Below are 144,179 nucleotides of genomic sequence, written 5' to 3' on the forward strand. Positions count from 1 at the left end.
ATTTAGACAAACACAGAGACTAAACTTCTAAACGGTTATGTGAAATATTCTAGAATATTATTGATTGGGTTAAAATCTCGATATATATTGCAGAAAATTTTAATTCACTTCGTATTTTTTGAAAAATTTTTATTTTTCTAATAAAATGGAATTTTTTGACATTTAGACGAACGCAGAGATTAAACTACTTAACAGATTTGTAAAATATTTTGAAATATTATTATGGATTGAAAGCTTGAAATTTATTTTAAAAACTTTTTTGTTTTTATTTTATTTTTAGAGTGTATATAATAAAAATTCTAAAAATTATGTAAAAATTTAAGTAAAGAATCATATCTTAAATAAATTCTTATTTAAAACTTAATTTTATTTTATTTTAAATTATTTGTTCAAAGACCACAATTATTTTACAATTAATTATTTCATTTATTAAAAAGTTGAGATGACGCAAAAAGTTTTGAAATCCCAACAAAAACATCTTTGATGCAAAAAGTTCCGCCAAGTAGAAGATTTTGTGACTGTCCAAACAATTAGTGAAATAAAAGCTTACCAAGTAAAATTTATAATTAAAATTTTAATAATGATTGATTTTAAATATTTTCTCTCCTACACAACTCGAAGTACATATTGCAGTTGAAAGAAACTTAATTAAATTTCCGAATTAAGTCAATGTTCTTCATTGCATTTTGAATTGTAACAAATAAAATTTAACTTTATAATTAACATTAACAAAAAACGAAATTTAATCTTGGCGTCATAATAAAAAATTTCTATTTCAGCAATTTAAAAATCTTGGCTTTAATACTTTCATTAATTACAAGTTAGAAGCATTATTGACGCCAAGATTAAATTTCGTTTTTTGTTAACCCCTTGACTGCCGATGGCAAAGATCTTTGCCATTTCGGACTTTGCTCTGACTGCCGGAAAACTGACAATCTTTGCCATGATAAAAATTGATGTAAAAAAGTCAAAAATGTCTAAAAATTAAAAATAAAATTATTTCTAAAAAGTCAACGCTATGCAGAATGCGACGCACGTTTCTGCTTTTAAATTAAATGAATTATAAAAATGTTATAAATTTTTAAAAACAACACTTTTAGCAAATTTTTCAAAATCTTTGCCATGGACAATACAATGCATTTTTATTTTAAAAAATGTCTAAAATCGCCTTAAATCTATTACTCGGGGGTTTTCGGGGTCGCTGATTACGAATATGATGTCAGTTTTTCAAAATTCAAAATGGCGGATACAATATGGCGGACGACTTTTTTAAAAATTGACCCAAATTACCTGAAATTTGTTACTCGCGGGTTGTCGGGGTCTCTGATTACGAATATGATAATGGTTTTTCAAAATTCAAAATGGCGGATTCAATATGGCGGATGACCTTTTTAAAAATTGATCCAATTTACCTGAAATTTGTTACTCGGGGGTTGTCGGGGTCGCTGATTACGAATATGATGATGATTTTTCAAAATCCAAAATGGCGGATCCAATATGTCAGACATTTTTTTTTTAAATTGGATTCGCTTGAAAATTATCATTCGGGGGTTTTCGGGGTCGCTGATGACGAATCCGATGTCAGTTTTTCAAAATTCAAAATTCCGGATCCAATATGGCATACCGTGGAGATCCACTTCACCCATGAACTTATTGGAAAGGTAAAATGCGTTAGGACATTTCAATGGAATTTCAATTTTTGCACTCTCTTTATAGCTGTTCTATGAAACCGGCATTTGTAAAATTTGTTCTGCTTTTATGATAAAAACAAATTTTTAAATAAAAAATGTCCGCCATATTGGATCCGACATTTTGAATTTTTAAAAACAGACATCCGATTCGTCATTAGCGACCCCGAAAATCCCCGAGTGATAATTTTCAAAAAAATCTAAAATTTAAAAAAAATATCCGATATAATGGATCCTCCGTTTTGAATTTTGAAAAACTGACATAGAAATGTCCACAATATTGGATCCGCAATTCTTAATTTTTTAAAACTGACATCGGATTCATCATCAGCGACCCAGAAAGCCCCCTAATGATAATTTTCAAGCGAATCCAAAATTTAAAAAAAATGTTCGCCATATTGGATCCGCCATTTTGAATTTTAAAAAACCATCATTATATTCGTAGTCAGGGGACCCAAAACTCCCCTAGTAACAAATTTAAGGTAATTTTGATCTATTTTTAAAAATCTGTCCGCCATATTGGATCCGCCATTTTGAATTTTGAAAAATCGACATTATATTCGTAATCAGCTACCCCAAAAACCCCTGAGTAACAAATTTTAGGTAATTTGGATTAATTTTTAAAAAGCCGTCCGCCATATTGGATCCGCCATTTTGAATTTTAAAATACCGACATCGGATTCGTAATCAGCGACCCCGAAAATCCCTGAGTAACAAGTTTCAGACAAATTGGACGATTTTTTATTTTTGGCATTCTGGGCACATTTAGTGTTTTTTAGCCGGCAGTTAAGGGGTTAATGTTAATTATAAAGTTAAATTTTATTTATTATTGAAAGTGAATTAAAAATTTAAATTTAATTTTAAGAATTTAAATTTTATTTGTTACAATTCAAAATGCAATGAAGAACATTGACTTAATTCGGAAATTTAATTAAGTTTTTTTCAACTGCAATATGTACTTCGAGTTGTGTAGGAGAGAAAATATTTAAAACCAATCATTATTAAAATTTTAATTATAAATTTTACTTGGTAAACTTTTATTTCACTAATTGTTTGGACAGTCACAAAATCTTTTACTTGGCGGAACTTTTTGCATCAAAGATGTTTTTGTTGGGATAAATTACATAATAAAAAAATAGGTAAGAGAAAATATAAAAAAATGGAGCTCAATAATAATAAAAAACAAATAAATAATTTCATTTTATTACTTTAAATAGTTAATCTAACTATTTTTTACAGTTGTTACAACTACAATTTGTTACGGGCGCCTATAGGAACTATGAGAATTTAGTTACTGCAACTAAATGAAGCAGTTAGTGTGACCAACATGGAATAGTTAAGATAACTGTTTTAGTAGTTAAATTTATTGTAAAAATGGTATTTATTACTATATTTTACAGTTAGAACAACTATTCTGTCATAGTTCATTTTACTAAATAATGTTACGGGCGCCTATAGGAACTACAGGAAATAGTAAAAAAGTAGTCAAATTTACTAGATTTTTTTTTGTGTGGATTTTTTGATATTGAAAATATTTTTATATTTACTTGTAGGATAGTATTTTTTGCAAAATTATGCTAAAATCTGACTTAATAACATATAATATTAAATTTTAGAAAGTTTAAAAGCTATCCTTAAAAAAATGTGAAATTTGGAAATTTTCCATTTTTTGAAGTTTTTGGAAATATTTTTATGTGCTACTGGGGTAATATCAGATTAAGTATTTAAGAAATTAACCTATTAAGTACATAATTAATTACTATTGTTCATTTTATTGTTATTTATTTATTCTTCTTCTGAAGAATTAAAAAAAAATTTTATAACTAATCAAAATGTTTGGAAGAATTTAATTATTTTCACAATGTAATGCTAAGCAAATTATTTCTTTATTTTAATTCAATTAGGGGAGGGTAGGCTACATTGAACCGGGTATTTTATAAAGTCCAAGAACTAATTAAATTTTACTAATTTCGATCAGGTTTTTGTATCAAAATTAAGCTGAAGTACTCCTTTAGTTAATACACACGTTACAAACACAAATTATTATGATTAAATAATTAAATTTAATTTTTTTCTAACAAGTCACACTTTTCTTATTTTGAAGGATGTGTGTCTACATTGAACCACCTCTAATAAAACACTACAATTTACTTCAAAAATAATATTTCCACTTACACATTGTAAAAAATCTTATTTTCCACTCAAAACAATAGAAAATTGTTATTTAATTGTTATTACTTGTTAATATAGGAGATTAATGTATTTTAATGTCAGGTTAGGTAGGTAAAATGACAGTTTGAGTTTATCTCGTTCACAATTGTGATGAAAGCATGTCTTCCAGTATTTTTCTTACTAATTAGTAGAGCAGACAATTTTACAACTCTTAAAATTGAAAATTCTTTGCTTTTTCGGGTGGTTCAATGATGCCGCACTCACTGTATTCACATGACATTCACAACAAAAATTGTTTATAATAAATTTGTGTAAGATTTAAAGTTCTTTATCACATCGGAATATTGAAGTTGACAACCTAAGCGAAATAAATCGCAAGTTTACTAATTTTTAAAACTTCCTATTTCAATAAAAAAACGTCATTATAATTCCACCAAATTTTTTGTTTTGTACGTGAAAAACAGTTTTTTTAGTTTTTCTTTGTAAATAATAAACCTACGTGCCCGAAATTTTTGGACATAGTTTGTTTCAGTAAAACTAACTTATATATTAAATAAGAAAAAATTTCACTCAGTCATTTCTCAGAAAATTGAAGTGGTTCACTGTTGACGCTGGTTCAATGTAGCCTACTCTCCCCTACTTAATAATATTTATAAATTTCATAGAAAGCATTTAATTGCTTTGAAAAATTTTGATAAATTCTTTAAAAGAATTAAATGGTTTCCAATACATTCTTTTTTAGATTCAAAATATTAGAAAAGAAAAATTATTAATTAAAACTAACCTCAAAATTAGGGGAGACTGGGGCGAAAAGTTAAATTGTGAAAACAGTTAAAATTCATTATCTTTCGAAGGGAAATAGTTAGAGCATTGCAATTTTAATTATAGAAGGGTGTTATCACCCTAAATAGATGTCCGGAGTTATGTGACATTCTGCTAATTTTTGTGGTGTCCATATTTAAATTTTTTTTCACCCTACTTTTGAAAATTTTTTCGTAAAAGAAAATATCAACTTTTAAGTATATTTTTTGCATTTATTCTCACCGCGATTTTTTTACTTCATTATTTGGGTCCCCTGAAGAGATACCTAAAGGTATTTGCTAAATATCTTTAGTCAGATTTTTTATATTTGTTTTTAAAGCCAAAAACGCACCCTGGGGCGAAAAGTTAAATGTATTTTTACATGTTATTAAAATTTTTTTTTATTTTTCGTTTTTTTGGGTTTATTTGTTTAAAAATTATTTATTTGACATTAGGCAAGTACTCTATTAAAAAACAAAGTAAACAAAGATCTTTTATTAACTAAATTACTTGTTTACGTATACTTTAACTTATGTACTACTTAACACCTATCAGAAAATAGTTTTAGTAGGCTAAAAATAGAATTTAACTTTTTGCCCCAGCCATTTAACTTTAAAGTTAAAAAAAACAAAATTTTCAAAAAAGAACAAAACATGTATAGTATGCGAAAATATCAGAAACTTTTTTATTGAAAGTTGTAGGGGACAAGTTGCCCTACAATATTGATGTATAAATATTTGCATCTAAGCGGATTATATTGTCTAAAAAAATCATTTATGCAAAATTTAACTTTTCGCCCAGTCTCCCCTAATAATCACATTTCTGATTCTTCTATTTTAAGGTTTATAAAAAATAATAACTAATTGTTATGAATTTTATTGTTGTTGAAAGTATTAAACAAATTACTTATACCTAATTGATAAATTATTTTAAACTATAAATCAAAACAAATAAAAATTGACAAACTGGAAAAACAACTTTACAGGATAACTTTAATAAATAATTTAAATAAACCTATATTTTTTTAGTTTATTTAAAAAACGAGAAAAACACCGATTTTTAAATTTTGAAAAAATTTTAAACTCGTTTAAAAACTTGTTTTTCCTAAATAATTTAGATGGAAAATGATAAAATTTCATGAATTTAGTCGAAAATCAAGATTTTTAAATTTTCTGTACAAAAAAAACGAAAAATATGATTTTAATGTAGTCTACAAGGCAGGCAAAACAAATGTCAATGCTGATGCCTTATCTAAAAATCCAGTTGAAGATATTATTGAAGAAAAAGTACAAGGAATAAAAGAAGAAAAAAATGGAAGAAACTCAGGAAATCCAAGAAAATGTAATGAAATGTGTGCAAGAAAAAATTGAAAAATACATACATTGTGTAGCAAATGAAACTAAATACTACTTGAATTCGAAAATAATAAGAAATCTCCATGATATCGAAAAAATATTTAAGGACAATGAATCCTGTGAAAATTAAGAAATATTAAGAATTCTTCGATCTATTAAAAAATTATTTAAGGACAATGAATCCTACATGAATTTGGAGATAAGAAAAAGTCTCCAATCTATTAAAAAAATATTTAAGGGCAATGAATCCTACATGAATTTGGAGATAAGAAAAAGTTTCCCACATATTGAAAAAATAATTAATGAATGCTACACGAATTTGGAGATAAGGAAAAGTCTCCCATCTGTTGAAAAAATATTTAAGGACAATGAATCCTACACGAATTTGGAGATAAGGAAAAGTCTCCCATCTAGTGAAAAAATATTTAAGGACAATGAATCCTACATGAATTTGGAGATAATGAAAAATCTCCCATATATTGAAAGCTATTATTGAACAAGTAAAAAAACTTGTAACGTCATAACAAGGAATCAAAGAAAAATACAAGAAAATGATAATCAAGAAAAGAAAAATGAAGAAATCCAAGAAATTGAAAATGAAGAAATAAAAGCACACAAAACAAAGAAACGAGGTAGACCGAAGAAACAAAGCACACGTTTAAATACCTCCTTTTCCAAGAAGAGAAGGGGAAGACCGAAAAAGGTATGTAATACAAATAATAAGAGAAAAGAAAAATTTTATAATGAAGTTATTTCTGACGAAATTGAATCAGATTCTGAGTATATTAAAGAAAAATCAAATTTAAAGAAACACGAAGAAATTGACCAAGGCTACGAAAATTCGAATTCTGAAGAATCATCTGATGAAGAAGATAACTTAGTGGAAAATGAAAATTGTGAAAATTTAAATAATAACCAAGAAAAATATATTATCGACTGTAGAGACCAATTACCAATACGAAGAGATAATCTAACCTATTTTCTTTCAGTTGAGGGAGATCCTCGAGATAATGGCTCCAGATCATTAGCCAAACGCGAAAAATTGCCAAATTTTGGTAAACTTCAATTAGGTATAGCAGAAAAAATTAAGAGAGGTATATATTACCATATCGCTCTCCCTATAGAAAGTGAAATAAAAGAAAATTTATCTTATACAACAAAAAGAATAAAATCTTCAATTATTTCAATGAAAAATTTATGCGAAGAATTAAAATTAAAAAGTATCAGTATTGCAAAAACAGCCCAAATAAACAATGTAACTTGGAACGAAATCCTATCAATGATAAAATTAATTTTTGAAAATTCATTTGTAAAAGTTGTTGTATGTAATGGATATACAAAATATCCTACTAAAGAAGAATATATGCAGTTAATCGAAGAAGCTCATTCAAGCTCAGCTGGAGGACATAAAGGTGTGACAAAAACTTATGGAAGAATAAGACAAAATTATTATTGGGAAAATATGAAAAATAATATTCAAAAATATATACAAAGTTGTCTCCAATGTCAATTAAAAAAATTAGTTAGAGTCAAAACAAAAGATCCAATGATTATTACAGACACACCAGGAACAGCGTTTGAAAAAATTGCAATGGACATTGTCGGTCCATTACCAAAAACTAAAAATGGAAGTGAATATATATTAACAATACAAGATAATCTTACTAAATATTCTTTAGCAATCGCACTTTCAAATCATCAAGCTAGTACAATAGCTGATGCATTTATTAAAAAATTTATTTGTATTTTTGGATCACCCAAAGGAGTATTAACAGATCAGGGGACAGATTTTTTAAGCAACTTAATTTAATTAAGGAAGTGAAATTGAAATATCTGTTAATCGTCGAAATAATTTGAATTTACCTCCTTTGGAAGTAGATGATAATACACGGATATGTCTTAATTGCAATCGCTTAATACTCGATGAGATAAGAATTAATGCAGAAGACCCTAATTGCGTAAAATTGAATGTTTTGAAACAATCTCGAAATGGTTCCTGTCTCATTTGTAATGAGGTGGTTGATTTGCATCGGCTATCCATGAATTGTAGTGCGAGTGTCTTCATCTCAAAAAACATTTTTATTCCGGAACTTGTCAAATCATATGAACATCATTTAGACGATCAGGGTTATCTTCTGCCACCCTTGCTACTTGGTTTGCGTTATGTTCACAGACCCTACCAATTGACAGGACAGCAGCTGCAAACTTTTTTGCAAAGTCTACGTCATGTAGCAGAAAGTATGTCCAGTATTAAGAATGAGAATAGTTTTACTGATGAGGCATTTGAAAGTTTCTTCCCTGTAACAAAAGAACAGTTCCAGGAAATATTCAGATATTGTGAAGAATCACCAGTACCACGTATTGGTGGATTTAGGTATGTTAGCAAGAAAGATTTATTAATGTTTTTATGCAAATTAAGACACGGTCTCTCGGATGAATTCCTTTCGCACATATTTCAATACTCAACTCGTCAAGCGACAAGTTTGGCTGTTGCCACTGTTAGAGAGTCTTTGATGATGCGTTTTGTTCCTACGAACATTGGCTTTGATGCAATCACACGAGAAGATTATATGAATTTACACGTTTCAGAATTTACTAATAACTTGTATAATTCCCAGCCAAATACTCCTCGAGTTATCGCAATCATTGATGCTACTTATACTTATATTGATAAAAGTTCCAACTTTAGGTCTCTCCGGCAGTCCTATTGTGTTCATAAAGGCCAGCATTTAGTAAAACCTTACATGATAGTAGCACCTGATGGTTACATCCTTGCAATCCAGGGCCCATATTTCTCGGATAGTCGTAACAATGATGCTTCTATTTTGCGCAATGAGTTTGAGAAAGATGCTGACAGAATGAGACACTGGTTTCAAGAAAATGATATTGTCATTGTTGATCGCGGATATAGAGATGCGACGGAGTTACTCGAACAGTTAGGCATAGTTTGCAAAATGACAGCACATCTGGAACGTGGACGAAATCAGCTTAGTACTAAAGAAGCTAATGCTTCGCGTCTTGTCACAAAACAACGGTGGGTAGTGGAAGCGAGAAATGGCCATATAAAATTAATTTTCAAAATCTTCGCCAATCTTGTACAGATTCAGCATGTGCCACACGTAGGAAATTTTTATCGAATTGCTGGTGCAATCATTAACCGCTATCGTCTTTCATTAATAATGAGAGATGTTAACGCAGATCTTGCTCAACATTTGCTCGAAAAAGTAAATGAAGTAAATGTTGTTCAAGCACTCGTGGAAGTAGAAAATCTTCATACTCGAAATGCTCAACGATGGATTCGTTTGGATGCTGCATTATTAAATGATTTTTCAGTCCTCACGATTGACTTCTTAAGAGATCTGACAGTTGGTACATACCAAATTAAACTATCTCCTTCCTATATTCAGGACAAACTGGCTAGAGATAATGATGAAGAATTTCAGATTAAAATGTTGCGAAATGAGGAACGGACACCTACACCGGGTTTTATCAGAGTCCGAGTGTTTTCGAGATTTCGAAATGCCGGAAAATATCAATTATGGGTTTCTTATCGACCAATCGTGGAAAGAGATCAGGAAATCGAAGAAGACTACAATCCAATAGATGGATATTATTGTACCTGCAAATCTGGAAGTCGCACAATTGGCACTTGCGCTCATGTTGCAAGGGTCCTTTGTTATCTTGGACACGCAAGATACATCGAAAATGTTCGATATCCTTCATTAAGATTGGTGCAAACAGTTGAAGATGCTCAAAACAGACCACAATAATTACAAAATCCTACAATCAAGGGAATACTTTATGATATTTTGTTTGTTTTGTTTGTATGTCATTTGTTAAGTGAACTAAATTAATTAGTTAGTTTCTTTGTTTGTTAGCTATTTTGTCGCTTGCATAATAACTCAATCATTCATTCTGTATGGCAGCTATTTGGCATATAAATCAAATCAACAAAGCAACGGTTTTTTTTCAATAATTCCAAGAAATAAATAGGTATCAAATTACACGTATGAAAATTTCCTTAGATAAATCCCAAACCGGAAGCAATAAATCAAAGACATTATAAACAACAAGTAAATGGTAAAAATTAAACTGACTGACTAACTAAATACCTGACTAACTGAATAACTAACTAACTGACTAGCTTACTAACTAGCTTACTAACCAGCTAACTGACTAACTGACTAACTTTTTTTTTTAGAAGTGTCTAAAAATGCCTTACGCATCCCCTTGGTGGTGTTGTTTAAGGTATGTGGGACTCCCTTCTTGGTTTACCCACCAAAAACCTAATATTCTCTTTAAACAGCTCACTGTTCACTTATCAGATTCGTAATCAGCGACCCCAAAAACCCCCTAGTAACAATTTTCAATCGATTTTGATTTATTTTTTTAGATGTTATCAATTTTCATAAATTATTGGAATTTATGACTTAGGGGTAGTTTTTAACCCCTTTCCCTCCACTTTGCAACTTTTCAACTATCATTTTCGGTTTCAGCAGGGCTCAAACTGTTGGAAACTACTATGCTTCTACAATTTCCTTATGGGCAAATTTTGACCCTTTTTCAGCGCCGTTCTTTAAAAATTTAAAAGAAAAAAAATTAAAAGAAAACATCTAGAAATGTTACATATTCAAAATAAAAAATTCAAAATAAAAAAACTGTTACTTTTAATTCAAAGTGATACATCTTCCCTTAACAAAAAAGTGGACAATATTGAAAGTGATATTAAAGTTTTAAGAGCGGAAAATGAGAAACTCTCCAATGAAGTTAAGAAGTGCAAATCAAAATACAGTGACTTGAAAGTGGAAAATAATTTTCTCTTGGAGAAAATAAACACTTGTGAATCAAAACTCGACTACCTTTTAAATAAAGAGAGAGAAAATAATCTCATCCTCTTTAAAGTGAAAGATAGTCCTAAAGCATTAAACAGTAAACGATTACAACTAGATAAAATGCTAGACAGTAGAGGGAAAAAATTAGTCGCGTCAATGGAAAGCAATGGGTTTATAGTAGTGAATGAAAGATAATTCTTATCATCCACATATCTAAAGTAAAATAGAGGGGCACAATTATATTTTTCTTTTACTATTTTAAGACAGTCATTTTCCAGATCATCCACAGCAATGTCAGAAACAAAGGCCGAGATTAGTGAGCCTATAGGAGTTGCATAAATCTGCCTATAAAATTTCCCATTGAGTGAGAAATACGTGTTATTAAATACAAACTTAGTGCAGAATGGAATTTTACAATTTTGATTAATAGAGCGATGTGAGTTATTTCAAAAATTTCTGACAAATTAAAATTTGTCGATTTTTTCGTTTTTTTGTACAGTTAGTTAGTCAGTTAATCAGTTAGTCAGCCAGTCAGTCAGCTATTCTGTTAGTTAGTTATTCTGTTAGTTAGTAAGCTAGTCATTAAGTTAGTCAGTTAGTCATCTAGTCATCTAGTGAGTCAATTAGTTAGTGAGCTTGTCAGTTAGTTAGTAAGCTAGTCAGTCACTTAGTCAGTTAATCAGTTAGTCTGTTAGTCATCTAGTCAGTCAGTTAGTTAGTGAGCTACTCAGCTAGTCTGTTAGTCAGTTAGTTAGTCAGGTATTTAGTTAGTCAGTTAGTCAGATAGTTATTCAGTAAGTCGTCTAGTCATCTGTCCAGTCAGTTAGTTAGTAAGCTAGTCAGTTAGTCAGTTAGTCAGTCACTTAGTCTTACTAACTGACTAGATGACTAGTTGACTAACTCACTAACTAACTAACTAACTAACTAACTGACTAACTGAATAACTGACTAACTGATTAACTCACTAACTCACTTTTTTTTCTTTAGTTTACTAAAGTTTACTATAGTTTACCTCAGTTTAGTTTACTTTAATTAGTTTACTTTACTTTAGTTTACTTCAGTTTCGTATAGTTTACTTTAGTTTCGTAAAGTTTACTTTAGTTTGATATTTAAATAAAGTTTACTAACCTTAATTTAGTTTAGTTTACTTAACTTTACTTAAGTTTAGTTAAGTTTACCTAAGTTAAGTTTACTTCAGTTTAGTTTAATTTAGCTGACTTTAGTTTTGTTTGAGTTTACTTAACTTTACTTAAGTTTAGTTAAGTTTACCTAAGTTAAGTTTACTTCAGTTTAGTTTACTTTAGCTGACTTTAGTTTACTTCGGTTTACTTTACTTTAGTTTTGTTTGAGTTTACTTAAGTTTACTTTAGTTTAGTAATTAAATTAGTTTAGTAACTAATAAAAATAATTTTTTAACAAAACTAACGTAACAAACGTAAAGTTAGTAACTTTATTTACATTAGTTACTTTTTTGTAAGTTAGTTATTATAATTATATTATTATATAATTATATAATTATATTATTATTATTATTATTTATGTACCAAAATTTGTAATTTTTTATTTAAAGTTCCGACTTTAAATCGCAAAATAGAATGATATAGTTTAAATAATTACATGGTTTTCAATCAAAATATTTTTATTTTAACAATTTTTTTTAAACAATTTTTTAAACAAAACTTTTACTTCAAAAACTATCCTTAGACCTCATACAGTATAAATGCAGGCTAATTGTTTATAACATTTTTACAACAATATGTCTTTTTTAAATTATGTAATATACGTTCTCGTAGTAGTTTTTTGCGTCGAATCTAATGGCGCTATCAGTTTTTTATGAAAATTAATTTTTCTTCATTTGTTTATAACAAATTGTTTAAAAATTTTTTTTTTAATCTTTAACGTCAAAAATTATCATTAGACCCCATGCCAGGATCTCAATAGTTACTTGTTATATCAGCGTTTCTGTGCCCATGGGTATTAATGGGTTAAAAAAGGAAAATAATGTTTATAAAACAGTTAAAAATATATTGTTAAATATATTGTTAAATATATTGTTAATCTTCGTGATGAAGATGATTGATCTGTAAATAGTTAAATAAAACATATTGAAACATTTAAAGAAACGTCGAGTGTGGAGGCCTTGGCACACAGGAAGAGGCACATGGAACGTCGTAAGCCAAACATTTAAACAAACGTCGAGTGTGGAGGCCTTGTCACACAGGAAGAGGCACATGGAACGTCGTGAGCCAAACATTTAAACACACGTCGAGTGGGGAGGCTTGTTGCACCAAAGAGCCAAACATTCAAATGGCATTAGATTAATGAGGAAAGTTTGATATAAAAAGGGGTACCATTTCTGTTTAGAACAAAGAGTAACTATTTAGAAATCAACCTAAACACATCATTCAGCACAAGAAACCAGAGAGTAGTTTTTTTGAAATCAACTTGAACACATCGCTTAGTACAGAGAGTAACTATTTGGAAATCAACCTGAACACATTGTTCAGTACAGGAGACCAGAGAGTAATTTGTTGGAAATCAACTAGTACCCATTATATCGTCTACAAGTGAACTCAAAGTACATCTTTAAAAGTGAACAGTATATCCTTAAGTATTATTGTTGAAAGTACATCTTTAAAAGTGAACTATTTCCCCAAGTATTAAATTTCAAGTGAACTTTAATACATCAATTCGCAACGTATAAATTTTAACAATTTCAAAAAAAAATATATAAATTTGGAAATAACTCAACTATCAACGAAGGTCTAATATTGAAACAACACATTCCAAATTTCGAACCATCGAAATTTGCTCAAGAGGCGACAACAGTCTGGAAGAAAGCAGATATTTTCACAATAATAGTGTAAACAAGAGGACTAATACCCAACCATTAAGGACAACAAGCAGAAGGGCCCCCTTTTCGTCTAGCGCTCAACACAATTGAGATTGGACAACAGATTATCATCACACCACCAGTAATCGTTATTCTTTAAGTAAGATTCATAATTTTTGTACTCATTGTATTTTTGTCAACTCTTTTCTTTCTTGTTGGTTTTTAAATAAATTATTCTCTCAATACATTTAGTAGGCTCATTGACTTATCCTCATCCCAAATTAGATTCATTTATGAAACTAATTTAAAACGAGGAACGTTAGGTATATTTAAAAAGGTTTCTCGTTTTGACGTAACAGAAGCCCTTTTAAATTTTGGTGCATCGGCCCGGGAAATTAAAAAGTCGATCAGCCATATAATTTTGTCAAATTTTTAATAAAATTCAAAAATTTTAATGAATATAATTTTTAAATTAATGAAATAATTCAAAAAAAAATGAATCAATGAGTATACCATTTGTAAAAAAAAGGGGAAATTTTTTTTTTGAGTAACAAAGAATAATAAGAAATAATATCAACATAAAATAAAAATAATGATCAGTAGCATTTAATAAGATAAAAAAAATATATTTTTATTTAGTACATTTTATGCTAATTTGATAACATTATACAAGATTTAAGACGAAAGGTGCATTCATAAATATACATCTTATATTGGTATTGATGAATAGAGGTTCGAGTCCTCTTAACTTATAAATTTTTTAATGTGCATGGTGCATTTATTAATTCAATTCTGTATTGGTAAATAGAGGTTCGTGTCCTCTCAACTCATAATTTTAAAAGTTGCAAGGTGCATTCATCAAATTAAATCCTTTCTTATATTACTGAATAGGGGTTCAAGTCCTCTAGACTTATGAAATTTTTTGTCTTGTATATGAATCATTTTATGATATTTAATTGTGCTAAAACAAAATTCGTTTTCTTCATTTAATTGTGATTTGTTATTATTATTAAATATTTAAATATATTTTATTATACTAAAGCAAGATAAAAATATTAACCACAAAAGAAAAGTGTATTTTATATTGAAGAGACAAGATTGACAATTTTACAATTATTACGTATATTATAAATTTTGATAATGATATTTTTTAATGTCTTCTTCGAATAAAAATTCTACCGATTCCTCACATTTAACTCGTTCTTTAATAAAAAATAATCCAGATTTAGAATTGAATTCGGGGATTCCTAATTATAAAACAAAACTATCGACAAGTACACCCAGATATTCTAAAGAAAACCCTAATCCCTTAGAATTACAGGAACAGTTTGACTCAGGCTATATTAAGTCTCAACTTTTTGATACTGACGATAATTCATTCGACAGTGACAGTAACGATAGTGAAAATACCATAACTGAAAAAACCTTAGTGGAACAGAATTCAAATAAAAGCTTAAATAAGTCTTTAACTGACGAAATTGAAACAAACGATAACTCTGAAAATAATTCTCTTCATAACACTAGAGATAGTAACAATTTTGAGGAAAACATGGCTCTTCCAAATAATCAGCAAGTGTCATTACGCGACGCTTTAGAAACAATACCAATGTTTGACGGAAAAAACATATCACTAGGGGAGAGTAGGCTACATTGAACCAGCGTCAACAGTGAACCACTTCAATTTTCTGAGAAATGACTGAGTGAAATTTTTTCTTATTTAATATATAAGTTAGTTTTACTGAAACAAACTATGTCCAAAAATTTCGGGCACGTAGGTTTATTATTTACAAAGAAAAACTAAAAAAATTGTTTTTCACGTACAAAACAAAAAATTTGGTGGAATTATAATGACGTTTTTTTATTGAAATAGGAAGTTTTAAAAATTAGTAAACTTGCGATTTATTTCGCTTAGGGTGTCAACTTCAATATTCCGATGTGATAAAGAACTTTAAATCTTACACAAATTTATTATAAACAATTTTTGTTGTGAATGTCATGTGAATACAGTGAGTGCGGCATCATTGAACCACCCAAAAAAGCAAAGAATTTTCAATTTTAAGAGTTGTAAAATTGTCTGCTCTACTAATTAGTAAGCAAAATACTGGAAGACATGCTTTCATCACAATTGTGAACGAAATAAACTCAAACTGTCACTTTACCTACCTAACCTGACATGAAAATATATTAATCTCCTATATTAACAAATAATAACTCTTTAACAACAATTTTCTATTTTTTTGAGTGAAAAAAAAAATTTTTCACAATGTGTAAGTGGAAATATTATTTTTGAAGTAAATTTTAGTGTTTTATTAGAGGTGGTTCAATGTAGACACACATCCTTCAAAATAAGAAAAGTGTGACTTGTTAGAAAAAAATTAAATTTAATTATTTAATCATAATAATTTGTGTTTGTAACGTGTGTATTAAGTAAGGAGTACTTCAGCTTAATTTTGATACAAAAACCTGATCGAAATTAGTAAAATTTTATTAGTTCTTGGACTTTATAAAATACCCGGTTCAATGTAGACTACCCTCCCCTATCTATATTTATTGAAAGTTGTTTAGAAGCAAAATCTATGCTTCCTGATAACACTGTGTGACAGTAAAATGGCACTTTAAATCGGACCTATCCTAACTTGTTCGTGTTCAAAAACTGAAAAAAGTAGTATGTTTGAAATTTCCCAAACACCCCCAAAATTTAATTTTAGGGTCAAAAAACCGGTTTTTGTGTTTTTATGTAGAGAATTATACGTAAGTTCCGTAATTTTCAACCGATTTTCAAAATTGATCTTTTGTTTGAAAGGGGAAAAGCACGCCCTTTCAACCGTGTATTGCTCGTTTAGTCAAAATAAAAATTTACAAAACCGCGGTTAAAAAAATTTGCGATTTAACGATTTTCATTACATTTTTCAAATTTAACGAGCTTTTTAGAATAATATTCGAATTTACAGATTTTTTTCATGATAATTTCTTAAAAGTAAACTTAGTTCTGCGTAAATTGAGCATTTTTTAAAAAAAATTTAATACAAATTGAGGGAGATACGTAAATTTTAAGATTTTAAAATTTTCTCGCTAAATTTACAAATATTTCAATTTTGTTGGGGAATTTACATGAGGGCACTTTAAATTTTGTATTCACTAAATTTAATTAATTAACTAAAATGTACACAAAATGTATTATGATTTCACGACTCTTATTTTGTATGAAATAATTAGTTAAAAATTTTAGCAAATACCATTTCCGACGTAAAATTTATCGCTCTTTCTGAATATGAAGCTAAAATTTGTTTATAATTATCTTAAAAAAATTTATAACATTTTTATTGCAAAAAAAACACACTTTTTATGAAAAAAAATTGTTTCAATTATTATTTTGACATGGAAAACTAAAGAATATGGCCTCTAAAGCACAAAATATCGCGTCCTTCGAACTCTCAGCTATAAAAATCCATAATTACTTTTTATTAAATTTAAAATGGCGGATATGAAAATGGCAATTTTTCCAAAATGCAAAAGGCCGAAAAAAATTTTCGGGTAATGTTTTTCAAAAGTTATTAGATTTAATTGAAAATGGTTACTCAGGGGTTTTTAGGGTAGCTGATTACGAATCTGATGTTACTTTTTTAAAATTCAAAATGGCGAATCCAATATGGCGGATATTTTTTTAAAAAAGTGATTGGATTTGCTTTAAAATAGTTACTCGGGGGTTTTTGGGATCACTGATTACGAATCTGATATCACTTTTTCAAAATTCAAAATGGCGGATCAAATATGAAGGACATATTTTTTAAAAAGTGATTTTATTTGCTTGGAAATCTTTTTAGTTTTGAAAAAGTGACAACAGATTCGTAATCAGCATCCCCAAAAACCCCCGAATGGTCAATTTGAAGCTAATCCAATCAGTTTTAAAAAAATTACCGGCATATTGGATCCGCCATTTTGAATTTTAAAAAAGTAACATCAGATTCAAAATCAGCGACCCTTAAAACTTCCGAGTAACCATTTTCAAGCAAATTTAATCACTTTTTAAAAAATTGTCCGCCATATTGGATCCGCCATTTTGAATTTTGAAAAAGTAACATCAGATTCGTAATTAGCGACCCCAAAAACTCCCGAGTAACCATTTTCAATCAAATCTAATAAGTTTTGAAAAACATTACCCGAAAATTTTTTTCGGCCTTTTGCATTTTGGTAAAATGTCCATTTTCATATCCGCCATCTTGAATTTAATAAAAAGTAATATATAATATAATATAATATTCTTTATATAATAAATATTCCTTATAATATATATAATATAATAATATAATATTCCTTATATACTCTACACATATTTCATAAAAATAAATTTAGATAAATACTAATTGTCAATAACAATAATAAGTATTAAACAATTCTAACACAATTTATAAACAACAAACTCACAACAACAATATTCTGATAAACAATATTTTTATGGATATCACTTTCAAACCTTTTCTTTCCCTGTAAAGTTTTTTGTACTTATAAATTTGATATGGGTGTTTTTTAGGTCCACAATAATTATTTGTTAGAATTATAAATTTACTTCGCTAAAAAATACTTATTAGAACTAAAAACTTGACAGTATTTTGAAAAATGTTAAATATAAAAAAATTTTTGAATTACTTTTGCTTGAAAATTTGTTATTAATAACTATGTTATACATTTAAACATACATTTTAAAAAAGTTGTGGAAAATTAAAGTTTAGAAAAATAAATTTTTAATTTTATAAAGTTATTGAAAATTTGATATTGCTATAGTTTTACTGAAATGTATATCAAATGAATATCTATGGTTACTTATTGATAATATTAAAGTTTGCAAATTTTGAGACCCGTTATACGCGCAAAAAGCGATTTAAAATTAAATTTGTCGGCCATAGTAACCAAATAATGAAGAACAAAATAGGGGACTGGGGTAAACTCGGTCACTTTTTGTCAGAGCGGTAAAAATGCAGGAAGTTATTCTCTAAATCAAAGATAATTTATATCCTTCGAAAGCTTATAATTTCTACTAACAAAATAAAAAAGAGTTTTTTATTTATCATTTTTAGTTTTACTTACAGATAATTTTAAATCCACATTTATATCAAATTTCAAAATCACAATTTTCTATATTCTATATCTTTCTATACTTCTATTTTCTATTAAAAGTTTATTAAAAAAATTTGCAATGGTCAAAATTTGAATCCTCTTTAATTTTTGATAAAGAAAAAAAAGTTTGGTCGAAAATTGATCCAGTTACGAATTTTTTTTACTTTTTCACATTTTTCGGTTTTTTGAAAAGGGCGGGTGAGAACGCTGGCTATTAAAAGATTATCACAAAAATATGCAATGGTCACCATTTAAAGAGCAATAATTCCGTCTTAAATACTGGCATTAAAAAAAAAAATTTCCAGATTTTTCGGTTTTTCTAATACGAGCGGGTGGGAACGCTGGCTATATTAAAAGTTTATTTAAAAAACTTAGCAATGGTCATAATTTGAAACGCAATAGTCCCTTTTTAATTTCAGATAAAGAAAAACAATTTTGGTTAAAAATTGTTCCAGTTATGGATTTTTTCATATTTTTCGATTTTTTGATAAGCCGGGTGGGAACGCAGGCTATTAAAAATTTATAAAAAAAATTTCAAATGATCACAACTTGAAAAGCAATAATCCGTCTTTAATTTCTGACCAAGAAAAAAAAATTTGGTCCAAAATTTTTTGAGTTATGAATTTTTATTTACTTTTTTTGAATTTTCGATTTTCTGATAAAGACAGTGGGAACACTGGCTATTAAAAATTTATAAAAAGAATTCATAATGGGCACAATTTAAAGAGCAATAATCCCTATTTAATTTCTGAGTAAGAAAAAAAATTGGATTCGAAATATTTTGTTTCGAAAAAAGTCCAAAAAAAATTTATAACACATTCGTGTTAACAATTTTTTTAAAAATAATAAATAAATTTTCAACCAAATTTTTTGATCAATGTTAGAAATTAAGGAGGAATTATTGCTCTTTAAATGGTAACCATTGCGAACTTTGTTGATAAACTTATAATAGCGAGCGTTTTACCCGCCTTATCAAAAATCCGAAAAATGTGAAAAAGTTAAAAAAAATTCATAACTAGAACAATTTTTGACCAAATTTTTTTTTATCAGAAATTAAAGAGGGATTGTTGCTTTTCAAATTATGACTATTGCGAATTTTTTATAATAAAATTTAACAGCCAGCGTTCCCACCCGCTCGTACCTGGTAGAAAAACGGAATAATTTGAAAAAGTTCAAAAAAATTTATAACTGCAAGAATTTTCGACTACATTTTTTTCAATGTCAGAATTGAAGGAGAAATAATTGCTCTCTTCAAATAGTGACCATTGCAAATTTTTTTGATAAACTTTTAATAGCCAGCGTTCTCACCCGCCCGTTTTTATAAAACTGAAAAATGTGATAAAGTCAAAAAAAAAACAAATTCGTAACTGGATCAATTTTCGATTAAACTTTTTTTCTTTATCAGAAATTAAAGAGGGATTATTGCTTTTCAAATTGTGACTTAGTGTAGAGTGGCCCTAATATGGCATACGTTTTTTAAACTTTACTACATTTTATATTGAAATTTTTTCCAGCAATTGTAAAATATATATACTTTTATAAAACCTAATATTGATTTTCTTTCTGTGTATAGGCAATAATTAAAATCAATTTTTAGGAAATTATCAGTTTTTTCCAACAAAGTTTTTAATTGACGAAATATGTACAACAACTAAAAGTAATACTTCTTAAATTTTTCAATATTTGTTATTAAATAAACTTTTTAGTTACTTCCTAAATTTGAATTAGTAAAAATGTTTACTTATTTAAATTAGTGACTGACTTTTTGCTTTCGAATTAGTAAATTTTACTAATAAATAGTAATTTCTACTAATTTATTAGTAAAATTTACTAATTCAAAAGCAAAAAGTCAGTCACTAATTCAAAATAATAAACATTTTTACTAATTCAAATTTAGAGAGTTTAAAGTGCAAGAAAAAAAAAGACTGCTAACAATTTTCATCATTCGACAATGAAATTTTTTTTTTAAATATTGATCTTGTATCTTACCCATTCTTAGAAAATGGAAAAAATTTAACAAAAATTAATTTTAGCTCTTGTCGACATTTTTAAACTGCTGCTTAGACTTCTCAAATAGCAAAATAAAAAAAAAATACAAAAATTTCACGAAAATTTGATCTATTTGTTTTTAATTAAGTTTCTATATATATGGTCAGTTGGGATGATTAGAAACTAGAGGTTAATCAAAACAGAAGTTATAAAGAAGAAATTAAGGTGTTTGAAGAAAACGCTAAAACTAATATCGCCTTGAAATTTTATGTATCGTTATAAGATCCGACGACTCATACATACAAAAATATTTCTTATTGCATAAAAAATTGAAAATCAAAGAAATACACTGAACTCTTTTGACTCGTATTTAGGAAAAAATAAACTAAACATTTATAGTGAAATTTATAATTATCTCTTATTAATACTACAAAAAAATCAACTTTGATTTTTTCATTTTGCAAACTTTAATTAAAAATAGGTGTCGAATCAGAAACTAAATTTTCGTAACGGTCCCTGATTTAAATATACCAAGTTCCAATTTACTTTCTTTAATTCCTTCTCCTTGACTAATTTTAGTTTCCATGACTCTTTCTTGAATTTCCTGACCTATGTTAATTCTGTTAAGAGCATTTGGACCATTATAACGTCACACTTTGTGCAAAAAATACGTTAATAAACTAAGTCTTCATAATGGTTCAAATGCACTGAATTGAAGGGCTGGCTGCAATAAGGAGTCGAACGCAAGGTTTGGAAGGGATAATCTCAGTCAGGTAGTAATGAGCAGCTCAAGGCTTGTTACTGCTACCCGACTGGTAATATCCCTTCCAAACCTCGTGCTCGTCCCCTTATTGCAACCAGCCCTTCAATTTAGAAAATATTGATACTTTTAAGACAGAGCGAGAATTTACATCACTAGACGATACTTTTCAAAACAAGACAAGATTAGAAAGAATCTCGCCTTGAGGCATCTTTAAGTTTGGGCTACGGCTGAAATCAAACTTTATATAAACTGTTAGTGTATTTCATCAAATTAAAAATGTAATTAGTCTTCTTTTATTAAACACGAAAATATTACATGAGACTAATTCTGTTTTGACTGTCCGTCAGACTTTTTTACATTGTAATTTCATTAAAATTTCTCAATTTTTGAGGTATGAACTACACTGACAGAACATTGGAACAATTAAGACTTATTTCTGTAAAACTTTCTGTTTTTACATTTTTTATTTATTTTAGTATCAATAATAAGTAAAAAAGTGTTGTTAATGTTTAAAATAAATTTTAGTGAAAATTTTCGATTTGTATTTATTAAATTTCTGCAAACTATAACATCAATATTTTAAAAAAATTTCATTTCCCTCGTGAATAATAATGTTTCTTTTGAAAAACACTGTATAATTTCACAATAATTTTTATTAGCTATTCCCCGTACTTTGCCCATTATTTGTAATGTTAACAAATTTTTTTATAATAAATGAAATTACTTTAAAGATTGAATATTACTATATACCTAAAAATTATAAAAATTTTTAAAAAATTTTTATAGGGATTATACTAATAAATATATTTTATTTATGAAATCAATGTTTAAATCGTTTATTCTCTAGAAACGCTGTAATACTTAAGAAAATTAGACATAAGGAAGTTGAAGAAAAAAATGTGTTAATATTACATATATGTTTATAATTACCTAGCTGTAGGACCTTTTTTCCTGGACAATCTCTTTCCCGAAGTTTGGTAATGTCCGGATTCACGCTTCCTATACCTCTCAGAAATCATGGATTTATCAGAAGTATTTGGTTTATCACCTTTTTCTTTTTCCTCAGAAGATTCCATGCTTCTGGATTTATAATTTTTCATTAGTTTGGCACTTTTTTCGTTGTTTTCAAAAGATTCCATGAAAACAAAAATTTTGACGTGTTGTTTAGAGATACTCAGATCTCTCTTAAAGACGTAAGAGAGAAATTCACTATTCACTTCCTTACCTTATGCAGCATCCACACCGGTATCCACATTGTTTAAGGCCAGTTGGCAATAATACGTGAACAGAAAAGCCCTAAGCAAGATATATTATATTATCAAATTTTATGAATAAGATAGAAATGGCAAAAAATTATTTGTTTTTTTTTTTCATTTCAAGCATTTTGGTGCATTTATACGACTAAGGGAGCATATACACCTTCGGTAAAAATTTGCAGAACGGGAAATTTACATTGGAGTAAGAGAGACAGATACACAGTCTGTCTCTCTTACTCCAATGTAAATATCCCGTTCTGCAAATTTTTACCAAAAGTGCAAATGCTCCTTATTAGTAGAAAAAAATTTTACCAAAAATGTTAAAATGTCTTCTACACGAAGTTATAAAGGTGTTTTTGCAATAGCTTCAAAATGCATTTTTTTTGTCTTATTCAGAGTGACTGTAGATCCTACATGTAAATTTACGAAAATTTACTTTGTATTTTTATTTGATGAATTTTAAAATTTACAAAATACTAAATGCTTACATAAAAACTAAAATATACTATTAAATAAAATTAATACAACATATTAAATAATAGCAATAAAATTAGACATAACAAAGTGAATTTTTCTTTAAAAACATCGATTTTAATTATTCTAAAAAAAATACACATTTCCTTCCTTGAATAAATTTAATTATCGATTCTTGTGGCACTTAATTCGCTACAATCTGTCGAAGACAAAAACAACCCAACCGACCGCGGGACACTAACATTGGGTCCTAAAATATGAATTTTTCTTTGAAAAAAAAATGATTTTAATTATTCTAAAAAAATTCACATTTTCTACCTTAAATAAATGTAATTATCGATTCTTGTGGCAATTAATTTGCTGTAATCTGTCGAAGACAAAAACAACCCAACCGACCGTGGGACACTAACATTGGGTCCTAAAATATGAATTTTTCTTTGAAAAAAAATGATTTTAATTCTAAAAAAATTCATATTTTCTACCTTAAATAAATGTAATTATCGATTATTGTGGCAATTAATTTGGTACAATCTTTCGAAGACAAAAACAACCCAACCGACCGCGGGACACTAACATTGGGTCCTATAATAATTATGAATTTTTCTTTGAAAAAAAATGATTTTAATTCTAAAAAAATTCATATTTTCTACCTTAAATAAATGTAATTATCGATTATTGTGGCAATTAATTTGCTACAATCTTTCGAAGACAAAAACAACCCATCCGACCGCAGGACACTAAAATTGGGTCCTAAAAAATGAATTTTTCTTTGAAAAAAATTGATTTTAATTCTAAAGAAATTCACATTTTTTATCTTGAATAAATTTAATTATCGATTCTTGAGGCAATTAATTCGCTACAATCTGTCGAAGAAAAACACCCATCAGAACGCGAGACTGGAACAGTGGGCCCTAAGAAATGAATTTTTTTTGAAAAAGAAATAATTTAATTCTGAAAAAGTTCACATTTTCTTTCTTGTATAATTTTAACTAACGATTCTTTTTGCAAGTTATTTTTTATTATCTTTTGTTTCAATACCAACTTAATCAAAATTTAGTAAAACAAAAATTCGATTTTATGAATTTATGAACATTGAAAATCTGAAATATTGATTTGAATGAATTCAATGATTTCAAGAAGTTCTGAATTGTTAATTATTTATTCTTAGAGTCTCTGATTATAATTACACCGAAAAAAGTAAATTTCTGAATGAAAAGAAACTCATTTTTAAATTCTTTATTTAAATCATTAAAGTTTCTGTGATTATCAAGGTAGATGAATATTTTAGAATCAACACTCACAATATCCATGTTAATAAAATTACAAATTTTTTATTTTTACTTATAAAAGTTTATTTACTTTTTAAAAAAAGAGGTATATAATTTTCTATCACATACATTCTTATCACATACTGCTAGGGCCACCTCGTCGAAATAGTAACTTCTTCCCAGGCGACCACCTCGTTGACTCCTATTGTTGTTAAACCAGCCTCTACGATAACCGTTTCCACGATAAGTTATACCGTGATATACTCTACCATGGTATACTCTACCGCGGTATACTCCACCACGGTATACTCTACCACGGTATACTCTACCACGGTGTTCCCCACCACGTTGGCCAACGCCAGACTGAAGTCCACCTCTGGCTGCACTAGCCATTGCTGCAGCAACCGCCGTTTCAACAATGGAATACAGATCCTAAAAGTTATAATTTTGTTTTAATTTCACAAACATGTATTTTTTAAATCTTCCACGTAAAAAATAAGTTATTTTATATTTTTTATGTAAAAGATTGTTTTTTTACATAAACTGTTTTTTCAGAAAAACTTTTTGGACGATTTCAATGATTTAACCGGCATTATTTTTGTCTTGAATTCAACCTTCAAAAAAATTATTTTATTTAAAGATATTGAATTTTAATGGACAAAAACATTGTTAATTTATAAAAATATGTAAAAAGAACAACTATTCCCATGAAATTTTAATTTGGAAAATACGTGGTGTTACGTGTAAATTATTTCGTACGCAATATCAAAAGATAATTATTTTAGCTACTTCTTAATGCGTGCCATTTTTTATCTTTGGAATATTGTGCAAAAAGGTTCAAAGAATAAGTAAAATTTTTTCGACTTAAAATTTTATGGATAAAGTGGTATTTTACATATTTTTTATAAATAATCAATTTTTTTGTTTATTAAAATTTAATATCAAAATAACTTTTACTTGAAAGTTGGATTTAAGGCAAAAATAATGCCGCTTTAATCATTGAAATCTGTTAAACACTTTTTCTAAAATTAATTTTTTTTAAAAAAGTAGTAGAAATTTTCATTTGTTAATAACAAAAATAAATTTTTTTTTGTAAACTCCTTTTACATAGTGATTTTTTATGTACAGTGATAAAGAAACATTAACATTTAGGACAAAATAAAAATTTTTAAGTTTCCGGAGGCATGTTTCAAAAATTCTTACTCAGATATAAAATTTGTACGAATATTTTCATTGGTGCCTGATGCCTGAAAAATCAATATGCAAAATACAAATTTCAGTTCAATTTATTTTTTCCGTTTTCAGAAGATAAATTTGGCTAGAATCTGTGTTTGAAACATTGATTTTTTAAACATTGCAGGCCAATGAAAACGACTGAACAAATTTTATAGGTGACTTTACTTTCCAGCGGCTCTTATATTGAGTAAAATCCTTATTAATAAAATCAGATGTCTGTCTGTACATTGCTTAAAACTTCAAAATGTTAACATGATTAGTTATTATGGACATCAGGGATTCCAAAAATATTCTTAAAAAATTTAATGTATGTACGTATGTATGTACGTATGTCTGTCACAAAAACTTTGTACCCCAATCACACAAAAACATGTAAATCGATTTAAGTCCAACTTGGTAGGTTATTAGGTATTGACCCAAGGAAGGTTTATAAATTTACAGATTTAAAAAATATTAATTAGAACGGGAGATATTCAATTTCTTCAAAAAATTCAAAAAATCGAAAATTTCAAAATTTTTAATTTTTTCATGGATTGCTTTTAAAGTTTCTATACTTGAGTATCACATGTTATTTAGTCACATTTTAGCATAATTTTGCAAAAAATAAAGTCCTATAACTAATATGTAAGTATACAAATGTTTTCAAAAAATCAAAAATTTCAAAATTTTACATTTTTCATGGATTGCTTTTAATCTTTCTATATTTGAGTATTACATGTTATTCAGTCACATTTTAGAATAATTTTGCAAAAAATACTATCCTATAACTAAGATGTAAATATAAAAATATTTTCAAAAACTTCAAAAAATGGAAAATTTCCAAATTTCACATTTTTAATGGATAGCTTTTAAACTTTCTAAAATTCAATATTATATGTTATTTAGTCAGATTTTAGCATAATTTTGCAAAAAATACTATCCTATAAGTAAATATAAAAATATTTTCAATATCAAAAAATCGATACTAATTACTATGAAGTTTAATTCAGTAGTATTTTTGGAGTCTCTGATTATTATTTTGACGTAAAAATAGTGTAATTGAGAATTATTTATCAAATTAATCTAATATTTTCAAGAATTTCAGAAATATTGAAAATGCAAATTTTTTATGATTAAAATGATATTGCAGGATGTCAAGAAATTGTAAGTCACCTCTGATACAATACAAGCATATTATATGCCACTAGGCAAAAACTTATATGTTAAAACGTTTTTTTTATTTTAACTCTAGATTTAACTTTTAGAGATGTTTTGAGCAATGTAAAGACAAAAGTTAACACGGTGTCTATTTTATTTAACAAAATTTCCTGCTTTGTCCTTTTTCACGGTTTATCTTTTTTTTGTTAAATTTAAATTTACTTGATTTTATCCATAAATAAATCTACAAATGGCTATAAAAATTTACTTATTTTTATGAAAATACTCTTTCTTAAGTTCATATAAAATATAGATTATATTACTAGCTGTCGTACCCGTCTACGACAGTTTTTTGTTTCTACTAATACATTTAACAGGGTAACTACCAAACGGGGAAAACTGGAAAAAGCTGGGAATTTTCCAATCAAATTAAGAAAAAGTTTCATTATATTAATTCGCTTTTAAAAAATTGCTTTTTACTTTAATTTTTATTGATGTATAATATTTATGAAAACAGACCCGGGTCAAAATTTAAGCCCTACTTTCAGTCTAAAATATAGGTCTTATGTTAGGTTTTAGCAGTCGTAACCTTTGCGATACAATTAGTTCCAATTAGACTCTACTATAACTCCAAAAACTGGGTGGGAAATTTGATAAATTTTTAATGCATTAATTAAAGTACTACAAATTGACAAATATTGTTCTCTGCATTTGAATTGGTTAAAATAACTAATTTGATAATAAAAAGTCAATCACTGATTCAAATAGTAATATTTTCCTACTGAAATAGCTATAATGGTACCTAACTAATTATTATTTTTTTCCGGTCAAATTAAATTCCTGAGCTATTTCCTTATTTTCCAAATTGGTAGACACACTGTTAAATGTATTGGTAGAAACTAAAACCCGTCGAAGACGGGTACGACAGCTAGTTATATTATAAAAAATCAACAAATGTTTGTGCGAATTATTTAAAAATGTTGGTATTACCTTTTTCAGAAATACCGCTAAAAAGTTGTTAGTAATTTCGAATTTCGTGCGCTATTTCTAAAAAATTATTTAACAATTCTTTAGTAATGCACACCATTATCGTACAAGAAAGTGGTCGATTTCAAATAGGAAATTTTTTAACAAAAATAACATGAGAGACTCAAGGAAGCATCTGACGGTCAGGTAAAACAAAAGTTTGTTCAATGTCATAATTTCGTAATTTAAAAGAAAAGATAAATTAATTTTGAAATTCGTTTTGGGGAAAAAAAGAAAATTTAATTTTAAACATTTGAAACGATTGAAAGTTGCAGTTGAATAAAAACTACAATTTTTTGTCAATGAAAAACATTTGTTTTAAATTAAATGGATTATATTACTTAAATCATTTATTATTGACAAAAAATTATAATACTTATTTAAATATAATTTTAAATTATTCACAATGTAGAAAATTAAATTCCTTACGCTTCTATCAAATGGAATTTAAAAGTTATTAATTTCATCTTTTCTTTTAAAATAATATAAAATTTTTACATGGGACTAACTTTTATTCTGATTGCCGTATTCTTCCTCAACAACTCGACTCTACCTACTTTTCTATTATTAAAAATTTGTAATAAACAAATTGGTTAAAGAAAAAAAGTTTAAAATATGTACATGTCTTAATTGTGACAAAGATTCTGCAGCCACTACATCCTGTTGGCGCGGAGGCTGCTCTTGATTATCTTGGTTTGCATCCACAGCAGCAGCACCTCCAACGTTTTCCCTGCTTCTTGTATTGCTCCTTTCTGGTGGACGTCCTCGAGGGCGACGTGGTTGTGGAATCTTCCCTCCTAAGATAGAAAAATCGAATTTTTAAATTTATTATTCTTTTTACATTATCGTTTATTTATTTCACTTCAGTAAAAGTTTTTTACATCATAACCTCTGTGGGATTGTTAGGATTGTGTGAAACAGGTTTGATATTTAGTTTTAACAACAATATTTTATTAATAGCAAAAGTCCCCTAGGAATTCACCAGGGAGGCGAAGAGACTGACCATATACTAAGTCAGCTGATGTTGCTTCGATGTTCAAGTTTAAAAATAAAGAAAATTCGCAGAATTTAATTATTTTTAATACAATTTTAATTGAATTCCTCAAAAAATGTAATTATTCTTAAAAAAATGTATCAAAATTTGTCATAAGATTTAAATTATTCAATAAATTATTTATTTTTTAATTTAAATAATTGAATTCTTCTAGAATTTTCTAATAAAAATTAATTTAAAAATGAATTACAGATTAATCGATTTATTATATATGACAATAATTGAATTCTTGCAAAGGATTTTATTAGGATTTTTATAAATAATAATTTTTTTTTTAAATTTTATGTTTTATTCATTCTCAATATTAACATTTCTAGGATTCTACGATTTACAATTTAGAGGTTTTATTCTGCTGAGACCTATGTTCATCCTATGCAACGTTTACTACACTTGGGATTCCCCATGAAGTCTCCGTCATCAGAATCAGAAATCAGAATGAAATAAAGAGCGAAACGGCTAAAGAATGGTAATGTATTATCATTTATTTTGGATATATTTTAATATAACTAATTAATTTATTAGCAATGATTATGTTCGTTTGATAATAATTTAAAATCTTTCATAAAGTTCTTTAAAAAATTCAATACAATTTTTTACAAAACACAAAAATATCCGTATAAGTTTAAAAATATCTCAAAAAATTATTTTTTATAAAAGAATGTTTTTAGGGGTTTTTATTAGAGTTTTGTTAGCTCCTCATCGAGTTTCGTAATAAATTTTGATAATATTAATTTCTAAACGTAAAGAAGAAACAACAGCGAGATTAATTATTTATATTTATTGCAGTGTGATCTGAAGTCTAAAGAAAATAGGTTCCATGGACAATGCAAAAATTATTACAGGTGATTTTTATTGAAATTATCTAATTTTTTTTAATTTTATAAATACTTTAAGGGCATTTCAACTGTTAAGACGTCACAGTTTCTTAAAGTGTAACGTCAAAATTTTGAAACTAATATTACAATAAGAAATCAGTCAAATATAACTGATTAATTACCGTATATACCTTTTTTTAAAATAATTGTATACTTATAGCTGTGAAATAGTGAAATTTCGCCAATTTAAAATTAGATAGTAACCACCCCTGAAACAAAATGTGACTGTAGAATTGAATTTTTTCGCGATTTCGTAATTACAGCTGTAAATAATCCTTTCCGATCGAAATAAAAAATTGTAAATACAAGTAGTTACTCGTGTTTTCGGTTTTTCAGGTTATAATATTGACAGTACCGAACGTGATAATACCTAAATGTGACAGTAAAATTTTCTTATACGCGCTTTCGTGATTACAGGTGTAAATAATCATTTCCGATCGAAATAAAAAATTGTAAATAAAAGCTTTCACTCGTGTTTTCGGTTTTTCAGGAGTAACGTGGCGTTACCAATTCTCCCGCGTCTGCTGCGAATCAGGCGATTGAACCCGAAAACGGCCGAAGGGCCTCGAGGTTGTCAATCGCCGGATTTGCAAGCAGACGCGACACTTGTTGTTTCGACTCCCCAAAAACACCACCGTTACTGTGAATTGTTTCCGTGATTGGATTCGGTGCTTCGGATTACTTGAGTGGAGAGAATCGACGATTAGTAAGTCAATAAATTATTGTTATTCTTAAAACATCGTTTCTCTTTCATTCTCCTTTCATTTCCACCCTTTCCCTCATAAATAACTGGAAATCCGGGCGACCAGTTATAAATTGGCGCCCAACATAAAAAACCCACCGGAACATTCCCTTCTTGTTTGAAAATTCCCTGAAAATTTCGATTTTTTTATAATTGTGGAAAAATCAAAAGGAAAATCCATTTTTCACCGCCTGGTCGCCAATCGATTATAAATTGACGCCCAACGAAAAAACCCATCTTTCCATTCCTTTTTCTGTTAAGAAAACCCTTCAGAAATAATTCTCTTCAACATCTTTGTTTTGTTGAAAATCCCCAAAATAATTTTTCATCATCTTTGTTTTGTTGAAAATCCCAGAAAATTCATTTATTTTTTCATCATTTTTTAATTGTTGAAAATTCCACCTGTCACCTCATGGTCGCCTAACCTCGAAATCAAATCTTTTATTTTCCTGTTTCCCATATTTATTTGAACATATTTATATTTTGTGCATGAAAATTATTGAATTTTATTGATATTTTACATTATTGTATTGTATTTCTTTGACAATTGTGACAAATTTTCTTTGTGACGGACGCAGACAAGACAAAATTTCTGTAAAAAAGTGCGCGTAAAGACCGGTAAAAATTAATCGTGAAAAATTCTTTGAAATCGTGACTAAATTCGTGAAAATTAGCGAAAATTAGTGAAAATTATTGAAAAAACGGAAAATAAAGTCGAGAATTAAAAAGAAAAAGTGAATTTATCGATTATTTTTGAGAGAAAATTTTGTCGTTGTAAGACGCCGGTTTGTTTTGTTTTCGTGATCAAGGTCGTGTGTAACTTCGAAAAAAAATATTAAACACGAAAAATTTCGCGATTAATTCGAAAATAATTTTGTCAAGTGAGAAATAAAAATTAGTATACCGGGTGACAAATAAAATTGAATAAAATAAGTCAAGAAAATAAAATTTTGAAAAATCAAGACTTATACCGGGTGTCTCTAAAGTTTAAACTTAGAATAAAAACTTAGAAATTTTTGACACGGTAACCGACTTATACCGGGTGTTACTTTTTATACGGTAGTGCGTTAAAGTATAAATTCCATTTTAAAATATCGTTAAAAGTTAATAACAATTAATAACGAATTAAAATTAATTGTTGATAATAAATGAAAATTCTTTTTTTTGTTTTTCGATGTTTAACAGTTAGGAAGAAAATAAAACTTTTTGCAACGTATACCGGGTGTGTCAAAAGTATCGATTTAAACTTTTTAGTGTTTTTCGGAAAATGAACGTGTAATTAATTTTTTTTTAAGCACAAAAAAACAAATACCGTCAACCGGGGCTATTTTGTGCACCAAATAGCTTTTTTTTATTCAAAGATTTATTTAAATTCAGAATTAAGAGAATAAAGAAAATCAACTTTTGATATATGTTGTGGACATCCTTTTGAAGGTTTCCTATAAATTTTGCAAAGAAAAAAATTTTTTGTCTTAGTTATAGTCATTGAAAGTCGTGAACACAATAACTCCCGGGATGGGGCTATTTTGTGCATCGAACTTTGTTTTTCTATAATGTTGCGTAAACAATTTTTTTAATCGTTTCTGCTTCATGAAATCTTTTGTGTATATATTTGAGAGTAAATTAAAAAAAGAATGACCTAGTAAAATTTTTTTTGTAGATATATTATACAAAAAATGTAAAATAAAGCACTAAAATTTTGCTGAAATCTGGATTTACTAAAAATTAACAATCTTTTTTTAAATTGTATATTACACAGATAGTAAATAAAATTTTTTTCTTTTTTAATATATATTTTATAATAATATACTAATATAATTATAAAATGATCGTTTAAACACTTATAAATAACTTTAAAACATCATTTCAATAGGAGCTTTTTTAATGGTTTTGAATGATATTTTTAAAAAACTTAAAATAAATATTTTTAAGGTTAAATAGATAACAATTTAATATCTAATATGATTTTCAAGTTATTTTAAGAGAAACGAGAAAATAGTTTTAAAACTAATTTGAAAAACTTATAAATATTAATTAATGTTCATTTTTTGAGGTTACGTTGTGCACCGGTAGAGTTTTTAATCGTTTTAATGATTTTAATTAACGTATTTACAGTTTTTTGACAGAAAAGTAAGACAAAAATGTATAAAAATGATAAACAGAATCTTCTTTACTTACTAAATAAAATATTTATGAAAAATATTTGATTTTTTTAAGTGCACAAAATAGCCCCATGGAATCCTGGTTTTTCAGTTTCTTCCACTTTTCTCTTAAAATAATGAATAAAAAGTTAGCGCATTACGTATGTATCATCACAACACAATTGAAAAAAAATATCTAACACAGTTTATGAGACACATTAAAACTCTAGAAGATCTGGTATAATTTTTCCGAACTTTCAAAATTTTTTAAACAAATTTTCCGTTTTTAGGAATTTTTTTCTCTTAATTGCCAAAGAATTAAATAATAACATTTAGTGCTCTCTATTGTCATGGAATCAAACTTTCATTTTACAAAATAGCAGATTAAAATAATTCATTTTAATAATTTTTTCCATTAAAAAACTCGCGTGCACAAAATAGCCCCCGGATGCACAAAATAGCCCCAGTTGACGGTACGGCAAATTCCGAGAAAATTAACAAAAATTAGTTCGAACATTTGTGATTTAGCAATAGAAACTTTTTCTCACATATAGTTCATGACGTTGAACAATAATTAGCGGAAAATTTTTTCTTTTTGCGTAAGTTGAAATTTGTAGAATAGATTAAATAACGATTTAAACTTATTTCTAATTTTTCAAAATTGAATCACAAATGCATCCGAGACGTGTTTTACGATCGGATACAAGAAGAATTAGGGAAAATAAGGAAACAGAAAATATGTCGGGAAGCGAAACGGAAACGGCGAGCGAAACAGATTTTGAGGAAACAAACGCAGCGAGCGGAACTGCCCCTCCCACACACAAACAAAATTCCCCCCCACAAGACAATGCGAAATCAAATGATTTAGAAGCCACGATAGAGAGACACGAGACAATGATTCGTGCTCTCGTTGAACTCGTGTCCCCCGAAAAATTGAAATTTTTTAATTTCAACCAATCTATGCCCCTCCCAAGCGGAACAAGTGAACGAGCAGCAACAAGGAACGTGTCCTTGCCAGAATTAAGGGCAAGAGATACGAAGAACGCGAGTGTGCAGTTGATGCATTCGGAGAACAGTAACCAAGGGTTACCAGATGCAGGGCCAACAACTGTACCAATAAACCGCGGTATATTACAACAGTACTTTGCCGGAATAAAGAAAACTGTTGGAAATATAGGAAAAGTACCGGAAAATGTCACAGAAAATTTTGTAGGAAAATTATCGGAAAATGTGACGGAAAATTTTCCAGAAAAATGAAAAGACGGAACTTTTGATATTAATTCGTTTTTAGGGACAAATAACCAAATGATTAAAAGTAGGAACGAATTAACAGCATACGATGAAATGCTGCGAAACGAAAGGGAAAAATTACGCGAAAGAGAAAAACAATTAGAACGCGAACATCGAAGAATTGTGCAAGAAAAATACAAACCCTCAGCACATAGTTCAGTAAATAAAAATAATCAAAATAACAGCGATTCGGAAGATAGTTTTCGAGCAAAAGTAGATAATTATTTCGACTCAGATAAACGCGAAATTAGGGAAAAAAGACAAAATGTCCAATTTAAAAGCAAAAAACAGGAAATTAACTATGAATGGCCGAACGATAGTGAAATCGAAATCGAGTACGAACCCAAAAAATTAGGAACTATTCCGAAAGGAAAAAATATTAATTTTCATCGGAAAATAAAAGAAAAATCAACCGAGTCAGATCAATTCAAAAATGAAATATCGATACGCGATAAGGAATTAGATCAACTTAGATTAGAATTAGACCGAATGAAAATTACGATGGAAAATTTAGCAAAAAATAAAAATCCAAACTTCGAAGAAAATTTCACGGAAAATACGGAAATGGAAAATCCAAATACCCAAGTCGACAGCAATCGACATTTTGGAAATTTCAATAATCATTTTCCTTTTGGCATGTTACAAACACGTTTTCGAATCATGTCAAATTGGCCAGTTAAATTTTGTAATAACAAAACGGAGAACCCAGTGCAATTTTTAGAAGAATTGTACAGATTTATGCGAGGTTACGAAATCCCAGAAAATCGTGTGTTAGAAAACATAGACGCAGTATTAGCAGACGAAGCCCTTGAATGGTGTAGAACGGTTAGAAACAATTGGTTTTCTTTACAAGATTTTCGTGAAGAATTCGAAAGAACATTTTTAGACGGAAAGTTCTACGAGGAAATTAACACGAAAATCAAATATTGCAATCAGAAAGAGGGCGAAGAAATTTAAACCTTTTTGACTGGAATAAGAAAACTATTCGGAAAATTATACCCGCGAAAAGGTTTACACTGGGAATTACGTCGTGCATATGAAAATTTGCGTCTCGAGTACAAGATGTACATCCAAAGAAACGATTTTAAAACGTTTGAGGAACTAGAAAGTTTAGGTAAAGAATTCGAAATTGAAAGAAATAAGTCGAAAATTCGCGGACAATATTTAAAAATCACAACAGATAAAAACTCGTCTAATGATAAATCGAAGCAAACTACGAATCAGGGAAATAACGGAAATTCTAGAAGGTTTGGTGGAAACTCGCGACTTCAACCAAATTCCTCTGGAAATTACCCTCAAAGAAATCAACCAAAAATCACTTTTCCACCTGACGCAACTACAAACGGTAATAATGTTCAGAAAATGTTAGAAGGTCCTTCCAGTGACAATAATAATCCAAGTAATAGTCTTCAAGTGGCAGTACCAAACCGTTCACCTGCAGGGAATGGTAATACTTCCAAGACAAACCAAAGCGAGAAAAGTCAGCCGAAAAAATGCTACGGTTGCGGAAAAGTAGGTCACATTCGTAGAAATTGTAGGTCAGAAAATCAGGGAAACAAGTAGAGGGGGTACTGAAAAATCCAGTATCCCCAAAAAATATTGAATTACCAGAAAGTTGCGAAACGTTGGTGAAAGATTTACGATTTTTCACTAACATCAAATACCAGGATACAATTTTCGAAACGTTAATCGACACAGGCGCTACGAGTTCATTTTTTGGTCACAAAAATTGGGTATATTTACAATTATACGGTGTAAAATTAGAACCAGTGAAAAATAAACTCGTGACAGCAGCCAACAGTGAAAGTTTACAAATTATAGGAAAAGTTACGATCCCGGTAGAAATCGGAAATATAACAAAAAATTTGACTTTCAGAATTGTCCCAGGTTTAAGGCAATATGCAATCTTAGGAATAGATATGCTACGCGAATTAGGAATGAAATTAGATTTCGAATCTGACACTTGGTCAATAAAAGATTTACCTAACATACGTTATAAAATCGGAGATAGGGAAAATAAAAAAATCGAAAAAATGGTCGAAGCTGTTTTGACAAAACAAGAAGTGGGATCACAAACAGGTTGGTCCAGTTCACAAAGAGAAAATAGGAAAATAGGAAAATAGTTCAAAATCGGGAAAAAATTTTGAACCAATTCTCGAGAATAAAAAAGAGAATTCAGGAAAATTCGAGAAAAAATTCGAATTAGGAAAATCGAAAGATATCGTTACGGAAAATTGTAGGAAAATTACGAAAAATTTTCCAAGGGTCGACCCGAAAAATGAAAGAAAAATTCCAAAAATTATACCAAGACAATCCTTACAACAGTCGAAAACACCTACCCAAATTCCAACTCCAAAACCCCGGAAAATTCCTCCAAAATTAATGGATATCCCATTATCAAACAGATTTGATAATTTAGAAATGGACTCAGGTCTTGACGAGACTGACGAACCATTTTTGTTCCCAATCGACAATCCCCGTAAGAAAAATTGGTATAAAAAAGCGGAATTGAATAAGAAAATTAGAGAACGCGAAATAAGTTCGAAAATTTGGCGAAAACGAGAAAATTCGCAAAAAACGGAAAATGAAAAATCGGAAAAATTAAAATCGAAAAATCATATGGCGATTAAATCGGAAAAATTAGAATCAAAAAATTCTATGGCGATTGGAAATAAATTTCGTATACCATTAAGTACGAAATGGATTAATTTCAAAAACAACGCGATAATGAACAACAATATTCAGGAAAAAATATTGCGAGAATCGAGTTGTTTAGATGAAACCGAATTTTGTTCAGGACTAGTCGAATTGTCCGAAGAAGAACAAGAATTTTTAAATAAATTTTTAAAAATTAGATTACCGCCCCCCGAGGAAATTTTGAAAGCTACTCATTTGACTGAACACGTTATTGACACGCAGGGTACAGCGCCGATAAAACAAAGATATTATTATGTTTCGCCAAAAATTAAGGAGGAAATAATTAAGGAAATTAAGAGAATGTTGCGCGAAGGTATTATCGAGCCAAGTAATAGCAATTGGTCGAATCCAATTGTTATGATAAAGAAAGCGAACGGAACATACAGATTGTGCCTAGACTTTCGGAAAGTCAACGCAGTCACGAAAAAAGACCTATATCCGGTTCCGTTAATGGCCGAAATTTTAGATATGCTCAGAGCCGCGAAATACATTTCGAAAGTAGACTTGAAGTGGGCATATAATCAAATTCCGTTAAGTAAGGAGTCCAAAGAGAAGACGGCCTTCGTTGTCCCTGGGTTTGGAATGTTCCAGTGGAAACGTATGCCGTTTGGCCTCTGCAATGCTCCTGCAACATTCCAACGCTTAATGGATAAAATTATTACGCCCGATCTCAAACCTAAAGTTTTCTGTTATCTAGACGACATAATTATAGTTTCTCAAACGTTTGACGAACATATGAAATATTTGGAAATAGTATTAGGAAAATTAAAAGAAGCAGGGTTGACGGTTAATTTCGAAAAAAGCGAATTCGGTTGTGCAGAGGTAAAATACCTAGGTTTCGTAGTTAACGAAAGAGGACTGCAAATCGATGACGACAAAGTTAAACCCATTCGAGAATTTCCGACTCCTAAAACTATTAAACAGTTACAACGTTTTATAGGAATGGTTAGCTGGTACCGACGATTTATTCCACATTTCGCTGAAATAATTGAACCCTTACAAAAATTACTACGGAAAAATGTAAAATGGACTTGGGACGAAAATCAGGAAAAAGCAAAATTAAAACTGATCGAGTTGTTGACGACAGCTCCGATCTTAAACCCCCCTGATTTTCAACACACTTTCATACTAGAAACTGACGCAAGTGACACGGGTCTAGGCGCAGTTTTGACACAAGACATTGACGGTAAAAACGTAGTAGTTGCATACGGAAGTAAAAATTTAAGCGAAACGGAGAGGAAATATTCGACAACAGAAAAGGAGTGTCTCGCGGTGAAAACGTTCATAGGAAAATTTCGACAATATTTAGAAGGTAGTCATTTTAAAGTAATAACTGATCACATTGCTTTAAAATGGTTACACAATTTAAAGAATCCTACAGGACGTTTGGCGAGATGGGCGTTGGAACTGTCGGAACATGATTTCGAAATAATATATCGAAAAGGTTCAGCGAACGTAGTTCCAGATGCGTTGTCGAGAGTTTTCGAAGAAAAACAAGAAATTTCCGAGGAAATAAAAATCGAAAGTAGCGAAAATAAAACAGAAAATAATTGTTACGAAACGAAAATGAGATTAGTAGAATCAAAACCTCATGAACACGAAAATTGGCGAATTAGAGACAAACAATTATATTTTCATAGACCCGATCCATTAAAATCACCCCTCCTTAAAAATGAAAATCCATGGAAATTAGTTATTCCAGAAAATTTGAGAAAACAGGTATTAGTCGAAAATCATGATAACGTGCAAGCAGGACACCTTGGCGTGGAGAAAACTTTCCATAGAATTTCCGAAAATTTTTTCTGGCCTGGAATGTACACGGAAATAATAAAATATATTCGAAAATGTAAAATTTGCCAACAAACAAAAGCAAATAACAAACCGAAAATAGGACCAATGGGTAAACGAATCGTGGAGGAACCATGGACGATGGTTGCTTCCGATATAATAGGCCCATTACCCTTATCGAAAAATAGGAACAAATATATTTTAGTATTTCTGGACATTTTCACAAAATGGGTGGAAATAATTCCAATTAAGAAGGCAGACGGAAAAACTATCAAAGCAGAGTTTCACAAAAGAGTAATCTCCAGATGGGGAACGCCCAGAATTTTTATTTCCGACAATGGCACGGAATATGCTAATAAAGTAATTCGGGAAATGTCAGAAAAATTCGGAATAAGACACTCTTTTACGCCAAAGTACTACCCGCAAGCAAACCCGACCGAAAGGTCTAATAGATCGATTAAAACGGCAATTAAAGCTTATTTAGATAAGGAACAGAATCTTTGGGATAAAGACATCGACGATCTACAATTTGCTTTAAATACCTCAAAACATTCCTTAACTAATTTCACCCCAGCTTTCCTCAATTTAGGTCGTGAGCTTCAACCTTTTCAAACACTGAAAAAAGATTTCGAAAATCCGGACGAAATTGAATTTCAGGAAGTTGACAAGTGGACAGAAAGACTGAGACGCTTACAAATTATTAAGGACGAAGTTCAACGAAATTTAGATAAAGCGAACGAAAACCAAGCGAAATATTACAATTTGCGTAGGAGAAAAGTAGAATTTGAAGTAGGAGATCTAGTCTGGAAAAAAGACAAATCCCTTTCCAGCAAAGATCTAAGAATTGCGCGAAAATTGAAAAAAGATTTCGAAGGCCCATATAAAATCATTCGAAAAATTTCCCCCACTGTATACGAATTAGGAAAAATTCGCGGAAAATCGATAGGATCGTGGAATATAAACGATTTGCGAAAATTCGTAGAAAACGAAAATTAAACAAAATCTTCAGGAAAACATAGAAAAACCTTTGAAAATTAGGTGAAAATTGTAGGAAAATTAATCGAAAATTAAAAAAAAAATTAGTCGAAAATTTTAACAAAGATGTCGACGAAAATTAGGAGAAAATAAATCGAAAATTCTTAGAAAGTTACTATGGAAAATGAAACGAAAATTGTAGGAAAATCAAAAAACAAAAACTTGATAAAATTGAAACAAATATCCTTTCACTTCTGGTTACAAGAAACAATTATTTTTATTTTTTTTTACATTAACGAATGTGAAGTAAAATGAAAACTAATTTTTGTTTTTAGAAAATGGAACCAATCCGATATAAAGATATAGCAGCCAAAGAAGACAAAATTAAAAGCCTCGAAGAAACCAAAGCATAAAAATCAGAATTAAAAATGAAATGGACGAAGAAAGCGACGAAGAGAGGAACTCTTGTGTTAGCAGTAGCGAAACCGACGACTCAAACTCCGAACCTGAGACAGTGATAGAAAAAATGACAAAGGCAAATTTAGATGATGATACAACGTACTACACAGCGAGTGACTCGGACTCGGAATCAAAAATAGTTAACATATCGAACAGCATAAACCAAAAACTAAAATCACCAAATAACAACTCAGGGGAAATAAACTTTGAAAAACACGAGTACTCTTACACAAAAGAAAAAGAAGTGTTCCTTCGTATGCTTCGCTGGCGCTGTGACCGTCGCGAAATATTAGAGAAGAACACAGAGAAAAAAAAATCCCAAGATGAAGAATGGAGAAAACTACGAAAAAATAACAATGAAGATTACGAAAACTACGTGAAAACATTGAAGGGAAAATAGGAAGGAAGACAACTTGAAGAAATGATATAATTTTATACTTTTTTTTATTTTCTTTTTCTCCTTCCATCTCTTTTTCTCATACTGTATCTTTTTCTTTTATTTTACACCCATGATCAATACTACAAATAAGTAGTCACGCAAATAAAAATAAAATTTTTTTTCCTGACTGAAAACAATAGCTCATCATTTATAAATAATTATTGTTTTATCTTTGTAAAACTTTACAAATGGAAATACAACTTTTCTTTCTTTTCTTGTTCTAACACACAAAATTTTTGTTCTCGCCTTACATAAGGAAACTCCAAATTAATTGAAAAATACACAAAATAAAACAAATGTACACAGAATAGTACAATAAAGTACAAATTAAAACGAAAGCCAATTTATACCTTTTCTCTTAAAAACTTTAAACAAATATTTAAATTAACCATAAAATCAAAATTAAAAATATAGACTTTTATGCTTATTTTTTTTTAGGAAAAAATATTTTTTTTTATGAATGTTACAGGAAATGACAGAAAACATGGAGAGTTGAACTTGCAGATTCTGCAAAAAGGAGGTATGGAGAACCCACTACCTACTACACGACGAATTTTGCGATAAAAGGAATCTCAAAGCAAGAGCGGGATATTGCGAACCAGCGGAAAATGGAAAAAAGTTCATAAGGGCGAATTGGGACAAACGGAAAGAGGAACTGAAGGAATTTCTCGAAGATAGTCTAGTGGAAAATTCAAGAAAATTAACGGAAAATATCAACATAACAAACACAGAATTTATATCCTTAGATACAGATATGACGAATTGCCAAAAAATTTATTTAAAAAAAAAAAAAAAAAAAAAAAAAAAAATTTGTAATAAGGGGTTACACTTCGTCCCGTTTAGGGGAAGGGGGGGTGTAACGTGGCGTTACGAATTCTCCCGCGTCTGCTGCGAATCAGGCGATTGAACCCGAAAACGGCCAAAGGGCCTCGAGGTTGTCAATCGCCGGATTTGCAAGCAGACGCGACACTTGTTGTTTCGACTCCCCAAAAACACCACCGTTACTGTGAATTGTTTCCGTGATTGGATTCGGTGCTTCGGATTACTTGAGTGGAGAGAATCGACGATTAGTAAGTCAATAAATTATTGTTATTCTTAAAACATCGTTTCTCTTTCATTCTCCTTTCATTTCCACCCTTTTCCCTCATAAATAACTGGAAATCCGGGCGACCAGTTATACAGGTTATAATATTGTCAGTGCAGACCGTGATAATAAATGTAGCAGTAAAATTTTCTTTTTCGCGATTTCGTGATTACAGGTGTAAATAAATAATTCTTTCCGATCGAAAAAAGAAATTGTAAATATAAGCTTTTACTCGTGTTTTCGGTTTTTCAGGTTTTAATATTCCCAGTCCCGTCCGTGATAATAAATGTGACCGTGTTTTTAAATCTCAAAACTTAAAGTCATAGATCCTATGTTTTACATGTACGGAATAAAAAAAAGAGAAAAATTTATATTAATATTTTTTAAAACCATTCTTTAGTAGATCTATTACTGCTATATACAATTTTGTTTCAGAGACCAATATACAGATGGCAATGATTAATGGCAAATTACTAAATTTATTTTAAGTAAGCAAACTTTATGTATTATTATTAAGATATACATTGTTGCTAATAGAACAAATGACATTTTTATGTTTATAGTATCTCAAAATACTAACCTCAAATCATAATTGTGACAATAAAATTTGTTTTTATATAGAAGTTCCGTGCGACAACTTGCAACCGAAGATCAACATGGGTTAAGAAGGAATGAAAGGAAATGATAATCAACAAGCTCTAAAGTTATGAAGATATAACAAAAATTTCAAACTTTTCAAGAAAAAATGTAGGCGAAATGAAGCTTTGGCAAAGGAGAAGAAACAATTTAAGGTTATGTTTTTGTATTTCTAATAGTAAATTTTTTTTTAATCTTAAAAGAAAAAAAAACTTATATGATATTCAGTAAAAATTAGAGCTGTGCAAAGTAATTCGAACCGAACTGTTCGAATTTTTTCGCCTAGTTCGAATGTCGAAAATTCGACATTCGAGTTGGCTTAGATCGAATGTCGAAAATCTGACATTCAAACTAGCCCAGTTCGAATGTCGAAAATCCGACATTCGAACTAGCCCGGTTCGGATGTCGAATATTCGACATTCGAGTTACTACAAAATTCGAACCGAACCGAGTTGTGTTTTTTGTTTTGGAACGCTAAAATGTCGAATTCTAAAATTCAACATTTAGGCGCCGCAAAACCGACCAATACTCGGTTCGGTTCGAATTTTGCACAGCTCTAGTAAAAATATAAGATTTAGTAATTCTTTTCTGTCAATGTAAGCTTATGATCTTTATTAGAATTAGTAGAAAATGTTCCTTTAGTGACAAAAATTTAACAACCAATATCCTTGCTTAAAATACTTAAGGGTATTTAAATCTGTATGACGTCACCATTCTAAAACACGTGCACTGCGCAAATTGTGACGTCTTAATGGTTCAAATATCTTTAAGGAGTCAATGTGAGCCAGGGTACAATTAGACAGGAAATTAAAGAAACTCGATACTTTGTACGCTAAAGTTTAACTTTACAAAAATAATAACGAAATAAATATTTCAAATATTAAAAAATAAAAAAAAGAAAGAAAACAAAAATTAAAAGAAATCTTCAGAAAACTATAAGAGAAAGAATTTAAAAAAGTTAAATTAATAAATATAAAAAAGACAAAAATGAAATGAATATAATAAATTTTATAAAAAATAGTGCACATAATTAGCATAAAGTAATAAAAATTTGACTTGAATGAAAAATAAACATCAAAAATACAATGCAAAATAGAAAAAGTCTAAATTTTTGTGAAAAGAAGACAATATTATTTACAAAATCTGCATAATATAGAGATTGGACTATTTTTATTGATCTGTTGCTTTTGCAGCATAATCATCATCGCTATGATTTGTACAGACTGATAATCAGTAGCAGTTGATACCTTGTGACATTAAAATATCTATTTTATGTATATTCTGTAAAGCAAAGTAAAATTTAAATAACAATGAAGTAAAAAAAACAAAAAAACAAATTAAAATAAAAGACAAAAATTTGCATAAATTAAAAAAATTAGAATCACTTATATATAAAAAATAAATAAAAAATATGAAAGAATACGAATAATAAAGAAGCAAACCCCAAAAAAAAAGATAAAGAACAATAATGATTTACAAAATCAAAATAAATTAGAGATTGGTCCATTTTTATCTATCTGTTACTTTTGCAGCATAATCATTATCGTTATGATTTATACAGACTGATAATTAGTAGCAGTAAATAATTTATGACCCAAAATAATCTATTTTATTTATGTTTTGTAAATGAAAGTGAAATATATATAAAAATGAAATTAAAATATAAGACAAAAATTTACAAGTATTTGTTTGATTTTACGAAAATGAGATTTATTTATCTTGTTCTCTTTCTACGTCAATTAGACAGAATTATACAGCTTTTTATACTCTATTTCTAAAAATGAATGTTTGTCTATAGAATATTCTGAATACCCAGAGATGCAATAAGGGTAAAAAAAAGTAAATATAATATACGAAAATGTTAAACAAAAAGCATCCCAAATAAGAACTGTAAATTAAAAATAATAGGAATAATAAAGAAACAAAATCAATTTTAACTTAAATTGAGTACAAAGTAAATATATTTTAAAGCAATAATAAAAAAAAGTGTTAGTATTATTTATATAGTCTACAAAATGTAAAAAAAACAATAATTACATGAAAACAAAATACAATTAAACATAATGTGAGCTCTGAAAATAACATGCATTGATATAATAATTAAAAAAAGGAAAGATAAAGCACCTAAGACAATTGAAGTAAATCTAAATTCTTCTTGTATAAAAGATAATATTTTCTTCAAAATTAACATAAGAAAGATATTTGTCTATTTATATCTATCTGTTGCTTTTGCAGCATAATCATCATCGCTATGATTTGTACAGACTGATAATCAGTAACAGTTGATATCTTGTGACCTTAAAATATCTATTTTATGTGTGTTTTGTAAGATATAAATAAAGTAAAATATAAATAAAAATGAAGTGAAAAAGAAAAAAAAGTAATTTCAAATGAAAATGTAATATAAAAGAGTACGAATAATAAAAAAACAAATTCAATATAAATTATTAAGTACAATTGAAATAGATATTTATAAATAGTTATAAAAAAAATAGAGGTACTATTTATACTGTCTAAAAAAGGTGAAAGAGCAATAATAATATGAAAATAAATTATAAAATGTGAACTGAAAAAAACATATATTGATATAATAATTAAAAGCAAAAAAGATAAAGTATGGTAAAAACTTGATAATATTTTTTTTCAAATCTGTATAAAACAGATATTGGTCCATTTTTATCTATCTGTTACTTTTGCAGCATAATCATCATCGTTATGATTTGTACAGACTGATAATCAGTAACAGTTGATACTTTGTGACCTAAAATTATCTATTTTATCTATGTTTTGTAATTTTTGCTAAATATAAACGAAATGAGAAAGAAACAAATAAAGGGGGGAACCTCCTTTAGACGATCGAAAAATGCATCATTTTTGGGATCTTTTTTCTCGGGTAAAATAACTCCAAACGTTTTGTAATTTATAGGGTACTTTAATACATGTCTTGAGAGTCTAAAAAAATTTTTGGAGAAAAAACAAAACATTTTTAGAATGGAAATATACACCGCGTCCATGGCACCTCATTTTATCTGAGAACATTCTAGCGCTCTGAATTTTTTTCTAAAACAAAGAAACCAACGTTTTTTTTTAAACTTTAGGATAATACCTTCTATATGACATTTCGAATTTTTAAAAAAAATTTCAAGAATTAATTTTTTTTACCCACTTTTAAGTTAAAAGTGATTTTTCGTGCATAAAAATTGACTTTAAAATTCCAAAAAAATATTTAAAAAAATTTTTTTCAAGAAACACTAAATGTCATATTGAAGATTATTTAATTATCTTTAAAATGATGTATCATAAAGCCCGATTGGTTCAAAAGGGCGTTCTCAATCGTGTTCACAAAATTAAAAAATGGTGTTTCGAGAAAAATGCGTTTGAAGTTTTTTTAAATAAAGTGACTCGGATGTCAAACAAATGAAATAAGGGTTGTCACATAGAAATTACAAATTATACTGACAGTGGTACTCTGAATGAAAGAAGAAGGCAGATTGAATGCTAAAATAGAAAAAATTCTGGACTCTGGTAAACATTTCACCAGACGACGCATGAAAAAAAAAATAATTAAAAATTTTGTAACTTCTTCATTAATACAGAAATCGACTTAAAATTTGATGGGTATATTCTTGAATAGTTTGTACAGGCTAATTATTATCGGTCGTCTGATAAATTGTATATAAAGCATGACATTGAAATTATTAAATATTTTGCAACCTGAGAATTAAAACTAATATTATACAATTATGCATAAAAATGTATGCAAAAAATATACTAAAAATTAATAGCAAAAGCAAATTAATTTAAAAAAAAGTTCTGGAGGAATAAATTCTTAAATGTTTAATTTTCAATGTTTATATAGTATTGAGTATATTAATTACAGGCTAATTGTACCTTGAGGTATATAGTATATTAATCTTATTGTACAAATATTTTCAATTGGACAGTTAATATAGTATATCTTAATATATTCCAGAAAATAAACAAGAACAATAATCGACAATTGGAATTAGAAGAGTTTGTCAAAGAAGCTGCTAAAAAGAAACATCTCAGCATGTGAATATATCTAAATATTGTATTTTTTTTAAGGGGGGAAACCACATTAGGTGGCTCATTTTTATGGATTTTTAAAGATTTTTTGTGGGGAAATATTAATTAAAATTCAATTACATTTGGGCATCTTTTTATTAGTGTTTTGAACTATGTTTATAAATTTTTTTGATTTATTTTAACCAGAAATAAGGCAGATATGCTGTCATAACCACTGATGGTCCTGATATTTTTTCTCGACTTGCGTGACGTGTAGCAATTTTTACTTTTTAACTAAAATTAAAAAAATTTTTTTCTTACATTCTTAACTTATTATCTAAGAATATGAACCTCATTTCAGGTAAAAATAATAAAAATTTTAAATTTTAAAGCTGTTTAAAATTTTTTCTTCAATTTTCACAATTTTTTTTACAACAATTACAAAAAACACCCTTAAAATCGTGTTATCACCTTAAATGTTGGTTCATATTCTTCCTAATTTTATAAAGAATAAAACTACCAAATTTTATTACAATCGGTAAATATTTGTTTAAGTTAGACTGCACGCAATCTTAAAAAAAGTGATTTTGAGAAAAACGCATTTAAAGTTTAAATTTACTTTTTTTTGTTCAGAAGAAATTTTTTTCAAAGTCGCAAAGAGTCATATAATAATAGAAAAAAAAATAATAAATTTCTAAATATGTATACTTTAAGAAAATGAAAAAAATAAAAAATAAATTTTTCGAATGTTACAATTAGGTTTCCCCCCTTAAATTATACTAATCGACAGATAACTTTTTTAATTAAACAATGTATGTAAACAGTTTTATTATGTATAAGAGGCTGTAGCTCGTTATTAATTTTTGAATGTATAATAAAAGAAAATTTTGTTTATAATTTGCTATTACAACCACATTGCCAAAAGTTTAAAATGTTTGCTAATATATAGCAGTGCATTTAAATATTTTAGCAATGTTGCGTTTGTAATACAATATAATGTGCACTTCAAGAAACATATTACAATACATTATTAAAGAATTTGCAAAGAAATATTGCAAGATAATAATGATGTAATGTGTTTTGTTGGAGAGAAGAAATTTAGGTTTATATTTATTGCATTTCAGAAACCCTTTCTAAATTTCTCACTTGATAGAGTAAAGATAAGTGGTAAAAATTTCAAATTTTGTTTATTGCTTAGTAAATTAATGAAATTTATTTTAGGTATACATATGATATATGTTGTCAGAGAAATTTAAGAAATTATGAAATATGGAATAAACTATTAATATTATCAACATATAGGTGATAATATGAATAATGTATTCAATATCTCAATTTCCTCTTCTATTTTAATGCATTTCTTATTTAAATTTTTACAAATTTGTTTCAAATTTTCATTACTTCTTGTAGAAGAAAAAACTTTGTCGGTATGAAAATGGCGGCCTTTTTTACCTTGGACAAAAAAAGCATGGGACCAACTGTTTTTTGCCCTTAGAAAAAAAATCGCCATTTTCATATTGTCGAACAAATAAATGACTTTACTCCCTGTCGTCAGCTATCTAAAATCGCCATTTTTGTGCATGTGGAATAAAAAAAGTTTTCAGGGAAATTAAGAAAATTGAGACTTTTTTCGACTTACTTTAAAAAATTGACACTTTTTTGTCTATTCCTTCAAACTTTAAACATAAAAATAGCACAATTTTTAGCAAAAAGACGCAAGTTAGTTTGATTTTGATAATGCAAAAAGTAACTATAAACTGAATCATTTTTTAAGACATAATTAAATTTTTGAAATATATGTATAATAAAAATCTTTCTGAATAGTTGATATTTTGTAAAATTGAATTGAAAAATAATTAATTTTTTTAAAGTATTTTGTTATAATTTAAAAAAATTAATTTTTAAGGGGACATTCCAGTTCAAAACAGGCAAAAAGAAGGCTTTTTTAGTATATATTATTAAAATAACTATGAGATTTATTTAAAAAATTTCTTTTACATGTAATAAATAATTTATTTAAGAATTTGTAAAAAAAATGTTTTTAATTTTTATTTCAAAATGGTGGCGATATACGCCATTTTCGAAAATGCCTATTTTCGGTGGTAAGATCGATTCTAAACTTTCTATAACCGATAAAACCAAAAACGAAGTGACATTCTCTTCGTTAGATATTTCTTTAGGTGTGGAACCTCAAAAAAGTGGAATTCCCCCCCCCTTTTATTAGAAAACTTTTTTCCCAAAATATGCAAAAAAAGGTGTTTTTATTCAGAATTTCTCTTATAAAATAAAGAGAGTTGGAAATTTTCCAGTTTTTGAGGTTCCACTTATAGGCATGATGACGCTGAATCAAAAGCCGTTTAATTGTTTAAAATCGCTTCAAAAGAACTCGAGATATCACTCTTACCAGATCAAAAAAAGACATTATAAGAAGAGCGCATTTTAAGTTTTTGTCCATAAGTTTCGAATTTTTTTTTTAAAATCATCGGATTTGCTTGAAATTCGTTACTCGGGGGTTTTCGAGGTCGCTAATTACGAATATTGAATCAGATTTTTAAAATTCAAAATGGCGGATCCAATATGGCGGACATTCTTTTTTTAAAATCATTGGATTTGCTAAAAAATCGTTACGGGGGGATTTTGGAGTCGCTGATTACGAATATGACATAATTTTTTTAAAATTAAAAATGGCGGATGCAATATGGTGGACAAAAAAAAATTAAAATAAAAAAATTTCTTTTCCGCCATGTTGGAGCCGCCATTTTGAATTTTAAAAATTTGATATCTAATTTGTGATCAGCAACACCAAATACATTTTTGTTTGTCTTTTTTAAAAAATGCAAATGAGAAAACATTTAAATCATTCGATTGCTTATTCGCATACAAAAACATCTTTGACATGGCGAAGAATAAGGATGTATAACTTTTGTTTTACTTCGAATTTTGCAATAATATTTTAGGTGAGTATTCTTGACACTATAAGAAATCCGAAAAAAACAAAAAAAATCGATTTTTTTGACATTTTGAACTGGAATGTCCCCTTAAAGAATAAAAAGTCTTTAAAGGACAATTTAAACATGAAAATTAGCTTCTAATTTTTAAAAATTCAATATTTTTAGTATTTTTAATTTATATTTCCAAAAATCTAAATACATACAAAAATAATATTTTAGAATTATGTTTAAAATTTTGGAATAAAAATTTATATTTAAAATTTCAATTGACATTCATCAAAAAATTAATTAGTTTTCTTTTAATTATACAAAAACTCTTTTAAAGAAAACATTTAAAATTTGGTAAAATCTTTTAGAAATAATAGAATTTTTATTAAAAAATATTAATGAAAATTATCAAATTTTTGTAGAATTTTAATTATGAACAGGACCATAATTTCTCAAAAAATTCTATGAGTCCAAAAAGTAAATATTCATAAATTTTTATTTACATTGGGGTAAGGTTTTCTGAAGTGTACTCATGATTTGCGAAGGGTATTTTAATTTCATTGAAACACTATATTTTAAAAGTAAATGATATAATTAATTAAATTTTCTTTACAGCATTTTATTCTACGTAAAATGTAGAACTATTACCAAAATAAAATTTCTGGGCCCGCATTTTATTTACAAAATAAAGCTATATTTTTGTTAAGCGCCATATTATTCGCCATATTGGATCTGCCATTTTAAATTTAATTTTTATTAAAATTTTTTAAATTATGTATAAAATGCTTAATAAATATAGCATTAACTAACAAATTGAAACCAATTCAACGCATGTAACGCGGCAGTGCAACCGCCCGCGGAACTGCACGCTCCATGTCTTTTTTACAGAGCGTAACAGGCTTAAAAAGCCATCGGTACACTTCAGAAAGCCTTACCCATTGTTCGAAGATAATTGAATCTTAAATAATTATACGAATTAGTTTTTTAAAATATTTGCGATTGTTCACAACTGGAGGCGGGGTGGGATTCAAAAATTGATAAAAAATTGTCCATTTGGTTTATGGAAGAACGATAAAATTTATACCTCTCATTCATACCTCGTTCGCGATCTCCTTTTCTTTTACTCCTTAATCTATCTGTGAGTGAAAAAAGAAAAATAATTTGCCAATAAGGAAATAAGACGCCCATTTCGTATTTTGGCTTGAAAGTAAAATTGCCCACTTTTCCTTCCCCTATCAAATTCTGTTCCTCTCTTTCTACCTGACACGGAAAATGGAGAAAACATGATACCCCCTTCTAAACCCAAAAAGTGGGCATTACTTTCTTAATTATTCGTTTCTCTTTCGCTCCTACTCTAAACTAAAAGGAGAGACAATACCTACCTCCCTCTCTTTCTCTCTCACTGTGAACAGAATATATAAGGAAAGACTAACTTAATATATATAGATATAATAATAATATTCGTCTCTCTTTCGCTCCTACTTTAAACTGAAATGACAGGCGATACTTCCCTCTCTTTCTCTCTATCAATCTTTCTCTCTCACTGCAGACAGAATATACACGCTCTGGACAGACTGAATGAATGAATGAAAGAATACGAAGATTATTATATTTAATAATAATATATGTATATTAATAGTATTTCAATATTAAATAGAAGAAAAACCCTAATGAAAATATAATACACACTATTGGTCAAAATTTAGAAACCATACCCATTTTCAGGTGAATGAAAAACATTTCAAAACATATAAAGTAAGGAAACAAAAATTTTTTTTCTATTTATGTTTTAAAAGATGATAACATTTTGAATAGAACAACATCTTTCAGAAGTCGTTTGGCCAATATTTTATTTAGATATTTTTAAAAAATCGTCAATTTCAATGTTTTACAAAAATTGTAATAACTTCTAAAATAATGAACGCTTTTTAATGATCTTAGGCTTATTTTAAAGATGATTTTCTACAGATGAGAATTATTATTTATAGGCATTAACGTGTAATTTTTTTCTCAGAAAATGCAAGTCGTCAAACTTGGATTAACAAAATTCAAAAACTTTTAAACAATCTTATTAACAGAAAAATTATTTTTAAAATATGAACATATATTTTTATTAAATTAAGGTTTTATTTTGTCTCAAATGGCTAGGAGTGGGCGCGCAACGCACGCCTTCTTGGTTCTAGTAGTATTTAAAAAAGATAAAATTTACACGGAGAAAAATGGAGTTTGAAAAACTGGGAGTCAATATTGAAAAAACAGGACTCAGTCCAGCAAAAGTAAATTAATTCATTTCCATCAAGCATCTTAGAGTATTGCGTATAGTGTATAGAGGGCCTTAGTTCCAAATTTCACTGTAAACAGCATTGAAACACAGGCGAAGATTATAAGACGCGCTGCAGTGTGCATAGTAGAGAAACTGGACTCAGTCCCCTACTTCGAAATTTTCACAATAAGGGAACGCAGGCGCGGAACCTGTCAAAATGAATGGCCGACGCGACGCGAAATGAGTGTTTCCTTTTATTCACTTCGTCAATTTTATATAAAAAAACAATAACCAATCATTAAAAAAAAGAAAAATATGTTAAATGCACTTTTATATATTCATATTCATTAATTCACAAGTTTTATTCTTCCCACATCTTCATACTTTCAATTAACAACTAAATGCATCGGAAAATCTTACAATCATACGGGATTGAACACCTACCTATCCATACAACTAAATATACGCATTAATTATAAATCCCACGCTTTTACATTAAGCCTCTCGGCTACGCAATCGATGGGGGAAATTTCCTATTTAAAAAACATCCCTTACCAATGAAATAAATTAGATCATGCGTGGATTTTACTTTGTAATTAATGTAAGTATGGATGTCAACAATATTCATAATATTAAACCCATTGACGGGTGGTCCAGGCGGAATGCGAGTACTTCTAATAAAGTCGGCTGTAGACGCAAATTAGGTTAATATATAGAAAATTTCTAAGTAGAATGGTTATGCTTAATCCAAAAAGTATTTCTCGGGGACTCTTGTCGAAGTGCGTAAGGCCAATAGTGCAGGAGTATAAACAATAAAAAAAAATATTCATAATATTGAATAAATAATATTGTCAACTAGTTTAATTTTGATACGGTTATTAGAATTTAATAATAAATAAATAAAAAACGTTAATTTTTTCTTAACCTTTTTCAAGTTTGACACTCCTCATGGTAAATTTGATTATTCTTTTTTTTCCGTGTACAAAATAGTGAATTAACCTTGAATGAAATGTATAATTAATTATTCTCACAGCAATATTTAATAATTTAATTAACTTAACTGCACTGCATAATAGTTGAGAGTAGTAAGAGTAAGTGAAACGGTAAGATAAGTGAACGACCATTAGTGTGTGATAGAGAGAGAATAACTTGTGGTTTTTGAGTAGGTATCTACTTTATGTGCACGGCGTTCATTTTTCGAAAGAACTGGACTGAGTACTAGTTGTTCAATATTCGCTTCTATTATTGACTTGTGTTTTGTACACTGCCGCCTTCTTTTAACAATTACATGAGAAACGAATTTATCTCATTCTAATTTTTTATACTCTTATTCCCTCTTAGACTATATAAACAGTCTTGTTTAAGCTGATGAATGGGATAACTTGTGTTGAGTCCCAAAGTGTTCAGCTATGAAACTTCTAATACTATAGTGTGTACCTGTCACATATTATTCTATAAAGGAGTACTACACTGACTGCATAAATCATTTTTCCATTTTTCTCCGTGTTAGTCCCAACCCCCAAAAGATAAAATGGATGTTTAAGACCAATTAAATTAAAATTTAAACTCCTCCCTCTTAATAAAAGCTATTTTCTATTTCTGTGTTCAATAGAACAAAATGGAGAAAATATCAAACTTTAAAAAATATATGTCTCAACCCCTCACGAAAAAAAACTGCTATTAGCCAATAAAAAATCAAACTCTTCCTACATTTTTATTCATTGGTTCAGTTAAACAAAATAAAGAAAAAATTAAAATTAAAATTTAAAAACTTAGTTTAATATTTTCTCCATTTGGTTCTATTGAAGAACTCTCCGTCTTTAAGAAGGAGGAGTTTAAATTTTATTTTAATTGGTCTAGAACATCCATTTTCTCTTTTGAGGGTTGGAATTATATGTTTCATTTCTTAAATATTAATTTTTTCTCCATTTTGTTTAGCTCAACCAACAAATAGAAAAAAGCTTTGTTTAAGAAGGAAGAGTTTATAAATTTTATTTTACTTGGTCTAGAACATCCATTTTTTCTTTTGGGGGTTGGAATTATGTTTTATTTCTTAAATAATAATTTTTTCTCCATTTTGTTTAACTGAACCAATGAATAAAAATGTAGGAGTTTGATTTTTTTATTGGCTAATAGTAGTTTTTTTCGTGAGGGGTTGAGACTTATATTTTTTAAAGTTTGATATTTTCTCCATTTTGTTCTATTGAACAAAGGAATAGAAAATAGCTTTTATTAAGAGGAAGGAGTTTAAATTTTAATTCAATTGGTCTTAAACATCCATTTTATCTTTTGGGGGTTGGGACTAAATTCTATCTTTTTTAAATATTATTATTTTCTCCATTTTGTTCTATTGAAGCCACAAAGAAGAAATATTTTTCTTTAAGAAGGAGGAGTTTTAATTTTATTTTAATTGGTCTAGAACATCTATTTTTTCTTTTGGGGGTTGGAATTATAAATTTAAATATAATTTTTTCTCCATTTTGTTTAACTCAACCAACAGATAGAAAAATTGATTTTGAAAATGGGAGGAGTTTGTTTATTATTTTTATTGGTCTAAATCATTCATTTTTTCTATTTTCATTCTATAATATGTAAAATGTGTTATTTTTCAAACATTAATCACTTTCTCCATTTTCTTTAACTCAACCAACAAATAAAAAATTGCACTTTGAAAATAGGAGGTGTTTATTTTTATTGGCCAGAAGTCTTTGTTTTCTTAAGAAGCTAAGACTAAATGTAACTTTTTAAAAATTAGATATTTACTCCCTTTTTGTGCTATTGAACCAAACAATAAAAAAATTGCTTTCCTAAAGTAGGAGGCGTTATTTTTTGTATTCTACTAAATATAATAATAATTGATTTTCAATCAAAATTAATTGTTCAGGTTATTTATTTTTTACATGAAATTGTTTAAAAAATTTTTATTTAAATTTATTTTTCTAAGTAAAATACTGATTTTTAGCTTTTAATAATATTCATTTAAATAAATATATTTATTTTAATAATCGAAAGAGTTTTGCTAAATTTCTAATTTTTGATCACATTGTTGTAAAAAACGTTTTCTAAAGTTAAAAGAATCAGAATATGATCGTAGTGAATCGTAGTCTGCTACAAGTATCACGCATGTTACTAATACATTGACAGGTCTAACAGTTCGCATATTTATCATTAATAATTGAACAATTTACGATTTAATTCAACTTAAATAATGGATAAATCGACTGTCGAATAGTTAATTTATTAATTATAAGAGCTTTTTCTAACATTTTTAGTTTTTTTGATAAACTTTTTTCTACTATTTAAAGTCTAACCACCTATACATTTATGTTTATCGAATCTGTCAGGAATTTCAAGTAATTACTAATTATTTAGAGATTTATTTATTGCAATATTTGCTAAAATCTATTCTCTAAACATCCATTTTACATATTCAACACTTCCTTTTGCTATCAAACACCTTCTAAATAGTTTATTTCCACTTTTACCGTATGCCTACCATTTGTCCACTTTAAAAGTGGACATATAGTAAATCCAAATCTGGCAGGGTACTATTAATTTTAAATCTTAAATTAATGATAATATATTATAATCAGTTACAATATATATATATATATATATATATATATATATATATATTGTGACGTTATTTTTACGATTTACGTCGCAATAGCACTATTCTGAGAACATCTTTCTAGTATTTAAATTTTGGTAATATTAATTGTCTTTTTTAAAGTAAAATTGTTACAGTGTTTTGTTTTTGTATTTGAGTCACTCCACTGACTTTCGTCTGGGGGTTGTTGCGGCTATGTTTTGAAAAAATCTGGTTTCAAAATATGTAAAACTAGAAGACTTTCTGATTCCATTAACCACAATATTATTCCAAAAATTTTATTTTTTTAAATGTTATTATTAATCAAAAGTTGGCCTCTCAGAGTGTTATTTTGTAACCTTAAATTTTGCACTTTTTTAAAATCGTTTTTATTCAATAATTATTTTATGTCATATAACAGAACTTACCAAAAGCATAAATCATTTGATGGTGAATCAAGAATCGAAGCAATTACTATGAAAATATATTATTTTTAATTAATAAAGCGAAATCGAAAATTTTTTTCACAAAAAAATTTTCCGATTTTCTGAAGACTATAACTTTTTTCTCAATGCTCCTAAAATTTCAATCTTCTCCTTGTAACTTAAAAGTAATATAATTTACTCAATACTAAAATTTGACGTATGTGCTTTGCTTCGTTTTTGAAAAATTAATTTTTTAAATTATTTTCTTAAAAAGGTTAATTTTATACAATTCTCATCGAGTTTCAACGTGTAAGTAGAGTGATGTGAAATTGCTCGGTTAACTTCAAGTCCTAAAATTAACCTTTTTAAGTGAATAATTTAAAAATTTAATTTTTCAAAAACGAAGCAAAACACATACGACAAATATTAGTATTGAGTAAATTATATTACTTTTAAGCTACACGGAGAAGATTGAAATTTTAGGATCATTGAGAAAAAAGTTATAGTCTTCAGAAAATCGGAAAATTTTTTTGTGAAAAAAATTTTCGATTGCGCTTTATTAATTAAAAATAATATATTTTCATAGTAATTGCTTCGATTCTTGATTCACCATCAAATGATTTATGCTTTTGGTAAGTTCTGTTATATGACATAAAATAATTATTGAATAAAAACGATTTTAAAAAAGTGCAAAATTTAAGGATACAAAATAACACTCTGAGAGGCCAACCTTTGATTAATAATAACATTTAAAAAAATAAAATTTTTGGAATAATATTGTGGTTAATGAAATCAGGAAGTCTTCTAGTTTTACATATTTTAAAACCAGATTTTTTTAAAATATAGCCGCAACAGCCCCCAGACGAAAGTCAGTGGAGTGACCCATTTGTTAAAGTAAGTAAGTTGTATTTGTTAAGTGTAGACACTTAGCAGTAGTCCAATTGAAATGTTGGCGCTCTACAGTAAGGAATTTGGATAAAATAGTTTAGTTTTAGTGAGTTGGCAGGCTTTGGAAAACGAAAGCGACTTTGTTTGGCAAAGAAGCTCTCCTTTTGGGTTAAATGACAGGTTCCTATGGTCAAAAAGGTCGCAATCTTGCCATAGAAAAAGTCGTTTTAGTTTAAGTATCGTAGTATTAGTAATTCAGAATTCTTGGAAAAGCAAGGTAGGAGAAAACCCCCTTTTTGTATAAAAATATCAAGAATACCGATAAGTCACCTAACGCCAAAATTCAGTACTAATTTCAAATTAAAATAACTCTGCGAAAACCTCTTGAATCTCTCTCTTGTCATCGATCCCCTGTTGTGTTAACATCGTTAGTTAATTTCCCCAGTTTTTAGTACAATGTTCTAAATTTAGAATCAGTTCCAGTTTAGTTACAGATTAGCTCAGTCGGATAGATGCCTCGCTTGGCGGTCGTTTAAGGACCAAGGGTAAGTACCCTTCGATCGCGCCCATTTGGCTTGGTATTTTTCCGGCACGTGAGACAATCTGAGCGGGAGGTTTGACGTCGAGGTATAATGATGTGCACCGTCGATTATTGTCCGGTACACACCATTAGAACTCGACTGTCGATAAACCAGTTGTACTCAGGAGAGGTTTTCTACAGTTTCCCTCTCCACTGGCGAGAAAACCCATTAGACGCGTGGTCCAGGCAAATGCGAGTACTTCTAATTTTCAAGTCATTCTGTAGGCGCAAAAATTTAGTATTAAGAAATTTAAGAAATGTTTGTAAGGAAAAATGTTCTACGGTTGTAAAAACACTTGTATAGCCAAGATTGTAGGCTTAAGACGGGTGTATAAACAAATAAATAATTAAAAATGCAATATTTTAGTTAATTATTAGTTTTTTTTTTTGCTTAGGGACTTTTGGAAAATCTGCCAACAGATACCTTGGATTCCGCACTCCAAGGTTATGTGGGGTTCGTAAAATGAAACAAAAGGAAATATTAAAAAAAAGATAAATAAATAAATGTTATAATAAATTTAATAAACTGGCGACCTACTACCAGCCCGACCAACTAAAACACGTAACCCTTCTTCTGGAGCCCTTTACCCTCCCTCGGAACTGTCGTAAGACTTTAGCCTTCGAGGGTGGCGCTCCAACTCTGTCGCTAATGCGGCCTTCTTCTTCTCTCTGCGGTTATCCTGCGTCCGTAGTTAAAAAAATGATTAAAACTATTTCATAGTCTAAGCGGAATTTACAGCACAAAAATAATAAAAAAAAACAAAATTATTTAAGAAGTGTTAAAAGTCAAAAGATAAAATCGCAAACAGATATAAAAAAGGATGTGTATTCCACGTCAGTTCAACACAAAAAATTTTATTAGGTTTTGGGATTCGGTTGAAATTGGGTAGATTATATCCTCTGGTGGTAGTAAATAAAATCCCCAAGCGATTTTAAAAAATTTCAAAAATTGGCGGACATATTGGATTTTTAATTTTTTTGTACTTTTTTTTGAAAAATATATATCTCTGCTTCGTCTTAACGGATTTTAGTTTATGACCTCTTAAATTGTTTGTATTGAAATATACTTTTATTTAAAAAATTAAAATTAAAAAAATTATTTAAATTTTTTGTTTAAAAAATTAATTTAATTTTTTGAAAAGCCATAGAAAAAATATGCTACCTTCAATTTTGATCATTTTTTTACCATTTGTAGCCATAAATGTGTTGAACTTGTCCTGAAATTTTCATCGTGGGACAGCCAGTAGTTTTTGAGAAAAAAAATAAAACGTAAATCCTCGCATAGCGCTGTAGCGCTCAGTTTTAATGCCGCACGATTGTAAATGGAATTTTAATACGAACAATTTAAGAGGTAATAAACTAAAATCCGTTAAGAAGAAGCAGAGATATATATTTTTCAAAAAAAAAGTACAAACAAATTAAAAATCCAATATGTCCGCCAATTTTTGAAATTTTTTAAAATCGCTTGGGGATTTTATTTAATACCACCAGAGGATATAATCTACCCAATTTCAACCGAATCCCAAAACCTAATAAAATTTTTTGTGTTGAACTGACGTGGAATACACCAGGAAAAAAAAAGTAAACAGGTATATAACGTTGAAAGACAAAACTGTACAAAAACGAATAAAAAAAACAAAACAAATTAAAAAATGTAGAAGGACAAATATTCTAATAAATCATTCTAATAAATCACAAAATAAATTAATAAGAAACAAACAAACAAATTAAGAGCTGTTTAAATTACGCTTTTTGGCGGCCATCGAGATCTTTCCTCTCTAAGTCCCATTTTTTTGCATGAGAAGAGGGTGTGCTCCGCGTTGTCCTCAGGGAACTGGCAATATGCACACACCTCGTCCTCGCGTAATTTAAAGCGACACAGGTACGAGTTAAAACACCCGTGACCTGTGAGCGCCTAAGGCAAATAATAGGAAACCTGACCGTGTTTCCTATTTATCCAGGTGGCGAGTGCCAGGATAATGCGATAAGTCCATCGACCTTTTTCCTCACCATCCCATCTTTCTTGCCATCTTTCTATGAGCCTGTGCCTCGCTTCTTTGCGTATCAGGCCCTTGCTTGGTCTTAATTCCTCATCCGAGGAACTGCTTTCTTTAGAAAATAGAAACATTTCTTCCCTTTCCCTCGCCAAAAGATCTGCTGGCGGGACCCTTTTAAGTTTCTCCAGTTCCTTCTTGTAAACCGGGCAGGAAATTCTTCCAGGGTCTGAAAGTTATTTTTATTATTTATGGTTCTTTGTTATAATTCAGAATACTCAAGTAATTCTACTTATGGTAATTTATTATTTTAATTACTCTTTATAAACGACAAAATGATTATCACAATTTATTGTAATTTGTTAATTCTATTTCGTTGGTATAATATAGGTACTTAATTATTTTATTTTATTATAATTATTTATTTTATTATTTTATTTATTGTTTTTCAAAATTCAAAATGGCTTATCCAATATGGCGGACATTTTTTTTAAATTTTGGATTGGCTTGAAAATTATCACTCGGGAGTTGTCGGGGTTGCTGATGACGAATCCGATGTCTGTTTTTAAAAATTAAAAATTGCGTTTTCAATATGGCGGACATTATTTCTTAAAAAATTGGATTTGCTTGAAACTTGCCACTCGGGGGTTTTCGGAATCGCTGATGACGAATCTGATGTCTGTTTTTAAAAATTCAAAATCTCGGATCCAATATGGCGGACATTTAAAAAAAATTTTATCATAGAAGCAGAACAAATTTTACAAATGCCAGTTTCAAAGAACAACTATAAAGAGAGCAAAAATTGAAATTACATTGAAATGTCCTACCGCATTTTTATCTTTCCAATAAGTTCATGGGTAAAGTGGATCTCCTCGGTATGCCATATTGGATCCGCTATTTTGAATTTTTAAAAACTGACATCAGATTCGTCATCAGCGACCCCGAAGACCCCCGAGTGATAATTGTTTTTTTGTATTGTTTATACTCCTGCCCTATTGGCCTTACGCACTTCGACAAGAGTCCCCGAGAAATACTTTTTTGGATTAAGCATAACCATTCTACTTAGAAATTTTCTATATGTGACGCTCCAAGAGAAAAGGGACCTTATGACAAGAGTAAATAAGGTCCCTTTTCTCGTGGAGCGTTACATATATTAACCTAATTTGCGTCTGCAGCCGACTTTATTAGGAGTACTCGCATTTGCCTGGACCACCCGTCTAATGGGTTTTCTCGCCAGTGGAGAGGGAAACTGTAGAAAACCTCTCCTGAGTACAACCGGTTTATCGACAGTCGAGTTCTATTGGTGTGTACCGGACAATAATCGACGGTGTACATCATTATACCTCGACGTCAAACCTCCCGCTCAAATTATCTCACGTGCCAGAAAAATACCAAGCCAAATAGGCGCAAACCAAGGGTACTTATACCCTCGGTCCTTAAACGGCCGCCAAGCGAGGCATCTATCCGACTGAGCTAATCTGTCGGTTGAGTGATAATTGTTGAGCGAATCCAATTTTCTTAATAAAATGTCTGCCATATTGGATCCGCTATTTTGAATTTTTTAAAACTGACATCATATTCGTAATCAGCGACCCCGAAAATTCCCAAGTAACAAATTTCAGTTAATTTGGATCATTTTTTAAAAAAGTCGTTTGCCATATTGGATCCGCCATTTTGAATTTTGTAAACCGACATCATATTCGTAATCAGCGACCCCGAAAACCCCCGAGTAATAAATTTCAGGCGATTTTAGACATTTTTAAAATAAAAGTGCATTGTATTGTACATGGCAAAGATTTTAAAAAATTTGCTAAAAGTGTAGTTTTTACATTTTTTAAACATTTTTATAATTTATTGAATTTAAAAACAGAAACGTGCGTCGCATTCTGAATAGCGTTGACTTTTTAGAAACCATTTTATTTTAAATTTTCTGCCATTTTTGACTTTTTTACATCAATTTTTTTCATGACAAAGATTGTCAGTTTTCCGGCAGTGAGCAATGTCCGAAATGGCAAAGATCTTTGCCATCGGCAGTCAAGGGGTTAATTAAGTATTGAGTAATGTTTGATATAATGATGTATGTAAAATTGTCCTAGAGTTGATTATTGTTGATTTAGGAATAATTGTTCATTATTAATGTTCTATATTTAGGTTCCTTATAATAGTATAGAAAAAAGCGTTACAATTTAGCGCCCAACGTGCGGCGCACAAGTTAATATTTCTGAGAAGGTAGTTCAGTAAGAAGTAAAAAAAAGTATATAAAGAGTTTTAGAGAAAATTATATTGGTCATATTTTTAAAGTATGTTACAGAGAAATAAAACGTAAATTTAAGATTTTAATTCATAAAAATATATTTTAATTGACTAATATTAGTCTCGTAAATGAAAATTAAAATTTAGAAAAAAATTTAATATCTTTTGAATGCATGTTTTTCTTTCTATCGAAAGAATTTTCAATAAGAGAATTTTATTTTGGAAAGAATGATGATAATTCTGTTGTTGGTAGAAACTCTGTATAAAGTAGTATACAGTTTTCGTTGCTCAATTTCATTTTGTTTCAAAAAGATTGTTTACTTTGAAAATTTTTATACTTTTAATCATTGTTTTAATAACCTCTACTTTTATTATAATCATTGAAAGTCCATAGTTGTGAGTCAAGTTTGTGATCCTCTGTTGTTAATTATATTTTATTTCTTTCGAGTTGACAGAATTAATTAATTGCTTATTAATTTTGAATTTGTCCTCTATAAGGGCCAATATAGAAAAACTGAGTAGTCACATGACTTGACCCTACCTCTGAAAATTGGAAATTTCGGGAGACATTCGCGAGTGGGGACACTCCCCCTCACCCGAGGAAGGACCGTGTCCCTATCAAGTGGTCAAAGACATGGTCACTAGTTTTCCGGATTCTAAATTGAATAGTTCTTCCGAATACTTCCGTACTACAGTCGTGGTTAATAGTGATTAATTTATAATCTATTATTAATTGCTTACTTGCTACAGTGGTGTTATTCTTTTATTTTTTTAAAGTTACAGTTAGTGAATTAAGTTACAGATTTTCTTTTTTGGCAATAGACCATAAACTTGTGTGTGTGTGTGGTGCACTGATTTACTCGCTCTCTATCCAGCATCCAGTGGTTGATTTTGGTAGAGTCTCCTACTTGACTGACGATGGAGTATCCTTCGCCTGACACCACGTGTCAAGTGAATGAGATGGAAATTTTGCAAATCTCCGACTCGGAGGACGACCTGTCGGTGGTAGGCAGCCTCGACAACTACCTCCTGAAAGATGAGGAGAACGCTATCCGAGCACCATCGTCACTAAACTCGTCGAGCTCCTCCAGCATGGAGGTAACCGAGATGGAGGAATTGAGGGACGCTGCGGAATTGGAAGACAACAGAGATTTAGGAGAGGAAGGGGATAGAGAAAACGGAGATTGGCCTATAGAAGAAAACGTGCAGGGAGCAGCCGCACCACCCCAGGGTCATCACGAAGTGGTACCACGAATTCCGACCATTCCTACTCGCGTTGGCATTGCTTGCATCTATCACATTTTTTATTCTCATTTTTTTCTCGCTTATTTTATTATAAAAGTTAAAAAGCCTTTTTGCATAATAAAAAGTATAACTTAAAGTATTAAGGTAGTACGCTCGCGATCGCACTTTTCTATAGAATTCTATGAAATTTAAAATCTAAATAGTTAATAACAAGATCTACAAACTTGCACAATTTTAAAACAATAAATTGTTTCTAAAACAAGATATTTAAGTTAAAAGTTTGTTATTTAACATGGTTAACCTATAAGGAGTGCATATATAAATGGCACATTTCTTCTAATAACTTCTAAAATTGTCTATAGATTGTTTTCAAAAACTAATATATTATAAATGAATATTTAAAAAATTTAGAACAAAAAGATTTAACAATATTAACCGTTTCAGTTAAAAGATATAATATAATATTGTAATCTGACTAGTATACTTGTGTGTAAGTGTGTCTGTACATAGGGCTGGCTATGTATTTAGTACAGTCTAAGCAAAAAAATGCTACAGTGACTGCACCATACTATAGCATTTTATTAAAATTTACTTTTGAGAGTGACTGTCGCGAGCGTACTACCTTAAAAACAGTTAAAAAATTTATAATTTTTATATTATGTTACGCTATAGAGGGCGTCAAAATCGATGCTTTTTATTTGAGCCGTTCCGCGGTTGCAGGTCTATGGCCGTTCCCAGTGGTCTAAAATAAAAACCAAAAAGAACTTTTACAGTTGAGATACTAATCTAGTGGTTATACCTAAAATTACCTTAAAAAATCAAAATTTAAAAAACAGACACTACTTTTAAAAAAAAAATTGAAAAATTACTTTTTGTTCTCCACATTTTTTATTAAAAAAGGATTAAAAAATTTTCTTTTTCAAATTTTTTAGGTATACCAACTAAAGAATATATTTTTGAACAATATGCAAAAAAAAATTAGAAAAAAACATCCATCCTTTTACTCAGAATCTCTGCAACCGATTTAAAAAACAGCGTTTTAAAAAAAACGCAGTTAAAGTTTAGGTACGATTTTTTCAGATTTATTGTTAATTGGTTTTTATAAGAGCTTACTAAATTTTAATTTGCTATCCTATGTCAATAAAGTAAGTTATAAGCTTCCTGATAAGCATTTTTATGTTCGTCGTGAGCCTTTTCATTATCAAAAACCATACAAAATTGAGTAATTCAATGTATTTGTACAAAAACATGAACAGATATTCATAATGATATCTCGCGAACCGAATAAGATTTTTTAACGTTTTTGGTCTTAAATTAAAGATAAGACTTAAAGGATCACATCTATATAAGTTTTAAATTGTGTCTGCAATTTTTTAAAAATATGCTTGAGTTTAAAAAATTGTCAAAAAAGTTTAATTTTTTAATTTTCTTTTTCAAAATAAATTTCTAGTTGTTTTGTAGATTTTATTTTGTTTGTTACCGTCACGTCTTTCTGGAGTTGCCAAACTCTCACTCCGTGTAGTACGACAAAGTTTCTTAACTTTGTCTTCATGTTTAAAAAATTTTTTGAACAATTTTTTAATATTTTTTTGTATTTTTAAATTTTTTAATTTTGTTGTAGTGTGTTGTGGGGTGATGTGCAACGTTTTTTTTCGTTGGACGAAAAACATGTCAAATATTTAAATTTTTAAATATTTCAAAATTGAATGACTTAGAGGCATTATAATAGAATATTTCTGCATTATTAGATTTTAAGAATTTTAAATTTTTTCCTTCAAATTTTTCGCTTTTTCAAAAACGTCTGTTTTTGCATTTTCCAAAAAAGTTGGGGTGATGTGCAACACCAGTAAAATTCACGTATGTAATGCATAAATATCGATGAAAATCTCTTGAATTATTAATTTTAGGCTTTTTTAATGTAAACTAATCGAAATCTGCCAAAAAAATTTACTAAGGTATAGTTGACCTCTAAAAAGTGGAGATTTCACCAAAGAAAACAAATTTTTTTTGTTTAATTTTTTATTTATTTATAACTGAATAAGCAATATAATTAAAGACAAATAACAAATAATTTTTTAATCATCATGTGAATCGCAGTTATGGCACGTAAAAAGTAGTTACGTCCACCCCAAAAAAAGTGTTGCACATCACCCCAAATATGATATTTTGCGAAAAATTATTTGTACGGAATACAATGCAATGGAAATACAAAATATAAACGGATATTTAAAAACACTTAAAAAAGCAACAATAAGCACATTCTTATCTATAAAATAAATTAAAACCCTTCACGAAACGACTAGAAATGTTAAGCGCGAGAAATATTTCCTTCCCGAGAAATTTAAGTGAACTTACGTACAGCAAACCTGGCTGCGAGTTGTCTCGTGAGTTTTATATCAAAAACAAGCTACTGAGGATACAAAAAAATTTCAATACTTGGCTCTATTCAATATCGAACTATAGATCAGAAATCGGCGGTGTTGCAATTTTATCTATATTAAAAAAATTTTATCCGCCATATTGGATCCGCCATTAGGAATTTTTAAAATTGAACTTCATATTCGTAATCAGCGACTCCAAAAACCCCCGAGTGTAATTTCATGCAATTTTATCGATTTTAAAAAAATTTTATCCGCCATATTGGATCCGCCATTTTGAATTTTAAAAATTGAACTACATATTCGTAATCAGCGACCCCAAAAACCTCCGAGTGAGTAATTCCATGCAATTTTATCAATTTTAAAAAAATTTTATCCGACATATTGGATCCGCCATTTAAAATTTTTAAAATTAAACTTCATATTTGTAATCAGCGACCCCAAAAACCCCCGAGAAGTAAATTTCAGATGATTTAAATCAAGTTTTGAATATTAATGATGCATTTGCTATTTATCAAGTATTTTGCTCTGATTTTTCTGCCATTTTGGATCCTCCATCTTAAATTTTCAAGTTGTCAAGTACACAGTTCGAAAGTACAACTATTTTATCCACCTATAGCATACATGAGACCCGCTCAAAAAAATCTTATTGATGTGGTCGAAATGCTTTTTTGACCTCGGATTCTGAGAGAGCGGACTTCAATACCCCTGAGTACTGAAGGGTTTTTAAAAGTCTAATTATTTAGGATAAAAATTCTTACCTTGAACTTCAGTCAAAAATTTTGGACATTTGGGCGTTAATAGGATATTTAGATTTATGAAAAAATTATAACATAAACCTAAAACTAACCGAAGTGGATTAATTCCTTCAACTTAAAAAAATATGTAATTTACAAAAAATTTTATTTTTTTCAAAAGCGCATTCTTTAGCGCGAAAATTAAATGTATAATATGCGTAAAGCATGGTTGCCGCATAATGTATTTAGAAAGATACATTCTGCTTTGCAAACACGTGTGGCTAAATTATGTATAAATAGTTATCTCTAGAGGAATAAAAAAATTTCTTCTTTATATTAAAACACTTATAACTGTAGGTTGATAAAACAGGGACCTACTGTGTCACAAATTTAAAAAAACCCGCGGGCCTAGTCACAGCAAAAAGTTCAATTTATTTTAAGAATAAGAGAATGGTAAATGCGACTTAAGGAAGTTATGTTAGTTTTTTTATTAATAGAATTGTTATTTTTTAAAATATGGAACATTTCTTTAAATAGTCGTTTTTTACGGTTATGTTCCGTATAAATAATTTTAGTATTTTGAAATTGAAAAAGATGATTATGTTCACGTGCATGCGTAACTAAAGCAGTGACTCGATTAATTTCCTTGACACTAAGGTTATAAGGGAGGATAATTGCAGTCACTAACTGGTACCACAAGGATACTTTTTCTGGCAGATATGTTAATTATAACTCAAACATATCTGCGAAAGATAAGGTATCCATAATATATGGCCTTGTGGATAAGGCTGTTAAACTTTCCGATAGTAGATTTTATGTAGAGAACTTGAATTTCATATTTAACACATTAAAAGAAAATGATTTTCCTTGTGCTTTTTTAAACCCTTTAAAGCCCGAATTATTTCCATCGATTCGATTTCAACCAAACTTAGTATATAAGGGTTTTCGGGGTCGCTGATTACGAATCTGAAGTCAAAATTGCAAAATTCAAAATGGCGAATCCAATATGGACGACGAAAAAATTAAAAATTAATAAGATTTATATGAAACTTGTCACTCGAGGTCAAACTTCCGCCCAACAGTAGTAAGATAATTACCCCAGCCGTCGAAGGCAAGTGTAGAAAGTGGCCAAGCCGGTCCTACCCATTCCTTTGACAGATAGATTTTCTTACTTTTACTTAGCGGTAGATTGACCTTTCCTTCACTGTCCGGGTTACTGGTTTTGTCTTTACCTGCTGGATTACTTTCTACACTTGTCTTGCTGGCCGGGGTAATTATCTTACTATTACTGAGCGGAGCATTGACCTATTTTTTATGGCTGAGTCATTTTCTACCCTTTCCTTTCACAAATGGATTAAATTTCTTACTTTTATTGAGCGTAAGGTTGACCTTACCTTTACCCTCAAGTGACAAGTATCATATAAATCTTATTAATTTTTAATTTTTTTCGTCGTCCATATTGGATCTTTCAGTTTTGCAATTTTTAATTCATTTTCGTAATCAGCGACCCCAAAAACCCCCGAGTGACAAGTTTCATATAAATCTTATTAATTTTGCTTCCTCGTGAAGAAGCTTTGTAGTCGTTTAATTTACAAAATTTTTAAAAATCCTTTTAACAAATTTTCTTCTATATAGGACTATGTTATATAAGACCCTGAACAAATGTCCGGATGTGTATATGTGTGTGTATACATTTAATTGATATCAGAGGGAAAATTTTGGGCATATTACAGAGACTATAGGGAATAATTTTATTCAATTATTACACTGGGTTATTCAAAAAAATGTTGGGTTAAAAAAATGTTTGCTTACAAATTCTTAGGTTTATTGAAACTTCAGATGTCACTGAATTAGAATACGCTAAAAACAATTTTTTCATTTGTGACGCGCTCCCAAGAAAGGCACCTACGAGGCAAAAAATTTGAGGTTATGTTTTTAATTTTTCGAGTAAAAGTACAGAAAGTGAATCAATTATTAATTCAAAATTATTGATCTTCAAGTCTTCATTATATCCAAAATATTGAATGAAATTTGGTTTCAAATTTAAATAATTAAAAATAAACTTTAAATCAAGATAAATATTACACGAACCTAACCTATAATTCGTTTACTTCTTGTTACAAACCAGAATGAATATTTAATCAGGGCTTTTGAGATGGCCCCCTTTACTTCCGAATTTGGGGAGGCACCAAGCTGCCAAGATAGAAGCCTACCTTGTTTATCTTGTGAGGTCGTTATCCACTTTTATAAGTTACGCTCTGCTTTGATGGGATTTAAATGAATGTGAATAAGGATGGGTGTGAAAGAAACTAGAAAAATATTAGTTAGAAAGTAAGAACAGTTTATTATTATAGCGATAAAGAAAATTAGGAACGATACATATGGTACTTACGACTACCGACGACAATGGTAACAATATACAGCTGCGGTCGGGCAAAATTGATGCTGCTTTCTCACTCGCAACTATTCTCAAGTTCTTAAACGTCTTTATTGTTGTTAATTTGACTCGAACACACCTTTCTTTATCAAAATTTATGTTAATATCAAATTTTTTCTTTACTCCCTTTCTTATTCTTTAACTGAACAAAACCCGTAAAAAAAACTGGTAATATTGGCAATATACCTCACCGGAGTTATTTTAAACAGGGTTTTCGCGGGCCGTTGAATTCGGACGGCGCAGGTGCCACACGCACGGACTGGCCGGTTCACGAAAACAAATTAGGTTGGTCAAGATATTTTACACCCTGCTCAACCCAATTTTCCAAACCCAATCCTCGCAGGACTCCGTCGGTTAGGAGATTCTATGGTTGTTTTTCGTCCGCCTTTCGCGTAGTGCTTTAAGGAAAGCTTTCGCGGGGGTCCGACGCGCAGACGGGCTTAGTCGCGGCGTTCTTGGTCTCACAACACTTGCTAGGTCAGAACCAGGAGAGGTGTTGCTTGAGAGAAGCAAGAAGTTGTACTGCGTTAATTAGAAGACTCCGACTAGCCTCTAGTCTTTGCTTTGATTCGGGGTGGGGTAATTAGATGATAAGAGGACCTAGGGTTTGGGAGTAGGGAGGAATTCGCGGCCCATTGGCTATTGCATTTTCGCTGATCATTTTGATTCTCACGGCACCTCCGTGAGAACGGAAACGGCATGAATTTGATCCTTTTCTGGAAATAATAATTCAAAGAAGAATTATTATTTATATTTATAATTAATAAAAAAAATTGTTTTTTTTATTGACCATCATTATTAAAAACAATTCAATTCGTTATAAACGAATAAGTTCTAATTCATTTATAATGGTCGTCAATATTCTTTGGAAAAGGGATGATTCAAATTCATTTGAATGCGGTTGCAGTAATGTCCATTTGTATAAAAACAAATACGAGTGTTGCACTGCTTGCCCGTATTTTAAGTCTGTGTTATTTGTCAAACGCACGTGCGTTTATTATGATGATGCAATCCAACTTGTGGGCCGAGAGGGGAAGGGAAGGTTACGTAGAATAAGAAGCATCGAGTAGAGGCGAGTACGGGTGTGTGTGTGTGCAGCATTTCGAAACCTTGTCCAGCCGTATGAATCTCGTAATGGAGGGAGCCTGCGATAGTGTTGGTGTTCACATCACCTAACACATTCCCATGCGTTACGACGAATGCTTGTGTACCCAAACTCAATGACCGTTTTGTTGTTTTATATTTAAGATTTTCTTTTAGGTTTTTTTTTTGTTTGCAGTGTCGCCGGAATGTTGGTTCTCGCCTTTGGCTTCTCAACATTGCCGCAACATACTTAAGTTATTGCATCCCATCGTGCTTGAGGAATAGAATTTTAATAAATATTATTTCATTCACAGCTTCCCCATGCTTGGAGTCGAGAGCATTCGATGCTGACAAAGCTGTGCTTATCAGGGTGTTGGGTGTCCAGCATCAAGGTCTTAATACAAAGTATTAAGCCTTGGTGCTGGAAATAAAAATTTTATTGAACAGTGTTACCGAATACTAAAATTGATCACATTACACTTCTTAGGTACCTTTCTTGGGAGCGCGTCATACTTAGTCAGTTCCATAAAAAACGAGATTAAAGTGTCAAAAAATCGCATATTTATAGCTCTTTTTAAAGCACTGTAAAATAAAAACGCAACATGATAAAAATATCTAAAAGGGCTCAATTATAAAGGGAAAGAAATAGTTAAAACAGCCAGATATCCGTGACTTCATTTCCTCTAGGCTCACTTCTACTGATCGAAGCGCCTATCGCAGAGGAGAAGATCACTATTTAAAAACAAAACTAATACATTCTCATGTGATGAGAATGTAATAAGCCATGATATAACCTCTAATTTTGTTTATAAAAGTAATTGTTAATATATTTCAATTAACCCTTTAACGCCTGCGGGACATATATGTCCCACTTACAAAAACCACTGTAAGTTTTTTAAATATTAATATTTTTTAATCGGGTTTGACTTAATTTCTTTAGAATCGGTCAAGGTACAAAAAAATAAAAGTAAACTATAAAAAAAATTTTAATATAAAAAATTAATAAAACGTTTATGCAAATAAGAAAAATTGTTTTGAAAAGTCGGTTAGCTCATGTAACGACAGTAGGGTAAACAAAATGTTTGAAGCACATTATCTAATGTGTTTTGAACCAAGGAATACAATTATCGTCCTAATTTTGAAAAATACGCAAAAATTTAAAAATGGAACATTCAAGATGGCGCTTAAGACAAAGAAAAAGTATCTTCACTTAGAAAAAAGAGGGCGTGTTGGAGCACATTTTCGAGTCATGTTGCGCGACTCAACCCTGTGTTCTGCTAGACACTTTTCTGGGGCGAGCAGCGTTCCCCTGAGTCGAGGCGAGCTGTATTTAAAGTGTATTTTACGCTGGGGACCGCTGCACGCCCCAGAAAGTGTGTAGAAGAATTCAGGGTTGAGTCGCGCTCATGACTCGAAAATGTGCTGCAACACGCCCTCTTTTTTCTCACTGTTACATTATCCGAATAGTAAAAAATTAAAAAAAGAAATATAAAGTTTCTTGAAGTTTTCGAGGTAGCTGATTACGAATTTGATGTCAAATTAACAATTTGACAGTTGTAACGATCGTAATCATTCCTGTATTATCAATCGTTACAATCGCTCAGATTGTTATTGTTAATTTGAAATTATATAGTAGGAACTAATTTGAATTCGCTCCCTAGCGCCAACTTTTGTCACCAGGCGCCGCGCGCGCCGGAACTAGCAGACGACAAAAGCACATGTTGATTTTGCCGGATTAAGCACCTTAGATTAATGCGAACCATAGAATAGTAAATAGACTTCGCGCTTATTAACCCTAGAAGGAGTAACTGGGGTGTCTGGACACCCCAAGCAAGATAAGTAAATTCAAATTTTTTTTAAAAAATCGTTTTTAATCAGTTAAAATCATCTGATAAAGTGTAAATTGATAGGTTATGCATGGAAAAGTTGTATTTTATAAAAAAGGAAAAATTTGTATACAAAAATTCTATTTTTATGAAAAATAGACATTCTGTATTTGTAACAACTTATGAAATTTGAGTTAAGATTTATTAAAAATTTCTGTGCTCTCTCTACAGTCAGAAATTAAATTCTAATACAGAAAAATGTAGTATATGACAGTCAAATTTAAATTATAAATTATATATTGTTAATAATATTTTAACATATATTAGAGGCATTAAGAATTGTAAATTAAAATTTTGATTAAATATTAATTTACAGAATCATTTCATAAGTTATTAATTTTAATGTTAATATATTCAGATATATTAAGTTTGTAAAATTTTAAATTTATAACACCATTTTTAGTAAATATTAATTGTTTAAGTCCGTTTTATAGTTCATTTTTATGATTTTCACTATTTGTCAATTGTCTTTAATTTCTTTCACTTTAGATGTTCAAATAATTATGTTTTTTGGAAGTAATACAAAAACTAATTTTTTCCCCTAAAAGTGTATCTATTTAACTTTAAAAACCTAGAATAGTTTTTAAATTAGTCAAATTTTTAAGAAACTACAACGTTTTTTGTGAAAAAAGTCAATTTTGCAATTTTTTGGTGTTTTTTTTGGGTTTTTATGATTTTTTTTCAAAATTTTTTTAATTTATCAAAATATGAATAATATTATAGTATTCCTTACTAAAGAACCAATTAATTCAGTATAATAAATTTTTTTCACGTCAAATATAAACCTTATAAAACAAGTTTAAAGCGTGGGGTGTCGGGACACCCCAGTTACTCCTTAGAGGGTGAGTAAATTAACGTACTCCTTCTAGGGTTAATATTGTAAATCATTTATTATTGTTAATAAATTTTATAGTATTTCTTAATTAGTGCGCATTGTTATTACTCATTGTTGTGCTGTATAACTAAAGAGTAGAGTGGCGCAGTGCAGTTCAGAGAGGAAACATCGGTAAGTTTGTTTAATTTCTCCATGTACTTGGCTTCATCTTGCAAAGAAGGAAGGATGAAATTTTGACAAGTTTAAAGGATTTTTGGTCGGTAAATTGTGTAATCCCGTTTAAGTTTTACCCACACCCTAATTAATAACAAAACAATTAAATTCATAAATAGGTTGTCACACAGTTGACAGTTGTCAAACCAATTGTCAACTTTTATAAAAGTGATTTATTTTTGATAAAAATGACTCTAAAAGGGTTTACACTATTTACAAACAAATATTAGGAAAAAGCAAACTTCTGTTACTGAATATTTAAAAAAATGATAATTTATTACTTTCATTAAATTTTATGTAACACTTGTTCAAATTTCAAATACTAAATAAATCACTCCTGCACATTTTAATTTAAACTTAGTATGGCTATGTTTAATAATAATCGGATATAACAAATAAAAATTGACGATCCCTTCAATTAAGCTATAAGCGGTTTCTACTGTATTCATAAACTTTTAGGAAAAAGTGTTGGAATCATGTCGAGATGTTGTTCCCACCAAAAATAACAAAATATTTTTAAAAAGTCATGTTGTTTGCGAGCTTCACTTTAATGAAAATGATATTGCTGAAGTGCAAAAACAAATACCAACGGGAACATTTATGAAATGCCAAGAGAAAGACCACTTTTAAAAGACGGTGCTATGCTAACAATTTTTCCTTATAATTATATAAAAATATTAACTGCACTGAACAATAATAATAGCAGACAATTATTAGTGTCACTTTTTCACTCTAAAAAATAATAGGCAGAATGTGCTTTTTACTTAGTCAATTTTTGCCTACGTACAAAAGCAATACCTCAAAGCCAATGTTTCTTAAAAAAGCAATTTTTGCCTTAGTTAATAAGGTTAAAATCACAAGGCCAATTTTTATTTATGTAAATGTTTAGAAAATACGATATGAAATAATTATGTTTTACCTTTTTATTAATTAAATTTGCAATTCAAGTGAAAAGAAACTTTTATTTTTATTATTAGGGGAGAGTCTCCAGTTGTGAGACACCTCCAGTTGTGAGACAGTCAATTTTTTTTAACATGCAATATTAAAAAGCCGATTGGTTTATATAAAAACATTTCTTTTTATATGAGCCAACTTTTTCGTGTACGCCGAAGCGGATATATAAACTGTTTTTGTTAAATACCAACACTGTGTGTGATAATCGACTAAAAAGCGTTTTTTCAATAAATACAAAGTACTTTTTTTCCAAGTTAATTAATTGGAAAAGGTAAATGTAATGCATTTTCTTTTAGTGTTTTCCTTATATTTTGTGATGCAATATTGCATTGTTCCAATCTACGGTTGAAAATAATTTAATTTTCTTTTTTCAAAATAGCTCCAATTTCTGGGTGTGAGACACAGCATATCACCAGTTGTGAGACGGTGTCAACACCCATCTGGGCAGCATAAAAAATACGACTTTGCAGGCATACTATTTAAATGTTGTTTTGATTTTTTTCTAGTATTTTTGGGCATGTCAAGTGGAAAAAAGTCAATTGATTCAGAAGAAATCAATTTTAATGCTCTTGTTCAAGCTATTAAATTGTGTTTATTTGATAGTCATATTTTGGCGAATAAATATTATTATTTAGTATATAATAATATATATTATTAATATATTTAATTATTTCTACTAAACATAACGTTTTATGTCAAACTTATTAAATTTTAGCAATTTTTAATGAGTGTCTCACAACTGGAGACATTTTTTTTTTTTGAAAAAAGCGATGTGCTCGGAAAATGTATCGTAAAATTTTTTTAATTTATCGAAATACTATATTTTCTTTTAATAAAAGTTGCGTATTTCTGTTACCTTTCGAACGGTGTATTTTATTAACAATTTCGTTTACCCGTTTACAATTTACGGGTCAAAAATGAAACCCGTCTCACAACTGGAGACTCTCCCCTACATTAATAATATTTTACTTTAATTAAATAAAGAAAATAATAGAACTACTTTATTAATTTTAATAATAGTTATGCATGTGTGAACTTTATAACCAAAATGGTTTAGTTTTATGCGTAAACAATTTTGTTTAAAAAATAAAATTAGTACCTTTAAATATTTTAACAAAATTTCCTCGATTCCATTTCAGTAGTAAATTTCTTACTTTGGTATTATTATTATTAATTAATTAAAATTATTATTATTATTTTAGTTAATTATAAAATTCGATTTGACATAAACAATTTACTTGATAAATAGCAAGAATTTATTACTTTGTTAACTAAGACAAAAATTGCTAAATTTTTGTAAAAAAAAAAATTTTTTTTGTAGCACATTCTGCCTATTATTTTTTTCAGTGCGGCGTAAATCTGTTTATTTGTTGATAGATATAACAGGGTAAATATAATCGCAGTGTCTATTTCATTTTTCTAATAAGAAGAATTAATTATTTCGACCGTCATGAAAACTAAGTAAGTGGGGGAAACGGACCAATAGTATTGATATATTAATTCGCCCGTTTTTGGTTCTAATTAATTTATATAGCAAAAAAGGTTAATATATAAATACAGATAATCACTGTATTTTGGGTTATCATTATATATAGTCTTAGATAAGTAAAAAATCGTTGTAGATTACAATATTTTAAAAAAAATTTCAAGTTAAAAAAATGAAATAATGTATAATATAATAAAATATTATGTAACGTTGCAATTTTGCTCTTTTAATTTTGTCCTCGACCATGGTGGAAAAATGTGAAGCTCTCCTTAATATTCTATATTTTGTAATTTAAATAAGGAGAAAATTATAATAAACTGTACAAAATAATTAAAGCAATAATCAATTTACAGCAATTCATAAATAGATACATCTCATGGATCCAAGAGCAATCCAAATTAAATATTACTTGTCACTGCCTTTCAATAATGTTTTCAGCCTATCAAACTAAGCTAATTTGGCGCGGAGGTACTATTTGCAATTGACTCTCAGTTGGAGCGAGTAGAGTCAGGAGAAACAGTTTGAGGATGAAGCAGACCGGGACCACCAATAATAATTGTTATAATTATTATTTTGTTAATTTCACTGCTCTATTTGGTCCGAGATGCACACATATCCAAGATTAATTGTTCTTCATTAACTTGTACAACGCGCCTGCGAGGTAAGTCAAAGTGTCAATAGAGAATCTTATTAAAGCTAAATTACATATAAAATCTTGGATGCTTGAGTATTCTTTAACCATTGAAACTTTGTTATTTTCTATTTTATAAATTTGAATTAATGTTTTACTTTATTAGAATAAATCGAATTGTGTGATATTAAATTTAACTTTGTGTTTATTTATTTATTATTAAAAGTCATCCTACTAATCCACTTGGCCGGGTAAAATAAAATATAATAAATATGGCAAATAATTAATTTCTAAAGCCAGGCGCTCACATTTAATTACCAAGATCGCCTTTATTTCCTATCAGTAGTCGAGTGGTCCCTAGCTCGATTTAAAGTCAATTAAAAATCATTTATAATTATTAAAAGAGTAATTGACAGGTTATATAATACCATAAATTGGAAAAAGTTATTTTTATTTATATACGGGTCAGAATTTCTCAAACAGATCACCTAAAACTAACAAATTTTCTTCTTGAACCAAAATAGTTTTTTTACTCTTAATATGGTTAAGAGGAGTCCCTGAAAATATTAAGCCAAAAAAATTTTTTTTGTAAAAGTTATTAACAATTAAATTTTTTGGTACTGCTAAATTAACAAATTTTTTTCTCGAGTTCCAGTTGACGGATTTTAAAATTAAAATATGGGTTTTTTCGTCTTGAATTGCACTATTTAAATAAATTTTTTTTTAATTTTTTAATTTTTATAATTTTTTGTATAATTTGTTCATAAAATGTTAATAAACAAATATGTTCTTCACGTCCTAACAAAAAAATTAAAATTGTATTCTATTCCTTAAGAGATTCGGCCACTGTAGAATTTTCAAAACATACATTTTTTTTTATTAACTGAAAAAATTGTTTGAATCTTGTAGAATGTAGAGCAAAAGGTTTTATATGTGTCTGAAATCGATTTAATTGAAATTTGGAGCTTTTTTACCAAGCGCGCCGGGCCGTTCCGCAACGACTACCTGTGTCTGATGGCTACCTGTTGGGCAGAAACTGCTCAAATGATGATGATACAAATACAGAAAGATGTCTATATTATGCTTTAATTACAGATTAATGGTAAAAAATTTTTTCATAGGTATGTTGTTTATATCTCAAAACTTTAAACACGCATTTCTCAAAACACGATTTTTGAAATCTGCACGCAGCATAACTCGTACAATTTTCATTTTTTTACTCCAAATTTTTATCACTTCTTGAAAATAAGATTCCGTAGAGAAATACGTAGCCGATTTTCGATAAGTTAAAATTTCTATTTTTGGCATACAAATAAGTACCCATTTTTTGGTCGAAAATTTGAATTTTAACTTTGAAAGCTCACCAATTTAACAAAAATAAATATTTTTAAAATCGCCTACGTATTTCTTTAGCTATTCTAATGTAAATTTAAAAAAAAATTTATTTTGTTACAGATTCATTTTAAAAACCTGTAGACTGCGTGCAGTGGAGGTCCTAAAGGAAAAAGCGTTTTACGCGAACATCTCTCAGAGCAATATTTTGCATTATTTTTTAACCCCTTGACTGTGGATGACGTGTATACACGTCATGAAAAAAACTGGCCCAAACAGTGGATGACGTGTATACACGTCATGGCACAAACAAGAAAACATCTTAACATATATTCGCAAAAACTTTTACTCGGGGGTTTTTGGGGTCGCTGATCACATTTCTAAAGTCAGATTTTCAAAATAAATAATTTTTCATCCAAAATGGCCGCCAAAAATTTTCAAAAATTTTAAAAGTCGATAAATTCTTTTAAAAATTCTAACTCGGGGGTTTTTGGGATTGCTGATCACATTTCTAAAGTCAGATTTTCAAAATAAATAATTTTTCATCCAAAATGGCCGCCAAAAATTTTGAAAAATTTTAAAAGTCGACAAATTCTTTTGAAAATTCTTACTCGGGGGTTTTTGGGGTCGCTGATAACGATTCTGAAGTCATATTTTTAGAATACATAATTTTAGAATACATAATCAGATTTTCAAAATAAATAATTTTTTATTTAAAATGGCTGCCAAAAATTTTGAAAATTTTCAAAAGTGGATAAATTCTATTAAAAATTCTTACTCGGAGGTTTTTAGGGTCGCTGATAACGATTCTGAAGTCAGATTTTCAAAATAAATAATTTTTCATCCAAAATGGCCGCCAAAAATTTTCAAAAATTTTAAAAGTCGATAAATTCTTTTAAAAATTCTAACTCGGGGGTTTTTGGGATTGCTGATCACATTTCTAAAGTCAGATTTTCAAAATAAATAATTTTTCATCCAAAATGGCCGCCAAAAATTTTGAAAAATTTTAAAAGTCGACAAATTCTTTTGAGAATTCTTACTCGGGGGTTTTTGGGGTCGCTGATAACGATTCTGAAGTCATATTTTTAGAATACATAATTTTAGAATACATAATCAGATTTTCAAAATAAATAATTTTTTATTTAAAATGGCTGCCAAAAATTTTGAAAATTTTCAAAAGTGGATAAATTCTATTAAAAATTCTTACTCGGAGGTTTTTAGGGTCGCTGATAACGATTCTGAAGTCAGATTTTCAAAATTAATAATTTTTCATCCAAAATGGCCGCCAAAAATTTTGAAAAATTTTAAAAGTGGATAAATTCTTTTTATAATTTTTACCATTTAAACTTTGAAAAACTTTTGAAAAACTTTTAAAAACTTAAAACTTAAACTTTAAACTTTAAACTTAAAAAAAAACTTTAAAAAACTTTAAAAAACTTTAAACTTTTTTTTTTTTTTTTTTTTAACTTTAAACTTTTTTAAACTTTTGAAAAACTTTTAAAAACTTTGAAAAACTAATAACATATTCGTAATCAGCGACCCCAAAAACCCCCGAGTTACGAATTTTAAGCGAATCAAATGAATTTTTCAAAATCGTGTCCGCCATATTGGATCCGCCATTTTGAATTTTTTAAAACTAACACCGCTATCGTAATCAGCGACCCCAGAAACCCCTTAGTACCTAGTGTCATAAAAATTTATTCACAAGAAGGTCTTACACATTTTGGGACCATTTTGTTATATTTTAGCTACACACTGAAGGGGTTAATGAAAAAAAATTTTTTGGAAACTTTAAAAGATGCCTAAAAACATCCTTAAATATAATTACTCTCCAACTTTTCTTTCTACAAAAAAAAATCGCAAATATACGTTAATTTTGTAACCTTTTACAGTGGCCGAACCCCTTAAATGTCTCCGAGTGTAAAACCGTTTCGAAAAAAATGAGCCTCAATTAGAAAAAAAGTTATTAATTAAAAACTGCAGCCGTGTAGGGCTTTATATGACATTAAACTCGCCCCGCGCGCATTGGCATTTTTTTCAAAATTGTCTGTAACCTACAAATTTTATCGAATTTTCATGGGCTTGGTCTTAAATTAAAGGAGATAAAAATTCTAAGAGATCCCACTAAACGAGCTGTCAGATTACTTTAAATAAATTAAACAAAACGATTGCACCATCAGTCCTCAACTACAAAAAAACTCCATTGTTGAAAAATAACAACAACACAAAAAAATAGTCAATTAACGTCAATTTAAAAATATCGTTAACAAAAAGAATTAATCACGGTTCACTGACCGAAGGAGGAATAATCAGGAATATTAAGGTCAATTATTATAAAAAAAATTAAATTATTTTCAATTAATTTTGTTATTATTATTTGATTTTTCACTTTATTAAAGAGTCGTCAATCAATTTTAATTCTACGCGATCAGGGAGAATATCCTCTCCTGATTCTAAAGCACGCAAAATAATTATTATTTTATTCTATCATTACTCTAATAAAAAAATTAGAAATAATTTTTATTAACTTTTTTTCTATTGTAATCAAGAACTGACTACAGAATTCAATTATTTTCACACAATTATTTCAATCAAATAGAAGGCGGCGATGACTCAGCCAAATCCTTCTTTTTATTATTTATTTATCCATAAAACTGACTTTTATTTAATAAAAATCAATTTTATTCTTACCCGAATTTATATTCGTAAATATGATTCTCGATAATTGAACGAACACAAAATAATGTGAGAAGTCGTGCTTCTTTTCAACCATGACCTTGACGCATAAGAATTACTTTATTTTTACTGCTTTTATTTCAAGATAATTTCAGCATGTTTGAACACGAATTCTCACTTTACTCTTTAATCAAATTTAAAATTCACTTTATTTTCGAAATTGACGCTTGTTTTGTTATTTAATTATTGTGTTTGTCTCGGGCCTAAACGTTCGAATGCCATTTATAACCTTTTCCTTTCCTTTTAATTAATTTTGAATTATTATTTTATTATTATTTTTTTAACGATTTTCCTTTTTTTTTCTTTTGACATTTTAATTTGGTTTACTATTTTAAATAAACCAAAATGAAGAATACTTTGACAATGGGTCAGGAAAGAAGGTTATCTACACTTTGAATTTAATGATTTAAATAAATTTTAAGAAAGAAAAGATTTAATTAAGCGCCAGGATATTTTGCACTAAAATATCCAAAAGATTTATTAACTTACTTTATTTTTGCCAACTAGTTCAGACAAATTATTAGGAGATTATAAATTAATTTCCAAATAAACCGCGGAGAGGGGGGGAGTAAGGAGACAACACAATAATTACGCTGTCACAGAATTTAATTTTTATTAAAGTTAATTTTATTCAAGAAAATTTTACTTTAAGAGTGATATATATTACGTTGGACAACTATTATATTCGGCGGAAGGCCAAATTGGTTAATGAATTACCGCATGACAATGCGGTGACAAGCATCACTCACTATTTCGAAAATTTTTATTTTTAATATTGCCAATCTGGCGAGAGAATGAAGATTTGACTTTACTGGGACTCACCGTCAATTCGACGCCGACCCCGCATGGCTCCTCGTCCAGACATTGTACTTTAAATTTAATAATTTTAAAATTTAATTAATTTTTCACTGGCGATGATGCGCCTTTGATTACTATCAAAACGAGAATAAATAAAAATGGACGTCTCTCTCACTACGAGAGCGTCGCTACACATACGCTTCTTTTTAGTTTTTGGTGAGTCCCCGGCGTACTATTATTTTATTTTACAATCTATTATTATCTGCCCGAGATAAGATATCCGCCGCCGGTATTGCAGAGCGCCCACTTATTGGTCGCTGTCGTTCGCTTCGCGTTGGCCTTTAAATCAAGATGGCCGCAGTCAGTGTTTTGACAGGCCCAAAACAATTGATCTTCGTCTTCCTGGTGCTCTTAAATATTCGGGAATCACTTCCAAATATATAAACCAGGAAGCACTTCCCTTGTTGATTACGAATAATTAATAATTCGCGATGGACCGGCGAATTATCAGTTGAAAATATTCTCGGGAATAAGAAAAATAAAAACAAAATACTAACAGCAGAAATTGTTCTAATTTCGAGTTTTACTTTTGACAGTTGATCTGACGAGGTGGCAATTGTTTAATAAAGTTTCAAATATTTAATTAATTGAATTTTCGAGGTATAATCTTTTTACTTTTATTAAATTTGTAAATTTCAAAATATTAATGCTAATTTTTATTTGTTTTAGGTAAGAAGATTCTCGTTTTGATGGAATTTCTATCAAAACTTTAAACTTTAATTATTAATTTTAAGAAATCAAAGAGAATATTGTGCGAGGCAAAATGCCGCGTCACAATATAAAATAGTAAATTTAATAAACTGGCGACCTACTGCCAGCCCGACCCACTAAAACCCGTAACCCTTCTTCTGGAGCCCTTTACCCTCCCTCGGAACTGTCGTAAGACTTTAGCCTTCGAGGGAGGCGCTCCAACTCTGTCGCTGATGCGACATTGTTCTTTGTCTGCGGTTCTCCTGCGTCAATAGTTAAAATTTTTTTTTTTACTATTTCAAAGTCTAAGCGGAATTTACAGCACAACAATAATAAAAAAACAAATTTTTAAAGAAGTGTAAAAAGTCAAAGATAAAATTGTAAACGGATATAAAAAAGAAAAGACAAAAAAAGTAAACACGTATATAATGTTGAAAAGATAAAACTGTATAAAGACGAATAAAAAACACAAAACAAATTAAAAAATGTATAAGGACAAATAAATCACAAAATAAATTAATAAAAAACAAACAAACGAATTAAAAGCTGTTTAAATCACGCTTTTTGGCGGCCGTCGAGATTCTTCGTCGACATAACCGAGGTTACGAAATTCTCGACTTGCTCTTTTTAATACTTCTTATTTGCTTTTTGTTCTTGCGAGAGTCTTCTTCGCCTCCTCAAGGGTCGTCCTGAAGACTCCGCATCCTCCGCTGCCTGCAATATGTGTGGTTGACACCTTATTGCCAAACTTTTCCTTGCATAAAAAGCAACTTGGGCTCTTCTTACAGTTGAAGAACCTGTGACCGGCTTCACCGCACTTAAAGCACGCAGCCGATCTGTCCACCTTCTGGCATTATGCTCCAATATGACCGTATCCAAAGCATCGATGACACCGGACGACCATTACTCTTCTTTTAATTGGGCAACACATAAAACCAATTTTTACGTGTCCCAATTTCTCCAGCCTGTTCGCCTCTTCCGGGTTGGTGACTACAACCGCGAGCTTCATCCCTCGGCGGTTGAGTCCTAAGACCGTCACTGTCCTGCATCCTGGCTTTCCTATCGCTTCCGACAACACTTGTTGCACCTCAGCTTCTTGGGTAAGGCAATCCAAATCACGGATCTCGAGTGTAACTTTTCGATCCAACGACTGCACCTTACCCATGCTTCCAACCGCTTTGGTGATCTCAGCGGCGAAAGCGCCCTTGTCGGAGCCTCCTCTGATCTTAATCAGAAGGTCTCCCTTCTTTGTAGCTTTTGCTGCTACTATTCTCGTATGGCAGTCGTCCGGGTTGACCTCTTTGCGAAGTTTACCTAGAACGTCAGCATACGTTTATCCTTGACTGACTCGGATTAGAACTGCGGATCTTTTTGACCCCATTCTTTCCATTTGAGGAATCTTTGGATCTGGTACTTCCGTTTCCATTGGAGGAGCTTCCTCCTTTTTCCTCTTATCGGTTTGGGTTCAAGTCTCCCCTAGACTGTCACCCTCTCGCTTCCGTTTTTGAGCATCTTTAAGGACGCTTTTGAGATTACGCTTATAGGAACGCTCTCTCTTTTCCTTACGGTCCTTGCGGTTACACTTCACACCGCTGAGAACGCATGCTAAATCGAAGTCCGACTCATTGGCTGCGACATGCTTTACTTTTGCCTCTTTCAACAGAACTTCGATGGCTCTGAGTCCATCTTTTACCGTCCTGTTGAAGTTCTTCTGAATGTCGCAAGATTTTATTATCTTTGCGACCTCCAACTCTATTTTATCGAGGCAAGTCGCCTCCTCCTTTCTGAGCCGCGGGCATATCTCGCGAGTCTCTTCTATCGTCTCGTCGTCTACTTCTGAGTGGATAGCGCTATGTACGGTCTTTCCGCTACTGCAGCTTGACACACTCAGAAGGCTCGACGCGCTTCCCTTTCTTATTCTTTCTCCTTCCACGATGTTTTGTGGATCTAATCTTTCCACGATCACCCGTGGCACTGCAAGAAATTGTGCGCCCCCACAATCTGCGCGCACTTGAGCATCAGTCTTGGGACCGATGGTGAGATTTCCCGTTTCCGGCCTGCTCACATGGGGTACTTTCTTTGAATTTTGTGAATCCATTCTTTCTTGCTGTTTGGTTGCCCTTTAGTGAAAAGCCCCGCCATTACAGCAAGGTCTACCGAACATATCCATGATGTCAGTCGTGTCTGGCAGCGGGACCACTTCTCCCATCACATCAAAGAAATCAATGATGTTTGGCAGTGGACCCGCTTCTCCCAGCACATCTAAGCACATTTGGGCGTTAAAGGGTTAAATTTGGTTCATAATCATGCATCGAAGGTACTTCGAAGATATGCTCTGAATTATTTACACAGCCTAAACAGCACGGAATCACATAATATTGCAAAAAATATTTGCAAGAAAAAACAAATATATAACAATAGGGGAAGTGCACCGATTGTGTGCACGCTCCGGTTGTGGGCACCCCTACGTAAACTTCGACGGCAAGCAGACTTTACTGATCTAAGTATTATAAGTCGTGTTCGTTGACAATTCGGATTTTTCGTATTGATAACAAAACAAACATATGCATTTGTGTAATAGCTGTGAGCATAATAAAGAAAATTTGCATTAAATAAATAAAAAAGTAATTTTGTATTGTTTTCAAAGAGCAACATATGGATGTAAATTCGTTCAGAAAAAAAGGGTTTAATTTTTTTTTTGCAGTGTTGTCATAATATTTTGTGATTTACCTTCGTGTTTAGCCAAAATCCTGCATCACAAAATGTGTAGGTCTTTTTTTAAAATAACTGTCATTCCCAGTTGTGGGCACATTTATGTTAAGGTGGCTCTACCATCTGACAATCATGTGGACTACTGTCTCATCTATATAAACTTTCTGCCAAGGAAATTGACAGTCGCAAACTCCAATAAATGCGATGAATACAGTCGTTCACTGCATTAGAAGTGCGTTATGATATGCCGGCCAGCTACTTTACATGCTAGCATTATGCTTCAAATCAAAAAATTTCCATTTCACTAAATTTCTAATAAAACTTTTTTATTAAAAAAATCAATTTAACTCCTTCACTGACAGTCATCTTAGACCTATAGCTTTAAATTCGTACATATATATTTGTATAATATGCACATGGACAAATGTTATGAGGCAAAAACAAAAGGGTGCCCACAACCGGCACACTTTCCTTACCTCTATTTTTTAATATTTTAAAATTCGCATTGCGAGCTTATGCAAAGCTTAATCAAGGTTTTTTTAAATCAGGGAAATCAGGGACTTTTATTTAATAGTTTGTAATGGAAAAATATTCGATTTATGGAATTCATAAAAAAAATCTTGAATTTTATTGTTTAGCAGCCTTTAAAACTATTAAACAAATTTAATTTTACAATCCTTCTATTTTTAACAATAATCAAACAACTTCCGCTGGTAGTGTATATAAATTCAATAAAATTTTGGAGAAGTTACAATAATATCAATTTTTAGACATAATTGAATTTTTCGCAGAAATTCATTTTATAAAAAATGTTTAAAAATTCAATTTTTAAGAAACATTTAATTATTCACATTTTTTGTAAAATATTGAAAATTTATTCCTTACAGGCTTTATATGACTGCTTACCCGAGAATAAAAAGCTAAATAGTGAGAAAAAAGAATAGGTTATCCAAGAACTGAATTTAAACGCCACTAAGAAAACAGTTAAGCAGCAATTGCAATCTTTAACAGGCAAGAATTTTCTGTCTGAAGATTTATGCAATTTGGTACTACGAACGGAGGATGGGAGTGACTTGATGAAACCAATTTCCATGCACCAAAGTAATTATGGTAAACATTAATTTAATGTAGTTTTATATTAAGGTTTTGTTATACTATGTTTTTAAAAAAAATTTAGAAACAAATATTATTTTATAATGTAACTACAGTTTATCATACACATTTCAGGTACGGATTGTGAACTGTTAATAAAAGAGCGTGATATCTTCCAAGGGATAATGTTTATCACTAATGATATGAAGAAATACATGGTAACTTATCCCGAATTTATTGGTGTGGATGCAACTTATAAGTTGCTTGATTTAAGAGCACCTCTTTATCTCATCGTCGTTGAAGATTCTGAGGGCCAGACTTAAATCGCTGCAGGATGCATTTTAATGCATAAAATACACGAAAATATTAAGTTGTTCGTGGATACATTTAAAAAAAATCCATTCTGGGAAAAATCAAACCTATAATGGCGGATAAAGATAGAACTGAAAAAAATTCAAACAAAGTTTCCCAAATGAAAAAGTACTTATATGTGTTTTCCATAACAAAAGCGTACTTTCAATAGAGAAATTACAACAGAGAAATTGAGAATAACAAAAGGCCAAAGAGACACTGCGAAATCCATCATTCAAAAAATGCTATATTTAAATAATGATGAGGAATATTTTTTACTCTACAATCGTTTAAAAACTAAAACACCAAAAGCAGTTATCAATTATTTTGATAAGAACTGGCACACTATAAGAGATGAATGGACTCTATCTAGTAATTTTATGAAAATGTCATTCATTAATACTACTAACAACCGCTTTGAGGTCCTGTATGGGAAAATTAAGTCTATTGCTTCCAAGTTTGCTACTCTGCAGCAATTTATAATAAACATTTTGTATTCTTATTACAACGAGAAATAGTGAGCATGATGTAGTAGATGCTTATTCGTATTTAAAAACAAAAGCTTTACCTTTTGGAGAAAGTAGTCCGCGATATTTTTACAACAAAATTCTCACTAATTGTGGACTTCAATTTGTGCGTAAGGAGCTAGACAACAGATTTGTCTACAAAATTAGTGGCTTATCCTCGGACACTAGTACTTTATCTTTATATTTAATTTTAAAAGATTTTTGTTTTGTCTTATTCAAATCTTTAAATTAAATGCAATGAATATAGTCGTTCAATGCATTATAAGTGCGTTATGATATGCGTGCCAGCTACTTCACATGCAAGTATTATGAACGTGTCATCATTATTGTTCTTCATGCCGGCGAAGTCTTATAAAATAAGAAAACTTTCATTTCTTCTTTATTTGTAATGATTTTATTTAAAAATTTTCCATTTTTAGAGGATTTTTCAAAAGTGCCCACAACCGAGTACAAAAATTTGTTTGTCAAAAAATTTCCTAAATAATACGCAGTGGAAACAAAATATAGTGTCAAAAGGTTTAGGGCAAACGGGATAGCGGTGTGTAAGGTCACCGCAATTCCAACATATGCAGCTACTTGACGAAAGGAATCAGGCCAATAATAATTTTTAGAAATACGCATATAAGTTTTATGCGTGCCTAAATGTCCTGATTGAGGATCGTTATGTGCTTCGGAAATAATGGTTGGCGTTTCGAATTCTCCGGGAACGTATTTCCATGCGTCTAGATCTTTATCTAGAGTATTCACGTAAACATCGGGGCGATAATAATATAGGTGTTTGTTAATAATACGCCATCGCGGAAATTTTTCGGGAAAATCAGATACTGCTACGAATCGACGAATATACCAAGATTCTTTCGGGTCACGAATAACATTCAGAGTTTCTTCGTCTTCGTGTAGACGTGACAACGCATCGGGGACGTAATTCTGAGATCCTTTCCGATAAATTACATCATAGTCATATCCCATTAACGCTAATGCCCAACGACCTAATCTACCAGCCAGGTTTTTTAGATTATTAAGCCAACGCAAACTACTGTGATCTGTCACAATAGTGAAACGGGAAGGTTGAAGATAATGATTAAACTTATTAATTCCCCAAATTACAGCAAGATACTCTTTCTCAGTGACAGAATAATTTTTCTCAGCATCATTTAAAGTTCTACTGGCGAAAGCAATAACACGTTCTATACCGTCGATAGTTTGTGTCAAAACTGCACCAACACCATAATTACTCGCGTCAGTTTGTAATACGAAATCTACGCTAAAATCCGGACAAGATAAAATTGGTGAAATCGTTAAACAATTTTTTAAATTGTCAAAGGCAGTCTGTTGATCTTTCTCCCAAGACCATTTCGTTTTCTTTTTCAGCAAGGAGGTTAAGGGAGACGCAATTGTGGCATAATTTGGTATAAATCTACGGTACCACGAGGTCATACCTAGAAATCTTCGCAATTGTTTTAAAGTTCGTGGGACCGGATACGCTACTACTGGTTCGATTTTTTCTGGGTCAGGTTGGAGACCATTTTCGTCAACCAAATAACCCAAGTAACGGACCTGAGAACAACAGAACTCGCATTTTTCGGGACTAAGTTTTAAACCAGATTCTTTTATTCTATCAAGAACTATTTTTAACCACTTCAAATGTTCAGGAAAAGTCTGTGTAACTATAATTATATCATCTAAATAGATGAACGCATGAGGCTCTAATTCGGGGCCAATTAGTTTATCGAGTAACCTTTAAAAGGTGGCAGGCGCATTTGTCAGGCCGAATGGCATTCTTTTAAATTGATATAATCCGCGACCAGGAATAGTAAAAGCAGTTTTCTCGCGACTGTTAGGGTGGAGTGGAACTTGTAAAAATCCTTTCTGCATATCTAATTTAGTAATATATTTAGCGTTTCGTAATTTATCGAGTATAGCGTTCATGTAAGGTAATGGGTACGCATCTTTTTTTGTAACGCCATTGACCTTTCGGAAATCGAGGCATATACGGTAGGTACCGTCTGGCTTGCGTATCATAATAATAGGCGAGAACCAATCTGACTTAGAGGGTTCTATAACATCGTCTTTTATAATTTGATCAAATTCTTTATACATCTCTGCGAGAACTTTTGGAGAAACAATATAATATCTTTGTTTAATCGCGAGTGAGTCACCAGTGTCTATTATATGTTCAGTTAAATCAGTTATTCCAAGTTTATCGGTGGGTGGGGGAAGTTCTCGTTTTAGAAAATTCGCTAGTTCATCTGCTTGTTCAGTTGTTAATTCGCGAATTCCGAAACAAATATCCTCGGTATCATCATCATATTCGAAATTATAAACTTTCTTGGGATTATTACTAAAGAACCAAGTTCTTTTATTGAAATCGGTAACCATTTGAAATTTGCGTAGAAAGTCTAATCCCACAATTAATGAATAAGGTAAACTATTTAATACACGAGCATCGATATTTTGATTTTTACCATTAAGCGATATTGGTATAGATATTTCTTTATCAACGGCTTCGATATCACCATTGGCGAATTGAACTCTACCGGTGTTTTCTTTAGCGTTAATGTTAAGTTTCTCTATTAATTTTATACCTTTCGATCCTATGAATGTTCGCGATGCTCCGCTATCTACAAGAGCTTTAAAAAGAATTCCCTTAATTTGCACGGTAATAAATAGCAATGACTCAGTTCGATTCAGCAATATTGCGTTATAAGACAATTATTTAGTTTCCAAATTTTTATAAGAAAATTTAAATTTCGCTTTATCAATATCTATATTTAACTTTTCCGTATCTAAATTTATTATAGAATCAGATTCGCTAAGATTAATATCTGAATCACCTGAATTTAATTGATCATCAAAAGGCAAAAGATTTCGAAGAGGAGTCGCTACGGCCCTGTTTAACGGCTCCTGTTTCTGTTTTCCTGACAAGTTGGACAATTAGGTCGCGTTATTTCTCTTTTACCGCAACCAAAGCAAAATATAGTACGAGGTTCTTTACAATCAAAATTTCGATGTCCCTCTTTTTGGCAGTTCCAACAAACAACATTGGATGTTCGTGAATTTTCAGAAGAAATATTAGAATCGTTCTTTTTATTTGACGATGAATTATTGTCATTTTTAGAAGCAGAGTTTTTACTTTTATTTTTATTTTGATCGGTATTTTTAGCGCTATTCTTATTTTTCGAGGAACGTTTTTCGTCGGTAAGGAGAGAAAGTTCTACATCTTCTTCACCGGAAGACTCTGAGACTAAATTAAATTTTTCTTTTCTGTGAGCTGTGCGACCGCGAGTTTCACGATACGCAAAGTCGGGTAGCAGAGAGCGTTCAGGAGTGGGGGGTGGTCTATAGGATTTAGCGACGCGATAAGTGCCTGTGAGATATTTTTAATTTCGCAATGGCAAAATGAAATTTATTTTATTTCAAGTCAACAATCTAAGACCATTTTCTGCAAAATCAAAATATTATCGCTATCTTTCTGCCATAAAGATTTAAGCGATCACCTTCGGAACAAAATTCAAGCTCAATTAAAAAAAAAGAAACTAAATTACAAAATGTTAAGCGCCAGGTTCAAAAGTGAACCACGTCAGCAAAAATTATACAAAAGGGATTTTTTACAAAACTGAAACGGAATATTATTTTAAAGGAACGAGACCACCAGGTTAATCCAATAACAATAATAATCAAAATTAATTAAATTAATTAAATTAGTTTTTCTTTTATTGAAAATTATTATAGTTTCTTTTTTTGTGTGATCGACGATATTCATCGCTCTTTCTCTTTTTGGAGGATCTTCGCTGTAAGTGCGTAATGTAAGTGTAATAACTGCTCTTTTATCTTCTTTTTATTTGTGAAATGTAAAATTTTCCTTTTAATGTAACAAGTGGTTCAGCCGGCCTCATGGTTAAGTAAGAGTGTGTTAATAGCGTCTTAATTTCTTTTACTCTTACTCAACCATGCAGCCAGAGTCTCTCATTTTACTATTTGTCCCTTTTATTTCATTTTAATTATTTAATTTGTTGTTATTTATCTTTTATTAGTGTAATTTTGTGAAAATTGTAAATGAAGTCGTACCGTTTACAATTTCTTCCCCTTTTTCTTTCTTAATTTGCTAAGAAAATCCCTTTTTGAACAAATGGAGTTGTTCCATTTATATTTAATTGTCCCTCTTTTGATTGAGGAAGAAAACCCTATTATTTATAAAATGAGATTTGACCAATTTTTATTTAATTTGCCCTATTATCTTCTTTGTATTACGATTTTGCGTTACGAATTTTGGCTGACCACATTAATTTAATTATGATAATTAATGAAAAATTGTTTATCTATGTGAGCACTTTGTTTAATTGTAAAATTTGTCCAAATAATTGAATATTATAATAAATCTTTATTTAATGTGATATTTTGAATATGATTTTCTCGAATCCTCCCTCCTCCTTCTTTGCTAGTCGACCGGCATCGAAATTAATATTTATCTTGGAGAGTTTCAATTTAAGAATTTTAATAAGTTAATTTTTTTTGTTGCTATATCTTTTATAGAATTTAGTTCTATTATTATATTTTTTTTGGGTATTTAGTACCTTTTATTTTGTTTATCCTGGATATTTAGTATCCGTAATTTTAAAACTGTCCCAAGATATATCTACTTATATGCTTATAACTTATATGCGTATTTCTAAAAATTATTATTGGCCTGATTCCTTTCGTCAAGTAGCTGCATATGTTAGAAATTGCGATATTTGTCAATCGTGTAAAGTGGATCAAGCATCACCTCCTGGATTCATGGGTCGACGCGTAGCCGAAGAACCGTGGACTGTTGTCGCGGCAGATATTATTGGTCCATTGCCTCGCAGTAAATCTCAATTCCAATATATCTTAGTCATTCAGGATTTATTTACTAAATGGTTAGAGTGTGCTCCGTTAAGATCAGCCAACGGAAAGAAGATTAAAGATTTGTTTCGCGAACTCGTAATTAACCGATGGGGAGCACCCCAAGTAATATTAACTGATAATGGCACTGAGTTCATTAATAACGTAATTCGTTCCATGTGTAAAGAATATAATATCGTCCACTCGACTACTCCCCCTTATCACCCACAGGCTAATCCCGTTGAGAGAGTAAATAGAATATTAAAAACAATGATTATTTCTTACATCCAAGGAGATCACAGAGATTGGGATGTGAATTTGCCTGAATTCAGATTTGCGTATAATACTGCGTATCATTCAAGTTTAAAAGCAACTCCTGCTTTCCTCAATTTAGGGCGCGAGCCAAAATCAATTAATGATTTGCGTAAAAGAGTAGAAAATGTCACCGAAGTCGAGACTCAATCTCCTGCTGAATGGAACGACCGAATGAAAAACTTAACTATTGTGCGAGATTGGATAATCAAAAATTTAGATGACGCTTACGAAAAACAATCAAAGTATTATAACTTGAGACGCAGGGAATTTCGTTATAGTATAGGAAGATTAGTGCTAGTACGAAATCATCAGCTTTCCTCTAAAGAAAAAAATTTCTCTGCTAAATTGTGTCCATTATACACTGGTCCTTACCGAATTTCCAAAGTCCACTCTTCTATAGTATATGATATTAGCGATCTTGAAGGTAAAAAGATACGTAAAGTACACTGTGACGTTATTTTTACGATTTACGTCACAAAAGCACTAATCTGAGAACATTTTTTCTAGTATTTGAATTTTGGTAATATTAATTGTCTTTGTTAAAGTAAATTTGTTACAGTGTCTGTTTAAGTATTTGTTTAAGTAATTATTCTACACTTAGCAGAAGTCCAATTGAAACATTGGCGCTCCATACTAAGGAATTTTGATAAATTAGTTTAGTTTTAGTGAGTTGGCAGGCTTTGTCAAACGAAAGCGACTTCGTTTGGCAAAGAAGCTCTCCTTTTGGGTTAATTGACAGATTCCATGGTCAAGAAGGTCGCAATCTTGCCATAGGAAAAATCGTTTTAGTTTAAGTATCATAGTATTAGTAATTCAGAATTCTGGGAGAAGCAAGGTAGGAGAAAACCCCCTTTTTGTATGAAAATATCGAGAATACCGATAAGTCACCTAACGCCAAAATTCAGTACTAATTTCAAATTAAAATAATTCTGCAAAACCTTTTGAATCTCTCTCTTGTCATCGACCCCTTGTTGTGTTAACATCGTTAGTTAATTTCTCCGGTTTTTAGTAAAAATGTGGCGGATTTAGAATCAGTTCTAGTTAGTGACAGTTTAATTCTTTTATGGTTTCGAATTGTTAAATAATATGTTACAGTGAGTTTAATATTCCAATTAATTATTAGTTTAATGTTTACTTTAATAAATAATAAATTAAAAGTGTAAAATGAAATCATGATCCCTATCACGAGTCAACTTATCATCGATACAAAATCTGTAAGTTATTTATATTATTTATGGTTCTTTGTTATAACCCAGAATACTCAAGTAATTCTGCTTATGGTTTTTTATTATTTTAATTATTAATTATAAACGACAAAATGATCATCACTATTTATTGTAACTTGTCAATTGAATTTCGTTGGTACAATATACTTAATTATTTTTATCTAATCGATTGTTAATTTATTTATAATTCCGTCACTGTGTTTTAAACTACCTTCTCTTTCTTGAATACAAAACTCACCCCTCTCTCCACGACCAGCATAGCTGACTAGTACCGGCACGTGCGAAAAATCTAGTTAATATTAATGTTTGTTTAGTCGGTCTTAATTAAGTATTGAGTAATGTTTGATTTAATGATTTTTGGTTAATTATGTTTTAGTCCGGTTGACAATACCGGCGATACAAAAATTGTCTGGCGCCCTACCGGGGACCGCCTAGACAAATTATAAAGAACTAGATTGCACAAGTAACGTTTTCTTTGGTTAAATATTGAAGTTCGGTTAAAATCAGGTTTTAAGTATGTAAAATTGTCTTAGAATTCAGCTACAGTAACTTTAAAATTATAGTTTCAGAACTATTTTGGATTTGTAAATGATTGTTTATTATTAATGTTCCATATTTAATTTCCTTATAATAGTAGTGTAGAAAAAAGCGTTACAATTTGGCGCCCAACGTGGGGCGCACAAGTCAATATTTTTGAGAAGGTAGTTCAGTGAGTAATAAAGAAAAGAAAATTTTTTAGAAAAAAAAAAGAAATTTATTTTTTAGTCATGTTGTTAAAGTGTGTTACAGATAATTAAAATATGTAAAGTAACTGATTCAATTTTTTTAATGTACTATCATAAGAATCGGCCAATTTATCTATTTTCATGTATAAATCTCATATTTTTTTAATTTACAAAAAAAAAGATGAAGGGAGTATTGTAATTGACTAATATTATTTTTCATAACAGAAAACTAAAATTTGAAAAAATTCAATGTCTCTAATCTCTGTTTTCTTTTTTTGAAAGAATTTTTAATTAGGAAATTTTATTTCGAAAGGAATGATGATTATTTTGTTGTTGACAATAGATTGATGCAAAGTATTATACATGCTTTATTGTCCAATTTCATTTTGTCTCGATGATTTGTTTCGGAAAATTGTTTATTTTTAGAATTTTAATATTTTAGCCATTGTTACAGTAACCTTTACTTGGCTTATAATTATTGAAAGTCAATAATAATGAACCAAGTTTGTAAGCTTCTGTTGTTAATTATATTTTATCTCTTTTGAATCGACGAAATTAATTAACTGTTATTTACGAAGTTATTATTATCTCTTATTTGTAATTTAAATTTGTCCTCTGTAAGGGCGAATATAGAAAAAACTGAGTGATCACATGACTTGCCCTACCTCTGAAAATTGGAAATTTTGGGGGAAATTCGCAAGTGGGGACACCCCCCCTCACCCGAGGGAAGACCATGTCCCTAACAAGTGGTCGACGCCATGCTCATTAGTTTCCCGGATACTGAATATATTAGTCGAGGTTTCGCACTTTACAGTTTTCTTTGGAAAGTTCTCTTTTGCTGCAGTGGTGACAATTGGCAGTTAATTAATAAATTATTATTAATTAATATCCCCGGTTGTTATCGGAGTAGTGCTATCCTGTTTGTTTAATTTTTTGTTACAGTAAATATATTATCGGTTACAGTTTTCTTTAAATTTTTACTTTCGTATACACGAAAAGAAACCTTGGTGTGTGTGTGGTACAGGGTTATTCGCTCTTTAGCCAGCACCCAGTGGTCAATTTTGGTGAAATCTTCTATTCGGTAAGTCAATACAAAAGATCCTATTGATATTTCTCGTGTCTTAATTCAATTCAGTGTGGAAAATTTCATGTGTAAATTTCCTTTTCTCGCCATGTGCTAGCGTCCTACCGGCGTCTATTTGGTATGCGTGAGTGTTACTCATGGTGTCGGGTTAGTAGTAGTGTGTAAAGCGTGCGAGTACAGAAACGTGCTTCCCCTCTGTTCCTTTCGCGCCAGTGATATACTCGCTCTCGCTCACTCCTATAGTGCGTTCTCCGTCCTATCGAGTCTCTGCTTTGTGCGATCGTTCGTACTTTCAAGCAACCAAGATCAGTGCATATGCACTATATCTTTCTCCGTCTAACCCATTGAAGTGTATTCTCTTACTTTTATTCATACAGTACCTTGGTATAGAAAGTTACAAAAATCAAATTTCGAATATTTCGCGAGAAATAGTTACAGAAATCGAATTTATAAAGTGAAATTAATTATAAAATTTCGATTTTCGAGTATCTCAAGAAAATTAGTTACAGAAGTTGAATTTATAACGTAAAATCAATTATAAAATTTTGATTTTTTAGCATCTCGTGAAAATCAATTACACAAATTGGATTGAAAATATTTTTGTAAAGTTAGATTAAAGATAAAACTTTGAGTTCCAAGTAATTCGTGAAAAGTAATCACGAAAATTAATTTCAAAATATTTTTAGGAACAAAATTAATTACAAAATTATTCTAAAATTATTTTGAGGAACAAAAATCAGTTGCAAAATTTACATTTTTGCACATTTTTGTATAAAATAGTTACAGATATTGAAGTTTCGATATTTTCACAAAAAAAATAGTTACAGAAATTAAAATTTTGAGAACATCCTTGTGAGAAACAGTTACAGAAATTTGATTTTTTAAATAATTTTCAAAGAAAAAATAAAGTTACAGAAATTTATTAAAAGGTAAAAAGTAAAAAGAAAATGGACGACCGACAGTCTATAAAATCAGACACCTCCGAACCATCACAACTACAACCATTACTACACGACCTATATTTTGGTCACGATGATAATAATATGAGAAATGATGGTGATCAAATGCGTCAAAATCAAGTGTTACGGGAACCCAACATTTAACTTGGTCCGAATGCGGAATTTAATTTTGATAATGTCAATACCACTTGCGGTCGTTACTCTCGTTCCAACAATTTTAGGGAATCACGTAACTTTAATAGGCATCGAGTCTTTCCAAACCCCCAAGACTACCAACTTGACGATTATGGGAACACGGAAAGAAGACCAAACAATCAACAACCTACACTGAAAAAAAAGTGCTGTTGAATCAAATATCTCCATGCTATTGAATTCCCCGTCATTGATTCAATGACACATTTATTAATCGAAAAGTATATTGCTTAAAATGAAAAAATGAAACTGTTTAAATTAAAAGTACGGTACTGTAGAATTAATGATATTGTGCAAATTGTTTCTATAGTTCATCTGTACATAGCAACAGAATAATTTATTGCTTCTTTGACATTATTCATTTGAAGCATCTAATAGATAAATTTGAAGAAAATGCATGTAAATTTAAATCAAATGAAAAATTGTTTGCTCTAAAGAAGCGCGCTCTGAAAACGAAAGCATATGCTTTCGTTTCAATGAGTGGTGCTATTGCGGACTGCCTATAGCATATGCTATAAAAATAAGAACACTATGTTTTGAGACATTGACAGGTACTAAATTTATTGAAATACTTACCCACATATATTTATATGTTTATTAAACCTGTCGTTTTTGAGATTCCAATATAAAAAAGTATTATTTAAATTCTTTTAATTAATTAATGACTAGTTAAATATAAATTCCCTATATAAATTCCCTTATATACGCGAAAAATCTCGAGCACGGTATTTAACCATAAAGTAAGAGCCCAACGTTGAGAAGCGGATGTATTACATTGCAGCGCGGCGGTTCTCGTCTATCACGGAAGTTAAGCGTCGTTGGTCGCGGTTACTAAATGGATGGGTGACCGCTTGGGAATAGCCGTATTTTTCTGACTAAAAAAGATAAGTGTGTTTGAATGTGTATGTGTGTGTGTGTTTAGCCGTTGGAAAAAATGAAAATAATAATAAAGATGTATATGTTAGTGTGAAAAATTGAAAAAAAAGATGTGTATAAAAAGTGTTGTGTTAAAGGTGTGAGAATTAATTATAGTATATAAAAAACATGTGAACAAAAATTCCCTTTTTTCAATTTATCGTTGGTATATATTTAACCACATAAAAGAATTGAATTAACAGTATGGTGTTATTCAATTGATAGCAACAACTAAAAAAATTAAGAGTACAAATTTTTGAATCATAAAAATGATGCTTTTAAATTTAAAAGTTATAGTCATTGACTCAAAAGCATATACTGTTAAATTAAAAAATTTTGTTTATTGATTCAAAAGGATTCACCTTCGAATTAACATAGTATGCTGTCAATTTGAGAAATATGCTTTTGTTTCAAAGAAAGTGATACTATCGAATCATTAGAATCGGTGCTTTCAAAACAACAGCATATACGTTAGGCAGCCCGTTATGACCCACTATGGTCAGAATGGGAATGCATCCGCTATGCTCACAGAAATATGTTACCGGCATTCAAACTAGTAATCCCATTGCACAGAAACCTAACTATGGACGATTTAGAAGCGTACGCGTCACGCCAAGAAAGAACACTTCAAAGTGTAAACCAATATCGCCCCCACCACTACCAGAAAACTCTATGTGTCCAGCATATGCGTACTCAGGACCTCGTAAGGCACACTGCCAACCACCTCGACCATTACAGCACTTTTCGAAAACTGATCAATTACATGCGGCAGTTGATCATAGTGTACCGTTACAGAACAATGCCGAAGGTTACAGTGACGTATTAGACTCCTTGTTACTACAACGACACAATCAACAACAAACAAGTGATTATTCTAAGTTACCTACAACAAGATCTGGTACCAAAGCTAAATTTAGTGAATCTAAAACATCCAATTTAGTGAATCAAGCGTCACCCGCGGTAAATACTAATAGAAATGAAACAAGTGACACTGAATTTAGATGTTGGAATTGCGACAAAACTGGTCATGGTCACAGATTATGCCCAGAACCTAAACGTAGATTTTGTTACCGTTGTCGAGCCTCAGGTGTTACTAAACGAGATTGCCCCCATTGTAATAAGGGAAACTCTCAATAGTGAACACTATCCCGACAAGTGTATCGCTTTCAGAAATAACGTCGGAAAATCAGTTACAGAACATAAAAAACCCACCTTTCGAACAGTGCTTAAAGTTACAGAATAATACAGAAATAATCGATTTTGCGAATTCGGTCTCAAACAAAAGACAAGTAGCATTCTGTGTTGACTTCACCCTTGCAGGACGTGAGATTAGGGCTCTACTCGATTCTGGGGCTAGTAAATCATTCCTTGGTCAAACAGGGATTGAATTAATAAAAAATATGGGATTAACCGCGAAACCAATTCCTGCTCGTAGAGTTACAGTCGCGAATGGTAATAACCTCCGTATCGAATATGCAATCGACACCGAAATAAAATTGAAAAACCGAAATTTTCAAGTTAATCTCTTAATAATGCCAGTCCTATCACATCCGTGTATACTAGGGTTAGATTTTCTGATACAAGCCGGTTTGATAGTCGATTTTGCCGCAAAAAGTTGGTACTATAGAGACGACCCGAACTCTACATTCACATTTATTCCAGAAAATTCTACAGATCGTGTTACAGTTTGCAATGGGTTACAGATATTAAGTGACGAACAGTCCGAAATTTTAAAAAAGTTCCTCGATGAAAGGATACCGCCACAACCGGATAAACTACCAATTACACCAATGGCTGAACATGATATTGACATCGGCGACCATCCACCAATTCGACAAAAGGCTTTTGCGATGACACCAATAAAACTAGAAGCATTGTGGAAAGAAACAGATGAATGGTTAAGACAAGACATCATAGAGCCTTCACAAGCAGATTGGGCAAGCCCTCCAGTATTGACAAAAAAGGCAGATGGGAAATGGCGACCTTGTATAGACTACCGTAAAGTAAACTCCTGTACAAAAAAAAGATGCATATCCAATCCCAAATATGATCGGAATTTTAGATCAGTTAAAGCAATGTAATTTCATCACAACTTTGGACTTAACATCAGCATATCTTCATGTTCCACTAACAGAAAGAGCTAAGCCGATAACTGCATTTATTGTACCAGGCAGAGGCTTATTTCAATTCAAGAGGATGTCCTTCGGTCTGAGCAACGCACCAGCCACATTCCAGAGGCTCATGGATCGTGTTATTGGTCCAGCATTGTTCCCTCACGTGTTTTGTTATTTGGATGACATCGTAGTCGTAACGGAGACTTTCGAGGAGCATTTGCATTGGCTTGACAAGGTCCTTGCAAACATCAAAAAGGCCAACATGGTAATCAACAGAAACAAGAGTCATTTCTGCTGTGCTGAACTACGATATCTTGGATTCCGAGTCAATTACGAAGGATTACAAACAGACCCTGAGAAAACTTCGGCGGTCCTGGAATACCCACAACCACGAACAGTGAAACAACTACACCGTTTCCTTGGAATGGCATCTTGGTACAGAAGGTTCATTCCTGAATATGCAACAAAAGCTGCTCCACTCTACAAACTAGTGAGGAAAAATCAACCCTGGGAATGGAAGGAAGAACAAGAGAGTGCTTTTAACACATTAAAATTACTATTAACAAGCACTCCAACATTGGCGAGTGCCAAACTTCAAACTACCATTCACCTTACAAACCGACGCAAGTTCAGTCGGATTAGGAGCAGTGTTGACCCAAAATATTGAAGGACAAGAACGAGTGATTGCTTACGCTAGTCGTGCCCTTTCAAATGCTGAGAAGAACTACACAGTCACAGAACTGGAATGTTTAGCCGTAGTTTGGTCCGTCAAAAAGTTCCGTTGTTACTTAGAAGGCTATTCATTCACAGTAATAACGGATCACAGTAGTTTACGTTGGCTACACAACCTGAAAAATCCAACTGGTCGACTCGCAAGATGGGCTCTAGAACTCTTGGAATATGACCTGACGATCATCCACCGGAAAGGAGCACTTCACCACGTTCCAGATGCTTTATCGCGCATACCTGAACAAATGTCGGATCAGGTTAACCAAATTGAAGTGATAGAAGACCGATGGTACCTGAAGCGTCTACAGGAAGTCGAACAACACCCCGACAGGTTCCCAAACTGGAAAATTGAAGATAATCGGCTCTATTACCACAAACCAGCTGATTTTCCAGAAACCGAAGTCACAGATTTAAATGCCTGGAAGTTGGTACTCTACAGGGAATGTCGTCTACAGGTCCTACAGGAAAACCATTCAACTCCTCAGTCAGGGCATTTTGGTGTAGAGAAGACTCATCGCAGAATCGCAACTCAATACTATTGGCCAAGCATGTTCAAAGATGTTGTTTCTTTTGTTAGGCATTGTGAAACTTGTCAACGCACCAAGGTCGAGCAAATCCGACCTGTTGGTTTTATGGGAAAAAAGACTGTTGAAGAACCCTGGACAGTGGTAGCTACAGATATAATGGGACCTTTGACTCCTGGCTCCAGAGGTAACGTGTACATTTTGGTCATTCAAGACCTTTACACCAAATGGATAGAGATACAGCCTTTAAGAAAAGCTACAGGTCTAACAATATCAGCAGCGTTACAGGACTTAGTTATTAACCGTTGGGGGTCACCTAAAGTTTTACTTACAGACAACGGTACCGAATTTATAAACAATAACATGAAAGCCCTAGCGACTAAAATAGGATTTCGACACATGACCACTCCACCCTATCGACCTCAGGCCGACCCTGTCGAACGAGTAAATCGAGTAGTACGCACCATGATAATCGCATTTATAGAAAGAAGTCACCGTGAATGGGACCTACACCTCCCAGAATTTCGTTTTGCACACAACACAGCGTACCATTCCTCAATCCAAAGTACTCCAGCGTTCCTTAATTTCGGGCGCGAACCATCAGCCGCGATATCCCTACGCCGAGAATTAGAAAGAGAGATGGACATTGTCCACCAACCCCCACTAACTTGGTCTAAAAGAATGCAACAGCTTAACGAATTGCGAAGCAGTATCGTTCACGCTCTAGACAGTGCCTTCCAAAAACAATCTCTCTATTATAACCGCAAACGACGCGACCAACGATACGAAGTCGGTGATTTAGTATGGAAAAAGCAACGCGTGCTATCGTCCGCAGATAGACACTTCATGGCGAAACTAGCAGATGCATTTCACGGTCCCTTTATTGTCACCAAGCGCATATCAAATGTGGTTTATGTTCTAGAAGATTTACAGGGGCAATCGATGGGAAAGTTTTCGGTACAAGACCTAAAACCTTACCATGCACCACTCCAAGATAATCCAGACTAACCTAAAGTAATAAATTAGTTACAGTACTTAACAAAAATCGTTACAGAATTTAAAATGTCTTACATAATTAACGTTACAGTATTCCTCACGACTCAGTATGTTCAACATCGAGTTTTAACGTTTGTCTTTGTATTTGTCTATATTTGTGTTTCTTGTGTTCCTGTACACCAATTCCAAATGTGGTATTTTGGTATAACATTCACGTCCAGAATAAGTTACAGTATAATCTAGTGTTCCAGTATTTTCAATAAAGTTACAGTTTTTCAATAAACGTTACAGTAAAATCGTCTTATTACCGTCCAGGTGGTGGATCCTGTAAGTGTATTCGAAAATCACAATAAAAGAATGTTACAGACTCATAATGGAATACCCTCCACCTGACTCCACGTGTCAAATGGATGAGGCGGAGATTCTACAAATCTCCGACTCGGAGGACGACCTATCGACGATAGACAGCCTCGATAGCCACCTTCTTGGAGAAGAAGAGGACGACATCCGACCGCCATCGTCACCAAATTCGTCGAGCTCCTCAAGCATCGAGGTGATCGAGATGGGTGAACCGAGAGATGAGGCGGAAATAGGGCACAATAGGGATCTGTGGGAAGAAGAACGGGAAAATGGGGACTGGCCAATGGAGGAGGAACCTCAAGTAGCTGCACCCGAAAACCAACCCGAAGAGATTCCCCAAATTCCAACACCACCCCCTTGGAACCCGCCCGAGCCAGACATCGAAGGTCCAGACGAAATCCAGGGACCGCCGGAAGAAATGGAGATTAGATTGGAGGAGGACCCTTTCTGGGATCCCATTCGACCGTTCCTGCCATCACTGGTATGGTTAGAACAATTCAAACCAGGATTGTTCCGATCGCTGCAGGAGATGGTGTTAAGGTGCAGTCACCGAGACAACACTGAGTGTCCCATCCGATGGCGGACCAACCTAGCTGGGAGAACAGCACTTGCAGGCGAGGTGCAGGACTGGCCGCTGCCGGACCCTGTGATGCACGACCAAGCAACACAAACCGTGTCCAGCAGAAAGGAAACCGCCACCCAAACGAGGAAGGAAACCTGTCCGGAGTCTTCACCGGAACCCCTCCCAGAACCATCTAGGGAACCAATGCCGGGGCCCTCTACAGCGGCGATGGAGTGGGAGTCAATTTCGTCGGACTCAGAAAGTAAGGAAGGCCCGTTCGACAAATTTCGGAAGCAGGGCCAACGCGATGAAGAGCCTGACTGGTGGACAGAGGGTGACTCGTCGAGTTACCACTCAGATTCGAACTTCCGACAACGAGGGCAGAAACACTGGAGAAGGGCTCCACGTCGAAGGGTAAAAGAAGGTACCCGCATCTGGCCATCCGAACCCACGTGCTTCCGGAATAGTAGAGGAGAACCAGTTTCAGGTACATCGACACCAAGACCAACTTCTATCCCATTACCAAGGTCAGCTCCAAGCCCCTCACCAACACCAGATCCAGGCCCATCACGAGGACCAACCCAAGGCCCAGAACCAGTTCCAGGCCCATCCCGAGAACGAGGCCCAGAACCAGCTCGAGGTCAAGCACCAGGTCCAGAACCAGCCCAAGTACTGGTCCCAACCCCTCGACGCCTCTGTTGGAATTGCCAGAGGCCGGGTCACCGCTACGCCACCTGCCCTTATAAACGGACCATCTTCTGCCAAATGTGTGGCCGACGAGGGTACACGGCCAGGAACTGTCCAAAAGATGCAGAAAAATGGGCGGCGATGGGACCATACGTCCCGAAGTTTGGAACAAACATCCCCAGGGACCACCACCATCCATACCGGCGACACCGTTAAGGCTAGTGCTAGGTTTATTAAAATAAGAATATTGTTAACTCATTTTTCATTAATTTTTACTCATTCTCACTCATTGTTCACCCACCTTAACTAAATTATATCCACTCAGGATAATTCACTTATTTTTCATTAATTTTTCACTCATTTTCATTCAAAATTCACTTGAATTTTTCACTTATAATTCACTTGAATTTTTCACTCATTTTCACTAAAAATTCACTTGAATTTTTTTCACTTATATTCACTTATACTTCACTTAATGTTTAATTATATTTGACTTCACTTGCGATTCACTTGATATGATTAATCTATAATTACTCATTTTTCACTCTATTTCATATTCACCGTACATTCACTATGTTATTTAATTTTGACGGGGGGGAGAACACCCCTGTGTTACAAAATTTTTCCTGACTCAGAAAATTGTAACTTGAGTTAAATCCACATTGTAATGACTCGTGATAGAATCCCATGATTTCTACAATAACTTTCTCTTTTGTGATTAACACAATTATTATTATTATATCTTTTGAAAATTTGGTGACAAGGCGTCGGAATGACGCGTTACAGCACAAGTGCGTTAATTTGAAAGTAAATCTTTGCAACATTTCTGGAAGCAATTTGTTTTCGTTTTGTTTACGTTACAGTACAAGTGTGTTAATTTAAAAGTAAATCGTTGCAACATTTCTGGACGCAATTTGCTTTCGTAATATTTTTCATAATTTTCACTACTCTCATCTTAAACAAACTTAAGAATTTTACTTCTCAATCTGAAGCGACGCCTTCATATTCATAATTTTCTTTTCCGCAGACTTGGATTCTGTTGCCTTTGGAAGTACCTACTTGGAGTCCCAATTTCATAATAAAATAAGATAACTTTCACCACTTTACTTAATTCACTTAATGCACTTAACTCACTATAACTTTCAATGTATTATTGTCCCTTCTTTTACTAATAATCCGGTCCTGTGTCCCCATGACCATTGTTAATACAACATCCATCGCTATCATACTATTTGTACCATTAGAGTTCAGTCTCTGAGATAAAAAGTACTTGGTGTCGAATTTAAAAGTTCTGTAGTCTTATCTGAACCGATACTTCCAATCCCCAATTTTCATTACTATTGGTACCATTAGAGTTCAGTCTCTGAGATAAAAAGTACTTGGTGTCGAATTTAAAAGTTCTGTGGTCTTATCTGAACCGATACTCCCAATCCCCAATTTTCATTACTATTTGAACCTAAGTAGTCAATTGAGAGTAGTCCCTTTTTTTCGAACCTCCAGAGCGTTAGCTCGGTATCGGGAGTGCACCTTGTGAGATTTAGTTTTATCGTAATAGAGTTTCGTTTATATTTATTGTTATGTCAATAACCGTTTAGAGTTCAGAATAGTTGGTGTCCCGATTTTAGAGGATATTTATTCACGTATATTTTTCCCTTATTTTTTTTCCTTTATCTTTCCGTTAAGAGGCGAGTTGCTTTGTCAAACGAAAGCGACTTCGTTTGGCAAAGAAGCTCTCCTTTTGGGTTAATTGACAGATTCCATGGTCAAGAAGGTCGCAATCTTGCCATAGGAAAAATCGTTTTAGTTTAAGTATCATAGTATTAGTAATTCAGAATTCTGGGAGAAGCAAGGTAGGAGAAAACCCCCTTTTTGTATGAAAATATCGAGAATACCGATAAGTCACCTAACGCCAAAATTCAGTACTAATTTCAAATTAAAATAATTCTGCAAAACCTTTTGAATCTCTCTCTTGTCATCGACCCCTTGTTGTGTTAACATCGTTAGTTAATTTCTCCGGTTTTTAGTAAAAATGTAGCGGATTTAGAATCAGTTCTAGTTAGTTACAGTTTAATTCTTTTATGGTTTCGAATTGTTAAATAATATGTTACAGTGAGTTTAATATTCCAATTAATTATTAGTTTAATGTTTACTTTAATAAATAATAAATTAAAAGTGTAAAATGAAATCATGATCCCTATCACGAGTCAACTTATCATCGATACAAAATCTGTAAGTTATTTATATTATTTATGGTTCTTTGTTATATCCCAGAATACTCAAGTAATTCTGCTTATGGTTTTTTATTATTTTAATTATTAATTATAAACGACAAAATGATCATCACTATTTATTGTAACTTGTCAATTGAATTTCGTTGGTACAATATACTTAATTATTTTTATCTAATCGATTGTTAATTTATTTATAATTCCGTCACTGTGTTTTAAACTACCTTCTCTTTCTTGAATACAAAACTCACCCCTCTCTCCACGACCAGCATAGCTGACTAGTACCGGCACGTGCGAAAAATCTAGTTAATATTAATGTTTGTTTAGTCGGTCTTAATTAAGTATTGAGTAATGTTTGATTTAATGATTTTTGGTTAATTATGTTTTAGTCCGGTTGACAATACCGGCGATACAAAAATTGTCTGGCGCCCTACCGGGGACCGCCTAGACAAATTATAAAGAACTAGATTGCACAAGTAACGTTTTCTTTGGTTAAATATTGAAGTTCGGTTAAAATCAGGTTTTAAGTATGTAAAATTGTCTTAGAATTCAGCTACAGTAACTTTAAAATTATAGTTTCAGAACTATTTTGGATTTGTAAATGATTGTTTATTATTAATGTTCCATATTTAATTTCCTTATAATAGTAGTGTAGAAAAAACCGTTACAACACATAAAAGATTTAAAACCCTAAAATTCACCACCCCCACACAATAATGACGATACGAATTAAAGAAATTAAACAAGCTATTTCAATCAATTTTATTATCAAAAAAATAAATAAATAAATAAATAAAATAATAATAATAATAATAATAAAATGAATAAATAAAATAAATAAATAACTAATCTTTGTGAAAAAAAAAAATTTTTTTGCTTCTTTACTTATATTAACTTTGAATTACAGGAACATTATTCACTGAGACCCACTAACAATGGCCGGTATTACTCCGTCCGCTAATCTAGTCACTGAGGCCAACGACTTACAATCACTGACAATGGAACATTTACAGGAATCACTCTCCAAGTCGCGGGACAAACTCAGACGTTACTTTTTCACGGCCTTATCTCTTGAAGCCACCTTGAATACTGAAAACGTCAAATTCGAAAAATTAAAAGAAAAAATTAGATTGCTGAAGATTAATATGGAAAAGATGTCCGTCATCACTGCTCAACCTAATCACGGATCACCACCAGAAGAACCTACTAGGAATATCTGTCCAAAGTGTAGTCTTCAAGAGCCTAAAGACTCTGCCGTTAGTGCCGAGACACAAACTGACGACATCAACCCCGAACAATCTACCACAGAGGCAAACTTACCCCCTGTTATAACGATTATTGTTGATCCGCCTACTGACGAATCGATTGACGTCGAATCCTTCTCGCGATTCACAAGATCCCACTACAAGTTCTGTCGGAAATAGATCTAACAAGAGAAAACTAGATTCTCAGATTATTATTTACGTTATATTGAAAATTTTGTTAAATAACGATTAAATTTAGATCGTTAAAATCACAAGTATTATGTATTCTCGTATCAAACTAAATAAGTCGCTAGAACTTATTATCTCCAATACCAAACCCTTTAGAGATCAAAGACTGTTTCTCGATGAAATTTTTATTTTGTTGTATTGAGAGTGATATTATATACTGTTGTTTAAAAATAAATAATTAATTTTGATACGAATTTCACCGTATTCACTTATTAATAGTCCCCCCCCCCTTATTTAGTTGTTGTTGATAATTAATTATTAATCCAATAAGATTTGACAATATATCGTATTTCTATTTTTGCTAATTGCAAACTTGAAAAATTTTGTTGTGTTCTATGACGTAATTATAAAGTCATGTTGTTTTCCAATGTTACAAGTCAAGTATTTAATGTTAAAATTTTGAGTTACGAAAAATTTTTTGAGAACCCTTCCAGATCGCTAGATCGGTATCGGGGTAGCAGCTTTTGTCATTTAATGTTGTAATAAGATTTTGTTTTGCTGAAATGATGCTGTATAGAAATTATTAGAGTTCAATTTTGTCGTGTCCCGATTTTAGAAGTACCTCAAAACTTTACACTGTTACTGAATTACAAACCCATATGTAAACTTATCATATTTTTTTTACTGTCAATTCATCTTTAGCATAAAAATTTACTTGAATTGTACATTGTTATTACTTGCTTTAAGTGATATGTCGAATAAGAGTCGATAGTGGAACGGAGCATTTTAGTCGATTAATAGTCGACCCACTGATATTTTACTGAAAATTTAGTTTTGCAATTTTGTTTATTGAATTCTTAAATACTAATTTTGATTTCGATAATTATTCTTTGACATGTGGCGGATTGACCCGCACACATGGTTTTAGAGAGGGTAGTTGTGACGTGACAATTTTGGCACGTCACATCCGAGTAAAATTGTCATTATTTAAATTATTAAAGTTATAAATTTTGACCTTTGACCCTCCTGTTGGACACTTTTAAAATTAGAATCTACGTTCCACAATTCGACTTCGACTAAAGAAATTTATTTTGTATTTTATTTATTGCCTTTGCTTTTCTTTTTTTTTGAGCGATTTTGGACTACGCTGTAAACCTCGACGCTGCTGACGGAACTTTACTGAAATTGGCCGTCCGAAAACCGATTACACTGACACTTGGCTGTTTGATGCTGTTCAATTACAATTTTGACGCCACTTTGGATGTTTGATTCCACCTTACTTGGCTGTTTGATGCTAATTTTGCTTTTTGCTGTACGTTTGCTGCACACATTACTTGGCTGTTTGATGGTAATTTTACTTTTGGCTGTACGTCTGCTGCACGCTTTACTTTGGCTGTTTTACGCTACTATGTTTTTTGCTGTATAATTCCAGCACGCTCTTGTTAACGCTAATTTCGCTATTCTGGATGTCTGATTCCGCTTGCACTTTGGCTGTTTTACGCTACTATGATTTTGGCTGCACTAGTATGCATTATTTATTTTGGCTGATTTGATGTCGCCATTACGCTCTTGGTTTGGCTTATCAACGTTTTGATGTTCGACTGCACGCTTATTCTCACACACACGAGTCGATGGACATCACCCCGCTGGTTGTTATCGTCAAATTTACCGTTGGACGTTCCAACTATTTCGCTGGCCTGAATAAGTCGCCGCGATTCTACTTCGAAAGCATCAAAAAAATTTTGGTGATTAATTTGGTTCACCAACCGACGGTATGACGACGCCAATTAAAGTTACTGTTCCGTAGTAAAAAGAAGAGTTCCAGAATCCAAAATTTGCAAAATCGCTCAATTCAATTTTCTAAATTTCTTTTATAGTAATTATTTTGAATTTCGTTATTTTAAGTAATTATTGTTTATTTTGCGTTATTCTAATATTTTTTACAGTTAAAATTATTTAAAATATTATATTTGCTGATTTTGTGTTACAGTTTTCAAAATACTTTAAATTCTGTCTTTTTGAATAATATAGTAATTTTTTATTTGAATCAAATTTGCCGCCACGGCGCCGCTACGAACATAATGCGCGCGCGAGCGCAATCAGCTTAGGTTAGATTTTCTATCCCGCCGCGACCGGCAAAAATTGTCGAAAACGTGCTCGACACTCATAGCGACGACCCGATAGCGACAACTTGTGTTTTTTTTTAAATTGTTCTCCACGACAAAGGTGTCCAAGACGAGGAAGCCGTTTTCCCCTACGAGGACAGGTCGCCTCCTGGACTGAGAAATGACGCCACTATTGACCGTTAAATTTCGCGTAATTTGATTATTTGTTATTATTTATCGTTTGTAATTTTGGTAATAGTCTAAAGGCGTTCATTTCTAAAAATTATTTATTGATCTTTTTTGCTGAAATTGTTGATTTTGTGAATCTCTTATGTGTCTCTCACCATTTTTCGTCATCGTTTCCCTCGCGTGTTCTTTATTGAAATTCGAGAAATATTTCGCAGTTTAGTTTAGAATTTTAGATTTCATAAGAATTGTGGAAAATAAAGGGTCGTTTTGAGTCCGATAATTTTTGTATTTGCGTTAATTTTATAGTAAACTATTCTATTGTAGAACTTTTGAAAATTCGCATTGAAATTCTAATCAACGATGTAAATTACAATTTCTTTTAAGTTTTGAGTCTTGTAAATTCTATCGATCGCGGAATAATGTCGCGTTATAAAAAATTGAATAATTTAATCATATATTTTGTCAAAGATGAATCTCAATATTTTATTATCGAAAACTGAATAAATTTAGTTGTTAATCTTAAAATGTCGTTTTATTGAAATTTTGCTGAAAGTTATTCTCTTTGGAAACCCTAACCCAAATGTTCTTGGTAATTTGCTAGCCGAAATGTGGTTTTATAATATGTGCCGGTAAACAATTTTCAAGCCCAATTTTGTTGGTAATTTGTTACGAGTTTTGCAGAATTTTGATTAATTGTAGTTGAAATAACGTTAATTTTGATTATTATTGTTATTGGATTATCCTGGTGGTCTCGTTCCTTTAAAATAATATTCCGTTTCAGTTTTGTAAAAAATCCCTTTTTTATAATTTTTGCTGACGTGGTTCACTTTTGAACCTGGCGCTCAACATTTTGTAATTTAGTTTCTTTTTCTTTAATTGAGCTTGAATTTTGTTTTTAAGGTGATCGCTTAAATCTTTATGGCAGAAAGATAGCAATAATATTTTGATTTTGCAGAAAATGGTCTTAGATTGTTGACTTGAAATAAAATAAATTTCATTTTGCCATTGCGAAATTAAAAATATCTCACAATGGCGCCCAACGTGGGGCGGCTGCCTAATTAAATCTAATGAGAATAAATTTCAATTATTTATTAACAAATGATTTGTATAATTGTTGAGAAAATTCTTTGTCTGTTGAAAATTTCAGAATAAAATTTGTCGGATAAATTTTATTTTCTGAACAAGGTTTTTGTCGAATTCGTTTCAAGGACAATCTTGTTTGTATTTTTATTTGTCCCTATCGCAAATCATAGACACAAAATAAGAGTTTTACAAAATTCGAATCTTTTCATGAAATATTATTTGACACCATGTGCTGAAATAAAACTTATATATAATTTATTATGTGAAATTATTTTATGTGATTGAATACTTGATTTCATTTATGATTTTGTTTATTGTTTCACTGAATTGATTATTGTTTGATCATTATTGTTACCTACTCCCGATTTAAACAAAATTTATTCAAAATTTTTGTGAATATCCTTTATCCTATTTTCGCGTTTCGAAATTGAATTTAATATTCTTGAACAAATAAATATGTGACTAATTAAATAAAAGCAATTTAGTTAAATGAATACAATTACATTCTATTTTTGATAATTTATTATTTTGGAAATTTAAATAATTTGTTTGTCATACAAAATGATTATATAACTCCAAATATTTTATTAAATTCTCTCGTTAAACATGTCTCCAAAAAGAATTCGCGAATGGGCTTATTCCCTTCGCAAAGTAGATTTAATTTCTGAATTAGAGTCACGTGGATTATCTATCGCTGGTATAGTCCCGGTTTTAAGAGAAAGACTTTTCAGATTTGAAAGAGAACGAAATAGTTCACCAGCTGATTCTGGTATTGGTTCTATTTCGCGAGAAAACTTACACACTATACAAGAGGATTTATTATCTGATTCCTCACAAAACAATAATGAAAATCCAAATGCTGGTAATTCAGCAACAGTTGCCGAAACTGAGGCAAATTTATTAAATCTTGAACTTCACCAGAATTCTAATTTGTCGCAGGAGCAAATTTCCACCAATCCCCCCCCTAACACTGTCTCTGAGTTAACACACACAATTACACAGCCTGTACCAACTAACACAGCTGTGGCCCACTCCCACCCTTCCTCTGTCATGACCACTGCTCCTACCTACACAGGCACGGTGCGTAAAGTCTCAGCTGATGATAATTCTAAATACGAGAATTATAATAACAGAGATAGAGAACGTAGAGCAGGAAATTTACAAAATAGAGATTTTACTCTCGAACAAAACCGCGCGATACAAACTAGAACAAACCGACGTAGTGAAACTCTACTTCGTTCAGAATTTAACAAATTATCGGTCGGATTAAACAACGTTAGTAGGAGACAAGAAACCACTCACCCCCCTCCTAAATTAAATTCATCTCGAGCGCGAAGGACCGATTACAGTAGGAACTCACGCTCAAGAACTCACGGATTTGAAAATAATGACAGATTTGAAAGACAAGATAGATCGATTAAACGAGACAGACGAACACTAGCGTTTGAAAATTTTGAACCAATTGACGATTATGACGATCAAGAATATTACACTGATCAATCGCGTTTAAGTATGGTTAATAATCTTTCGTCTCGAGAAAGAAACGAACAATCAAACGTTCGTTTTCAAGAGAATATTCGTTCGCCGATTTCAAATTATCGTGGTCGTCCAGATCAAATTTATGAAAATGACCCTTATTCAAATTATCGTGGTCGTCCAAATCAAAATTATGAAAATGACCCTTATTCAAATACACGTCAGAATCTCAGATTTTCCGATAATTATCCGTCAGACTCTATTGAGAGTTACTCTGACATTGGCGAAAATTTCATTCCCAGACAACGAAATTACAGAAATCGCAACGAAAATTATCGTCCTCGACGACAATATTATTGTGATAATATTATGTCGGCTTATGAAACTATGCGTAAATGGAAATTAAAATTTTCGGGTTCGAATCAAGAAGACGGAGAATCATTTTTGCGTCGTTTAGAGGAAGGAAGAACATTTTTTCCAATTAGAGATGAAGATTTGTTAAGAATTTCACCCTTATTTTTAACTGGAGTAGCTTTGCATTGGTTTCGAGGCATTAGATATCGTTGGCAATCTTTCGAACATTTTTCGCACGTTTTTAGGACGAGATTCGCGGACGCCGATTTTCAATTCGAACTCAGGCAGGAAATCTATCGTAGGACACAAGGAGAAAATGAGAGAGTAGCCGATTACCTCACATGCATGTGGTATCTCTTCGAGCGAGTATCCCCGCCCTTGACCTTGGCCGAGGAGATAAGCTATGCTCATCGTAACTTACTTCCTAGACTGCAAGTCTCCGTTCGCAGATATAAAATAGTTTCGCGTGAACATTTAGAAGACTTAGCTCTCGCCGCGGAGAAAACTTATCGCGTCGCCAAGTCCTATAGACCACCCCCCACTCCTGAACGCTCTCTGCTACCTGACCTTGCGTATCGTGAAACTCGCGGTCGCACAGCTCACAGGGAAGAAAAATTTAATTTAGTCTCAGAGTCTTCCGGTGAAGAAGATGTAGAACTTTCTCTCCTTACCGACGAAAAACGTTCCTCTAAAGATAAGAATAGCGCTAAAAATACCGATCAAAATAAAAGTAAAAACTCTGCTTCTAAAAATGACAATAATTCATCGTCGACTAAAAAGAACGATTCTAATATTGCTTCTGAAAATTCACGAACATCCAATGTTGTTTGTTGGAACTGTCAAAAAGAGGGACACCGAAATTATGATTGCAAAGAACCTCGTACTATATTTTGCTTTGGTTGCGGTAAAAGAGAAATAACGCGACCTAATTGTCCAACTTGTCAGGAAAACAGAAACAGGAGCCGTTAAACAGGGCCGTAGCGACTCCTTTTCGAAATCATTTGCCCTTCGATGATCAATTAAATTCAGACGATTCAGATATTAATCTTACCGAATCTGATTCTATAATAAATTTAGATACGGAAAAGTTAAATATAGATATTGATAAAGCGAAATTTAAATTTTCTTATAAAAATTTGGAAACTAAATAATTGTCTTATAACGCAATATTGCTGAATCGAACTGAGTCATTGCTATTTATTACCGTGCAAATTAAGGGAATTCTTTTTAAAGCTCTTGTAGATAGCGGAGCATCGCGAACATTCATAGGATCGAAAGGTATAAAATTAATAGAGAAACTTAACCTTAACGCTAAAGAAAACACCGGTAGAGTTCAATTCGCCAATGGTGATATCGAAGCCGTTAATAAAGAAATATCTATACCAATATCGCTTAATGGTAAAAATCAAAATATCGATGCTCGTGTATTAAATAGTTTACCTTATTCATTAATTGTGGGATTAGATTTTCTACGCAAATTTCAAATGGTTACCGATTTCGATAAAAGAACTTGGTTCTTTAGTAATAACCCCAAGAAAGTTTATAATTTCGAATATGATGATGATACCGAGGATATTTGTTTCGGAATTCGCGAATTAACAACTGAACAAGCAGATGAACTAGCGAATTTTCTAAAACGAGAACTTCCCCCACCCACCGATAAACTTGGATTAACTGATTTAACTGAACATATAATAGACACTGGTGACTCACTCGCGATTAAACAAAGATATTATATTGTTTCTCCAAAAGTTCTCACTGAGATGTATAAAGAATTTGATCAAATGATAAAAGACGATGTTACAAAAAAAGATGCGTACCCATTACCTTACATGAACGCTATACTCGATAAATTACGAAACGCTAAATATATTACTAAATTAGATATGCAGAAAGGATTTTTACAAGTTCCACTCTACCCTAACAGTCGCGAGAAAACTGCTTTTACTATTTCTGGTAGCGGATTATATCAATTTAAAAGAATGCCATTCGGCCTGACAAATGCGCCTGCCACCTTTCAAAGGTTACTCGATAAACTAATTGGCCCCGAATTAGAGCCTCATGCGTTCGTCTATTTAGATGATATAATTATAGTTACACAGACTTTTCCTGAACATTTGAAGTGGTTAAAAATAGTTCTTGATAGAATAAAAGAATCTGGTTTAAAACTTAGTCCCGAAAAATGCGAGTTCTGTTGTTCTCAGGTCCGTTACTTGGGTTATTTGGTTGACGAAAATGGTCTCCAACCTGACCCGAAAAAAATCGAACCAGTAGTAGCGTATCTGGTCCCACGAACTTTAAAACAATTGCGAAGATTTCTAGGTATGACCTCGTGGTACCGTAGATTTATACCAAATTATGCCACAATTGCGTCTCCCTTAACCTCCTTGCTGAAAAAGAAAAGCAAAGGCAATAAACAAAATACAAAATAAATTTCTTTAGTCGAGGTCGAATTGTGGAACGGAGATTCTAATTTTAAAAGTGTCCAACAGGAGGGTCAAAGGTCAAAATTTATAACTTTAATAATTTAAATAATGACAATTTTACTCGGATGTGACGTGCCAAAATTGTCACGTCACAACTACCCTCTCTAAAACCATGTGTGCGGGTCAATCCGCCACATGTCAAAGAATAATTATCGAAATCAAAATTAGTATTTAAGAATTCAATAAACAAAATTGCAAAACTAAATTTTCAGTAAAATATCAGTGGGTCGACAATACAATTTCCATTAATAATCGACTAAAATGCTCCGTTCCACTATCGACTCTTATTCGACATATCACTTAAAGCAAGTAATAACAATGTACAATTCAAGTAAATTTTTATGCTAAAGATGAATTGACAGTAAAAAAATATGATAAGTTTACATATGGGTTTGTTATTCAGTAACAGTGTAAAGTTTTGAGGTACTTCTAAAATCTGTCTGAAGATTTATGCAATTTGGTACCTCGAACGGAAGATGAGAGAGACTTGGTGATACCAATTTCCATGGTCTAAAGTAATTATGGTGAACATTAATTTAATGTAGTTTTATATTTAAGTTTTGTTATACTATGTTTTTAAAAAAAATTACAGTAGAACGTCTCTAATTTCAAGGTCCTATAATTTCAACTTTCCCCTACTTTAGCTCCCCACCATTTAGCCGAGTCGTGACGTCGGCAAACAGTTTTTAATGGCGGACCGGTGTATGTACATAATTTTAACTAGCCCGCGTGTTACGTCACGCGCAGAAACCTACTGCGCAACAATTTTCCCCTATCGCGCAAAAAGTGTATAATTTCAAGTCCCCCCCAAAATGTTGAAATTATAGACGCTCTACTGTAGAAACAAATATTTTTTTATAATGTAACTACAGTTTATCATACACATTTTAGGTGCGGATTGTGAACTGTTAATAAAAGAGCGTGATATCTTCGAAGGGATAATGTTTATCACTAATGACATGAAGAAATATATGGTGGTTTAGACCGACAGATTAGCTCAGTCGGATAGATGCCTCGCTTGGCGGTCGTTTAAGGACCGAGGGTATAAGTACCCTTGGTTCGCCCCCATTTGGCTTAGTATTTTTCCGGCACGTGAGATAATCTGAGCGGGAGGTTTGACGTCGAGGTATAATGATGTGCACCGTCGATTATTGTCCGGTACACACCATTAGAACTCGACTGTCGATAAATCGGTTGTACTCAGGAGAGTTTTTCTACAGTTTCCCACTTTTCTGGCGAGAAAACCAATTGACGGGTGGTCCAGGCGGAATGCGAGTACTTCTAATAAAGTCGGCTGTAGACGCAAATTAGGTTAAGGGGTTTGGCCACTGTAGAATTTTCAAAACATAAATTTTTTTTTATTAACTGAAAAAATTGTTTGAATCTTGTAGAATATAGAGCAAAAGGTTTTATATGTGTCTGAAATCGATTTAATTGAAATTTCGAGCTTTTTTACCAAGCGCGCCGGGCCGTTCCGCAACGAATACCTGCGTCTGATGGCTACCTGTTGGGCAGAAACTGCTCAGATGATGATGATACAAATACAGAAAGATGTCTATATTATGCTTTAATTACAGATTAATGGTAAAAAATTTTTTAAAGGAAAATTTTTTTAATTTTTTCATAGGTATGTTGTTTATATCTCAAAACTTTAAACACGTATTTCTCAAAACACGATTTTTGAAATCTGCACGCAGCATAACTCGTACAATTTTCATTTTTTTACTCCAAATTTTTATCACTTCTTGAAAATAAGATTCCGCAGAGAAATACGTAGCCGATTTTCGATAAGTTAAAATTTCTATTTTTGGCATACAAATAAGTACCCATTTTTTGGTCGAAAATTTGAATTTTAACTTTGAAAGCTCACCAATTTAACAAAAATAAATATTTTTAAAATCGCCTACGTATTTCTTTAGCTATTCTAATGTAAATTTAGAAAAAAAAATTTATTTTGTTACAGATTCATTTTAAAAACCTGTAGACTGCGTGCAGTGGAGGTCCTAAAGGAAAAAGCGTTTTACGCGAACATCTCTCAGAGCAATATTTTGCATTATTTTTTAATGAAAAAAAATTTTTTGGAAACTTTAAAAAAGTTTTTTTTTATGCATAAAACACACGAAAATATTAAGTTGTTCGTGGATACATTTAAAAAAATCCATTCTGGAAAAAAATCAAACCTATAATGGCGGATAAAGATATAACTGAAAAAAAATTCAAACAAAGTTTCCCAAATAAAAAAGTACTTATATGTGTTTTCCATAACGAAAGCGTACTTTCAATAGAGAAATTACAACAGAGGAATTGAGAATAACAAAAGGCCAAAGAGACACTGCGAAATCCATCATTCAAAAAATGCTATATTTAAATAATGATGAGGAATATTTTTCACTCTACAATCGTTTAAAAACTGAAACACCAAACGCAGTTATTAATTATTTTGATAAGAACTGGCACACTATAAGAGATGAATGGACTCTATCTAGTTATTTTATAATAAATGTCATTCATAAATACTACTAACAACCGCTTTGAGGTCCTGTATGGGAAAATTAAGTCTATTGCTACCAAGTTTGCTACTCTGCAGCAATTTATAATAAACTTTTGTATTCTTATTACAACGAGAAATAGTGAGCATGATGTAGTAGATGCTTATTCGTATTTAAAAACAAAAGCTTTACCTTTTGGAGAAAGTAGTCCGCGATATTTTTACAACAAAATTCTCACCAATTATGGACTTCAATTTGTGCGTTAGGAGCTAGACAACAGATTTGTCTACAAAATTACTGGCTTATCCTCGGACACTAGTACTTTATCTTTATATTTAATTTTAAAAGATTTTTGTTTTGTCTCATTCAAATCTTTAAATTAAATGCAATGAATATAGTCTATAATGATCTTAAAATTTGCCAAAAGGATTTGCTCGCCGAATGGAGTCCGGGTTCTTTGTTTAGTTAAATTCTATCAATTTATCAAAACAATATTTATCTTTAGGACCGTTGTATACCATGATTTGGAATAAGGTGTAGTCATTAGTATGGCATTAACTAAACCATCGTAAGAAAGTATATTTTAGTAACAAATAAAATAACAAAAATACAAAATAACAAAATAGTATAAATTTAGAACGATAGAAAGATCGTAGAACTTTAAATAGTAAAATATAGTTCGCTAGTTAACCTTCAAGATTAACGAGTAATTATTTTAACAATACAATAACTTTTAACTCTAGTGAATTTACTTAGTTTACGTTATACTTTTGAACGTTTCACTTATTACATATTTACCGAGTTTTACATTACGTTACTTACTTTTACTAACGAGTTACGCTTTACTAGATTTAATAAAATAATGATTGTTCTGACGCTTATATTCACGAGGGGTGGTTTCTAGAATTAACCCCCTAGATAACGTTAGGGACGAAAACCGAGATTGTGCACGCGAGACAGTTTAATATCTTAAACTGGAAACTAGATATCAAATTACGTTTGATATTCTTATCCTGCCCAAACTAGTGTGAGTATTAAGATGGTTTAGGTTGCATCTCCACCAAGTGGCCTCTTGGTGTGGAGAATTCACCCGGTGCGTCATCTTCGTCGAGAGAGTTGCCCATCAACTCGACGAGGAATGGTATAACCACGTGTGTGTGTGAGTGTGTAAGAGTGCAAAGGGTGTTACCCTGGTCACGGTTGCCCCCGTGCCCCTTGGTACATCTCCTTCTAGGATTTCTTACACAGAGCTAGTGGTAGCGGTAGCCCCCACATTTCACCTGCCCTGTGCAAAAGGTAAAAGGGTTAAGGAAGAGAGAGTGTAAGAGTGAGCTGCTCTCGGTCTACCTCGGAGCAAGCCCCGAGTCAGTTCGACGGCGAACTGAGGAAATTCGCACTGCAAACAAGGTATATAGAAGTCTGGTCGCTATCCAGGTAAGTCTCGCGGTGGGGAGCATGACGTTGCCGCGACGCGCGGGGGGTGCGCGGTGGCTACTCTCTTCGCGACTAGCAGGCTGAACGTGCTGTAGTATATATAGATATACTGTCTGTACGAAATATAATTTCTCACGTTAGATTTTAAATGCTATCGTTACAAGTCGTTCAATGCATTATAAGTGCGTTATGATATGCGTGCCAGCTACTTCACATGCAAGTATTATGAACGTGTCATCATTTTTGTTCTTCATGCCGGCGAAGTCTTATAAAATAAGAAAACTTTCATTTCTTCTTTATTTGTGTTGATTTTATTTAATATTTTTCCATTTTTAGAGGATTTTTCAAGGGTGCCCACAACCGGGTACAAAACTTTTTTGTCAAAAAATTTTCATTTCACTAAATTTGTAATAAAACTTTTTTATTTGAAGGAAATAATTTAATTCTATCACTGACAGTGTTGAACTTTAAGGAGAAACCAAAATTACTAGAACTGTTGACGACAATTCCAATTTTGAATTTTCCTTATTTTCAATTCCCTTTCATTTTGGAAACCGACGCAAACGACACAGGATTAGGCGCAGTTTTCACTCAAGTAATTAGTGGACAAACTGTAGTAGTCGCCTACGGCAGTAAAAATTTCGGCGAAACGGAAATAAAATACTCAACAACGGAAAAATAATGTCAGGCCATCAAAACGTATATTGGAAAGTTTAGACAATACTTAGGATGTAGCTATTTTAAGGCGATAACTAATCATATTGCCTTAAAATTGGTACATAATCTAATGAATCCAACTGGACGTTTGTCGAGATGGGCGCTGAAACAATTTGAACATGACATCCAAATAGTTTAATAATTTCAAATGGCCAAAAAGACTACGTAAATTACAAGTAATTACAGACGAAGTACTACTTATTAAAAAAAAGGAAATTTATTTTTTTTGTAGATTATGGAACTGATTAAGCTGGACGCAAAAGAAATACACGAGGAAAAATTAAAAAGGGATTGAAATATAAAGCAAAAAAATCACAAAACAACTCGAGGAAATACATAAAATAACAATAGAAACACAAAACAAACTGCAAAAATCAGACGAGAAAAGAATAAAACTACAAGGAACACTGTTCAGATTAAATTTGTGATAAGAAACGTTAGAGAAATAGTAGATTCAGACGAAGACAGTACCAGCTCAACAGACGACACAGACTCGGAAATAAAAATAGAACAAGAAATTAAAGATAAAATAATAGAGGAGGAACAAGTACTGAAAGAAGTAAAGAGAAGGAACAAGTGTTAACCCATTAAAGAGCAGACGGACGAAAAATTTCAATTGACTTTAAGGACCTCGTTTTTTATAAAAATGCATATACAAAATTGGCACATACCATTTTTAACGTTAAAATTTACTCCTCTTTCTGATTCTGCTGTTAAAATTTGTTTATACCAAATTGTTAAAAAGTTATAAACAATTTTTTGAAAAATAACATAATTTTTCAAAAAAAAATTTTCTCATCATTTTTCATAAATGAATAAAAACTAAGTGCCTTATTTAATTAAACATTCAAGGTGAGTGTTAACAATAATTATAAATATTGCTTAAAGTAATAAATAAAATATATTTTATTGAAAAGCGCTTAATTTAATTTATTTCACTGATTTTTTTCAAAAAAATTTACATAACCACAATAAAATTTAATATTTACTTTATGTTAAAAGCAAGAACTTTATTCTGTTTTAGGATAATTCTATTACATTTTTGTTCAAAGTATATAATATAATTATAATGAAATTTAAAAAATTTTATTTTATTTGTTATGAAAATATTTATTATAAAAAAAATTATAATTCTATAACATGCGACACAATTTCAGATGGAGTTTGCGAAGGAAAAAACCAAAATAAAAATAAAAATCGAGTACAAAGAGGAAAAACAATGCATTTTTCTATATCAGAATAAAGTAAAAAAAGCTATGATGGATGAATTTTACTTCAAAGGAGCAAAATTAATGTATACAAAAAATTTAGAAACTGTTTTATTGGAATTTGACGAAAATTATATTTATTTAGAACCATGTATAGAAGAGTATTGTGTTATTGCTCCGAAAGGTAAAAAAAAATGTACGGGTACGGTCTTTTAGCTTTGCTGTCTGCTCGTTGTCATTGTAATACATAAGAGGAAAAGAGTCAGACAATTCAAATTATATGTTTTCCCACTCTTACTGTAGTTGCGGTCTGCGCAGACACTAAATGAGCTTTGAGACCTCTGCAGACTGCCTGTCTGCGCAGGCAGAACATTGTTCACACCTCACTTTTCTCGTTCAAAAATGAGGGAAGATTTAAATATCTATTAAAATTCAAATCTTCCCTCATTTTTCAATGGGAAAAGTGAGGCGTGAACGACCTTCTGCCTGCGCAGGCAGGCAGTTTGCTAAGGTATGACTTTCAGACCACTTTCCCCTCACCAATCATTACTGTAAAACGACATTTTTGTCGTTCTTTCTTCGAAAGATTTATAATTAGTGTTAATAATTAATGGTTCATTTATATCACCGTGTAAGAACAATTAGAAGACTGAAAAATTGTGTGATTTCTTAAATATGTAATATGTTGATTTTTAAAGAACTTATTAGTATGCTTGCAAGCGTGTTCATATAAAACGTGCTTTTAAAGGTTAGGTTTCTCTGTTCAAAGTGAATTACATTTTATTTAATTTCAGTTTTCTTCTTATATAAATGTCTCGGATGAAATACAGTATCAGAAAAGAACACAATTTTCAGATGTATACTTTTGCTAAAATTTCAAGTCGACAAAATAAATGAGTATGTAAGTATTATTATATTATTATTATTGGAATAAATATATGTAAGTAATAGTTTTTTAACACGTTTCTATTTTAAAAAAACATTCTCAATGTTTATAAGGTTGCTTCTAAATAATATTTATTACATACTCATTTCTTCAATCATTTTTGAATTCAATTACTAATATTAATTCTATTAGATATGGGGCATTCTATTTCAAACCGTTTTAACCCCTTGACTGACGATGGCAAAGATCTTTGCCATTTCGGACTTTGCTCTGATTGCCGGAAAACTGACAATCTTTGCCATGATAAAATTTGAAGTAAAAATATCAAAAATGGCTAAAAATTAAAAACAAATTGGTTTCCAAAAAGTCAAAGCGATGTTGAATGCGACGCACGTTTCCGTTTTTAAATTGAATAAATAATGAAAAAGTTAAAAATTGTTGAAAACAACACTTTTAGCAAATTTTTAAAAATCTTTGCCATGGACAATACAATGCATTTTTATTTTTAAAATGTCTAAAATCGCTTGACGCGGACGACTTTTTTAAAAATCGATTCAAATTACTTGAAATCTGTTACGACTTTTTTAAAATCGATCAATATAAATTAAACAATGTCAATGAATAAAGGATAACTATAAAATTAAGATTTATAATAAATTTCGAAACAATCATTATCAACGTCTTCTAACCCAATTTAACATCATTTTGAAAGGTGCGTCGTGGAGACTTATATTATTTATAAATATACTAGGTGATGACAAAGGTATTCCTAAAAAGGTAAACTGAGAAACTTAAAAATCACCTATTCATTTAAATATATTTCAAATATCATTAGTTATTCATATTATGTGATCTTATAAAAATAGTAACTATTTTCAAGTTATATTGATAAATTTTTCAAAACGTCGTCCTCCATATTGGATCCGACATATTTTTTTTCGAAAAACTGATATCAGATTCGTATTTGCCAACCTTGAAAACCCTTAAGGAATAAATTTCATGTAAATTGGATCAATTTTTAAAAAAGTCGTCCGCCATATTGGATCCGCCATTGTGAATTTTCAAAAATTGTCATCAGATTGGAATTAGCAACCCCGAAAGCCTCCGAGTAACAAATTTCAGGCAAATTGGATCGATTTTTAAAAAAGTGGTCCGCCGTATTGGATCCGCCATTTTGAATTTTGAAAAACCGACATCAGATTCGTAATCAGCGACCTCAAAAACCCCCGAGTAACAAGTTTTAGACAAATTAAAAGATTTTTTATTTTTGGCATTCTGGGCACATTTAGTATTTTTCTGCCGGCAGTTAAGGGGTTAATAACAAGACGATCGTGAGAAAAGCAATTTTCAGTATTTTTAAGTGAATTGTATTTTATGAAAAAGGATTTATTAATAATAAGTTAAAGACTAATTTCAAGGATAATTAAATTAACTTTCCATTAATTTTTTTAATTTTAAATTCCTCTTTATTTCGTTGAGACATTCGTTCTTTTGCGATTGAAACGGTTTGAAATAAAATGCCCCCTATATTGAATAATATTAATTATATTTATTAACTAATATTTAAAAAATATATCATTTAATTTTTGTTGAAATGATATTTAAAATTACTTATAAACTAATAAAAATACTAACTATTTTTCATTAGATTGAAATCTAGATAAGTAAATGTCGTTTTAACCAGGAGTGGTTGTTAAGAAAGGATGTGAATGGCTATTATGTTAAAGAGTGAGCTAAAAAGAATTACGCCGAACACATTTTTTGCATATTGTGCTGTAAAGCAATTAGTATCGTCGCAAGTGCCGATGCTACTGATCAACACGCTAACGGCAAAGCTCATAAAGCGAAATGTTTGCTGACACTTGCGCCTAGTCAGTTGCGAATTACAAATGGCAGACCTTCGGAATCAAGCAAAGAACCCTCTACTTCTAGTACCAAGCCACATACAATGCAATTGTTTAGTTCTCGTGATGGATATATAATGGCTGAACTTCGTTGGGTCATAATATGCATCGTTTCTAACTGGTCTGCAAGATCTTGTGACAACATCGGTGAACTCTTTGTCTCTATGTTTGAAAACGAAGCTGTTGGGGATTTTTCAATTAGTTCCACAAAGTTCATATACCTTTTAACCGATGCTTTGGAACCTTTTTTTAGAAATCAATTTCTGACAGATATAGGAGGCATTATTCCTGAACTGCCCCAAAAGTAAAAAAAAGTTCTTGGATTTCCTTTATACTTTGAAAATATGTTACCCTAATAGGTAGTTACTACACCAATTTACAGGTCCAACCCCCCACCCCTATCAAAAGGGTGGGGGGTTGAAATTTCAACTTAAACTCGAACATGCGTTTTTTAAACATTTGTAGTTTCTACTTAAATTATTCGATTAAAAAAAGTAAGTAGTGTTTTGGAAAGGTTTTTTTGTGTACTTTTAAAATATTTCATTTATTTAATAAAAAAAAAATTTATGAAAAAATTTTTAAAAATAAATAGTTTTTTGCAATTTTGTGCAAGTTCGGCAGTTTTTATTTTCTTTTTAATAATCTTAAATGAAAGCTTGGGATTTTCCCTAAAAGTTCTAATGTCAGTCTCAACCCTGTAAAATGCAGAAAATAGTTCATTGTAACGTTTTATAAATTAAATTGCGGCGCGACGACGTGATGCGCTATATTCAAAAATTCATTTCTCGAAAACAAAAAAAACGGTTTTTTGGAAAACAAGTATTTCATCAGAAAAAAGCTCAGCTTTCATTTAAAAATAAAAGGAAAAAGAAAAAATGAACCCAAAGATGCGAAAAGTGAAAATTTATTTTTATTTTTTCAAAATTTATGTCAAAATAAAAAAATTTTTGAAAATAGACTTTGCCATTCGAAAGCCCATGAAAAAATCTAAAAAACCCATATTCTAATTTTTTTAAAAATTTTTTCCTCTAATTATAAGAAATAATCAAAGTGGAGCGCGTCACGCAAAAGTTCAGAACTTCTACCCCCTCCCCCTTGGACAATTTTTTATAAAATTCAAAAAAATTTATATGATAAATTACTAACCTATAGGGCATTTCATAAAAAAAATTTGGGAATAATTGGACAACATTTTTTTTTTGAGTGGAGTTTTGACGTGATATCCACCATATAGGCTAATCAGTTACAAGTACATATTTTATTCATAATAAAAGAGTGATAGAAGAATTAATATTTAAAGCATCTAAAAATAATTTTTAAAAATTTTGAATTTTTAATAAAAAAATAATTAAAATGGTAATTTATATTTTCAAAGGAAACTAATCGTTATCTTCAAATAATTAACCTTTGTAATGCTAAGAAAAGAGAATATTTTGTATTTCTTCTTTCATTGGTATCACAATTTTACCACAATTAGTTCTATTATTAGATAGTGTTTAAATTAAAGCTCAGCACTTTTTATTTTGAATTTTATTACTATTATTATTATTCTTGTATTTATTAAATCAACAAATGTTATTTAAAATAAATTATTACTGAATAAACTAAGAATGTCATTGATAACAGCGAAAAAGACCGTCAAATTTACAATTAATTAAGATAAGTATGGCCCCTTTCACAACCCGAATAGGCCCGTATTTAAAAATTTCTCAGCAGGTCCCTATCGGATAAAGCGTTTCATTTCATGTTTTCCCTGATTAGGGCCCTATTTTACCCGATTTGGCCCTGATTACAGCCAAACTAAAATTTCTACACGAGTGTAAGCAAGAAAAGACACACTACAGGCCAGAATTGTGAGACCACCCATTTTTTAATAATAAAAAAACATCATACATGAAATATATTAAATAACATAAAATGTATCGAATCTAAAAATGCTTTCTCTTTATATATTAAACGACGATTAAATTTATGAAAAATAAGAACTATATGAAGTGATTTAGTCAATTATTCGTAAAGATACTTTTTAAAAAAGTGTCATTTTCAATGTCTTAAAAAAATTTGAATTACTTGTAAGTTATTAACGCATCTTAATGTTCTTTTGCATATTTTAAAGGCGATTTCCTACAGAATGAGAATTACTTATGAGCATTAACATGCACTGCCTTCTTTAAAAAATGCAAAGCAATAAATTTAGACCAAAGAAATTCAAAAATTTATTATTGATTGATTTTTACAAAAACCGTCTTGTAAAATATATTAAACCTGTCATTATTCAGATTTCATAAGGTAATTGCTTAATAAAAATTTGTCCGAATTTTAAAAATTATTTTTTTTTTCAAAAAACGATTTCAAATTGTTCTTATTTTTTAGACAAAGTTTGACCAACTGAAATTTTTAAGAAAATCAGTGCATTAATTTCAAAAATAATTAAAATTTTTATAAAACATAGAAAATTACACTTATTAAAAAATATCTTTGCAAAAAGTTGACCAAATCACTTTAAAAAAGTCTTATTTTTTATTTATTTTTGATTTTATTTATTCTCATGTTTTTATAATAATTTTTATTTGCTTAAGAGAGCAAAGGCCCTTCGCTCTTTACATTTAATCGTAGTTATGGGCCTGCTCCCCCACTTAAACGAAATACACTATTTCCTAATTGGTTTTTAATTTTTCTCTAATGGCTTTTTAAAAGACTTCACATCTTAGTAGATGGGAGTATTGCTTGCGGAAAAGCAATAGTTCAGTGTAATATTTTCTGTGTTTGAAGTAACATGAAAATTTTAAGTGCCAAGTGAATAAGAAGTGCAAAGGAAAATAATTTATAATTTTAATTGGACTATTTACGGCTTTATATCACGCTATAGTGCGCCTAAGTGTGTATATGTGATGTAATAAGAAATATTAAGTGCAAAAAATAGTTTATTAAGATAACTATTTGCCGGAAAACATCTGGATTTTGTGCTCCGATTCATGTGAAAAATATCAAGAAAAATAGAGCATTTTGCTGTCAACCATATTTAAAATGACGTCCAGGGCATCATGTACCGAATTAAAATCTCTATTTTTTACAGACTGTTTAAAAGAAGAGTTAGAGTCCGTTAATGTTTATTTTAACAAATTTGTTAAAAGTGGAAAATATCCGTCTTTAAAGGACATGATGACATTTATTGCAAAAACAAACAGTACCAGAACTGTAGCACAAATAAGATCAAAGATTTAACATTTAATTGGAAAAAGCTCTAAATAATCTTCGTAGTTTTATTTTATCGAAATAGTTTTAGTTTGCTTGACACATCGTATTAGTAACATTAGATATTCTGTACTCCTAGAACTTATTTGTTTTTGAAAATTAAATGATGTATTGTACAAAACATTTAAATCAATGAATTTAATAAAATATAAATTTTGAAAATGATCCTGAAATATTTTTTTACAGTGAACAAAAAATACGTAGGGGAGAGTAGGCTACATTGAACCAGCGTCAACAGTGAACCACTTCAATTTTCTGAGAAATGACTGAGTGAAATTTTTTCTTATTTAATATATAAGTTAGTTTTACTGAAACAAACTATGTCCAAAAATTTCGGGCACGTAGGTTTATTATTTACAAAGAAAAACTAAAAAAACTGTTTTTCACGTACAAAACAAAAAATTTGGTGGAATTATAATGACGTTTTTTTATTGAAATAGGAAGTTTTAAAAATTAGTAAACTTGCGATTTATTTCGCTTAGGGTGTCAACTTCAATATTCCGATGTGATAAAGAACTTTAAATCTTACACAAATTTATTATAAACAATTTTTGTTGTGAATGTCATGTGAATACAGTGAGTGCGGCATCATTGAACCACCCAAAAAAGCAAAGAATTTTCAATTTTAAGAGTTGTAAAATTGTCTGCTCTACTAATTAGTAAGCAAAATACTGGAAGACATGCTTTCATCACAATTGTGAACGAAATAAACTCAAACTGTCACTTTACCTACCTAACCTGACATCAAAATATATTAATCTCCTATATTAACAAATAATAACTCTTTAACAACAATTTTCTATTTTTTTGAGTGAAAAATAAGATTTTTCACAATGTGTAAGTGGAAATATTATTTTTGAAGTAAATTGTAGTGTTTTATTAGAGGTGGTTCAATGTAGACACACATCCTTCAAAATAAGAAAAGTGTGACTTGTTAGAAAAAAATTAAATTTAATTATTTAATCATAATAATTTGTGTTTGTAACGTGTGTATTAACTAAAGGAGTACTTCAGCTTAATTTTGATACAAAAACCTGATCGAAATTAGTAAAATTTTATTAGTTCTTGGACTTTATAAAATACCCGGTTCAATGTAGCCTACCCTCCCCTATTCAATAAAAAGTATTTGATCATTAAAAAAAAAATTTTGAATAGAATAAACTATTTGTTAGCTTTCCTAATATGTAGAAGTATCGTAAAAAATTGTAAAAGTTGAATAGTTTTTTTATAAACGACAATTATTTAGTTCTCCTGTAAAATTTGATTTTTTCCGTATAGTTCCCATCAAATAGTTACAGGACATTTGTACCTTAGCAAATGTCCTGTAACTATTTCATTGGTATCTGGGAACTATATTGAACAAAATAAAAAAGAACTTTCAAATAGGTTAATTGGTTTCAAAGAAACATGTACCAAAAAGTGAAAAAAAATCAAAATTTTGATGAAAAAATAAATAATTAAAATAACTGTTGTTTATAAAAAACTATTGAAATTTCAAAACTATTACGATACTTCTACATGTCATAAAAGCTTGTAAACAGTTTTTTGCATTCCAAATTGAGTTAAGTTTTAAATAATCAAATAAAGAAAAAATAATTATGTGAATAATTTTTCTACATTTGTTGATTAAATAACTAAATTTAAAATATCTCAAAAAAACCTAAATTATTAAAAATTAATTTTATTCATTAATTGAATAAGTAAATTTTAAATATGCAAGAAATAGGACTTGGAGAGGCGGGCTATGTTCGAAGGTGTAAACAGTCAAGTTACACCGAAGAACATGGTATCGCTGATGATCCAGTCAGAAGAAAATTTGCGGCATGTCGAGAACTTTATAATCTCGGTCATGTCGAGAAAAGAACTCGACGGCTGCCAAAAAGCGTAATCTAATCAGCTTTTAAATTTGTTTTGATCCGTATTATCTTAATTTATTCTGCGATTTATTTGTCCTTTTACAATTTTAATTTATTTTGTGATTTTTTTTGTCCTTATACAATTTTAATTTATTCTGTGATTTATTTGTCCTTATACAATTTTAATTTATTTTGTGCTTTTTATTTGTCCTTATACAATTTTATCTTTTAACTTCATATATCTGTTTACTTTATGTGCTTTTGTTTTTTATACCCGCTTACTATTATATCTTTTGACTTTTCACACTTTTTAGCATTTGTTTTTCATTGTTGTACTGTAAATTCCACTTAGACATTGAAATAGTTTAAAATTTTTTTTAACTATTGACGCAGGAGAACCGCAGAGAAAGAAGAAGGTCGCATCAGCGACAGAGTTTAAGCGCCACCCTCAAAGGCAAAAGTCTTACGACAGTTCCGAGGGAGGGTAAAGGGATCCAAAAGAAGGGTTAAGGGTTTTAGTGGGTCGGGCTTGCAGTAGTTCGCCATTTTTGTTAAATTTATTATGTTATTTATTTTTTCTTTTTTTTATATTTCCTTTTGTTTTATTATACCAACCCCACATAACATTAGAGTGCGGAATCCAAGGTATCTGTTGAAAGATTTCCCGAAATTCCCTAAGCAAAAAAAATAGCTGACGCATAAATGCGTCAATGACAACAAAGGGGTTAATCAAATAAAGTAATTATGAAAAAAACCGGAAGCAATAAATCAAAGACATTATAAACAACAAATCGGAAAAATTCCTTAGATATATTCCAAGAATTGCTTTCATATTTGCATCATGATCTTAACATTACCCCCCCTCCCAATCATTCTAGGAAGTGTGACGTCATTTCCGACTCAGTATCACGGTCTAAATATTAACCCCTCCCCAATGGTTTGAGTCTTGGATAAGTAGTTTAAGTCTACGCTTAAAAGTGTCGGTAACATGTCGGTGCAGGAATCTCTAGTCTGTAGGGGAAGTCCCCTAGTACCAGACACCTAAGCTTTTCATAAAATAAAATTTAAACTACTTCAAAGAATATGACTTTATTTATGAATTAATTAACTCTACAAAATATAACACCAAAATCAAGTAACAAAAATACAATATTTTCCTAAACTTTTTTGTTATGTTCAATTTAGTTTTGGTGAAAAAATACTACAATTTGGATATTGTCCCCTAGTACCGGACAGTCTAAAACTTTTATTTTTACGCGCAAGATATTATTTAAAAATGATGCAGCGATCACAGACTGTATTTTTGACGCATTAAATGAAGTGTCATTGCCAAGAATTGTTTTAAAATATAGTCACCAAGTTTAGAAAAATTTATTTTTCTTTATTTATCTTTTTTATTTAAATTTTACAGTGCATTCTACAACATAAACATTCACATTAAGTGTAGGATTGGTTCAACAAATATTCCTGTCTAATATGCTCAAATATATCAAAAGTCACTTAACTATTCACTTATTGGCTGAGTTTAGCCAGAAAACCCAATTTTTCAACTGTCCTGTACTAGAGGAAATCCTTGTGTCCAATACTAGGGGACAAGCAATTCTCAAAATTACGTATTTTATACTAACACCATTAAGAAATTAAAAAAAAACTTTCACAATCTTGGAATTATATTTAAACCCTCTCTTTAATGCAAGTTGAAATAAACACTTAACCCCTTGACTGCCGATGGCAAAGATCTTTGCCATTTCGGACTTTGCTCTGACTGCCGGAAAACTGACAATCTTTGCCATGATAAAAATTGATGTAAAAAAGTCAAAAATGGCTAAAAATAAAAAATAAAATGATTTCTAAAAAGTCAACGCTATGCAGAATTCGATGCACGTTTCTGTTTTTTAATTGAATAAATTATAAAAACGTTAAAAAATTAAAAGCAACACTTTTCGCAAATTTTTCAAAATCTTTGCCAGGAACAAAACAATGCATTTTTATTTTAAAAATGTCTAAAATCACCTGAAGTCTATTACTCGGGGGTTTTTGGGTTCGCTGATTACGAATATGATGTCAGTTTTTCAAAATTAAAAATGTCAAATCCAATATGGCGGACATTTTTTTTTTAAATTTGGATTCGCTTGAAAATTATCACTCGGGGGTTTTTTGGGTCGCTGATGATGAATCCGATGTCAGTTTTCAAAAATTGGATTCCACTTTACCCATGAATTTATTGGAAAGGTGAAAATGCGTTAGGATATTTCAATGGAATTTAAATTTTTTCCCTCTTTATAGCTGTTCTGTGAAACCTGCATTTGTAAAATTTGTTCTGCTTTTATCATAAAATTTTTTTTAAAATGGCCGCCATATTGGATCCGACATTTTGAATTTTTAAAAACAGACATCGGATTCGTCATCAGCGAACCCAAAAACCCCCAAGTGACAAGTTTCAAGCAAATAAAATTTTTTAAAAAACAAAATCTGCTATATTGGATCCGCAATTTTTAGTTTTTAAAAACTGACATCGGATTCGTCATCAGCGACCCCGATAACCCCCGAGTGATTTAGTGTATTGAAATTTTGTAATTTAAAAATACTTAATTAAAATTGCGATTATTTTATAAAATTTTGTTATTTATTTAATTTTTGATCATTGGTTTTTTAGTCTGTATCGCAAACGACCTCCCCTCTCTACCGTTTAGTTTCTTGAGTAGCCGAGTAATTTCAAAGTCGTTGCATATTATTATTTTTTTTTAAATTTAATTTTCTTTTGTAATTTGACTCAGTGTGGCGCCCAATAATAACACAGGCCTACAAAATTTAGAATTTTGTCAGACCCACAAACGGGATAAGTGATTTCCGATGTAATTTGTCACCCTAAATCCAAAACTGGCAGCGAAATTGCTCTATCACGTCAGGATTCTGAGATATTCTAACCTGAAAGAGTAAAAAAGGCCATTGTTGGCAACATTCGACTCTCCATAAAATGTACAAAAAATTTTTTGTATCATTGGAACGAATTTTTAAAAAAGTACAATTATTCACCTTTCAAAATATTCTACACCCGATCCGATCCGACTTTTTTTTACTAAGATACAATAATTTAAAGTTTAGGTTACACGACCTAAAAACTGAAAAAAGGAAGAAAAGAATAATTGGAAAGTACTTTAACTTAAGCATCTGATTCTTAATATTTTGGGATCGTTGATTAGAAAACCGATGTCGGATTTTCAAAATTCAAAATGGCGGATCCAATATGTCAGACGAATTTTCAGTTGAAATTTGATAATCGCGTTCTTTAGCCATTAAAATACTTAAAATATTTTTAATTTTTTCAAACTTTCACAACGTGGAGGTAAACATTATAATCGTAATCAGCGACCCCAAAAACTCTCGAGTAACAAGTTTCAAGCGAATCTAATGATTTTTTAGAAATTGTCTGCCATATTGGATCCGCCATTTTGAATTTTGAAAATCTGACATCGGATTCGTAATTAGCGACCTCAAAAACCCCCGAGTAAAAAGTTTCAAGCGAATCCGATCAATTTTTTATTTTGACAGCCGCCATATTGGATCCGCCATTTTGAATTTTGAAAATCCGACATCGGTTTTCTAATCAACGATCCCAAAATATTAAGAATCAGATGCTTAAGTTAAAGTACTTTCCAATTATTCTTTTTTTCAGTTTTTAGGTCGTGTAACCTAAACTTTAAATTGTTGTATCTTAGTAAAAAAAGTCGGATCGGATCGGGTGTAGAATATTTTGAAAGGTAAATAATTGTACTTTTTTAAAAATTCGTTCCAATGATACAAAAAATTTTTTGTAGATTTTATGGAGAGTCGAATGTTGTCAAAAATGGCCTTTTTTACTCTTTAAGGTTAGAATATCTCAGAATCCTGACGTGATAGAGCAATTTCGCTGCCAGCTTTGGATTCAGGGTGACAAATTACATCGGAAATGACTTATCCCGTTTGTGGGTCTGAAATTTGTAGGCCTGTGTTATTTGTTTATTTATTAATAACTTATTATTTATTTATTCATAAAATATTACTAATTTATTTAAAAAAGAAAGAATTCAATTTGTTTGAAATTTACGCGATTATTAGGTAATTTCGACAGTTACCTTGTACACAGAGCCTTTGCTTCAGTGCGCTTTTTGGCACTGCGCGCAAAGACAAAAAATACAATATCTCCGAAAGTTTAAGAGTCTCCATCGATTTCTTTATGTCAAAATACTCGTGAAATCCTAAGGAATCAAAATATCACTATTAGAAAAAAATTAAAGATACGCTTATAAACAAAAAATTTGTTTAAACAATATTCTTTAAATTTTTTATTTAAAACAAAAAATTTTTTTTTGCAATTTTTTTCATTTTAATTGTTTGTAAATAATAAGTTATCCCTGAAAAAATCATTAAAATCTATCCATATGTCTCTGAGATATTGCGTTTTCAAAATTTCAAAAAAAAAAATTTGAAAACCCTGAACAACCACAAATTTTCAAAATTTTCGAAAATCTTTTTTGGAATTTTTATTCGCATGTATTCCCTTACAATTTCTCAAAGTTTCACAAAAATCGGAGAACTGAGGGACAACTTTGATTTGTTAGGTATGATTTGACCCATATGATACATAGTGCTCTCACTTTTTCAAGTTACTGAAATCGCCTGAAACTCGTTACTCGGGGGTTCTTGGTGTCGCTGATTATAAATATGATGTCAGTTTTGAACAATTCAAAATAGCGTATCCAATATGGCGAACGAGTAATGTAAAAATTAATTGGATTCACCCGAAACTCGTTACTCTGGGGTTCTTGGGGTCGCTGATTACGAATATGATGTCCGTAAAAAAAATTTGTATTCACCTGAAACTCTCTACTCGGGGATTTTTTGGAGGCGCTGAATACGAATATGATGTCAGTTTTTAAAAATTTAGCCATTAAAGCGCACCCTGGGTGTGCGACACTCATATTCTAGCTTTTTACTCTAATATCTCGTTTAAATTCGTAAAAATTGAAAATGTATCGCTATTGAACGGTACATTTTGTACATAACTTTATGTTCCGTGAGTTACATTGTTGTCCCAAGTGTCTTTGTGTATTTGACAACTTTATGAAATTGACGGCGAAAAATTTCTATGTAGCTGACGCCCAGTTATCGGTTTAAAGTAATTTCAGTAGTTTAAGAAATTTTTTTGTAGATATTAAGATTAAATAAATTATTGTAAAACCTATTTTTCTTTAAAATAGATGTACTGAGCTACAATAAATAATTTTTATAAAGGATAATATCCTATTTTAGCTTGGAGAACACACAGTAAAGTCCCTGGGTGTCGCACACCCAGTGTGCGGTTTAAGGATGGATTCTTACACGGAGAGAAAAAACAAGGCTTTTTCCCGTGCCTTCAATTCATGCCTTTTTAGGTAGTAGTTTCACCGGATTTCGCGATGAATTTCTTGCGTTTAGCGGTTAGGCCACGCCTTAGCCCTTATTGGCCTAAGCTCGTTGCAAGAATCTTACCGGGAAAAACTGTGAGCGTCCTGCATTTGTACTGTGATTCAGGGTTAAAATGTCGAATTTGATCAAAAATCGTCACTGAAGGGTTTTTGGGGTCTGATTACAAAGTTTCTGGTGAATCAAAATAACTTTTACAAAACTCGTCCGACATATTTGATCCGCCAATTTGAATTTTTGAAAACTGACATCATATTCGTAATCAGCGACCTCAAGAACCCCTCGAGTAGAGACTTTAAGGTGAATCTAATTAATTTTTACAAAACTCGTCCGCCATATTAATTCCGCTATTTTGAATTTTTAAAAACTGACATCATATTCGTAATCAGCGACCTCAAGAACCCCCCAGTAGAGAGTTTCAGGTGAATCTAATTAATTTTTATATAACTCGTCCGCCATATTGGATCCGCCATTTTTTAATTTTTCAAAACTGCCATCATATTCGTAATCAGCGACCTCAAGAACCCCCGAGTAGAGAGTTTAAGGGAATCTAATTAATTATTTCAAAACTCGTCCGCCATATTAATTCCGCTATTTTGAATTTTTGAGAACTGACATCATATTCGTAATCAGCGACCTCAAGAACCTCCGAGTAGAGAGTTTTAGGTGAATCTAATTAATTTTTACAAAACTCGTCCGCCATATTAGATCCGCCATTTTGAATTTTTGAAAACTGACATCATATTCGTAATCAGCGACCCAAGAACCCCCGAGTAAGAGTTTTAGGCGATTTCAGTGACTTGAAAAAGTTGGAGCACTATGTTTCAAATGTAAGCTATTTTTTTAGTTTTATCCGCCATATTAGCGTCCGCCATTTTGAAAAAAAATTGGTCGCTTCAGAGTTTTGTAGCTGAGTGTTCATGGACGCGATATTTGAAGCTTTTGAGAGTATCTATCTACTTTTTTCCGGTAAAAATACGTCTAAAATGAAATTTTTTTCTCGAAAAATCGTGTTTTTTGGAAAAAATTGTTTATAACGTTTTAACAATTTGGTGTAAACAAATTTTAACAGTAGAATCTGAAAGAGGAGTAAATTTTACATTAAAAAATGTATGTGCCAATTTTTTATATGCATTTTAATAAAAAACAAAGTCCTCAAAGTCAATTGGAATTTTTCGTCCGTCTGGTCCTTAATGGGTTAACAGAGTTTTCGGACTTGAGAATGTGAAACATCTCTCTAAATTTCCTTCGTCTGTAATTTCGTTCGTTACATATGATGTTTGTTGCTTTGAAATTAAATAGATGGTCATTCTCATGTACATGAGTGACCAAAGCTGTTTTTCTACTATCGTTTCTACAATCCCTCTTATGTTCACTTAATCTGTCTTTAATATATCTACCAGTCTCACCAATGTAGCAAGCTCCACATTGGCAAGGTACACAATAAACCAAATGCGATTTTAAATCAAAAGAAGTAGGGTCTTTATTTTTTGAAAAAATTTTAAACGGATCCTTATCATAAGAGAAAACGACACCAACATTGTACTCATTAAATAAATTTTTAAAAAAATATTGCAGCTCATTTACGTAAGGCAAAACAACTAAATTAGTGGAAGAAAAAGGTTCTTTGATATTATTATTATTTACATTGTTATTTAATAAAAATTGGTAACGTAAATCAATATATTTATTTAAAAAGGTTACAGGGTAATTATTTTCAATTAGGATATCGTGAACAAATTTCAAATTTTTATAAAAAAATTTCTATCAGACAATGTAATGGCTCTGTCTACCAAGCCATAAACAATGGAAATTTTATCTTTAACAGAAACATTAGAATTATAGTTTAAATATTTACCAGAAAAAGTATCTTTGTGATACCAATCAGTCATGATAGAGTTGTTCTCTTTTATTAGTAAGGGTGTCTAAAAACTAATGCGACCATTATTTTCAATTTCAATGGTACATTGTATATTATTATTATTATTATTATATATTATTATTAATAATAATATTATTATTTTTTTTTTGAATTATATTTTTAGTAAATTTCCGGGAAGAAACCTTCTTGGTAAGTTATAGCTTATGTCATAGGTTATGTTCTTCTAGATATTTTTCGATATATTTCTTTTACTAATGATTGTATGTAATTTCAGTTTAAAATTATTTAAGGATGCCTGTCGTCGACGGGCGAAAGCTAATAAATAATTATAAAATTATATGAATGGATTTTTTCAAAAAAACAAAATAAGATCTCATTAAAATTACAAATCCAAGCAAAATAACATCGTAATAAAAATGAATTTTATTAATTGCATGATTTGAAATAATTTACTACATGATTTCTTCGTTAAGGCTGCGTCTACAACAGAAATAATAACAGGGTGTCCAGCGATTCAAAAAAAAAATTTCAAGGTTTTTAAGGTCCAAAATAATTTTTTTCAAGGTCCATTTGTAGGGTACTAATTTTTAAAAATATTTGTCATTTATAATCGAGTGTAATAGAGTAAATTATGTTTATTAGTTTTCCTCAATAAGTGTATTTCATGTAAATTTTCACTCACTCTCTAAATTTAAATTAGTAAAAATGATTACTAATTTTATTTAGTGACTGACTTTTTTCTTTTGAATAAGTAAATTTTACTAATAAATAATCATTTCTACTAATTTTTAGTAAAACTTACTAATTAAAAAGCAAAAAGTCAGTAACTAATGCAAAATAGTAAATATTTTTACTAATTAAAATTTAGAGAGTACTTATAAACAATTTTATAATTTCTACATACAACAGTTATTCATAAATAACTTTAAATACAATTCATTAATAATATATTAGAAATATGAAGAACATCGATTTAAGAAACATCAATCAAAACTGTTTTTAAATAATTGAATTCTTTTGGAAATTTCTATTAAAAATAATTAATATACAAATTATTGAATTAAGAAAAATTTTTGAAAATAATCGAATTTTATTACTTTTGAAAATAATTAAATTACTGCGAAGAATTTAATGCCAAATTTTAAAACAAATTTTATTAAATGAATATTATTAAAATTTTTGAAAATAATTGAATGTTATTACTTTTGAAAATAATTTAATTACTGCAAAGAATTTAATGCCAAATTTTGAAACAATTGAATTTTGCGAAAAAATGTAAGCAAATTCTATTTTAAATAATTGAAAGTTTATGTAGAATTTTTAAAAAACTTTTGTTTAGGGGAGGATGGGGCAAGGATAGTTAGGTAAGACCTTTTCGGATCTAGCGGCTAAACTTGATTATGTATCTGCAAATGAAAAGTATTTTTGGAAAGCCTGGTTATTTGGCTATAATTTTGCTGTACATTATTTTACTGTAGACTCAAATCCCTACGAGATACGAATGAAAAAGTAAACAAAATATTTTAACTATCCTTGCCCCAGTACCGGGGCAAGGATAGTTAAAAGAATTCGAATGCCAAAAATGTTATAGAAAATCAGTAAATTTTTGTTTTTTTTATTTTACTGGATTTAGACTATTCAATATTGATATCCCAAGTATTAAAAATATGTATGGGACATTTTCTGAATTGCAATTGGGTAAGACTCCGTCAGAAAAAAAGCGATTTGCAAGTGGTCTTCCGATTTCTTTGAAAGCTTGGGAAATAGAAGTCTTATATGAGTTAAATTTAACCCTAAAAGGATTTTGAAAAATTTTTAAAATGGCGGCCGCTACGCCATATTGAAAATGAGTGTTGCGCTTTTTTCAAAAATTAATAACTCTGAAACTTTTTGATCGATTTTAATAAAATTTACAGGCGATATAGTTAAAAATACGTAGTTTAATTTTATATTATGACCAAAAAAAAATTTCCAAAATTTGTCAAAAAAAAAGTCAAAAAAATTTTTTGAATTAGTTTTTAGTTCAGTTGGCCTAATTTTTGAATTTTTTAATAAGTAGATATCGATTCCTTGTAATTTCACCTTTCATTTCATAAAAAAAAATTTATGGAGACTCTAATAGTTCTCGAGATATTGCGATTTTAGTGGGAGCGCGTACCGCGGAATTAAACTCCGTAGCGAGGCAGAATATGAAGCGAGCGTACAAACGTGCACAATAGGGTGTCCGTAACAATGCGACTTTCGAATTTTGTTTACGCCACCCCCCAGTTTCGTTCCAATAAAATAAAAAAAAGTTTCCCAAAATTTGAAGTCGATTGATTAATATTAACACGTGCCAGTGATCGATCGAAATTTTCAATTAAAAATACACAGGAAAACTGCACTTTTTAAAAAAAATTCATAAGTTTTTTAATTCTCATGCAAAAAATTCTCCAGGTCACATTTGCCTTCATTTTTAGCTGCACTATAAGATAGCACTTTGCCAAAAATTCAATTTTCAAAAAATTTTTAAATGGCGGATGTTTAAAGTGGGTCATAAAAATGCACCACAATATATCCAAGGTTTTAACACATAATTGTTGTCAAAAATTCAAAAAATTTCTCACTCGGAGCTATTTACGATCGTTTATCATGAATCTGATATCAGAAATTAATTTTTGAAAATTTTCGATCCAATATGGCGGGTTTAAAATTTTTATTTTCTACATTTTTGAAGTAAATATTCTAAAACAACGTCAAGGGCGATTTTTGGAAGCGCTATCTACGAATCTAATGTTAAAATTTTATTTTCTAAATTACCCGATCTAATATGGCAAGGTGGATTCAAATTTTTTTTAAAATATTCCTTTAATAATCGATTTTAAAAGCAGAGGTATAAAAAGTTAAATTTCTAAAAAAGAGTTTCTAAAACATCCCAATAATTATTTTTTGTAACTATTAATCTATAAATTAATATTTAGACTATTTACTTCAAAAATGTAGAAAATCATAATTTTGAATCCGACATATTGGATCGGATAATTTAAAAAATAAAATTTTAACATTAGATTCGTAGATAGCACATCCAAAAATCGCCCTTGACGTTGTTGTAGAATATTTACTTCAAAAATGTAGAAAATCAAAATTTTAAACCCGCCATATTGGATCGAAAATTTTGAAAAATTAATTTCTGATATCAGATTCATGATAAACGATCGAAAATAGCCCCGAGTAAGAAATTTTTTTGAATTTTTGACAACACTTATGTGTTAAAACCTTGGATATATTGTGGTGCATTTTTATGACCCACTTTAAACATCCGCCATTTAAAATTTTTTTGAAAATTGAATTTTTGGCAAAGTGCTATCTTATAGTGCAGCTAAAAATGAAGGCAAATGTGACCTGGAGAATTTTTTGCATGAGAATTAAAAAACTTATGAATTTTTTTTAAAAAGTGCAGTTTTCCTGTGTATTTTTAATTGAAAATTTCGATCGATCACTGGCACGTGTTAATATTAATCAATCGGCTTCAAATTTTAGGAAATTTTTTTTTATTTTATTGGAACGAAACTGGGGGGTGGCGTAAACAAAATTCGAAAGTCGCATTGTTACGGATACCCTATTGTGCACGTTTGTACGCTCGCTTCATATTCCGCCTCGCTACGTAGTTTAATTCCGCGGTACGCGCTCCCACTAAAGTCGCAATATCTCGAGAACTATTAGAGTCTCCATAAATTTTTTTTTATGAAATGAAAGGTGAAATTACAAGGAATCGATATCTACTTATTAGAAAATTCAAAAATTAGGCCAACTGAACTAAAAACTAATTCAAAAAATTTTTTTGACTTTTTTTTTGACAAATTTTGGAAATTTTTTTTTGGTCATAATGTAAAATTAAACTACGTATTTTTAACTATACCGCCTGTAAATTTTATTAAAATCGATCAAAAAGTTTCAGAGTTATTAATTTTTGAAAAAAACGCAACACTCATTTTCAATATGGCGTAGCGGCCGCCATTTTGAAAATTTTTCAAAATCCTTTTAGGGTTTAATTTAACTCATATAAGACTTCTATTTCCCAAGCTTTCAAAGAAATTGGAAGACCACTTGCAAATCGCTTTTTTTCTGACGGAGTCTTACCCAATTATTATATTAAAATTCATCTGAACTAGAATCAGAAGTTTAACCAATTTTTTTCAGACGACCACCTATTTCTTGGTCATAAGCTTCGTTTTCCGTATATAATTACGCAACATTATGTATATCAACCTAAAAAGAACAATTAAACAGTTTTTTAAAATTTTCAATGGTATTAACACACTTTTACCGTGCCGTATTATCTCTAACTATCCTTGCCCCATGAGCCCATATTTCAGTTTATTCCAAATTTTAAGGAACGACGTGAATTAATTTGAAAATAAATACGATATTCGTGTTCAGCAGGAAATTCCACTCCGGAAAACATTTTACGTAAAAAATATTCTGATATTCTAATGTAGAAAACAATATGATAAACATTACGTTGACATTTTAGCAAAACAGACTTTTTTCAAAAATAATCTCCCAACTTCGCAAATGGTGACAGATTGACTTGCAATTTTTACAATCACCTTTTGGTGTTAAAACGCGAATATACTATGAATTACGCGATTTTTGAGCAAGCCGTCTAAGCATAACAGCAACTAACTATCCTTGCCCCTTAACTATCCTTGCCCCATCCTCCCCTAATAATTAAACTTTTTCGTGAAATTTTATGAAAATAATAGAATATTGAAAACCATTGAAGCAAGAATTTTTTGCCATGATTTTTATTAAAAATTTTTGAATTCTTGTGATGAATACTATTATTTATATTAAAATAATTGAATTTTGCAATGAATTTTATTAAAATTCCACAAAATAATTTAACTTTGTCGAAGATTATTGTTATTTATTTATAAAGATAACTGAAATGTTAACCACAATTTTCTTTTTGATTTTTTGAAAATATAATTGAATTTCTGAGAAGAATTTAATTAATTTTTAAAATAATTGAATTCTTGTGATGAATATTGTTATTTATGAAAATAATTGTATTTTGCAATGAATTGTATTAAAGTACCTGAATATAATTGAATTTCGGCGAAGAATTTTTATATTTATAAAGATAATTGAAATATTGACGAGAATTCAACTTAAAACATCTAGGACATAAATCTCACATTTAAGAATTTTAATTTTTCAAGGTTTTGTCATAAAATTCAAGTACTTTTCAAGGTAGCTGGATACCCTGAATAATGTGTAGAAAATTGTGTAATGTATAGTGTAATTGCCCCTGACAGTTATCAATGCCAAAAACAATACACATTACACTACAAATTACACCATATTTTTTTTCTATTGTAGACACAGCCTTATGTGGTAGTCCTGCTTATTTTACAATGTGATGAGGGATTCCCTCTATACGTGTGTAATGGTGTAATTATTTCGAAGATGTGTGACGGAGGGGAAGAAAATTTAAAACCTTTTTTTTCATTGTTCAATTGCTTATAATAAAAATCAAATTATCAATTTTTTTAATTGATATAATTTTCAAAGTAATCATCAGATTTTAATTTGTAAATTTTCATTGTAAAGCTTATTTTATCACTTTCTAAATAAGTATTAAAAGACTATTTTATCTATACTAAAAATTAAACTGTTATTTAAAAAAAATTTAACAAAAAAAATTACAGAGAATCTTTAAATAATGAAAGAAAGCTATTTTTTTAAAAATGCAAAAAATATAAAATAATTATTGCTAAACAACAAATTTTTCTTCTCTGTAAATTCTACAACGGCATCTTTTTAAACAATTTATTACTCATTTTTTTTACCCAAAGAAGCGTCAATGTGCCAATTTAATATACAATAATTTTCAATAAATTCCAACAATTGAGAAAGTAATGCCGCCAAAAGTATCAGCATGTGCTTTTTAGGTTAAAAATATTAAAAGTTAAAGAATTACTTACTTTGTATCATTAACAATGCGATTTTCAACATATAAATGATTCTTATAAATATGTTCACTATTTGTGAGAAGTCCCGCTTCAATAAAACCGTTTATATTCGCCATCGAGTAATTAAATTTTTTTTAACACTTTCGCCGTTTCGCACACTGGAAAGAGAGAGAGAGAACAATTGAGAAAGTAATGCTGCCAAAAGTATCAGCGTGTGCTTTTTAGGTTAAAAATATTAAAAGTTAAAGAATTACTTACTTTGTATCATTAACAATGCGATTTTCAACATATAAATGATTCTCATAAATATGTTCACTATTTGTGAGAAGTCCCGCTTCAATAAAACCGTTTATATTCGCCATCGAGTAATTAAAATTTTTTTAACACTTTCGCCGTTTCGCACACTGGAAAGAGAGAGAGAGAGAGAGAGAGAGAGAGAAGCCTTTCGTTTAGAAAGTTCTGGAAACACGAATACTTTACGAAAAGCACTAAATTTAGACGATTGGTTTTGCAGAATACGTCGACCGAAAGCAGAAAATCATGAGTGCAAAAGAGATAGGAAGAAATTGTTGTTCTTTTCACTCTCGTGATTTTCTGCTTTCGGTCGACGTATTCTGCTCACATGGAATCGCACCCTAAGAGCTCTTGCTGCAATCTACGAGTTCGTGCTTACGCCGTAAGGCAGCGGAGTCCCTTGTGCTAAAGCCACAGACCACTACGTGCTACATAGCAGAAAATCCCCGTTTTGTCTCTCCGTGTAGCAACGTCACCATTTACTCTCGTGCTTCGACAATAGTAATATCGTTTTGTTTTCAAATATTCAACTTGGACATGAACGCCGGCGATCCACCCGATCAAGTTTTTACGCGTGCTTTTAGTGGAAAACACCACAATGGATTTGACTATATTGTTCATACTCAAAGCGAAAATGTCGTGTAAGTTCTAATTACCTAATTCTTTGTTTTTTATAATTTAATTTCCTTATAACAAGTATATGTCTTTCAATTTATCTAATCGCACACAAATAGTTACAGGTACAAAAAGTCGCGATACTTATAATATGCGTAAATAAACTCGATTGTAAGAAAGCATTCATCAATGCCACCTAGTGGCATCTTTGGATACTCGAATTCTATACGCGAGAGCATTTTCTCGAATTGAGAGCGTGCGCTGAGCTAGTCTTTAATTTGTAACTCATACAAATATTATTGTCCCATAATTTTTTTTGGTGGGATAAAAAGGTAATAAAAAAAGGAATATTTTTTGGTAATTTTGAAAAAAATCAAAGGGGGCATAAGGGTTAAAAATTAAAAAAAAATTTATTTTTAATTTTTTCTATAAAATATATTTTTAAAAAATTTTTATGATACATAGTTTTAAAGTTTAGGTAATTCTGCAGAAAAATCTCTCTAGGCGTTTTAAAATCTATTTATTCGTTTTAAAGTTATAGCAGTTCGAAAATTATTTTGGTTAAAAGTTTTACCCCTGACAGTATGGCAACCCCGCATTGCACGGACCTAAAATCATGTTTTTTCTCTTAGTTTTTAGATGTACTAAAAGACATATTATTGACAAAAAAAGCTAAGCACTTTTTTTAAGTGGCTTTTTTCAGAGAATGTCTCTATGGCGGACAATTTTTTTAAAAACTCATTAAATTTGCTTAAAACTTGTTACTTGGGGGTTTTTGGGGTCGCTGATCACGAATCTGAAGTCCAATTTTAAAAATTCAAAATGGCGGATCCAATATGTCAGACGAATTTTCAGTTGAAATTCGATAATCACGTTCTTTAGCCATTAAAATACTTAAAATATTTTAAATTTTTTCAAACTTTCACAACGTGGAGGTAAACATTATAATCGTAATCAGCGACTCCAAAAACTCTCGAGTAACAAGTTTCAAGCGAATCTAATGATTTTTTAGAAATTGTCCGCCATATTGGATCCGCCATTTTGAATTTCGAAAATCTGACATCGGATTCGTAATTAGCGACCTCAAAAACCCCCGAGTAAAAAGTTTCAAGCGAATCCGATCAATTTTTTATTTTGACAGCCGCCATATTGGATCCGCCATTTTGAATTCTAAAAATCCGACATCGGTTTTCTAATCAACGATCCCAAAATATTAAGAATCAGATGCTTAAGTTAAAGTACTTTCCAATTATTCTTTTCTTCCTTTTTTCAGTTTTTAGGTCGTGTAACCTAAATTTTAAATTGTTGTATCTTAGTAAAAAAAAGTCGGATCGGATCGGGTGTAGAATATTTTGAAAGGTGAATAATTGTACTTTTTTAAAAATTCGTTCCAATGATACAAAAAATTTTTTGTAGATTTTATAAAGAATCGAATGTTGCCAAAAATGGCCTTTTTTACTCTTTTAGGTTAGAATATCTCAGAATCCTGACGTGATAGAGCAATTTCGCTGCCAGTTTTGGATTCTGGGTGACAAATTACATCGGAAATGACTTATCCCGTTTGTAAGTCTGAAATTTGTAGGCCTGTGTAATTTTTCATTTAATTCGTAGTATTTTGATTTCTTTATTTTTGCAACGCTAGTGTAACCTAAAATTTATTTATTGTTTTTAATTTAGTTCATTTATTTGATTGACATTTAACCTGGTGGTCTTGTGTGATGATAATTAAATAATTTTTTAGGGTTACAAACGAGTAAATCAAAAATAAAATTCCATCAATCAGAGGATCAAAATGATGCTGAAAGAGTCTAGCGTGTGAGAAGACTTATAAATATTTTTAGAAAAAATCTCATTCAATGTAAGATATTTTTTTTCAATGTAAGATATTTTTTTTTTATTATATTTTTTTTTAAGATATTTTATTTATTTTTTTTTATTTATTTTTAAGATATTTATTTTTTTTTCTGCACTAACCATTGATGAGATGATGCTTAAATTTTATGGAAGGTCAGTATCAAAGCAATTTATAAAGGGTAACCTCATAAGGTTCAGTATAAAATTATGGGTTCTCTGTAGTGCTTACGGTTTCTCTTTTTGATTTTGACGTGTACTGTGGAAAAAGTAATAACAAAAACTGAAAATTTAGCAAAGTGTGCACTTGGTAGTTGTGTAGTGGTGAATATGTTAAAAGTAGTTTTTTCAACTGTATCTATACGCAAACGAGACCAACTGCATATCTATTTTGACAATCTCTTCACTTGCCCGGTTTTGCTTGTTTATTTAAAAAAATATGGACTCGTTGCTACTGGCACAGTCAGATCAAACACAGTGGAAGTAAAAAATGCAGTTACGAATTAAAATGAAAGAGGGAAATGTGATTAACAAAGTGGCATAAATTTTATCACAATTATGGACTCCAAACCAGTCTCTATCTTATCCAGTGCAGTTGGTGTTACGCCTTTAGGAATAATAGAACGTCGTGTAAAGGGTCAAAAAGAAAAGAAAGAACTGAAATTTCCAAGAGCATTTATGACTTACAATCAGTTTATGGGTGGTGTTGACCTACATGATCAAAGGTGTAACGCAATAGAGCCGACTATTCGATCAAAAAAGTTGATCTGGACAATTTTTGTTCGGATGATACAGTCTGCAATAACGAATGCTACAATTGTACAACTTTTGCCACGAACACAAGGTGAACTAAAACAACTGAAGAACAAAATTTACCTCGTTACTATAGTACGGCCAACTGCAACATCCAAACAAGAAAATACTGCAAAACCTGCTCGTTACATTACTGTGACAGCTGTTTTAAAGAAGCCCATGGAGAAAAATAAAAACTATTTTTTATCACAAAATTTAATTCAAACTATTGAAAATTAAAAGACAAAATAACTTCAAAAATTAAACAAAAAAATCTTAAAACTAGACTTTTAAAAAAAATAGAAACAAAAAAATAAAAAAAAAAATGATTCTCAACTTCGTCAACCTCCTCATGGTAAAATCGGGAAACTTTAAATACTCATAGGCTAAGGGCGTTAATAGTTTTTTTTACAATATATTTATATTTCATTATTCATATTTCAATATTTACACTATATTGAGTCGGCCATTTAAAATTTTCAAAATCTGACTTTAGATTCATAATCATAATCAGCTTGAAATCTATGTTAGACATCAGCACATTTGGTCGTTAAAGGGTTAACACGTGTGGTTTTGACAGCATTGTTTCCATTTTAACAACATGTTTAATTGATTGTGCAGAATATATGGAACACGTTAGGAATTCAAATAATGACACTTGCAAGTTATTTCTGTGAGTGAGTGATTGACGCATTTTCTTCTATCACAAAAATGCTTACTAGAA

At 30.8% G+C, this 144,179-nt stretch overlaps 4 protein-coding genes across 5 annotated transcripts; 3 read left to right on the forward strand and 1 right to left on the reverse strand.

The window, feature by feature from the left end:
• Positions 1-8,055: 8,055 nt before the first annotated feature.
• Positions 8,056-9,786, forward strand: LOC122503266. Its single transcript, XM_043613741.1, has one exon. It carries the CDS (start codon positions 8,056-8,058, stop codon positions 9,784-9,786), a length of 1,731 nt encoding a protein of 576 aa, XP_043469676.1.
• A 14,757-nt stretch (positions 9,787-24,543) lies between these two features.
• LOC122503239 lies at positions 24,544-80,329 on the reverse strand. Its single transcript, XM_043613712.1, has 3 exons — positions 79,858-80,329; positions 28,567-28,742; positions 24,544-24,978 (listed from the first exon to the last, which is right to left on the reverse strand). The coding sequence occupies exons 1-3, from the start codon at positions 79,898-79,900 to the stop codon at positions 24,634-24,636; spliced, it is 564 nt and encodes a 187-aa protein (XP_043469647.1). The 5' UTR covers positions 79,901-80,329; the 3' UTR covers positions 24,544-24,633.
• LOC122503240 lies at positions 29,741-40,662 on the forward strand. Of its 2 annotated transcripts, XM_043613713.1 has the most exons (3): positions 29,741-29,841; positions 30,365-30,580; positions 39,843-40,662. In XM_043613713.1, the coding sequence occupies exon 3, from the start codon at positions 39,941-39,943 to the stop codon at positions 40,364-40,366; it is 426 nt and encodes a 141-aa protein (XP_043469648.1). In that variant the 5' UTR covers positions 29,741-29,841; positions 30,365-30,580; positions 39,843-39,940; the 3' UTR covers positions 40,367-40,662. The 2 variants fall into 2 exon arrangements, with proteins under 2 accessions (XP_043469648.1, XP_043469649.1); XM_043613714.1 differs by lacking the exon at positions 29,741-29,841 and having other exon boundaries at positions 30,272-30,580.
• Positions 80,330-93,082: 12,753 nt separating the features above from the next.
• LOC122503247 lies at positions 93,083-105,457 on the forward strand. The gene is made up of 2 exons (XM_043613722.1): positions 93,083-93,475; positions 104,652-105,457. The coding sequence occupies exon 2, from the start codon at positions 104,680-104,682 to the stop codon at positions 105,166-105,168; it is 489 nt and encodes a 162-aa protein (XP_043469657.1). The 5' UTR covers positions 93,083-93,475; positions 104,652-104,679; the 3' UTR covers positions 105,169-105,457.
• Positions 105,458-144,179: the final 38,722 nt, after the last annotated feature.

This window comes from Leptopilina heterotoma, unplaced genomic scaffold, assembly GCF_015476425.1.
Source record: "Leptopilina heterotoma isolate Lh14 unplaced genomic scaffold, ASM1547642v1 Lhet_251, whole genome shotgun sequence".
Taxonomy (NCBI): domain Eukaryota; kingdom Metazoa; phylum Arthropoda; class Insecta; order Hymenoptera; family Figitidae; genus Leptopilina; species Leptopilina heterotoma.

Excerpts from the sequence above, each read along its gene's own strand:
- LOC122503266 (XM_043613741.1), top strand. The coding sequence starts at position 8,056 with ATGAATTGTAGTGCGAGTGTCTTCATCTCAAAAAACATTTTTATTCCG.
- LOC122503240 (XM_043613713.1), top strand. The coding sequence starts at position 39,941 with ATGGACGAAGAAAGCGACGAAGAGAGGAACTCTTGTGTTAGCAGTAGC.
- LOC122503239 (XM_043613712.1), bottom strand. The coding sequence starts at position 79,900 with ATGTCTGGACGAGGAGCCATGCGGGGTCGGCGTCGAATTGACG. Across the intron at positions 28,743-79,857 it reads GGGTCGGCGTCGAATTGACG|GAGGGAAGATTCCACAACCA; the intron begins GTGAGTCCCAGT and ends TTTCTATCTTAG. Across the intron at positions 24,979-28,566 it reads CTTTGTCACAATTAAGACAT|GATCTGTATTCCATTGTTGA; the intron begins GTACATATTTTA and ends TATAACTTTTAG.
- LOC122503247 (XM_043613722.1), top strand. The coding sequence starts at position 104,680 with ATGGCCGGTATTACTCCGTCCGCTAATCTAGTCACTGAGGCCAACGAC.